Raw genomic sequence first — 125,151 nt, forward strand, 5'->3', positions numbered from 1 at the left:
CTTATGTATATCTCATAACAATGCATAAGAAGATTCATAGTTTTCCAAATTTTTCTTGGTACTGAGAAAGAGTGAGAGAGGGAGAGCGAGAGAACAGTGAGTTCTCCGTGCAAAGAGGGAAAATGAGCTCCCTGTCAGCAACTTTAAGGGAGATATAGGTAAAGAAATGTAATTGATATAGCCACATCACCTCAAAACTGAGTAGAGCTTCAAAATAACCATCAGAACAATAAGGGCCAATGAAACTTGTCCCCCTAACGCATTTCTACTTGCAGGCGCAAGTAGAAGAGCATCTTCCACTTAAGTGAGTGCTTCTCGTTTCCTTTTAAATATAAACACCTTAAAGGTGCTTACTGCATTTACTTTTAGTATCCTCTATATTTTAATGCAAACAAAATATTTTAGCAGTGTCCGGGGCTAACAACTTGCATTTCTCTGAGATACTGCATCCCCAAAAAGGAATGCCAACTGATCAAAGTGAACTTTGTTCAAGAGTTACATTAACACCAAAATACCTTCACCTAGACTCTAGCCTAGGTGGCTCAGGCTAGAACAGAGGGTGGCTCTCCCTAGAAAGGAAGTCTCCCAAGACCACCCAAAGCCATAAGGGATTCCTTAGTCTCTGAAAACCAGCACAGGCTTATTATTCTCTGGGTAGTTTCAAAGGATTCTGGGAGGTGGGGGAGCCATAGGAACAAAAATGAAATGTTGGCACAACGTGCGCAGAGAATAGGTTTAGCCAGTTGCTGAGTGATTTCTCAAATCTTCCGATCACCTCCATCACTTCTCTCACCCGGTAGGCCCGTGCTCCTTCCCCTCCCTCTACGCCCCGCCCCCAGGCTGCCCTGTTAGCCAATCAGCGGGCTGGTGCTTGCCAGTCCGGACCAATCCCGAACACGTTTACTTTGAGCGGGAAAGGCTCAGAAGCTGCGGGAGAGCGAGGGCTGCTAACCGACCCTTCTTGGCCTTGTCTCTAGAGGGTAACAGGCCCTGGAGGCGGTTGCCCATTGGCTGGGCAGCGGGCCAATGAGGGGGTGCGAAACGGGAGGCGGGCCTCACAGGAGGGGGCGGGGCGGGGCGGGGCCCTGCCAGGTCGCGTGCCGGGGTTGGCAATGTAACGGCCTCTCTCCCCCGCCCTTCTTTCCCTGCTCTGACCCCCCCACACACAGACCCGCTCCAGGCAGCGCCCGGGGCGGTGGCGGCGGCGGCAGCAGCGGCGGGGTACGGGCTGAGGGAGCCGGGCCTCGACGCCCCCCTCGTTCCCGTGCCCCAGGAACTGTACCTAGTCCCAGAGGGGCTGGGGGGGCCTCATGGAGGTGAGAGGCGGAGACCCTTGGCCGCCCCCTCACCTCCCCCCAGGCATAAGGGAGGGACTTGAGGTAACCGGTGGGGACGGTCAGGGTCTGGGGTGGTGGCCGGTCTTGAAGGATGGCGACGGTGAGGAGAGGCTAAGGAGTGGGCGCGTCCGTAGACGCTGTCCTCTGAGGAGCCAGCGGCCGGGCAGGAGAGGGCAGGTCGCGGGTGAGGAGACTCGACGGGGCTCCCGGGCCGCGCCGCCCGGACGGGCGGAGGGGCGGGGCGACAGGCCGGGGCAGGAGGTTCGCGGTGCGGGCTGAATGTATCGACGGCCGGGGCTGTGGTGGGGTCGCGACACCCCAGCTGCCGCCCGCGCCTCCCTCCACGTCGGGCCGCGGCGGCGCTGAGGCTGTAGCCTGCGGCGTAGGCCTATCCCGGAGGCCGGGGGCGGCGCCTCGGGGAGGATCTGCAGACTGCCGGAGAGCGGGGAGGGAATCCTGGGACGCAAGCGCGGACCCAAAGTTAGTGCCCTCCGCGGGGATTCCGAATAGTCAGGCGAACAGTCGACGTGAACAGCCGTTTTAGTTGTGGCTTCGCTCTTCCTCATGTCTCGCTCTGGTTTCTTATTCCTGTTGGTGCAGCCCAAGGTAGCGTTCCGTGGAGGTGCGAATCGCTGCTGGAACCTAAGTGCCGACGCCAGCAGATTAACGGATGTGTTCAATAGCGTGATGTTGACCGGCTCCACTTCCTTCTATGATTGCTACAAATCGCAGGTGCAGTAGTCAACTCTCCCCTGTGTTAGAGGATTTATTCTGAATCAGATCCATTTACCCGAGCGACTCGCATAGGTGTTTAAATTGCTCCAAATTTAGGACCAGAAAGCTGTGAACATTTTAAATACTGAGTTTATAGAATACATACTTCGCTTTAAAACAAGGAATAAGGTTGTTCACTGATTCTTGTTTTCATCTTGTTCTCAGCATCACATGATGTCAGATATGTAAGAAAATTCCTATTTGCTTAGTAAGACCTTAAAAATATTTTTTCCTTCAAGCATTTAAGTCTATACGAACATACTTCTCATAATTGAAATTTTTGTCACTCTTTTATTTTCTGGCTTTAACAATGTCTTACATTTCATGCTACCTTTTACCTTACTTAATACATACACTTAATTTTGTTAGTCATATTAAATTAGTCTTAGTAATGTTAGTCATTTTCATTTGAAATTATTTAACCAGGACATCAATATTGATATTGTTATACATTGAATTATAACACTATCCTGAAATAAATTATTTGATCTACACTACAATCTTGTATTGTACCCACTGTGCAGACTGAGAAACTGAGGCTCAGAGAGCTTGATTTGTGCCCTAAGTGACAAGAGCCCAGGTGAAATCCAGGTGTTTTCACTGCCAAGACTAGCATTCCACTGCTCTCTATAATGTTAACATTGCTACTAAAATTTACTTCAAGTTAATTTCAGTTATTTTAAGTATATCAAGGATATAAGTGATACATTTTGCAGTTACCTAAATTAATATGCCAACCCCAACGTTTGCATATTTAATTTCCACAAATGTTTTAATTGAAAAGGATCCAGATATTTATAATTATGTTTGAATCCACCACAGAATATGAAATTTAAACTAATCTTTTAAAAGTATTTTAATCTGAAAATGCTCCTTTTGTTTAAGCAACTATTTTAAAAAAATGAACAGTTATTTATGTCACTTTGGACACTTCACACCTAAAAGAGTTAAGGTGGGCCTATGATAAATACTTAAGAACTAAAAGAATAAAATTACGAAAAGTTTTAAAGATAAAAGCCTTTCTAAGTTACTAACATTTGGAAAGGTAGTTTTAAGTGGCACTGTTAGCAAAATTTCTTCTGTGCCTCAGTTTCCCCAGCCTCAGACATTAGCTATAAACAAGAAAATTAAAATGCGTAAGTTTTAAAGTCATGATAACCAGATGGTCATAAAATATTTGAGGGTATCGAAGATGGATAATTGGAAGGTATTAATTTTATATTGATATAAACTCAGTGTCGTATGTTTAAAATGTTTTTTGATTATGGATAAGAACGAAAATTTGGGGCTACTGTGATCTAAATATACTCTATGTAAATTTTAATTAAGATAATAAAAGCCTAATTAGAATTTTTTTTTAGCCAGCTTATATCTCTTCTGTATTTATAAGAAAATATCATTTCTACTGTTATGTGTGGATATTTACAGTTATTACATGTATTAGGTCAAAAATAGTGAACCTGTACTTTCAGTCTTCTTTAAAGAAGCATTTTCTAGAATAAAATAATCTAAAGTTTAATCTTTTTTGTTGTTTATTAAATTCATACTATTTTAAGTATTTTTGAATTATTTTCACTGCATCTCAATCCTTTTTGAAAGGAGGCAGAATTTTAAATAAGACATTAAAATCTTAAAAGTCAAACTTTTTACCTTATTTACTCAAAGTTCATTATAGAAACGTTCACAACAAAAAGAAAAATGAACTGGTATTTTTCTTCTAATGGTTGTAGTAACATTTTTAAAAGTTCTGACAAGATCAAAACATTTCTATATCATCTTATTTTTACAATCTCTTGGAAATAGAAATGAGACTGAAAATTAAGGATACTGTTTTAAAAGATCCTAGAGTAGGAGTAAGAAGGCCTTGAGTTTGGGTTTTAATTTTGTTACCTATTGGCTCAGTAACTTGTAGCCTCAGTTTTCTCATTTTTAAAATAGAATACCTATGTCACAAGGTTGACTGAATAAAATAAGGTATATGGAACTTCTTTGAAATTCTGTATGAAAATATGCGTTAACTTTTTTGTTGTTTAACAAATTGGGGGCATTAGGACTGAGTTTTGTAAATGATTTATTAAAATTAATGTGCTAGTGTCCACATTATGCTCATCTGTTCAAAAAATTAAAATTGCAATAATTGTGTTTTATACTAGGAATAAGCAACAAGTATGCTCCAGGGGCTAGATTTGCCAAGAGCCTGTTTTTGTAAACAAAATTTTATTGGAATACAGTCATGTCCATTTGTTTACATACTGTTTATGGTTACTTTGGTGTTACAACAGTGGAGGTGAAGAGTTTCAAAAGAGACCTTAAACAGCCAGTAAACCTTAAAATATGTATTATCTGGCCCTTTACAAAAAAAATTTACCAGCCCCTAGTATAAAGTAAACTTAAGTGGCTAAGTCTAGATTTGATTTTGTCTCTCAACTCTGAAGCATGTGTTATTTTCTCTTATTTCTTATTATGTCACTAATATTCTATAATAAATGTAGTTTTGATGTGTCTGATATACAAACATTTCTTTAAATTTTCAGAATGAAGACAATGTTGACTTAAGGCAGACCTATACTCCACTTTCTTCATTAACAGAATATTCAAGTTCTGTAGATTCTTCACTTTTCTATGCACCATGGTCTACTTACGGAGATGATGTTAAGCAGCCCTGTAATTCCCAGGTCAATGTAAAGAACAGGTAAATTAATAAATTATATTTCTCAGGCTAACTGAAGTGTTTTTAAGTTGGATTACATGGGAACTCAGTTGTATTAGCTCTTTGATCTCTATTTCAGCACTTTTTTCATGTTTTTAATTTTTTATGTTATGGCATTATAATTTTATATTTACAGAGTTTTAGGAAACCCAATTCTGCGCAGTTATATATATAATTTTTAGCTTATTACTTATTCATTAAAGGCAACCCTTAATGAGTAAACCCTAAGTTCCCCTTTTGAAAGATATATAAATGAATTAGTTTTTAAATCTTTTTTCATCCAATTCTAAATTTTCAGTAGTTTTCTTTCACAAGTACATAATAAACAGGTTTTTATCAAACATATGAGACTTTTAATTATTTTTCTATTCAATTCCACAAATAGTAAGGGCCTACTCTATATCAGATTCTCTCCTCTGGGGATATTAGCATTAACATGATAAATACTACCCCTGCTTTTATAGATCTTACAATGATGATGATGATGACGACGATGACGACAACTTGCCAGGCACTACAAATATAATGAGGTTGAAAAGAGGAAGGATAGGATATTACGATAGCTATTGCAAAGAGAAACCTAAGGGAGTGATAGCTACCTTTTTAAAATTATATGTAATTATATATAGGGGAGCAGTCGATAGAGGCTTATACATCTTTAAGCAGGAAATAATTATTTTTTAAATCTTTTAAAATTGTCGAAATTTTAAGATTTTCAATACACTATAAAATAAGTGATTTTATTAGACTAATATATAATCCTATAAAAAACAAAAATATTTTTTAAGATGATATGTGTTCATTGAAAAATTAAGACTTTACTGACATATACAAAGGAAAGCAGAAGTCCATCTTAACAGTGCCTCCCTATCTTCCAATAACAGCTATCAATAGTTTAGTAAATATTATGTTGAATATATTTCTAGATATATACTAATACATTATTATACAGAAAAACTTTATATTGAACATTTGTGAAATAACATCATCTAGTGGAAAAAGCATTAGACTTGTAGGCAGACCATTTGTTTAGCAAGTATAGTTTGGCAAGTCATATACCCTTGGAAAATACAAGTTTCTTAATATCTAATGATCATTCAATGGCTGAGTGATTACTAATACTTGGCTTTTCCTATGTTATGAAGATCAATAAAATGTTTGTTATGCAAATATAAAGTATTTTTTTTTCTAAAATGTCTTAATTCTATGAGAGATTATAAATAAAATATAAGACAATAAGAAGATAAAATTTTAAATAGCATGCTACTTCTAGGAACAAATTATCCCAAATCTATAGGAGATAAAAAGGCACCAATTTTGCGTCTCCTTGTGGTTTTTACATTTTGTATTACTTAGACAGTGTTAGTCACCAGGTAGAATTTCAGGCATATGGAACTCCAGTCACCTCATTGGCAAGGATTTAGGGATAGCCCCAAATGTGTTACCTTTAAGGAACAACTGTAATACTGCTGTGGTATCTAGGATGACCATATCACATTTCACTTTTTAATCCAACGTTTAGTGTAAAGAGACAAAAATAGAGCAACAGGTTCATGTGGTTTTCAAGTCACAAAATTAAAAAAACTGAGGAACTGTTGATGGAATGATGTATAATAGAACCGGACATGCTTTAAGGAGCAGCCAAAGTACCAAGAATCATGGGTCACAGATTTATATTTTGGTCTCCAAAAATGAATAGCATGTGTTTTGGAGAGAAAAAGAGGTACGCATACATTGTGAACTAGGCATAGACTATGAAATGAAGGAGAAATATTTATCTAGCATAGGCAGTATGCTAAAGTTGAAATTATTCTTGAATTCTTGTTCCCTATTTGAAATGATTGTGTAGATTCAGTCCAAATATTTTATAGAAAAATAATGGTAGAATAAGTCTGGAAATAGAAATCAATATATTGTATATCAGTGTGTGAGTAAAACAATTTACATGTAATCATTTATTTTTAGGATTCAAACAGAAAGGAATGACTATGGCAGTGAAACAGACTTATATGGACTTGTGTCTAACATTTTGGAAGAACAAGATAAGTCACAGCCGTATTTTGCTGATGGGTTAGTATATTATATAAGCTATATAGTGTATAGTAACCCTTTAAAGTCAAATATACTAGATTACCCTATTAACCTTTATATTTACTTAATAAAAGATCATCTTAATTCAAATATTTGTTTAGGAGACATGATGTTGCTGAGGTCCTTGCCATACAATGTAAAGTTTCAGTCTAAGGTTTAATTTGCTACTAAGAACTTTGATTTGGAAAATTATTCTTATATAATTCAGAGCTATTTCCCTTGAGTTCATGAGCTAAAGTTTGGTTTAAAGAGTATAAATTCCAAGGAGCTTTTGTACATATATCTCAAAGAATAAAACTACCATTGCTGCTTTCTAGAAATCCGTATGGATTTTATTCATTTGGTAAAAATCTTTTAAATATGTTTTAATTGTTTTATTGGGGTATGAAAGCCATATTACCCAAATGTCCTATTTCATAAATAGGGAAGTAGGCAGCATACATGTAACCAATTAAAATATTTTAATTTCAATAATAGTTTCAGCAAAATACATCATTCTTTCATTTGTGGTCAACAATACTGTAATAACCTAATTAAAGGAAAAATTTGTTTTCTGCTTACTAAAGATAAAAATTTTATGTAAGACCATGTAGTCATCAGCCTCAGGCCTTAGTTCATACCTCTTGGGAAAGTATAGTAAAAACATATTAAGGTTAAATACTTGTTTATATAGTATACAGCACATTTCAAGTGACAGATAATTATGTGGATGTAATGGTAGCTTACAAGGCAAAGTTGAAAAGGATTAGAGAATGGTGAGGTGGGGCAAGATAAATATTTTTGAAAACCTTTCCTACTTTCTCCATTGAGGACATATAAAGTCTTTAAAAGCCTAAGTTGTAATTAAATATATTTACTTGTTCTAGGACCTGCTCCTCCAATTTAAAGTCAGTTTGGCCAATGAACACAAGCAGATTTGCAGATCACCATGACCTCTTAACAGAAACCAAAAGGCCAATAGATACAGCCATCTCTCAGCAAGCTTTTTATAGTGGTGAATCTATGTCTGCTGTGGAAAAGCAATACCTGCATAATAGTAATCTCACACCACAACAAAAAATAGATGAACTTTATCATGGATTTACTGGTTTAGACCTCGAAGAACAATGGATGTACCCTTTACGAAGTGATCATTCTAACTGTTACAATATTCAGACAAATGATACAGCTAAGACAACATTCCAAGAATATCCATTTATCAAAAACTGTTTTACACCACAAGCTGGCCTGTCTGACATCATGAAAGAATCAGGAGTTGATACTTACCCTTATGGAAGGGAGAAAATGTGTGTTAAGAGTCTTGAAGCACCATTACAGCAAAAAAGGGCAGAGATGTTTCTTTCCCAATTTAATAGATACAATGAAAATGCAGATTATTGCAGATACCCAGAATATGCTCATCCTAATAAGGCTAAGCTTAATAAGTGTTCGAATTTTCTTGTCCAAGATAGTAAAAAATTAGCCAATGGCACACCTGAAACACCAAATGTAGAAGCTGACACCTACACAAAGCTGTTTCAGGTTAAACCAGCAAATCAGAAAAAAATGGAGGAGACACTACCTGACCAGCAGAATTTCACATTTCCAAAAACTACACCACACCTGACAGAAAAACAGTTTGCAAAGGAAGCAGCATTCACTGCTGATTTTGGTTTAAAATCAGAATATGGACTAAAACCTCACACAGCTTGTCCAGCTAATAATGATTTTGCTAACGTCACAGAAAAGCAGTTTGCTAAACCTGACCCCTCAAATTCTGAATATTTTAAATCAGTGAATTTATTATCAAACTCAACATCTTCAGGAGGAATCAACTTAAATAGACCAACTTGGATGACTGTCCAGACAAAAAATAATACTCTCATTCCTTATCGAAATCAAGGTAACTTGATGAAATTAAATAGTCATTTAAGTGCAGCTTCAAAAGGTTCTAACCATTCTTCAGATTTTCCCCAATTATCCACAAATTTAACTCCAAATAGCAATTTATTTCAGAAGTATTGCCAAGAAAACCCTTCAGCATTTTCTAATCTTGATTTCAATTATAATGGTGCAGAAAGAATTCAATCTGTCAATCATATGGAAGGACTGACAAAGACTGCGGAAGAAAATCTCTTTGAATCAGTTACCGATAAAAAAATAAAGCAGCCAAATGGATTTTGTGAAAACTATTCAGCTCAGCAGTATGGGATCATTGAAAATGTAAAACATAATTTTCAAGCTAAGCCCCAGAGTGGACATTATGATCCTGAGGAAGGTCCAAAGCATTTAGATGGCTTATCGCAAAATACATACCAAGATCTGTTGGAGGCACAGGGTCATTTTAATGGCCACAGACAGGGAAGTGGAGATAACAATATTAATAGCCGTGTGAATCGTACACAGGCGTCATGCTTTTCTAATAATTATATGATGGGAGATTTAAGGCATAATCAGAGTTTTCAGCAACTTGGTTCAAATGGGTTTCCCTTAAGATCCGCCCACCCATTTGGCCATTCAGTTGTTCCACTGTTGGATTCCTATGATTTGTTTTCTTATGATGACTTAAGCCATTTATACCCTTATTTTAACGATATGATGTATGGTGATAATTCCTTTTCTGGTTTCGTGCCAACTTTTGGATTTCAAAGACCAATTAAAACCCGTAGTGGACCAGCTAGTGAACTTCACATTCGTCTAGAGGAGTGCTATGAACAATGGAGAGCATTAGAAAAGGAGAGAAAAAAGGTAACACAAATCTATCCATTTAGGAGTAACTCAATATGTTCCTGTGCCTATCTTTATTTTGTTTACATTAGTGTAGTTGGAATATTTGTCTTATTTCTAAGCTGAATTCTTTGATGGGAAACATTTAAGTCCATGATTATAAAGAATTAATTAGGTGACTTAGACTAAAAAGCTTGGGTTTAAAAAAATTGTTACTTATGTAATGTTTATTTTGCCTATGAAATAGACTTTTTCTTTAATGGGTTAAAAGTTAATTTCTTTGAATTTTTAAAGTACTAAACTGTTGGAGTGTTCAGGTGTTTTATTTTTACTAAGTATGACAAAACACTGTGGCACTGTAGTTTTTATTTGCTGTCTTTTGATACTAAAACAATTTTTATTTAAAGGAATAATTTTCAATTTATTGCTTAGGCCTATGAGAAATATAATTCACAATTAAATCATATTTGGAAAATTCAGCATCTAAAAATTATATAATTTTTTACAGACTGAATTGGCCCTTGCCAAGAATTACCCAGGGAAAAAAGTATCCAGTACTAACAATACTCCGATTCCAAGGCTGACTTCCAACCCATCTAGAGTTGATCGATTAATTGTGGATGAACTTCGAGAACAAGCCAGGGTAAGCTGTAGAAACTTCCAACAGTAGATTTTTAAATTGCTCGATAAAATTTTAAAACATTTCAGCAAGTTAAGAGTTTTGAAGGACTTTAAAATCATATTTATCTGTAACTCTCTGAAATATATTATTTTCCATGTTTGGTCCTAAAACTATGATTAATATTTAGGGAACTGAAAATAGCCTCAATCATTATAAAAAGTCAGTTTAGTAACTTAAATGGTTCCTCTTCAAACCCAAATTTGTAGTGGAGCTAATCCTCAACAGATTTTTTTTTAAGCGAAACCATTTTAATTATTATTTTTAGAGAAAGTTCCATTTCTTAGTCACAAACATTTATTTTCTAGCTTGATGAGCAAGTTGTGCTGGTATTATACAAGATGGTAAATTAACAGGGAGTTACCATATTTCATTTGAGTTATTCAACAAACATGTACAGCAGTGTATTATATTTGATTTGAAGTAATATACTATTTTCCAAAACAAGGCTTTTATGAAATTATGCATACCTATACACTTACCAGTTTAATGAATGATTATTCCTATTCTTTTATAATTTCAGAATTTTCTAATCAACTATAATAAATTTTTCTTTTTTGACCTTCTTCCTCTCTTAAAAAGTTGGTTTTATAAATAAAATTTGATGAAAATTCCTGAGGAAAAGCATGCAGCGAAACAGGTTGTTTCTGTGATTGAATAAAGGCCATTTTATGAATTAGGAAAATCAATATAACATAGTCTATTTAATTGAACATCAATTCCTTACTTTTTCCATGCTGTCTTTAAAATATAGATGTGAACTACTTCAATGGAAAAGATTGATTTTACCTAGCTTTCAGCCTTGGTCAGTTGAGATTCTTTTATCAAATTCGTAAATATGTACAATGAAATTTATAGTCAGATCCTGACATGGGTTGTAGCCAGATTTTATGTTAATAAAAATTTCAGTGTTGTATTATTTTTTCTTAAAACTGTTCCAAATTTAAATTTCTTTTTCTTAGTAATACATTTCTCAGCAAAAAAAAATCAAAGGATTGCAAACTGGATGTTAAGAAATATATTTTTACCATCTTTGGTTATGTGTTAACATTAATTTAGAAAGTTATGTTTGTAGCTGTTATAATAATTTTATTTTATTTATATTTAGCAGCATTAGATCAGTAATTCACAGAAGGCAAAAAATATTTTCAGATGTACTACTTTCTAGTTTGCAAGTTTTGTAGAATTCTGAAAAAAATCTTTTTATCAAAAATCACCAGTGCAAATTTCTTTCTTTACACTTAGCACTTATTCAAAACGATTGTCTTATTAATGTGTTTTCCTTTTGTATTTTGTTTTCCCTTCAAGGATCTAGCTGGTTGTGCAGTTGGGAGCAAAATATTTAATACCTGTACACATTTGTTTTCTTCAGGGCCTGAACTGGCATATATTTAATCCAAAGAAACTTGACATGAGTGTGAGGGCAGAGGCATTCATTTGGGTGCTTAGCCTCTTGAGAGGTATTTTTCTACTCTCTCCAATCACTGAACACTAAGCACTTATGTGAATTTTAAATAATTTCGTTCTCAAGGCGATTACTCAAAAAGTTCTTTTCTTACACTTCCCGAGGTTAAAATTTGAAACATTAGGTATATACAACTATGAAACACACACCCCTTACTAATCTATCAGTGCCCTTCTTAAAGCTTAATTAATCAGAAGATTGAAAGACTTCATAATTTTTCTTAGCAGTTCTAATAATTATAGAATTTATTTCAACATAAATTTAAATCAGTATTTTCTGGATTATGAATTCCTTAAAAACCACTAGGTCAGTATTATTACCTGAATATTTCTGATTTCCAAAAAGAGAACATTGGAGATTCAGAAAGGACTTGCTGAGGTCAGGATTAATCAGTCTAGGACTTTTCCCTTTTGGCTTAATTTTCTTTCCTTTAGATTATAATACCTAATAACATTCTGTTTTGCAGGCTATTCTTTGCCAAAAACTGTCCAATCTTACATTTGCACTTATGTTAATGACATAGGAATGATTGACTTTTTTCATTGTTGCTTATTTCCATTAATTGACTATCTGAAAGCTTTTAGATTTAACATATACAAACAGGTACGAAAGACTGACTCCATCTTTGTTTTCCTTTTAGGTTGTGACTTTACTAGGCAAAATGGAACGTCTTCGAAGCTCTCCCCTTCATGCCAATATCTCTACTGCTCTTGATAGACACTTGGAGTCCATTCACATTGTACAGTCACGTAGAAAGGATGAAATTGTTAATGCTTCAAATAGGCAAAGGCAGGGTGTTCCTAGATGCCAAGATGATAGAGGTATAAATATTAATGCATATTATTTTGATAAGGCCGTGACATACTTTGAATGTTAATAAAATCAGATTCTAAGGTTAAAAGGTTGGCGTTCTAAAATTTACACTTATCTAAAGAATAAATTGGTAAGTGATACCCATATAACCTACTCCGAAAGTACCTTGATCTAACTAACAAAATATCAATTTAATTTTAATAACTCTGTCAAAGTCTGTTCTACTCAAAGCATAGTCATACAAGTCAGAAATTAAGTATCAACTTTTTAAATATTAAGTACTTGGTTAGGTCATCAGTACCCATCCTTTTATAAAAATGTTTGATCATTTAGTAGCATACCATTGGGCTTTAAGAGTTAAGGGTTACTTAAATTAAAGCTGGCAGCAAGCTGCACTTTTTCAAAAGGGGAAAAGGGTTAAATGGTATCTAATGTGAACTGCTCTGAATGTTTCTTTTACAGATGTTTTTGCCCTTGCTTCAGCAATTAAAGAGATGTGTGTGGCTACCCGGAAAGCACGCACTACCCTGTGGTGTGCACTGCAGATGACCTTGCCAAAAACAGCCAGTACAGCTGGCCAAACAGATGTGGAAAAGGCTTTACAAGATATAGTAAACTGTGAAGATAAAGTCCATGAAAGCATAAGTAGTAGCAATCCAATGAACCAGAGAGGTGACGCAAACAAACATTAAGGAAATGCCAGTAGGAAGAAGAATAAAAAGCTGATAAGTAAATGTATCAAGACATACTAAAAAATTTTAATGAACTCGTCAAACTTGAATATTTCAGTACATTAATTTTCTTTCAGATTTAAAGTTAATACCTTAATGAAGTCTAACTTCTATTTAAAAATCTTATATTTGGAATGAATCAGATATAAAGTGAACTCAGAAGTCAAGTTGACTACTGTAGGAGTTCCAAGTAGTCAAAGATAAGTTTAAGTAAATATTTCCTAACAGCTAAAATATTGCTTAAACCCGTTCTGCAGTGCAGGTAAATGCAAATGTGAAATTCTTCTAGAAGATAAGTTTCATGTAGGTCTGCCTTAGTAAGTGTAATTCCAAATAATGAATCTAAATGACTGTAACCCAATTATGGCTACAGTCTAGTAACCAAGACAAGTTTTGATTGTGATATAAAAGTGTTTTCCTTGCAAAACTGGATAATACCTAGGAAACAAAGGAAAACAAAGATAACCCAGTATTCATGTAAAATTTTAATATTTAAAATACTACCATATTTATAAATTTGAAATCTTATTGCCTAAGTATGTGGAGGGAAATGCATCTGATTCTCCTAAATTAGTGATAAAAGTGCCAGTGTAAAAACCATGCAAGTTACTGAATATAAAACCTGCTCAAATCATTTGTGTATATTCTTAAAATTTAATTATACTATCAATTATTACATACAGTTTTAAAGTATTTAAATTAATCAAAACATTTCCTTTATCTGAATCTTTTAGACTTGATGCACAGTAACTAAAATAATGACTATTGTTTTAATACCCTTAAGTTTGCTGCCTTTTCTGAGGGTATCACGAAGTTCTAAAATGTATTTTTTAAGGTTAATCTTTAACTAGTTTAGTTTGCAATTGGTTAGTGTATATTTTGTGTAGTTGTATTCATTAGTTTGCTTCTGTATTTTTTAAAAAGAGCTCTAGAAAGCTTGGCTTTTTCTGTTTCTCATCACTTAATATCTTTGTATGGAACCCAAGTAATTTATTCATTAATATGAAATGTTGGTATTATGTGACTCAGAAGATCTTGGGTTTTAACATTTCTAGCATGAGTTAAATTATAATATAATGTACTGATGAAATTTAATTGAACTATCCTTAACTAGAAACACTGATGTTTTAAATGTTGGTGTTTTACCTAGTTTTAGAAATCCTGGTATTTAAAAAAAAAGAGTGTAATCACACCACATAAATTTTCTTTAGATGATGTGCGGAAGAAACTGATTGAGAATGCAGGAGTAACTGTAGGGAGAAACATTTTGATCACTGATATGCTTTAAACTACCCAAATGAATTACATTGACGGTAGGTAGTCAAATAAAATAGATCACTCCACCACAGTCGCTGCATAGAAAGTGGTTAAGTTTGACATAAGACATGTTGGATGTTATGAAAACAAATATTGTACTAAATTTAGTCTCTCAGGAAAAAAAATAAATTACTTTGTTGAAAATATTTGGTTTCAATTTTTTACTTCTGTATTAGCTTCTTACCTTAAGAGTCACTTATGTCAGAAAACCAGTTTCATTTAACTAATAAGCACTGGTGCTAAGTTTTCAATTTCATTACTATTACCACATAAGTAATAAACCATTGCCATTCAGATATCTTTAGATCTAACCTTACCTCCTTCAAAGATGAAATTTTTGCTCTGCCTTTATGCTAATCCGGGCAAACCAAGATAAAAATTCTGGGAAAGCTTTTACATGAGAGTGGTCAAAAAGGAAACACTGGTCCACTAACATCAAACACAAAAGTTCTTTGAAATTTTGTTAATTGCATCGCCCTGTAGATAATTCTCAAATTGGTTGTTCCTTTCTATGTATGGTATACCCCTCTAATGGATAGTTCTTATGTACTATTATTTCTGAATTACATATGAAAACAAAATTAACATCACACAAGATTTGTAGTCAACCTGATAAACTGATACTCCCATCATTTCTAATCCAAAAGAATCTGATGATTGAAGTTACCTTGAATTATTTCAATGCCTTTCCCACTTAAATAATCGATACTATAAAGTTTAAGAGGATTGGGAATGTAATGACTGAAATCCCAAATTTGGCTGAAGTGTCAGTCATACCATAGATGATAAGGTTGTTTAAAATTTGCCCTTTGCAATATTGAACATTTTAGATATAAAGGATTTATTAGCTCTTGAGTTAAGTGAATAACCTTATTCAAAGCCTGAGCTTAATGCTTTTTTCTGTTTAAACATTAATTCAAGTGTACACTAAACTGTGGTAACAAATAATAATAGAGTCCCAGAAGAAAGAATTGACTACTTTTATAGCAGACTAAAACAAGTGCCTTTCAAGGGTCCATGGATATAACCTGACTCTGCTTCAGAGACCCAAATCAAGGTGAACACAAACCAAAAATCCAAAATAAGTGGTTACTAAAAATAGGCGCTCTCATACACAATCTGGAGCCACAGTCTACTGCTACTGCTATATAAAGGACTAAGACTCCAAAGGTCCTTCAAAGGACTTCAAAGCCAATTTACTTATGTTGCAAAAAACAAGGTCATCTTTATGATCTAATAATACCCAACCTCACGGAAAGGAAAACTAAGGCAGAGAATTTATAGATTTCAGGAAAATGTTCTAGTAGACAAGATTATTAGAGCTAATCAAAACAAAGCAGAAAGTAAAGTTCAACACATTGCTAAGCAACTATCCAGACAATTCATTTTCATGGGTAGCTGAAAAGCATTATAATAAATCAGAAGACACTGATTTAAATAAAGTTTATTGTTTTAAAAAGGTGGTTATTTTTTTTTAATTTTTGCAGTGCCACGGTTATTGCAGTGTATAGAGGTAACACATCTTTTTCTTAACCGTGCTTTTTACCTTCTGCACAAAGGTAAAATTTTGTGTTAATCTCTTAGTTAATGAAATAAAACAGGTCAGCAAAATTTAAAGGGCCAGATAGTATTTTAGGCTTTACAAGCCACATAAGATCTCTGTCACATTCTTTCTTTAACAACCCTCTAAAAATGTAAAATTCACTGATAGTTTACACCATAAAAAACATACTGCAGGCAGTAATTTGCTGACCCCCTGGTATAAAAATGTCTACTTTGTCTTGTCAGAAAAATCGCTCTCTTCAGGCTTCTTGACAGTCTGCTGTCTGAAGGAAAGGCCTTATTTAAAATTAAAGTAGAAACGGACAGTTCCTCCTCACTTTTGACCCTCCCAAGCAATCTTCCCACTCAGTTAATCTGTTGAGCACCTACTATGCACACTATTAAATATCTTTGTGTTAGCAGAGCTTTCCAGTGTTTCTTAAAGAGGGAGGTTCCTCCAGTTTCTCTAAACCCGTAATTATCAGGTCTTTCAACTCATTTGTTTGAGGGTAAATCAAGATTAAACTCTCTACTAGCAATTGAGGATTCATGATTACAAAAAATGAATCTAGCTAACAATAATATCCTTGCACACAATACTTACACATCCTTCCTAAAATCACAACCTAGGTGAGGAAAAATAAAGATATTTCTTTTCCTCTCATAGGCTGAACTTTTTTTAAAAAACATTCTCAAATCTAGAACATCCATCAAATAATTTCTCATTTTCCTAGTCTGTTGCCATGTGACATAAACTCTGGACCCAGGTAAGTCTCTTCATTAACTTTCTATTTCAGCCACAAAACAATACATTTAGGGGTGAATATTACTTCTGAAGCAATTTACATTCCTACATTTCATCTCAGGGAAGGAATGGCCATGATTCTCCTTCAAGATAAAAACCATAACTGTCAGTTTTCCGAATATTCCTGCTGTTTATCCAAGGTGAGGGAAGACTTTTGAAAGTGGCCAAAAGGAGTGCAGGACTTCAATACTAAAATAGAAAGGCGGCCCCCATTCCAGATCTTTGGAACACACATCTACTACAATAATTTGATTACCCACACCATAGCGACATGGCACATTATGTAATTAGAAGTGTTTCTGATTTTCCTTTTGACCATGTAAACAAATGCATAAATGCCTTGGGAAACCATTCTGCAATGTTCTCTCATTTTTCTTAAATACATATGTGCACAACCAGTTCTCCCTTGGATCAGTTCATGAAGAGAAAGAACAGAATGGACCAAGGTTATCGCTTCCGCTCCCCTCTTTGTGTCCTTTTCTTTTCCTTTTCCTTGCGCTCCTGCTTGGCTAGTTTGTCCCTCTCCCTCTGCAGCTTGTCCTGTTCCTTCTTCCTTTGGGACTCATCCCGAAGTGAGTCTCGCTCCAGTTTTCGGGCATTGAGGACATCCTCCACATTGGTGTTTCGAAACAGAGCTACAGTGAGTTAAGGGATCTGAGTAGAGACCACACAGGTTCCAGCTACTGCTCTCTTTCCTTGTGCTGTCCTCTTTCTACATACTGAGTCTTGAGTACTCTCTATCTATTCCTAGTTAAAAAAAAAATCCTTATGTTTATTTCTGGTCTAATGAAAAATCATAAAACTACCATTACAAAAGTTTAAAATTAACCCTCAGGATAAAAATCTCATTTAGACTTATCTAAATATAAATATTTATGAAAATCAAATTTCATTCTAGAATAAGTATTTATACCATTCAATGGCAGAATATTGTTGGAGTATCTAAGCTAGTTTTAGTTAATGAATATTAATATAAGTGGCAAATTTTAATGTAATTGGTACGGTTAAAATGCTTGAAAGTAAAATAAGTTGTTTAACTTTATTGAACTATATCATTTTTTTTCCCTAGACCACCAAAACAAGTGAAAACCATGTTCTAATAATCACAACCTGTGAATTTATAAAAGATATGTTTAGCCAGTTAGAAAATACTCAGCCAAAAACTTTACCCTCGTTTCTTATAACTTTAAAAACATAACCAGTTACTATCAGACAAGTTCCTTTCCATTCTTAAAATATAACTTATTTTTGCTTCAGTGCTTTAAAAATAAATGTCTCCCTAAAATAACTGCCCCACCTCACCTCTGATAATCTACTATACTCTCACTTTTATGAAGGTGGATTTCTAAATCCACTTTTTCTAGGGAGCTTCTCATAAGCGACTTTACTTAGCACATGTTTCGATCTGTCCATAGTTTTAGCTTAAAAATATTTGGTGTTTGCGTTCTCTTTCTAACAAATTATAAGGTTTTTGAGGACAAAGACCAAAACATCAATATTATTTTAATTGCTTACACAGTACTGGGAAACCTAGTACTATACACACAGAGTATAGATTCTTATTTCCCCTTAGAAATCCTTCCTCTAAGCTAAACCCTTCACATTATATGTTAACATGTTTTCTTTGGGGAAAGTTCTTGCTAAATTGACCGTTTAGGTCTGTCTTAAAAATGGGGCTTACAATACTGGCCTGACCTGAGTTCCTGGAGATAAAGGGCGCCCCCAGCAATGACAGCAAAATAACATCCTCAAGAGGATCCTATGGAGAAACACATGGGACACAGAGAAGGATACATTTGTCAGTGTTCACTGTGGTGGCACCTGAATCATCCTTCTCATCTGCTTCAGTAAGTGATGTTAAGGAAAGTCAGATGGAAAACAAAGGTTAGCACATCCCAACCCAACATCTGAAAACATTCAATAAACTGATAGGTAGGACAAACATGTGTCAGGGGCGTGGTAATAAACCCAGGAGAGTCATTTTTAGAAGTCTCAACTTGGGGAAGATTGTTCAGAGCTTCTGTAAGATCCTTACCTCATGGAGGCTGAAAGTAAACTTCGGCTGGTTTAGGTGGACTGGCACATTACCTAAAAGCCAGGAGATGGTGAGATGACCTCTAAAACAGTGCTTCTCAAAATGTGGTTCCCAGAACTCCCTGTTAGAAATGCACATTCTTAGGCTTCACTTGACCTACTAAATCAGAAACTCTGTGAGTTAGAGCCCAGCAATCTTTTCTAGCTTGAGAAATGAGATTTTGTAATAGCAACCATCACTCTGCCAACCTTGGCAAGAAAAATCATGAGGAAAAACCAGAAGAGAACTTGGCCCAAAAGAGCCTAAGAATTCTTTCCTAAACTAGTGATGAGAGAGCTGACACTTCTGATATGATGTCCATTCTATTCAAGTGAGTTCAGTAAACTAAGCATTTCCTAAACAAACCTCAAAGTCACAGGAAACCAAACCCGTTCCTACTGGCGACACTTTTCTTTTTACACAGACCCAACTCAAATTCCAGATTTATTCTGGTGTTTCCTGGGAGTCCAGTCTCACTTATAATTAATGGTCCATTACTAAGGCATTGTTTTACACTTAAGTTTTTAAGAACATTCTGATTATGTGTTGAAAAATGTAAGTCCAGTATTAACTATTCCAGCATCATTCCTTACACCCATGAAGGGCCACAGATCGCTGCCACTCTAGAGGAGAACATTAAGCTATGGAGGGGGAATGGCAACCTTCCACAGCTCACTACAAACCAGCAAATGCTTCCAGCTTGAGCCTCGAGATGGTGCCGAGACTCTGAAAAGGATATTCCTCTTCATCTGTCACATCAGCATACTGGGCCAGGAGGGCAGCTTTTCTCTGTTTCTCCTCTTCTGACACCATCCTGGGCTTCACCACAATCTGTGCCTGTTTTTCAATTAAGGTGGCAATGGCCTGTACCTCATCTGGGAGGTGGTGGAAGGGGAAGGAGGGACAACAAGGTTGTATTTGAGAAAAAACAAGCTCACCAAACCACTAGTCCAACCGAGCAGAGCTTGAAATAAAGGCAATGGCATCTGCTGACTCCTTAGAGCCCTGGGGTTCAAAGGAGGTGCCTCGAGAGCCAATGAAAAAGGCAAGGAAAGGCCATGCAGGCCAGGCTTTAGGTCTTGTATGTCTTCAACCAGGGCAGCCCTGCTTTTCCTTGTTTTACATACTGAAGTTCTGATGCTTTAAAAAGAAAAAAAAAAAAAAAAAAGGGAAGGGGGGTTGAAAAGCACTGCATTAGAACTGTAGGAAATTAAGCCTCCGCACATGGAACTTTCTCTCCTCTCGACCCAGAAACCTAAGAAAGAATCTAGAATCAAAATAAGCTGGTCCCTTCCATGTTGATAATTACACCAGGTGAAATCTTACATTATTTTAAAGAAAATCAACTATTAAGTTCTCCATTCTCCAAGAAAGAAGGCAATGGTATCAAATAGTGGTTCTTGTGCTTGGCTGCACATTAAAGTCATCCTAGGGGTTGCTTTTAAAAAAATATGAATACCTGGGTCCCAACCCCAAAGATGTTTATATAATTGGTCTACAGTGTGGCCCAGACACTGGCATTTTTAAAAGTATATCAGTGATTCTAATGTATAGTCAAAACTGAGAACTACCAGTATAAATAGTTTAGAATACATTCTATTAAAGTTTGGCTTTCATGATTTGAGTTTTCTGTATCCTGATGGTATGTTCACTCCTCTTCCATTTTAAAGGGTGAAGGCTTCAGCTAAATAAAGCAAAAGGCCAATCATAATTTGTATTATGAAATGAGAATATGAAAAAGGTAGGAGGTGGGAAAATATAGTTGACTCCCACCCATATCTGTAATGCAGACCTCCAAGGAGCAGTGGAAAGAGGATGAAAAAGGAAAAAGAAAAACCACAGTGAAGATAATTGTGGTCAGCCGAAGTGGAAAAGTAGAAAAAGGGAAAAGGAAACCAATATTCAGTTAAGAAGTTAAAGTAGGCTGCTGGGTGTTTGCCAGTTTAAATTATCTTAGGGAAAATGAATATCAACAGGGAAAACTAAAAACTCTCTCCCTGACAGCTATAAAGGTTGTTGGAAAAGGCACTGGAGGTTAGACATCAAAACTCCAACTCTACCTTCTTTTTTCACTTTGGTGACAACACTCTGAGTTTCTGACCATCGTTCCACAATCTCCTTGCAGATGTTAAGGAGGGAATCTTCTTCCTAGTTGAAAAAGGATACCAATTAATTCCTAAGAGAGCCCTCAACCTGAACAAAGCCTATGCAGAAGGCACACCTCTCCCTGCTAGAGATGAGAAGAAATCAAGGGGACGGTTTGGGAGCCACAGAAGAGTATGTTTCTCTTCTGAGGCTCCAAACACATAAGTAATCCTGTGTGTGAGTCCTAGAATCCACACCTGTTAGGTCAAGAGCACCCACTCCACTCTGCCAAGCTCCAGGGGAAAGGATTCCCACCAACTCAGGGAAGTCTTCCTCATTCTTTTGGGGCAGAAACCTGTTGCCTGTGTCAAAACCCTCATCTGTGAAATCTTTCTTGGCCAATATGCTCAACTCGGTATTCTCCAAGGTTTATTACTTTCATGCCAAGAGACTATTATAATCTAAGGCAAAATCATACCTGCCTGCCTTTATCAGTAGATATACAGCTCCAAATAACGACAGCATGAAAAAAAACACATCGAGGAGCTGGTACCAGTGCATATCCAAGTTACCTCAACTTCTTCACAGAGTTCTTAGAAATCTCCCAGCTGGAAATAAAAACTAACCTAAATTACTTACCTCCTGCTCTTTCCCCTACAAGTGGTGATGTCAGGATCCAAGAAAATAATTTAATCCACTGTGTTGCATTTCCACTTAAGTTATGAGCTGCATCGCAAGCTGTGTCAAAGCTTTCCCAAATATAGGTCAATCTCACCATAGCAGTCTCTGGGACTAAAAGGGGTCCCCTTGCCAGGAAGTCTTGGGACAGCTGCACTAGTGTTATATTGCAACCATGTGCCCAATCAATAAACTACCCTTTCACCACATGTTAGTGAAGATAGAAGGCAGCAGAAATGATCAGGAAAGGTGGACAATTTGGTGACACGGCTTAAAGAATACATTTTTGAATTCTTGAATCTGCCTTTAAGAAAAAGTCCAAAGTTCATCTCTCTTCTTTAAAACTCTGGTCTCTCTTATTCCCACACCTACTCCCCACTCCCGCCCCCACGCACACAACGATTACTGCATTTCTAAATACTATAAAGGATAAAGCACAATGTTGCTTCAGTTCTGCCTCGGCATGAAAACTCCTCTACCGCAAGTTTACCTTTTTTGAACTTCTACCTCCAAACTAGGAAAAGAGAAGCTACTTCCTACAAGCTTTTGTCATGGGACAGCCCTGGGTACTGCCTTTTAAAAGGCACAGACATCCCAGTGCACTTTATTCCCCCTTCTGAACAATGTCAAAGGATGGGAATGAAATTGGTCGTTAGACGTTTATGATAAAACTCTCGTTAGACATTTCAATGCCTTCGGAAGTATACTCACCCACAAGCATCCAAGAGGGCCTTGTTCCCAGTAATAAGGGAAAGCCATTCCTTTTTATGCACCTGCAACCTTCTGGCTTCCCAAAACCCTAGATAGGGAGCAATACCCTTCTGCCGCGGCCCATAGCTCAGAAGAGTATTCTTTTCCCAGGAGCGACGACTAATCCTCTGGGACATCCGGTAAGGGGTTACAAAGTACTGACAGGGGCTGGCAACAGGCTATAGGAGTGAGTTCGGGTTTCTTACCAGGAAAGCAGAGAGGATACCCTGTAGAGCATCCAGCTTCTCTTCTTCCTCCTCCTCCTGCAGAACTCCCAGGATGTATGCGCCGTAAACGGCCCGGTCCACTCCCAGCGCCTCCAACCGTTCGTCCAGCCACGATCCAAAGCCGCTGCCCCCGCCATCGCCTTCGCCGGAGGAAGCCGCGTCCACTTCACTGGGCGCTGCCATCTTGGGGTCAGGGTCCTGCCAGCCCCTAAGGCGCCTACCGCAGTGCCTGACGGGCCGCACCGTTGGCCTACTGCGCATGCTCAGAGAGGGAATCCACGCTCGGCGCAGGGGGCGTAAACCGATAGTTAGTCGTCTTGGCGTTTTGTGGTTTCTAAATAGAGCGAATCTTGGCTCGCGGACGGTCACGTGATCTTTCGGGAACTCTGACAGGTGAGTCTTTTTAACAGACTCTTTTTTTACAGTTTGGGAGGCTCAGCGAGGTTCAATAACTTGGCCAAAATCACGCGGCTTGTAGCTAAACAGGACCGAAATCAACTGCGATTCGGGCGCCGCGGCCTACCTCGCCGAGCTGCCCTTCCGCACACACTCTTGGCGCTCCCACTCAGCTTACACACAGCTTTCAAACAGGCCCCTGCTGATTCTGTTCGGAGTACCCACAGTTTCTATCGCTTTTCCAAGTCTCTACTCCATCAAAATTAAGGCTTCGGAAAACCTTCCCGATACCCTGCCATCTAGTTAAGACCACTCCAGTATGCTGCAGTTGCTTCTCTTAGCATGGTGTACTTAACGCAGTACCGGACACATACTAGTTGCCCAGTAAATGCATAGGCAATCTCAAGTCATTTTTTCATCCGTTCACAGGAAATCTTTGAGGAGCCTTATTTATCCTTTGCCAGGCACTGTGCCAAGAGCTTTTGATGCATTGTCTTTTGTAATCTTTCCAACAACCCTGCGAGGAGGTGCTTTTATTGTCCATGTATTGAAGATAAGGAAACTGAGTCACGGAAAGAGTCACAACAACTGAGAGCCTAACCAGAGGCAAGAGCTTGCGCACAGCAGCCAGCGCCTCAGCTGACTGTAAAACACCTCGCTCTGGGCTGAAATGAATTACCCAAGAATCTGGCTTGGCTTTCCCTGAACTGCGGAGGAGGCTGGCAGGTCGCTGGCCGGACTCCTTCATTCACTAAATATTTAGTACCTACAGCATGGCATTGCTGTAGGTACTGAAATATTAAGATAAATGTCACAAAATCTCTGCCCTCAGAGGGTCTTCAGTCCAGTGGGAACAGATATGTTTAAACTAATAATGACAGTGTAGTGAGATAAATGTGTTAATGGGGCTTTGTCTAATGGAGGTTGCAGTAGGATGCCTAGGAGATGATTAGATTAATGTTGCCTGTTGGAGTGAGATTGGAAGCTGTGGAGAGGGATCCAGAAAGGCTTCCTAGGGGAGATGATGCTTACACTTTTTTGAGGAAGAAATAAGAGTTCTTTAGGCAAAAAGACTGGAAGAGAAAGGGAGCAGATCCAGATGCAGGGAACTGTGTACAAATGTTTGGTAGGGGGCCTCCAGAGAATCATGTATGGCTCGAGCAACAGGGTTCAGATAGAAGATATTCAGGGGATGACAATGAGAAACAAGGAGGGGGGAAGCTTGACTACTTCGCAAAGGGCCTTTTGAGAGAGTTCTCTACCCTTCTCATCGGATGGACATGGAACACTATACAGCTCAGTAGAAATACAGGATGATGTGACTATTAGCCCCACAACTTCTGTGTTTTCACTGAGTTAAAATGTAACAGTAATGGCCTCAGAAGGCAGAGTCAGCCCACAAAGACATACCCCTGTTTCAAGTCCTCAGGTATATTTACTAATCCAGTGACTGTTTTGCAGGTGGGGTTTGTCAGTTGACAGACGTAGGAACCATCATAGCTCAAGGATCATAATTTGAGGTCAGTGCAGAACCCCTACAATCTGAAAAGTTGCACCAAATTCTGTTGTTTTTTTGTTTGTTTGTTTGTTTTGTAATAATTACAGGCCCACCGAAAGTTGCAAAAATAGTACATAGAGACCTATGCACCTTTACCCATTTTCCCCAAATGGTAACATTTTACATAACTATAGTGCAATATCAAAATCAGGAAATTGATATTGGTACAATGCACAAAGTTTTTTTGAAAGCATCACAAGGTTCTCACAAAACTGAATGAAAGCTTTCCAGATCCTGCATAATATATATATATCCTCCTTGGATATTTTATTACATAAGTAATTGCTCATGGTTCAAAAAATAATTCATATAACTGGGCAAATGACAGCATATAGAAAAAAATCAAATTGGCTTTTTACACTATAAAAAGATGCTGTCACATTTATAATTTTAAAAAATATGCTAATTAAACTGCTTGTTTCTCAGATCAAAAAGTCTGATAATATACGTTGTGTTGAGTTATGATTGGGTAATAGGTACTAGAAAATGTTGGAACAGGAAGTAAATCAGTCCAATCTTGTTGGAGGGCAATTCAAAAAGGCCCTGCATTTTCTACTTCTGGGAATTTATTATAATACATGCATCTGTGCAGAATGACATATTTGTAAGGATATTCATTGCAGTGATGCTTATTGTAATGAAAGGACAAATAGTCCAAATTCTATCTATAGGAGACTGGTTCAAAAAAGCCATAGAAAGTATTGTGCAGCTATAAAAATAGAGGAAGCTCTTTATGGACTGACGTGTAACAAAAATCAAGATATATTCTTTAAAAAGTGAGGCTCAGAACACTAATGTAATATATGCTACCATTTGTGTTTAAAACAAGATGGGACAGAAGGAATACATATACATACATGTCCTCACATGTGCATAAAATATCTCTAGAAAGATACACAAGGGATGTGAGGATGGTTGTCATTGAGGACAACTCAGGAAAACTAGCTTTAAAACATCTTTCTTTAAAATTATGAACTAGTTATATTTATTTACCTTGCATATTTTTTTTTTTTTTTTTAAAGAAATACTGCTTACTTGAAACCTTTCCTTCAGTCTCATTTTCTTCCCTCTCCCCAGAGGTAACTGCTATTCCTGAATTTGGTATTTATCTTCCTCTTTAATGTTTTGAAACATAGTACCTTACATATTACTACATATGTAATACATATTACAAATATGTATGTATCCATCCATATGCAAGTAACCATGAACAATACATAACATTGTTTTGCATATTGGACTTCTCTGTCTGCAATGTGCTTTTGTTCACTTAAGATTTTAAAAAATACTTACCCATGTTGATACATGTAGCTCTTATCCATTCATTTAAACCACTGTATAGTATTCCATTGTTCAGCTATACCCCAGTTGCTCCATTTGGACATTTCAGTTTTCTTCGTTTTCTAAACTGTGCTTCATTTCACATTCTTATATATGTCTCCTTGTCCACCTGTGGGGAAGTTTCTCTAGACCAGTGAGCATCATACATATTTTTTCCACATACTCTTAGCAGTAAAAATATTTTCACCATGCATCCCTAATATTTGAATATGTATTAATAATTAAATGTGTGAACCAACATACCAAATTAGTATGTCCATCATAAGGCATTCAAAAAGATAACTATAAAAAGGACAATTAAAAAGTAAAATAGTATATAACAAATATTTATTTATTTGCAGTATAAAAATCCTTAGTGAAAGTAATGTGGTTGAATATGCTTTATCACTTTCCCCTTATATTTTTCTTTTTAATGGTGGTAGAATGCACATAACATAAAATTTACCATCTTAACCATTTTTAAGATAACATGTCAGTACTGTTAAGAATTCATTACCGGCAAGAGTTCCTCTTGAACTTCGGTGATTTTCTCACTTCTTGGCCAGCTGGCTCTCTCTGGATGCTGATTGGATTTTCGTTAAATCTGAGAGTTTGTACCTGCAGTGTTCACATGTGTGTGAGTCATTAGGATTATTTGTAATCTTAATCTTGCTCCTTTGAAGAAATCTTGTTTAAACTCCTCGTTTACTTTGGGGGTTAGGAAAATTAAATCTAGATAGCATAATCTGTAAATCCATTTGTTTGGACATGTATAAATTTCATAGAACACTGAAAAAGACAACACAAAGCACTGAAAGAAAACACATTCAACCCTTTCAAATAAGAAACTCCCCTTTCCCCTTACCCAGATAACTCACCTGCCCTACAGCATAACCCAGGATGTCTGACACGAGGGACTCAGAAAGGGCATGAGTGTCAGTCAGCCTACTAAAGATTAGTAAAGCTTACTTGGATTTCTTTTAGATAAAAATAAATTTAATTTCTAATATTTCCTTTTAGCACATCTGTAAGTATCTTGTGCCTGAGGGATACACACATCTCTGGAGACCAAAATATACCTGGAAACATAATTGCTGAGTTGAAGGGCACGTACCTTATTGAAGATCACCAAATTGCCATACCAAGGGCTTTGTCCCAGTTTACCTTCCACCCTTTTCTTCACACTTTTACTGAAACTTGATTTTAATATACTTTAATTTTTGCCTGTCAGAAGGGTGGGAAACAGCACCTAATTGTTGTTTAATTTGCATTTTCCTAATTACTAGTATAAGGATTTTTAAATATACTTATTAACCATTAAAATGTCTTTGTCTCGCTTCCTTTCCACGCCCAGTGCAGTCATGGCTCGTGGTCCCAAGAAGCATCTGAAGCGCGTAGCAGCTCCAAAGCATTGGATGCTGGATAAACTGACGGGGGTGTTTGCTCCTCGTCCATCTACCGGTCCCCACAAGCTGAGAGAATGTCTCCCTCTCATCATTTTCCTAAGGAATCGACTGAAGTATGCCCTAACCGGAGATGAAGTAAAGAAGATCTGCATGCAGCGGTTTATCAAGATTGATGGCAAAGTTCGGACTGATGTAACCTACCCTGCTGGTTTTATGGATGTCATCAGCATTAACAAGACGGGAGAGAATTTCCGTCTGATCTATGACACCAAAGGCCGCTTTGCTGTTCATCGGATTACACCTGAAGAGGCCAAGTACAAGTTGTGCAAAGTGAGAAAGATCTTCGTGGGCACAAAAGGAATCCCTCATCTGGTGACTCATGATGCTCGCACCATCCGCTACCCTGATCCCCTCATCAAAGTGAACGACACCATTCAGATTGATTTGGAGACCGGCAAAATTACTGACTTCATCAAGTTTGACACTGGAAACCTGTGTATGGTAACCGGAGGTGCTAATTTGGGAAGAATTGGTGTGATCACCAACAGAGAGAGACACCCTGGCTCTTTCGATGTGGTTCATGTGAAAGATGCCAATGGCAACAGTTTTGCCACTCGGCTCTCCAACATTTTCATTATTGGCAAAGGCAATAAACCGTGGATTTCTCTTCCCCGCGGCAAGGGTATCCGCCTCACCATTGCTGAAGAGAGAGACAAGAGACTGGCAGCCAAACAGAGCAGCGGGTGAAACGATCTCTAGGTGACACGATTGGAAAAGTCTCTGTACCTAATTAAAGTTAAATATAGCATGATCACTTGCCAAAAAAAAATTCCTCATCCTTGAATTGCCTGTTTTTATCACTTACGAATTTTTCTATTGGATTATTTGTCTCTTCCATATTAATTTGTAGGAGTATACTTTTACTGTTTTTTTTTTTTTTTTATTTCACTAATTTCTGTTGCTGACCATCTGAAGTTTTGAGGTATACTCTGCTGTTCATTTTCTGATTTCTGTAAGTAAACACTTAGCTGATTGATTTTTGATCAGTCTTTCCGACATAGCATATATGCTTAAGGTCATACATTTTCTTCTAAGTACTTTAGCTGAATGTTACTTTTTAAAAGGAATCTCACAGCTTTTGCTATGTAGTTTTTCACTGTTGCAGTTCTAAATATATTACAGTTTCGTCGTTTTATTCTCCTTCCATGAGTTATTTAGAACTGTGGTTTTAAATTTCCAGAGGTGTGCATTTTGTTTTATTCCCTTTTTAAAAAAAAAAAAAAAAAGTGTCTTTTTTGTTACTGATTTCTAACGTAATTATATTGTGTTCTTAGGATATGTTATGTATGACTTTATCCGTTAATACTTAATGAGCTAAAACTAATATTGTATGCCAACTGTAATTGAAAAATTAAAAAATTATTTTAAAGAAAAAAAATGACTATTGGCCTAGTGTAAGACAAATTTTATGTTCCATGTGTACTTGAAAATAATATTTATTTTCTAATATTTGTAAATTAAAGTTTATTAGTTACATTGTTTAATCTTTTATATGTTACTAATTTTGTTTTATTTTTGTTCCGTGTATCATACTTTTTAGGGGAAGAGTATATTAAAATATATCAGTATGTTTGTAGGTTTATTAGTTTTCCCTTTTATTTCTGCCTTAAAGATTTTTGAGGCTATGTTGTTAGATTTATATAAGTACTGGGTTATTATAGTTTCTCATGAATTTTATCATCAAGCAATGAAACCCGTATTCCTATTATCCCTTAAAGTCTATTTTGTCAGATTTTAAAATCGCCATTATTAGTTTTCTTTCTCCATTTTGCCCTAAATAGGGAGGCAGCAGAGAGTAATGTTAAGAGCATGGCTTCTGAAGTCACAGTGCCTGGTTTCAAATCCCAGCACTAACATATCCTGTCTATAAGACTTCAAGCTAGTTATAACCTCAGTGTTCCCATGTATAAAAAGGGTATAGTTACCGTCTGCCTCATAGGATTGTTAGGAGGATTAAACTAATTGCTATTTTTAAAGTATTTTGAACATCATAGAAGGCACTCCGTGTGTATTTGCATCCCTTTCTGTCAACTTTTTTGTGTAATTTTTCACAAGTATTCCTCTGATAAACACCATATGGCTGTTAGATACAGAAGTGCTGCTGTAGATACCTTTATTACATAACTAATATCACGTGTGTGAGTATATCTGCAGAATAGGGGTTGCTGGATAGAAAACTATGTACATTTGTAAGTTTGCTAGACAGTGCCAAATTACCTTACACAGAAGGCTGGTAAAACCCCTATGTAGTGCAGTTTGGCACTATATAGCAAAATTGATCTTTGCCAGTCTGTTAAGTGAAAAATGGTATTTTGGTATAGATTTAATTTGCATTTCTCTTATTTTAAGTGAATTTGAGCATATTTGAATGTTCTTTGTATTTCCTTTTCTGTGAATGTTCCCTTACCCATTTTCAGTTGGGTCATTGATCTTTTCTGTATCTCTTTGTACAAATTTTGGAAGAAATTGGCCCTTGTACTGTGATGTGAGCTGGATTTTTAAAAAAATTCTAAGTACTTTCCTTCAGGAATCAAGAAAAATAGAAAATTTTGAATCACTATCTCAAAATATTTTACGCCATGTAGTAAAAGCTGCCTTTATTTGGTCATTGACTTTGTACTAAACACATCTTTAATCTTTAAAATGTCAGTGCCTGATAGATGATATTATCTTCACTTTACACATGAAAAAACCTGAAGCTCAGAGAGATTCATTTATTCAACAAATAATCATTAAGCACCTACTATGTTCTTTACTTTGGGGATATAGCAGTGAGTAAAACAGAAAAGGTCCTTGTTCTTATAGTCTTATATTCTAGGGAGGAAATATAGACAATAAACAAGATACTTTTTGATATTGCAAAGTACTGTGAAGAAAATAAGCCAAAGTGATATCCTGGCAAGGAATGGGGAAGCTACTGTTAGATTGGGTGGTTTCAGAAGTCCTATATGAAAAAGTGAGATTTGATCTGTTGCCTAAAAGGAAAGAAAAGATCTGGGAAAGGTCCTAGGCAGGAATGAGCTTGGCTTGTTCAAGACAGAGAAGTCCGGTGTGAGGGGCAAACAGGGAAAGCCACTGAGAGTTTTTTTTTTATTTTTTTTTTAAAAGAAGAGTAATTTGATCTGATTGTATTTGCATCGATCAGGATAGGCTAGGTGGTTAGCAATTCTGAAAGTTTTGGTTTCGAGGCCCTTTCTATTTTTAAAAATTGAGGATCCCAGACAGCTTTTTCATTTATGTGTATATTAGTTATCTAATGCTGTGTACAGATAACCCCCAAATTTAATGACTTAAAACACCACCAATCGTTTATTTTTCTCTGGGTTTCTGTGGGCCTGGAATTTTGGAGCAGCTTGGCTGGGATTTTATGACTTGGAATCTCATAAGATTACAGTTATCTGAAAGTTTGATTAGGGCTGAAGGATCTGCTTGCAAGTTGCTCAGTCACATGAGTGGTAATCACAGTTGGTGCTGGCTGTCAGTAGGAGGCCTCAGTTTGTCTCCAGGTGAGGTTCTCCACAGGCGTACTTCAGAGTCTTTATGTCATGAATGCTGGCTTCCTCCACAGCTGGCCATCCAAGAAATAGCAATGCAAATGCTGAAATGTCTTATGAGTCAGCCTCAGAAGTCACACATTGTCATTTCCTCATTATCCTATTGGTCCATAGCCCTATTTGATACCAGGAATCAAGGATCATTTCAGGCCATCTTGGACACCGGCTACCACTATGTAGGTATTCTTACATTTATATTTATAAATACAACATTTTATATATTGCATAAGTACCTAAAATTTTATTTGATATTTACCATATTAGAAAATAAAGTTTTTAAATAGTTTGTTCGTTTAAAATTAAGCCTACTATGTATTAACATAAATAATGTACTTTAATAAAAATATATCTTCCAAAACAAAAATAATTATAAGAATGGCATTATTTTACATTTCTGAAAATCTCTTTAATATTTGGTTTCATAGAAGAGTGTTGGATTCTCATTTTTACTCTGCATACTCCAGTTAACATTCATGAGAGAATGAGAGCAAAAATGGAAAGTAATATCTTAGTATCATTATAAAAATAGTTTTGACCTCACAGAACCTTCTCAAAGGGCTGAGCCACACTTTGAGAATCTTGAGCTAGATTACGATATGGTAACGAATGTGCAAAATCTCAGTAGCTTACAACAAAAGTTTATTCCTTGCTCATGCTACATATCTACTATGGGTTGCCCATGCTTTTGTTCCATATCATCTTCTCTACGAAACCCAGGTGGACAGGGCAGCCTCTAGCTAGGAGATTGCCAGTCATTGTGATGAGGGAAAAGAACTTAGTAAACTATCCTGACTTGTAAAACTTGTGTTTGGAAGTGATGTGTCATTTTCTTTCTTTTTTCATCAGCCAAAACAAGTCACATGGCCAAGTTTAGCTAATCAGGGCCGGGACATATAATCTTCAGCAAGGAAGGGCCTTACTGAAAGGGATACCAAGTACATGTGGAATGTATGCCTCTACTGTGGTGTTTAAAGAATTCTGGTTGTGCATGGAGAATGGATTATATTGGGGAGAGATAGAAAGCTAGTCAAGGGCAGAAGTAGTGTCAGGAATTGACTACTTTGGACAAGAAATTATAGTGGGTTGGACTAGGGTGGTAGCAGTGGTCTAATTCAAGATGTACTTTAGAGCTGGTAGAACTTGTGTTTTGAGCGGGGGTGGGGATAAGGGAAAATACTGATAGATAACTTCTAGGTTTTTGTTTTGAGCAGCTGAGAGGATGATGTAACATTTACTGAGATGGAGAAGACTGGGAGCTTGGTGGGGTGTGGGTTGGGGGGAGGAGTGGGGGTGGAACACATGTTCTCTTTTGACCATGTGGTCTGAGGTGCCTATTAGACATCACAATGGAAATGTCCAGTAGTCACTTGAATATATAAGTCTAGAGATCAGGAGAGAGGTCAGAACTTGGAATAGAAACTCTGCAGGCTGAATTAGCTAGCATATGGCTGAATAGTAAAGCCATGGAGCTGGATGAGAGCATCTAGGGAGACAGTGTTAATAGGGAAGAGAAAAAAAGACCAAGGGCTAACAGCTAAGGCCTTGGAGTACTCCAACATTTATAGGTGAAACAGTGGCTTTGGATCCAGAAATGGAGAGGAAGTGAGGCGAAAATGGATGGAAATGAAAGCAAAAAGAAGAAAATTTTAAGAAGGAGGAGTAGTCCGTTTCACCATTCTAGAAGTCAGATAGGATAACGATAGCAGAGTGACCACAGGATTTGGAAATGTGGAAGTCACAGTTGACCTAGGTAAGCACAGTTTTAGAGGAGAGGTGAGGACCAAAGTCTAATTAGATGAGAAGTGAGAAATGGGGACACCTCTTTTGAGAAATTTTTTTGTTGGATGGGTAAGTAGAGAAAAAGGAGACAAAGAGGAAATGACATGTATGTGAAATTTTCGTGTAAATTAAATGTTCTATAAGTATTGGGCTTATTATTTATCATCGAACTCCTAGTAATTTCAAACTAACTCAGTGTAGAGAATCACTAAAACTAGTCCCCAGCTTGCTGGCTACTGAGGCCAAAGAATCTTCAGCTAATGAAAGCCGAGAAATGAACAGACGAGAAAGAACGAAATGGAAAACGAAACGGCGGCGAAGGATTCGCTGATTAATATTGACCTCCTAGGGCCACCGTTGGGCAGTCTCGTAGCTATTATTTTGTTTTAGGGGCGGAGCCTACAGGAAATTTAAACCTGAGCCGCGGCCGCGGGCACCTGGAGAATGATTTTAGTTTCAGAGAACAGCCGGTGCTGGGGAGTTTGCAAGAGCTCATGGAGTCCGCGAATGTAATACTGCGGCCTTGAAGGAGTACGGAGGCCGAGAAAGAGCCGAGAATTTGGGAGAGCCGGGAAAGGGTACGGATCCCTGGAAGAGGAAGAAGGAGTAAGAAGGAAAGCAGAAAGGGATCATGAGGGTTGTAGAGAGGATACCGGGGTCGGGAAGTGGGCACAGGAATTAGGGGGCGGATAGGTGCAGAAGCTGGGGAGGGTAGAGGGGTCAGGAGGGGGTCACAGGAGTTGGGAGGACAGAGATCTAAACGGGGCGGAGGGACTGAGGCGACAAGAGCCTGGAGGGTGGCATGGGAATTGAAATGCACTAGGGGTGGTGGCCTAGGGGCCCTGGGAGTTGAGGCAGCGGAGTCTGAAAGGAGGCGGAGAGACTGAGGGACAATTGCCTGAAAGGTGGCGCGGGAGTTGAGATGGCATGTGTTTAGAGATGGAGTTGAGTCTTGCTGTTCCCTGGAACAGCGTCAGGGATTGTGTGGGATTTGGGGGGCGGAGGGCAGGAATGGTTGAATAGTAAAGGTGGTTTAACTGCTGTTTTGTCCTTTTTCAGGCGACGATTGCTTTGAGCTGGAGAGTTCAATGGCTGAAAGTAGGCTCCGTGACCCGGACCTAGGTAGGTAACAGGTCAAAACTAGGGGTGCGAGGGCACAGTTGCTGCTCCTGCTCCAGAGCCTCTTGCGAGGTAAAGGCCGAAAAACGTTAGCCCTGTTGAGGTCTTCTAATTATCAGTGGTTTTGTGTGTGTGTTGTTTTGTTAGTGAATGCTGTGGATCATTTAGGAACTCATGGTGAAAGTCAAAAACAAGAGCGTTTGCTCTATTGTTATGAACAAGATTAGCAGACAGATGGGGAGTCAGGGTAGAGTAATTTATTAAACCCATATTCATGGTGATTTTTACCATAAAATTCTTAAGTTTTCAATAAACGTAAACACTCCTACCCAATTATGTAAGTATTTTAGCACATGGTCACTTCCCTCCATACTCCCTCCCTCTCCCCTCCCTTTCAGGATCATCTAGTTTTAGTTCTGGATTATTACAGATATGCCATTTGGTTGTTGCCATTTAAATGGTAATACACTTTACCAAGTTATTTACTCTTCCTTTCCATGTCTTGTTGCTTTCTTCTGGATCTATTTCTCTTTTTGCTGGAGAACTTTCTCTAAGAGTATTTTCAAAAGAGGGCTTTATATAATAAACTTCCTGCGGCTTGTATGCCTGAGAATATTTTTATTTCGCCCTTGTATTGAAAGTCTTGAGTCAAAGTTTTTTTGACTACTGAAGAATTACAGTAGTTTTTTCCATGCAAAAAGATGCCGTTACAAATTGATGTCAATCCGATTGTTTCTTTACTTGCTTTTCACTTTAGAGGAGTTTAGATTATTCTCTTTATAAATTTGTTCTTAAAATTCACTATAACATGATCAGTGTGAATTTTAGAGGGCTTTTATTTTTATCACAGTTTTTTGGTTACATAGTAAAGGCCAAGGTCTACCACCAAAAAAAAAAAGAAGAAAATAAAAAGAAAAAGGCAGGAGTAGGAGTTGCTCCTTCTATCCCTCCAGATTCCGGCTCCCTAGGGTATAACCATTTATCCTCTGTTAGCTATTTCTGTTTACCTTCTTATTTCTCAATAAGAAGGTATGCTCCCTGCTTTTATTGTTTTCAATTTTAAATTGTATCTATTGACTTTATAATATAGAAGGTAAAGCTTTTTTTCTGTCCCCCAATTCTTCTACACTGATGTACACAATTACCTCCTCTCTTCTCATCCTCCAGTGTATAATGTAGTAATTTTTGTTTAGTAATTTTGTATTTACATTATAATATATAAAGTTTACTCGCAGCTGAGCTGTATAGTAAACTATGAAATGTGCTTTGTTTTCTGTGTACAGATCACTAATTCATGTCCAAACTCTTTACCAGAAGTCTAAACCTTCTCTCAAAACTTTCATGTTCATCAGAGACTCTAAGTTTCTTCTTTGTCTGGGAGACATACCTTCTGAGACCATTTGTCTTAGTACTCCAGCCTGATCCAGTTATGAACTAGGCCTGTCACACTGATTTCATCCAGGATCTTGCTTTATCAGTCTATGGAATTCTCCTTGCCTCTTTCCTGTGTAGATTCTCTGTATTCTAAATTCCATATTTTCCTTTCTCTCTTTACTTCCTGTTTTTGATGTCATGCATTTTCTTGTATAGCTTCCTGAGAAAGGGTACATGATAAGTAAACTTTTTGAATCCTTGCAGATCTGACAGTCCTGTGTTACCTTACATCTGAATGATAGTTTACCGAGGTAAAGAGTTCTAGGCTGGAGATAGTTTTTCCTCAAAGTTTTGAAGACGTATTCCATCTTCCTTTAGCTGCCATCATGCTATGGCAGTCTGATTCCTCCCCCTGAATACTATAAAGGCCTAGACTGTTCTATTCCTGAACCATCCCTGTCCCCATCTGCCACCATGTTGTCTATCTTCTTTACTTTCACATTAGTCATTACTGTTGTTTTATAGGGTCAATGAGTGTTTAGATTTATAGATTTTTTTTTTTTTTACCACTTTTGGCATTTCAATCCTCCCTTCTGGGTTCAGTTTCTTTCTTTCTGAGGTCCTTTAGTAATAATTGGTTGGTGATAAACTGGGGTTTTGTTTGTTTGAAAAATGTCTTTTACCCTCATTCTTGAATAATTGCTTCTTGAATAATTTTAGACATAAAATTCTAAATTGATATTTTTTCACAGCATTTTAAATACTTATTTTATAGCGTATATCTGATTATTCTCTTTGGAGCTCTCAGGGATCTAATTTTGCTCTTTTATTTCTGCTGATTCTTATCCATGGTAATTTGTTTCCCTCATGGATTTTATAATGTTAGAGTATGAGCTAATATTTAATGATCCTTTATCTCTGGAAATTCTGGGTACTCTCGACTGACCTCTAGAATTTTGCTTTTGATTCTTTGAGGTATGCCAAAGTATTACTAGCTGGGATTACTTTTTACATTAATTTCTTTTTGGTGGTGGTGGTAGTGGGTTCAGAGACCACATAAGTAGTATGACTTTGAATTCCAGACTCTTGGGAGGACTGTGGTTTAGAGTTTTCAAGGAGACTTTCCTTTCATGCAGATCCTAGTCTAATATAGATAATGGTCCTTTTTGTCTCTTGTGGTAGATAGACCATTTTGTTCCACTTTTTCTCCTAGATTTATGCAGGAGTTCTCAATTCTTTTCTTTACCTGCTATTCCTGTTTTCATGTTTCCAGTATTCTCCCTCACCTCTTTGAGGATATTTATTATACTTTAAAATTCTTTCTGTCTGATCCATTATTTACAACAGATAGATAACCTAAACCAGAGAAAGCATCTTTTATAGTACTTACTTCCTTCTGTTGCCTCATATTTTCTTATAAGCTAATGTTCCCTTGAGATTGTTAGCCACTTTGATTGGTAATGTGCTCCTGGAAGGAAGATGCAAAAGCTGAGGCCCTATCTTATTCCCTTCCATTGGGTTTAAGGCCTGGGGGTTGGGATAGAAGAGGAAATCCAGCCCTAGTTTCGCATTCCTGTTGGTGTGCCCAGGGCCTGGAGGAGGGGGGCAGACACCTTACAGGCTGTCGGTGAGGGTTGCTTGACTTGTAGGACTCTTGTCTTACCTCAAACTCCTCACTTTGTTCTTCTTTGTCATTGTTTTCTAGGGGCTCAGCTCAGAGTTTCCCGTTGTCTGGGAAAATGCCAGAAAAGCTCACCAGATGCTAGGAGGCGGCAGCCCTTTTCTGGAAAGTCCTTTTACCTGGATCTGCCTGCTGGCAAGAATCTCCAGTTCTTGATGGAGGCCATCCAGCAGCTGGGTGGGGTACGTAACCTGCTTCTCTCTTGTGATACCATGTGCCTTTGCAGGTTGTGAGGCAGGAGGTGGAGAGGGATTATATCTGTGTCCTCCAGGTCTTTTTCATGGTATCACTACATTTTCCTAAGCAATTTTAAGTATAAACCATTTTTAAAAATAAAGTCAATTTTTCCCTAATTAGAAAAATATCTGTTTATTTTAGAAATTTTGGAGAACACGGAATTGCTCCGACAATCATCATTTTGATGTCTTTATTTTCTTCTGAACTTACTTTCTTTCTTTCTTTCTTTCTTTCTTTCTTTCTTTCTTTCTTTCTTTCTTTCTTTCTTTCTTTCTTTCTTTCTTTCATGGCTTTATTAAAATTAAATTCCCATACCATACAATTCACCCATTTAAACTGTACCCTTCAATGGCTTTTAGATCACAGAGATGTGCGAGTGCAATTATATAGTCAATTTTAGGACATTTCCATCACTCCCCCCAAAAAAACCTATATCCATACTCCCCATTTTCCCTCAGCACGCCCAACCCTGGATAGCTACTCATCTACCTCTTTTTCCCTTAGTGCTTGTTCTCCGTGTAGCTAGGATCATGAATATATTTTTGATGACCAACTTTTTGCCCGTAACCTTAAAGCATTAGCACGTTCCTATTATTATTGCCCCTCATATGCATTGATTATAATGATGATATAATATTTTTTTTTTGAGTGGACTGTTGACTTATTTAACTACTCTATGGACATTTAGATTATTTCTAAATTTTAGCTCTTATAAAAAACACAGTGATGAACAACAGCCTTGTGTAAAAAAGCAGTTGCTGTATTTGAGTCCTTTAAAATATTTTTAAAGCAGTTGTATTATGTGGTACTTTCAGTAAAGGGTCGACATGGGTATCTCTTATGTTTGGAAAACAGGATGATAGTGCGTGGCCCAAAGGGGGCAGGTAATTTGGGAAACGGCTTGAACAGGCTTGGGATGCAGAGGCTTTGTGCTGCCAAACTAACAGGAACTCAGATGTAGACACTCAGCAGTGAGGATGTGCAGAATGACAATTATACCCCCATACTGGCCCAGAATTACATTTCAACTTTTCGTCTATTCTATCATTTAGCCTTTACTGTATAAAAAGCCACCCAGGAATTTGAGCTAAAAACAAGTTATTATTTCTGACTATTCTATAGATTAGCTGGGTGGTTTCTCTGCTGGCTTCATCAGGGCTCACTCCTGGAGCTGCTTTTGAATAGAGGGTCAGCTGGGTTGGAAGGACTAAGTTGACCTCAGTCACACATCTGGCAGTTGGTGCTGGCTGCCTCCGTGGCTTCTCATTGTATAAGAAACCTTCTTACATGCAGTGTATGAATGTATGCTATCATGGGTATATACAGTAAGCTAGAATAGCCAATGTACACAGAGGTCTCAGAGCATCTTCCTCCAGGGAGGTGAAGGGAGAAGCTACAAGGTCTCTTGAAGCCTAGGCTTTAGAATTCACGCATTTATTACTTTGGCCACATTCTCCTGGTCAAAAAGAATCCTATTCAAGGGGATGAAATATAGGTTCCAACTCCTGATAGGAGGAATAGCAAAGTCACATTGCAAAGTCATATGTGCGGCCATTAAACCATCTTCCACAATTATATAGGATAATCATTGCCCCACTCTCATTCACTAGCATTGGCTTTTGTCATATTACAGAAGGTAGACAGATGTACTTCTTCAGGCTATAAAGGTTTTTTTACATAACTGTAGTAAAATGTGCATAACATAAATATGCTATTTTAACCATTTTTATGTGTACAGTTCATTGGCATTTAATTACATTCACACTGTTTTGTAACCAAAACCACTTTTTTGTTTCCAAAACTTTTATCACCTCAAATAGAAACCCTATGACCATTAAGCACTAACTTCCCATTTCCCCTCCCCCAGTCTCTTTCTGTCTGTATGAATTCGCCTATTCTAGATACCTCATGTCAATGGAATCACTGATATTTTTCCTTTTGTTTGTGGCTTATTTCACTTAACATAATATTTTGAAGATTCACCCACGTTGTAGCATGTGTCAAAACTTCATTTTTTTCATGATTAAATAATATCCCATTGTACGGGTATACCAATGTTGTTTATCCAGTCGTGTTGATGGACACTTGGGTAGTTTCCACTTTTTGGCTATTGTGAAGCATCTGTTCAAGTCCTTGTTTTCAATTCTTTTGAGTATGCTTACTTAGGTGGATAATTGCTACATTGTTTGATAACCCCTACTTTTATCTTTTTGAGAAACCTAAACATTTTTTTAAAGCTGAGTGGCAGGTTTCTCATCCAGTCACACTTTGGAGATACCATCTATCCTTATTTTCAGTGGTGTGCTGAAACTGGCTGGTACTGGCTCCTAGGAGCCAATTATTAGCATCTCTGTCCAAGTCCACATTCAGTGATGTCATGTTTGAAATCAGCCATAGTGGGAGTGTTTACCCTACAGAAGTTGGCAAATTCTACAAAGCAGATTGCTTATTTCCATCTTCTTCCCACAAATATGAGTTAAGTGTCAGTGTGCTTTAGGCACTGTGTTGGGCTCTTGGGATACAAAGATGACTCAGCTCTCGGTACCTCTGAGGGGCTTCCAGGTAAGGTGAGCAGATACCCATCAGCTGAGTAGTAGCCAAAACCTTTTTGGTTTCATGTTTTAAGCTTCTTTTGGTGGGGTAGTCAAGGTTACAGGTGTGGTATCCGGATGTCCCAGCGTGCATTCATAGAAAAATCATGGCTTAACCAAACTATCCTTTAATCTTCTCCCGTTCCTTCAGTGTGCTGTCGCTCCGTGCAAACTCAGACTGGTCAAATGACTCAGAGCCTATGGCCTTCTGCTGCTGGGTCAGGAGCAGCAAGCAGTTCTGGAGACAAAAATCTGTATTATGTATATAAATCCTATTATATTTCAAGATGATGTCTTCTTGGGGGCCCAGGGCAGAACTGCAGTTGGTCTATTTAAAGACATTGATCCTGATACTAATGGCAGCCAAGATTTCCTTCCTTAGCCTCTCGGTATTGATGATTCTACATCTCCCTTTTGGTTTTCAGCCACCTCTGTGATCTGATTTCAGGTAATTGAGGGTTTTCTGAGCAAAGAAGTGAATTACATCGTATCCAGCCGCAGGGAGGCGAAGGCAGAGAGCAGTGGGACAAGCTACGGAGGCCGCTCCAGCCCCAGCGAGGTCAGAGTGGAAATCCCTTCCACAGCCGATCCAAAAGGCAGCCACACCAGGCCTTCACAGAAACCTGTGGACTCGGTAAGAACCTTATATAGTTGGAAAGGTGTGTTCTATAAACAAAGGAAGCAGGCTTTGGTGAGCCCTTTGAGGCAGTCCCTGGTCTTAGTTTCATCTGGTTTAATTTAATTTCTCATTTGAATTCAGAGGCTGAAAATATTTTCTCACAGTACTGGATCTAAACAACTCACAACATTCTCTCCTGTGCTATTACTTTTATGATGTATTGTCACTTTTTATGGGACTGCAGGGTCAGCAGTTCAGAAATAATAGGAGGGTCCTCTATAAACCAGAGAGGGCTTGTTGGAATTGGCCCAAGCTTATCAGCAGGAGATTGCAGAGACTCTTTAAGAGAGGTCTTAGAACTATTTGTAATACTTTGACCTCGAGTGAATTCAGAATGCCATTCTCCACCAGAGTCCAGCCCGTAGCTACTTGTGGGTGGCCCAAACTTGGATGCAGCTTCACCTTTACCTCCAAAAGGTTCTCTAGGCTCTCATTTTTGCCAGTCCTCAGCCATCACTGCTCCTAGCTTTCTGAGACATGACTCTAAGACATCTTTGCCAGCTCCTCTGTAAATATCTGTCTGTGTGCAGGTGGGCTACCCAGCTTCACTGCTCTCCTCTTCCTGTCAGCTGCCTATGAGCAGGGGGAAGGAGCTCCTGCGGAAGGCCATCAGAAACCAGGTGAGCTGAGGGAGACAGCTGGAGGTGGGTGCCCGGTGCAAGGAGGGATCAGACTGCCTTCTGAGGTTCTTCTGAAATACAGGTGACCCTCAAACACAGGTTTGACTGTGTGGGTCCACTTATATGTGGCTTTTTTTCAATAAATACTCATGCTCTTTTTATCCATGGTTGGGCGTCCGCAGATGTATTCATTGACCTTCATCATTTTATATAGGGGAACTTGAGTATCCTTGGATTTTAGTATCCATGGGAGGTCATGGAACCACTGCCCCGTGGATACCGAGGGACAGCAAGTTTTGGGGGAGTAAAATGTTTTATGCAGATTTTCGACTACATAGGGGTCAGCACCCCTAACCCCTGTGTCGTTCAAGGGTCACCTGTATTAACACAAAATACTCAACCTGTGACATGTATTGTCATTTCCTTCTTCCAAATGAGGAAGCAGGGCTCAGAGAAGTTGAGTAATTTGTCCAGAGTCACCCAGGGTGTCAGTGGTAGAGCCAGGATTTGACTCCTTAATCTTTCCAATGAGGAGCTTACCAGGAGAGCCTTGGAGGGTGCTGTGGGACGTGTCTGCTCTGCACACAGCCAGGCTTCGTATACCTTTTAGAAGTAGTTTATCTCTTTTGTGAGGCTCCAGAGCCATTAAAGTTAAGCAGGAGGAAGAGTTGAAGTCTTCTTGTGAGAGGAGTCATTAAATGATATCAAGATTGGTGCATTGGCTGTGATGAGGGAGGACGATGTTGTCAGACTCAGCAGTGGGGTAGGAAGATTCTGCAGCCCGCAGAGCTTCCTGCTCCACCGTGGTGATTGTCACTGCTGTTTCTTACCTGCTTGTGCTGAGGGCTTTCCACGCAGAGGCCCTCCCAACAAACAGCTCACCAGGTGGCTGGAGCAGAGCATATAGATATACCAGCAGTCTGTCCCCTCTTGATGTGGCCCATGTGGAGGACAGGGGTCTCCGCAGGGGTTGGGGTACACTCCCCACCACATTCTTCCACATGGGGGACGTAGAGCTCCCAGAAGCCAGGACAGCCTGTCCCCATAGTGCTCAGGCCTAGTGGTGTGTCATGCTCCCGCCTGACCTTGCTTTGTCTTTCCAGGGGAGCAGCAGCGGAGGAGGCAGCGGGAGCAGCAGCAGCCTCCTGACCAATGCCCGCTCCTGGGGAGTGAGGATTCTGCATGTGGACGGTACCGTTTCTGCCCGGGGCTCCTGTGGAGGGGAGAGTTGGTGACTGACCGGGAACGTCCCCTTTTAGAGGGATCACAGCTATGTAAGCTGGCTGGAAGCTAGGCCTACTCAGTCACCGTGCTGATCCACAAGGTGGGAGGGTGTGGAGGGTGTGCAGACCAGCAGGAACCACAGCAGAGTATAAGCACTAGAAGGGGCTGTTCCGTTTAATCCACTCAGTAGCGCTCCTCAAGTTAGTATAATGATCTTGTTTCACAAATAAGGAAATCATCCTAATATCCACTTATGACCACTGATCAGGTATTTACTCTGTGCTGGGAATTACCTCTTTTAATCCTCACTGCAGTCCTCTGCCTAGAGTACAGAGGAGGAGGTTGAGCCTCAGAGGGATTAAGTAAGTTATCCATAGTCTCACCAGGAGTGAGTAGTGTGGCCCACATTCCAACCTAGTTTGGCCCAACTAAATTTCACATCCTTTCTTTTCCATAGGGTTGCCTCATGCTATCACCACCTGTTTGCAGGTTGTAATAAATTTACACCAGAATTACTGTGCAGAGTCAGCTGGCAGTGACTGGCCCTCATAATCAGCTCCATTTCGAGTCTGGGGTTTTTCTGATCCTTGAAGGAAGCTTGTCCAGATCCAGTCCGAGCTCTGCCAGGGGGGTAGAGAACTGTGCGTGGGAAGGTCCTGGTCTCGGATGCGGGGCTTCCATCGTCACTGGAAAATCAACCATTTCTGACTTCATCTAGCTTCCTGCCTTCTGTGTGCCGGAGAAACTCCAGCATGTGTAGCCCCTGCTGGCTGTTCCCCACTAAGGATACATCTGAGTAACTCGAATGGCTTGGTCCCCCCACAGAAGCAGCTCCTCGGTGGCATTTTACAGCCCTTCGTGAGCCATAGGCACCTTGTGTTCAAGAATTGTGTTCAGTGCTGAAAAAGAGCATGAAGCCAGCTTAGGTCCTTTTCCAGGGATAGAGAACCCAGCCTTTTCTTTTATTATCACCAGGTGCAGAAGTGACACGTAGCCAGAAGGTGGCAGGCAAGGCTGGTGTGATCCAATGTGCCAGGCCGGGTGAGACTTTTAGTCCCCCAGCTCCAGGAAGGGGTTCTGCAGGGGAAGTGAGGAGTGGAAGTCTGTAGCCACAGCCCTCTGTTTTCTCCACAGAAATGATGATGCACGTGCAGCAACTCTCTGTAGATGCTTTATGTGCGAAGAAGCAAGGGCCAAAGCAGCCAGAGGTAGGTCATCCTGCTAAACCGAAGGGAAATCAATGGTCTGCAAACTGTGAAGTTTGTGACTACTTTAGTAAATCTGCGATCCCCCCAAGCCATCTCTTCCTGGCCATCCTGGAAAAAGTAAGAGGAGTGCAGCCCCCTAGCTCATCCCTGGCGTCCACGGCCGGTCCTCTCACCCCTGTGCTACCTGCAAATCTTCGGGGCTGCACTGAGGCATTCACGGCAGCCTGAGCCATAGACTGCCTGTGGGTGGTCCTGGCCTAGATAAAACATAAATGCCCATGGCCTGCTGGCCAGGCTGCCTTTCTGGGGACAGCTCTTGGCCTGGGAATGAGCCTGCAGATAGCACAGGGTGTGTGTGTGTGTGTCAGGGGGTTGGTTTGAAACAGCTGCCATATTCCAAATTCTAGTTTGGATTTTTTTTTTGGAGTTAGAACTATGTGTACCACATCAAGAGAGCCCAGGCTAATTTAAAGCCACAATGCCTTCACCCGGCCTGAATCTGAGGGAAGACTAAGCCCTTCAGGTTCCCAGGAGCATAGTGGCAGGCACCCACAAGCAGGACCAACAGCAGCGGAAACCACATTCACACCCGATCTGAGTGGGGGGGTCTTTGGGATTTTGCTGCTGCTGCTATATAGATTCACATAGTCATAATTGGAAAGTTATACAGTGAAAGTTTCTCCCCTCTAGCTTCTGTTCCCCAGCTGCCAACCTTCCTCCCTGCGATAAACAATGAAAAATTCCTCAGGTAGCCTTCCAAGACTGTGCATTTCCAAGCAGATATGTCAAAAATACCCCCCATTTACCCTTTTATACCAAGGCATAGTATATTTACTTTGCTTTGTTCTCTTAATAATTAATCTATTTTGTAGATACTTGGGAGTCTTTTGGAGTGAGTTCTGGGTACAGCCTGCTGATAGAAGGGGGTGTGGAAGGCTTATTTGGGTTGCCCTTGCCCCGGAAGTGTGGCCTGGAGGAGGATCTGGCAGTTGTGGATTCACTGGATCTCTCATCCTGCCCTCACCCCCCAACTCTAACTGATTTCTTAATTTTTTTCCACTTAGTTTTTAATATTAGCTTTGTTTGACCTTGACCTAAATGTTGGTTGGGACCGACAGTCAGGATATACAAAATAGGGCACGAGAAAGCAGAAGGTGCTGTCTTTGTCTTTGTCCTGTAAGCCAACCCAGAATGGAAGCAGTACCTGGATGGCTGCATATTTACAAGCTGCCATTTAGTGAGCATCTACTCTGTGTCAGGTCTGTTACCTGCTTTTAATTTCACTTGCACCACATCCGATGAGGTGGGAAGTGTTCCTCACATCACAGGCGGCGCAGCTTCAGTTCCTACCCAGCTCTCGCTGTTGCTCTGACCTGCATTCCCTCCACAAAGTCAGCTTGAGATTCACAAACAATGCTCACCACTCATCGTGTCCCCGGGGAGGCGGAGGAAGTCGCTGTGCTCAGGTCTGCTCTAGCTCAAGACCCGGCCAACAGCAGGAAGCAAAGTGGGGCAGACTCATAGCAACTCAGCTCACCGGCCGCTTCCTCGACCCCCCTGGCTCCCTCACATCCTTAACCTATTTTCCCTTTCCATTTAGGGAACATGTCCAGCAGAGTCAAGAACGCGGAAAGGTCAGTGTAGTAGCTGTTCCTCATCTAATTGCAGTCCCTCCCTCCCTAAACGCTTCCCTGCGACTCCCTCTGTGGCAGCATCTGCTCACTTTCCTGCGGCAGGAAGCGCGTCCAGGTTGTGTTGTCCCATCATGTTTCCAAGGCCTGGGCTTCAGAGAGGTGAGCAGCGGGCGAGGGGCATCCACGAGCTAGTCTAGAGCTGTTGGACCAGGACGTCTCCTTAGAGCCAAGACCCCGTTCGGTCACTCTGGCTCCTACATCCTCTGGCTATGCCTGACCATAGATTGAAGTTCTGCATCCTTTTCCTTTTGATTCGGGAGCAGTTTGGGGCGGGCAGTTTGACAGCTGCCTACCACTTTCAGAAATGCCAGGCAGATTGACGGCCCGGCTCCCGGCTCCTCATGGACAGCAGGAGAGTTTCTCCCAAGGATGCTCTTTAAGTGGCATTTATTCGTGCACAAGCAGGAGTTAATAAAAGTCACTTGGCACCTTTTGTGTTCAAAATTCAAGAGAATCTGTGAGGGAATAGATTTTAATAACTGTCTCAGTTAATTAGACAAGGAATTATCCCCTCAAAAGTAATTAATGGGAGCCACTGCCTATGCAAGCAGAAAGCTACCTTTCTCCTTGCATAGACAGTGGCTCCCATTAATTACAAGGTGGCGCTGGTGGCCACCTTGAGCGGGTCTGGAAGCTGTGAGGTGCCAGCCTCTGTGGAGACCTGGTGGCCGTTAGTTCTTCCCAGGCTTCTAGCCCCTTTGAAGGACTTCTGGTCACCATGGGAAAGTAGAAGTGATTCTTAATGCCCAAGAGATTTTATACACTGTGCAAATAGCCTGCTAGTAGGGGATGAATCTCTTGATTAATTGACTCTAAATTTGTCCTCCCAGAACCCCTTTGCCCTATTTTTTCCCAGAACCAGATTTCACCTTTGATATATTTTTTTTACCGTCCTTCTGCTAAGATCTCTAAACACTCTCTAGATCTTCTTTTTTCTGCACCTTTCCCCCTGCCCCTGCCAAAAGCCCTCATAGAGAATTCTGCCTGGGAATGATCACAGGCCCCTCAGGATTCTGAGACCCCCAGGAGTAAAGGTCTGGGAAGGAGCTGAAGCTTTTAGCAGAGACCATCAGGAACTGGGTTTCTCCCACTCAGCTTGGTCCCTGATGGTCGATTGACAGTCTCCAGAACCCATACACAGAAGGGTCCTCCGTCCTGCCAGGGGAGGGCATGCCTAATACCCCAAGCATTCTGCAGCCTCCCCAGCCAACAGTGGAACTCCCAGGGTAGAGGCTAGAAGGGACAGGAGTAGATGCCTCACCTCTGCCAAATGGAAAGGCACACCTCGGGGCGGCATGTGTTCCAGCCCTGAGAGGCCCTCAGGCTTTGGTAGGGCCTCGCCTCCCTGAGCATTTCCTGTGTGTGCAGTACAGGCCCTGCACTGGAGCAGACAGGTGCTAACGTGTGTGCTTGTCCTTTCCAGTGGCCAGATTGAAAGCACCGTTCCTCAAGATAGAAGACGAGAGCCGGTGAGTGGAGCCTCCCCTTCTCCCCTTACTCCCACCAGGGCACACAGAGGAGAGGTCCCAAGCTGACATGGGGTCATGGAGCTGCTCAGCTCTGCACCTTTGTCTTCCAAGAAGCTCCTTTCTCCCCCTGTCGTGGAGAAGTCTCGCACAGACCAGGAGAAGCCTCCGAGGGAGGCATCGCACAGCTGGCACTGCTCTCGGCCATGAGTCAGAGGTTAATGCCCCTGTGTGTGAATTACCTCCTTTTAATGTTTTGCTTTTCTGAGCGCGGGATGTCCCATCCAGGCTCATTATTTCTTTGCGTTTCCTCCTAGGTGTACACTAATACTATTGAATCATTGCTGGCCCCAGCACAGTGCTAGTGCAGTCATCTTGGCTGAAGCGAGGGTACTTGGGGTGGCGTTGGGAATCCCCGGGGAAGCCTTTCTGTTTTGCTGTGCAGAACCCCTCTCTGGCACATGGTATCTCATGACAGCCCTGGATGGAAAGTAGCGTGAGGAGAGGCCATCCTCTTCCTAGAGGGGAAACTGAAGTCAGGGAAATTAAGAGACTTGTATGCAGCCACTGTTCTAATGAATCTCAGCTAAGACTAGAATCCAGTGTCCTGACTGTTCTGCCTGGCGCCTACTCCACCCCGCCCTGTCCACCATTAGGGCCCCCTCTTACCTGGAGCAGGAGGTACATCCTGATGATAATCTGATGAACTGTTAACCACCTGGGTTATCATTGACTCTTCAATAAGTACTAGATCAAAAACCCATGTGATTCTATAATTATCTCAAAGTAAAAAGTTTTTTTCAAAGAGAAAAAGCCCGTATGTGCCCAGCAGAGATTCCTGGGACCAGTTTTCTGAGTCCCTCAGCCGCAGGCAGGGCAGCTAAAGACCCAGCCCTGGGATCCTGGCATCCTTGCCTATCCTCCAGATGGGCCTGGGTTCCCTTCTTGGCCTGTGCACACAGTACAGAGTTGGCTTGCGCGGGCCAAAAGTGAGGGGAAAGAATACTGGAATGACAATGAGGTGCTCTCTTCCCTACTTCCGTTGGGATGGAGTCCCTGTCCATCAATCCCAACCCCTTCACTGCCAGTCAAATACAAGTAGTCGTGACTCATATGCAGCAGCTCAGAGGCCCTGCCCATACCTCAGGATCTCTCATGACACATGTCACTGTTACTGGAGGTGGAGTACACATGTTTGTGTGCCCCTAGCATCATAGGCAACAGGAGATCCCAGCGGAGCTTAGGTGTCTCATGATTCTTTCACGGTGCTGTTCTGAACAGATGTTCTGCAAAGCCTAATGGCCTAACCAGCCTCAACTTCCCAGCCTCCTAAGCAACAATGAAAAGAAAGAAAGGGGGGTACCGGGGCTGTGGAGGGCGTCCCCTTTTCTTTAAGAATATAAGAAGACTTATTGTTACCTCACTCCCGAGGCCACAGGGCTGTCTCCGTGCCAGTCAGGAAGCATGGCCTGCAGTCTCCCAGGAGCATGGGCCATGGCTCCAAACCAGGGCTACCCATGGTTATGTCAACAGGGTTTGCTGAGTGTCCACACACATCACCATATCTGGCTCCAAAAGTCTCTTGACTGTGAGCAACTTGAGGCAGACCACCAGCACCATCCCCACCCAGGATGGGTCTGACTGTCCAGAACCTTCACTGTGCTTCTTCCATTCAGAACACCACTTAGAAAGTACATAGAAGCAAATGAGTGCCTCTCTTTGGAGCAGGAAAATCAGTGCTCTGGTGTCAACATCCTTCCATTTAGATTCTGCCAGGCTAGAGTCCTCAAAGATTGTTTTAGAGTCAAGAAACAAAATGGAAAGGGGAAGATCTAGATCAAGAGTCAGGAGACGAGGCTTCCCGTCTGGTCCTGGCCACTGACTAGCCGTGAGTCCCCGGGTGAGTGCCAGAATATTCTGGGCTTCATTTTCTCCACTTGTTCCGCTCCACTCAGAGGGTAGCTATAGGATTCAGATGAGGCTTGAAAAGCAGACAGGGAGAGCATAAGTATTAAACCTAGTAAGTCAGATGGAAGTTTGATTTCAGAAGTTAAAAGATGTGCAGGTAAGGGTCCACTTTATCAGGATTGGAATTCCAGGGAGTTGGGCTGGCTCACCTTCCTCATTTTTTCCCTTCCCCACCATAGTCAAAGTAGAAGTTTTTTGTGTTTCAGGAAGTTTCGTCCCTTCCACCATCAGTTTAAATCCTTTCCTGAAATTTCTTTTCTGGGACCCAAAGATGCAAGTCCCTTTGAGGCCCCGACGACCCTGAGCCGCTCGCACCGTACCAGGTGGGTCTTTCTGATTCCTGAATGACAAGGGCTGGTTATAGGCCAAAGTCCTTCCACTCAGGGGCCTGCTGGTCAGATCTGGGAATGGCCATGTGTTAGCTCCTTAGGCGAAGCCTATTCTGGGAACTTAGCCCAGAGAAGAGAGACATGAGGAGTGTTCATCCGTTTTATTTGGTCTTCTCCGTCCCTACTGAAGAATTTGACTTGTGTCCAGAGGACAATAGACTGATTTCTGAAACTCAGATATGTAGAGCACCCTCATCAGGGTCCTCTAGGGTATTACAAATGCAGGTTCTTGGACCCCATTTCATACCTACAGAGTCAGAATCTCTGATGATGGGGTCCCAAAAGTTGCATCATCCTTAACGCCCAGGTGATTCGATGCACATCAAAATTTGAGGCCTTTGGGCTAGATGTGAGGAATAACTAAGGAATGGGATCTGGGGAACCTCCTGCATTGTGTGGCCCAAAGTGGCTTCTAGGCTTATTGGTATTCATACTCTGCAGATGTGTGAGAATGTGAGCTTCCACTGACCAAAGTGCAGAAGCAACACAGCTCAAGTGGTGGACGAGATGCCTTCTCAGACCGTCTCTAACTTCTGGGCCACGGGGTTGGTTCACAGACCAGGAGAACAGGACAGGGCAGACTCTTAACCTGAGAGTTCCCATGGCCGAGGAGGGCCTGTGGTTTCCATCAGCAGACAAAGGTGGCGGGCTCAGGAAGTAGTGCACATGGGAGCGAAAAAACAGAATGTGGTGGTAGATGGAGAGGAGAGGAAGAAGAGAATGAGCTGAGGTGTAGTCCAGGTGCCCTTCACACCTTTTCCAGAAGGCACAGGCCGTACCAGACAGACAGCCAGGGGGTGGTGAGCTTGGGGCTGGTGGGTGGTGCTAGGCCTGGGGTGGCCTCAGGATCACAGAAAAGCCAAGAGGTTGTAAAGGGAAGATGGTGAACCAATGAAGCTTTGGTGTCTGCACTTGAGCATAGAGAGGGGATTGGCCAGGGTCCCACGTGCATGCATGAGGGTGTGCGTGTGTGTGTGTAGAAACTCTTTGGAAGAGAATGTTTAAATTTTTTTAAATTATTATTTTGGTCCAAAATTCAAGCGTTACAAAGGGTTTAAAGTGAAAAGTCTGTCTCCCTCACCCATCCTCTGATCTTCAGATCAAGGGTCTATCTTCAGAGACAGTTAATGTGCACAGAAGTACGTCATAAAGCCTTTGTCCCCTGTTCTTACGTAAAGAGTAGCATAACATTCGTTGTGCTGGATCTTGCTTTTCCCATTTACTGTATCTTAGATTTCCTATTAGTACCTAAAAAGCATCCTCATTCCCTTTATGGCCGCAGGGAATTCCATTGCAAGGATTTACTGTATTTAACCAGTCTCTTATTGGTGGATGCTGAGATCATTTCCAGTTTTTTGCTATTACAACCGATGCTGCAGTGAATAGTCTTGTTTAGAGAAAATTTGATTGTTCAAGTATATTTGTGGAATAAATTCCTAAAAGTGGTAATGCTGGGTCAGAGGGTACCTGCATTTATAATTTTGATAAATGTGGCCAAATCGCTTTTCACGGAGGGGATGCCAGCGGACGGTGAGGCCTGCGTTGCAGAGAACCTGTTTCCCACGCCCTTGGCCAGCACTGTGAGCTGTCAGACTTGTTGACTTCCGCCAGTCTGATTAAAAACCGTATCTCAGTGTAATTATGATTTCTATTTCTTCTCATTATGAATGAGGTTAAGTATTTTTCATATGTTCGCTCATTTGAATTTCATTTTGTGTGCACCTCCCGCGTACTGTTTACTCGTTTCTCTATTTGATCATTGATCACTTTCTTATGCATTTGTAAGGCACCCTTCATGTAGTAGAGGAATGAGCCCTTTGCTGTGTTATCAGTTACAAATATTCCACCTCCTCCCCAGTTTGCAGTTTGTCTTTTAACTTTGCTTATGTTTTCTGCCATGCATACATTTTTTTTAATTGCATATAGTTGAATTTATCAGCTTTTTTCCTGTGTTTTCTGGATTTTGTGTTTTACTTAGAAAGTCCTGAAAGGGGTATATTTTAGATTTGTTGGGTTTGCTGGGACAGCCAAATAGGTCATTAGGAATATGGGACTAAAATTGAGACGAGAAGTCAGGTTTGAGAAAGCGATGTGAAAGTCTTCAGTGAACATGGTAGCTGTGCAAGGGACAAGTAAGCGTGAGGGAGGAAGCATTCGCGTAGGGGACATTGAAGGTGGAGGAGGTCAGGGGCAGCACAGTCCCCTCACTGCTCTTGAGGCCTTTTCCCTTTCCTTTGGGAGGTCAAGTGAATGTGGGTTTGGGTACGAGCACAGAGCTGGAATTGTCCTTGCTGCCGCCATCACCTGTGGTCTGAGATGCGTGAGTGGAGAAAGGACAGAGCGAGGACAGGGTGCCCATGGGGAGGTCTCATCTTCCTTCTTGCCTCTCCTGCCCCTCTTGAATGAGTGGTGCCAAGTGCAGGCAGAGCCATTTTTGCCTGCCCAGCTCTGTGGCCGTTTTGGTCCATCCCATCCCTGGCCTGGACCCCTGTCCTGGAGCAGCAGTTCCTGCTCGGAGGGCCCCAGCAGTGACCACTTTCCCCAACCGTGTACCCTCCCCAGAGAACCCAAGGACAGAGAGCCAAACCCACGATCAGCCGCTCGCACTGTGCCCAGGAGGAAGAAAGGGTACTGTGAGTGCTGCCAGGAGGCCTACGAGGAGCTCCATGGGGTGAGTCCCTGCCCCACTAAGCAGCTGCTCCCTGGCCCGTTCTGAGCGAGCCTTTCCCGAGTTGCTCCATCCTAGGGTGTCTGGGAGGTCTGCCGGCATCCTGCCCCAGCCTCGTCTAATCCCCTGTGTCTCATCTCATTCCCGGGCAGCATCTCCAGAGTGCCCAGCACCAGGGCTTTGCCCTAGAAGCCCACCCATATGCAGCAGTTGATCGGATCATTGCCCAGCTCAGCCACAGCTTTGCAGACCAGACCAGCCTCCCCAGGTGAGCGCCATGGCACAGCCCGGCCAAGGGTGGTGAGCACAGCCGTGGTCACTCTTGTTGCTGCCCTCTCTGGGAGGGAAGGAACCCTCAAGTTGGCAACAGATTGGACCTGGCTGTAGCATTCTCTTTCCTCACCTTTCTTTGCCACCATCTTCTGTTCTGTTTGTTTTAGAGAAGGAAGAGGGAAGTGGGAAGGACCTCCATTTGTGGCTTTAGCCAAGTGGGACTGGGCCCAGAATAGAGCATGGCACCCTTCCTGTCACCTGGGCATTGCCACAGTTGTGGGAGGCTGAAGGAGCAGGTCAGCAGGTGTGCTCCTGGCATGTGCCTGGTCATGTTCCTGTCTGGCCTTCTAGAAGTGCGTGTAGGGGGGCGGATCCTGGGTCCTTCCCAGGTAAGTAAAGAGCAAAGTCTTTCTGCTTCTCTAGAAGTTACCCAAGAGAGAAGGTTATCAGGGGGTTCAGTAGAATTCCAGGGCTCACTGAGCTTCCCCTGCTGCCGACAAGGATCTGTAGCTTTACTTCTCACCTCAAGTCTCCGCCTCAGGCCTCACTCCCCGAGCTCTGCTTCAGCAGCCAGACACCGTGCTTCCTCCAGCTGCCAAAGGACACAGCCTCCTCTGAAGTTATTAAATGGAGCAGCCTCTAACCTGTTCCTCTGGCCAGCCCCGACCACAGGCCACAGAGCCAAGAGATGCGCAAACAGCACTGGCCACGACTGCAGGGCCAACCCACAGAGGGGGCTTTTCACGGGGCCCCGGAGTGGGCAGCTCTCTGCACCTCAAAGCCCAGAGGGATAGCACCATGTGTGTCCCACCCCTATCCTGCCCTTGGCCTGGCCCAGGAGGATCTCAGCTTGTCGCCTGCTCTGGAGTTGAGCCCTGCGGCCCACCAGATATTTCTGTTCCCACAGGCAACCAGGCTCCCCGGCTTCGGACTGTGACCCTTTGTGTCCCGAGACTCTGCCTCCCAGCCAACCCTCTCATGCCAGGGCAGCATCTCCCAGGATGAGGGAGGAAGACAACCGCCAGGCCCCAGGCTTCCCAGAACGGGACGAGGCGGTGGGCGGCACGAAGGCACCAGCTGAACATGTGGGGGCTGACAAGATACCCAGACCAGCAGCGAGCTGCCAGGAGCTGGGGGGGTCAGCTGATGTCATTGTGGACCCCCCAGAGACACCGATGTCCAGGAGCCCGGATTGCCAGTGCCCCCTGATCAGCTCTGGTTTTACAGACTTCTCCTCTGGCCCAGACCCAGCACTTGTTGGCCACAAGAGGAAGGTTCAGTCCCCCTGTGGCAATGCCGAGAAGCGGCCAGGGGTCTCCTGGCCACGGGCCTCATTCTTTGTCCCCAACCCCTGTGGCACCAGGACAGCCAATGACAGACATCTCTCCCTTCCCCTTCCAGGCCCTGAGCCCAGCCCTTTGGCCTCCTTCCTGCCCTCATGCCACCCACAGCCCAGCCTCACCCTTTCAGACCCTTCCCCTTGGCAGCCCACAGATAGGCCAGCAGAGCTCTGGGCCACACAGCCCCCATGGCCTGGGGGAAGATATTCCCCAGTATCTGAGGATTCTGAGTGTGGAGTCCCTGGCCCCATCTCCCAGCAGGCTGACCAGCTTCCCAGCTGTCCCAAAGCTCCAGGCCAGCTGTCAGCCCACCTGCACTCAGCTGTGGGCACGCAACCCCCAGGAGGACCGGCAGGGAGCCAGACTACCTCTCTCCCACACCCTCTGCCAGCCAGCTGTTCCCGATGGTGGTGGGGCCCCCAGCCTCTCCCAGTGCCCTGCCTCCCTGTCTCCCAGCCCCAGCCCGGTGCCAGCAGAGAACTGCTCCTGTGAGTCCTGCAGAGCATACAGCTCTTCATGGGGCCAGACAGCTCCTGACTTGAGGGCTAGGTACACAGATAGAAGTTACACCTCTGCTGAGTGCTGCGCATCCAGCCAGGGCAGAGCAGGTACACAGAGGAAGAGTGCCTCCCCAGTGGAGCCAGAAGCAGTCCGGCGCTTGGCCTTCAAATAAACAGCTCTTATCACTGCCAAGCTCTGTGGGCCAGCAGAGCCATTTCTTCCCACCACCCAGTCTTCAGGTAGGACTAAGAGAGTCTGGGCTTGGGGGCTTCCCTTTCCTAAGCCCACCTCCAGCCATGTTCCTGACCAGGCAGTGATCTGCGAGGGGCTTGTCCAGCCATGGCCAGCTGCCCACTTGGCCAGCAGGCAGAGGCAAGGTTGGCACAGGGAGGGATCACAAAGAAGCTGGAGCAGCAGGAGCCCTGGCCTGGCTTCCTGTCCCTCTGCAGGCACCTGCCTCTTTGCAGAGCCCACGGTTAGTTGTCAGTGTTTCCCACCCCCACCCCCAGCCTCCTTTCCCCACAAGCATGTGGCTCGCTCCTGCTTTCCGAAATGCCTGTTTGTCCCCTCCCCCAGCCCCCCACGCTGTGCACACATATCCTCAGGAACATATGAAGCAGAGGAGGGGCCTGGCTGCGGCATCGACAGAGCTACCTCTCCCTGCATGTAGCGGGGGCCCAGCACTGACCTTCCCCTGAGCTCAGGATGTGGCCAGGGCCCCCTCTGGGGACAGACCCCTCTGCTTCTTCCCCGCCTCAGTCCAGGCTGCCCACCTGGGGTTCTGTCCCAGGGTCAGTGGCTCACCTGCCAACTTCTCCATCACAGGCTTCTGTTCCTCCCCAAGGACCTCCCCCCATTTCTTTCAGCTAAGCCATTAATCTGGAGACAGAGATGGATTTGCTATTGATTCTTTAGCCACTTTTTTTTTTTTTATTACATTTCATACTGTGGTTCTTCTCGCCCTTCTCTGCCTCTGTGTTTATCTCTTTAAATGTTGGAGCTACCAGAAGCCTGGTGCTATTCTGTGTCTCATTTTGGAGGAAGAAAGAGGGGGGCCTCGCTGTGGGTGAGGACCTGAGTTGTTAGTTTGGAAATAGAGCAACTGTGTGTACAACCCTCACAGAGGTCATGTTTGGCCTTTTTATGCCATTCCTCTTAAATTTCACAGTCTTGGTTCAGGAACTGTAAATAAATTTGTTAATAGCAAAGAGATGGAGCTGGAGTATGGTGTGTTGGGCCTTCATCTTCCCCTCAGTGACCCAAGGCAGGACTGAGGGCCCAGCTGATGTAGACAGAAAAACCAGCTAGCAGGACAAGAACCTCCTGCAAGTGGGAGAGCGTGTGTGGGTGCCACCACGCTCCGGAGGCCTAGCCCCCGAAAGCCGAGAGCAGGTGGGGCTGCGTCCGTCCGGTCTGCTCAGGTCACTCAGGCTCTACTGTCCTCTGAGTGGCTGCTGCAGAGGGCACGCTCACCGCCCACTCCCAAGAAAACTGCTCTGACTAGGGTCCCACTGAGAGCCCTGTCCCATTTCCCCTTCCCCTGGGTTCAGACAGTGGCTTCCTGCTGGACCCTGTTGTGACACATGGGGATGCCACATCCCCCAGTGCCTTTCCCTCCCACCCCTTTCTTAGTCCTCTCTGATATCCTCATGTGCTGCTCACTCAGAGCGACACACCAGGTTCTGACACCCTCCTCACCATCTGCCCAGGACTTTGCATCCAATTGTGTGGCCTTCTCCCATCTCAACAATTGCGACCTTGGGTATCACATCTCAGCCAGGTCAAGCCCCAAGACTGTAGCTCACTACAGTCATGTCTTTTCTGGCCTCCAGGATATAAATTTAGAGTAGGCCCAGGACAGATGGGTGTTTCTCAACATCCTGGGCCCCTGGACAAGGAGACTTAAAACCTCCTTCTTAGCAGATGACCTTAACTCAGACTCAGCAGGTGCTGCCTTATCTTGCTTTCAGTTCCTCTTCAGCATCTGACTCTCAGGAAGCAGTGTCCCTCCCTAAGTTACGCCATCCCTGTGTTCTCCAGCCCACCCCACACAGCCTTGTCAATTTCCTCCTCTCAGATTCGCCACTTCTTCGCTCTGCCAGAAAACTCCATCCTGGAAAACACTTGCCTTGATCCAACAGCTGGAGGAATGCTCCCTCCTGTTCCCTGGCTACTTCCTACGGTCTATAGCCACTGCCTCCATGTCTGCACCTCCTTCCCCCTACAAACCTTTACTAAGGAAGCATTCAGCTGGGATTGTCTATCCCAAGGTCACCGGATTACCTGCTCATTACCAAAGTCGGGCTCCTTTTCTCCATTCCCACCTTCTTGAAACGTGGCTCCCCCACTCCCAGCAACCCCAGGTTAGCCTGGTTCCCCTCTCTCCCCAGCCTCTGCCCTCTCTTTACTCATTCAGCACAGGCCCGACGTGTAGTCCTGAGGCACTCTCAGAGCCTTAACGAGCCCTCCAGCCCTCACTGCTTCCCAAGACGAGAGCCTGGGACCCTTGTCACCTCTGCACACCGTTTCTTTCACTTTGCGGTTGTGACCTGAATCAGTAGCTCCACCCCTGACTCCCTTCCGAATTCTAATCTTCACCTGTGTTAGGTGGGAAGCAGGAGATCTAGCCACTGCCCCAACTCGTATTGTGACTTTGGCCAAGTCCCTTCACTACTCTCAGTCTTGGTTTCCTTATCTAAGTGAGGAGCTTGGATGAGATGGTTTCAAGGATTCTTCCTTCCAATAATAAAATACCGTGACCACCAACGAATCCCTTGTACCCCTCCCATCCTGCCACCATAGACCAACTTGCCTGGGAACTCATTCCTGGTCTAAGTCTGGCTCCCTCTTCCCACTGTCATCTCTCCTGGCATCCTCTGACTCCTGCCCCCTCTGCCACTCCAACCAGTGCACTCTCCCTGCTGACCATCCTCCCCTTACACCCGACCTGCTTCGGCGTCTCTGCCACCTCCTTCCCCCAAACCCCACTCATTCAGGCTGATCCACTTGTTTCTGATCGGTGCAGGCAGTCCGGGAATGTCTTTGCTCTTGGTCCCTGACCTGGAATGCTCTTCGACAACAGGAAGAATACCCCCACTCTTGAAGTTTATATTCCATATTCTCTGTGAACCCTGTAGTGTAAGCCTTCAGGCCACAGGGGCCTGAGTTCAAATCCAGGTACTGCCTTTCTGTGACCTTTGGCAAACTCCTGAAACTTTTCTTAATCTGAAAAATGGAAGTAATAGTTGCTGTTTCATTAGGAAGTCACAAGAAGTAAATCAGCTATGTGAGACACTGGGCTAGGCACATGTACACACTCAACAAACTAACTTATTACCACTCCCGCCCCATCCCCCACCTCTGCCTCCCAACCTCCCCTCCCCACACACCTGTGATTCCTCCCTCTTTGACATTTCAACAGAGTTCATCTTCACTAATCTCCCACCTCATGACAGCTGTCTGACCCACATCCCCATCTCCAGCGTAAATTCATAGATGAAGCCACTAACAGGGTCTATGAGCCACTTCATACCTGGGCCCCCCATTTTCTGATGGCTGGTTCCTCAGCACTCCTGAAAAGTTCCCTTGCATGGGGGAGGAGGGGCAGTGGGGTATGTGCTGCACCCCACCCCCAGCATGTCGAGCCCTTAGAGGCATGACTACATTTGTGAATTATGAACTCTCAAAGGATGGGTGACCCAGGATTCTGGCACCCTAGATGCTTCCAACTCCCTGAGGTGAGGTCATAGAGCTTCCAGGATTAAAGAAGGTGGTCACTTGGACAACAAAGAGGAAGGAGCATGAGGTTCCCCTCAGAGGAATATCAGGACGTCAAGTGTAGTCCTCTCCCGGTGGAAAGGACACACTGGGCTGAGATTTGGGTGGAAGCAGAATGAACTTCCTGTCCCAATGCTGTGGGCATTTCCTCTGCTCCCCACCCCTCGACATTATGTCACCAAGTGCAGTCTTTCCATGTGCTGGGTAGAGAGGGCCCCAAGGCCCCCAAACCATAAAGGAGTCCCTTGGGTCCTAGACAAGGGCCAGGAAGCTGACTTTCTCCTCAGCACCTTAAGGTCAACATGGATGTTGAGAGCCGAGGATGAGTGAGCCCCTTCTGTGCACCAGGCACTGCTCGGAGCACTCAAGGCTCATCTGCTCACTTAGCCCCCAGCAGCAGTGCGAGAGCTTTTCTAGCCTCCATTTTACAGATGAGGAAACCAAGGCTCAGAGAGATTGTGGGGCTTGATCAAGGTCACAGAACCATTAACTGGGATTGGGACCCCAGCTGGTTGCCTGGAGCCCTGAGTCCAGCTCTTATCCACCACTCCACCTTGCCCCGGTGCCTGGCGTGATCTCTGCTGCAGGCCTTGAGGACTGGGCACGGGGCCTGGACATCCTCCGTTAGCAGGAATCATTGCCCATCACTCTGCCCCAGGACCAGGGCAGCCGACACCCCTCACTTACCTAACTGCTGGCACTAGGTCTTGAAGCAGCCCAGCTTGGCCCCTGTGCAGGGAAACAGGAGGGAAGAATTAGCTGAAGGGCAGGAAGAACTACGGGGAAAAGAGGACCTAGACTTCCCGGTGGTGGGGGCTCCTGAGGGAGGGCTGGGGACTAGGGCCTAATGGCTCCATCAGAAAGGGCGACCTGAGAGTAGCATCAATACAGCAGGAATGGTGGCCACCAGCCTCTGATTTCTAGTGTACCCAGGCCTCCTCTTGGGGGAACCAAGCAATGGGCAGAAGGGACCAAAGGAAACTGCCATCACAGTGGGATTGGGGTGGGATTCCCCCAGGGGCCCCTGGGTTGAGGAGAGGCTGTCTCCACACCCCCCAACCTCAGGTGGAAAGGTGGGTGAGGGAATTGAAGCGGGCTTCCTGCTTAGGAGAGGCATGAAGCTTATAGCAGAGTTAATATGGAAGACAAGATGGGTGAGATGAGGCCTTGGGCTGGGGAGTGGGGTATGGTCAAGAGAAAGTCAAGATGCCCAGTTGGGCCTGCTCAGAACTAGGGAACCCAGGAAGATAAGGATCTGCTGGGGGCTGAGGGGCCATACAGTTGAGCCTCCACTAGTGTTGGCCCAGAATGTCACCAGAGAGAAGTCAACCTGGGGTCCAGGAAGGTCTTGAGTTCCCAACAGGAAACTCAAGAAACCAGGCCCATAGAAGTGGTAGGAAGATGCCTCAGCCTGGGAGGCCCAGGCCACAGATGGGGCTCGCTGTGTGGTCTTGGGTACATTGCGAGAGGGGATCCAGACTCTCCCAGGCCCAGGACCCTCCATTGTGAAATGGTAAACCCCACCTATCCTTTTAAGGGGCACACCAGATCAGGGTTCACTAATGTGGTCCTGGAACATGCCACAGGTGGGGTAGGACAGACTCACCCGAGTGATGGGGGGTGCGTTGCGGAATGGGGAGTGGGATAGATGGACCAGTCTCCCCATAGTCCCAGACAGAGGACAGAGGTGGAGATAGGGGTGGCCAGAGATAAGTGGGACCCTGGCATATGGGATGGGCCTCTCACTGATCAGCCGCGTGACTTTTAAGAGGCTCGCATAGCCTCTCGGAGCATCAGTATCCTCGTTTGTAAAATGAAAAGCACAATACTTCTCTTCTGGGTAGTTATAGGTTTCCAGGGACTATCACATAGTATAGGTCCTCACCCCCGGGAGCCCCCTCACCCCTAAATCCTGCAAGAAGTTTCCAAGATGTCTCCAGAGTGAGGAAACAATTGGCTCAGTCTTGCTAAACATCTGGGTCTGGAGTGGCAGGTGGCCGGAGAGGGGGAGTCACCCATTTCCAGCATTGATGTCAGTGCCTCCTGGGAAATTGCCTTCTCACCTCTCCTGGGCCTAAAATAGAGCTGGGGGCTGGGGGGACTATCACGAGCTAGAGGCAGCTCCTCCATCCCTGGTGGAGGCTCTGGGTCCCTTGGGGAAGCAGAGGACCCAAGAAGGGGTTCCCTGTCTCCACTGCTGTTTCTCAGTGACCTGTGGTCTCCCAGAGTGGGTTCAAAGGAGGCTCTGGCTTTGGGCACAGGGCCAGGATGGGGCCTCACCAGCGGTGCCCATGCCCTACCTACCATTCCCCACCCCATCTCAGGTCTCAGGCTCCTGGGGTTCTTAGCGGAGGTCAGAGATCCTCACCCCCAGTCTGGGGACCCATGGTGTCCAGAAGCCCAGGAACTGGGCTGGAGGGGCCCAGCTTGGAGGTAGGTTAGGCGGTCAGGTGGTTTGCAGACAGGGCCAGAGAGGGGAAGCTGAGGGGCTTCACAGGTATCTTCTGCCCCTCAAAGATTTGGGCTGACAAGGGAGGGTTAGAAATGGGGCATGCAAATCACCTGGCTTATGTATATGATGTTTAGAGGGAAAGGTTGGGGTGCTCTGTGTGAAGGACTCAGGAGCCCAGAGACCCCTCCTGGTAGCTCTGGTGACTGCAAATCCTGAAGTCCTCCTGGAGGCAGGGGCATCTGCAGCGCAGAAAAGCAGGTTGCAGGATGGAAAGGGATCTGGACCAAAGGCGTGGGAGGACTCCACAATGACCTGCTCCGCGCGGTGGGCGAGAAATCCCAGAGATGCTCAGCAAGCCGTTAGCTAAAGGAGCCTTTGCCCTTCGTCGCCTCCCTGGCCCCTAACCTTCCCAACTCCAAAAACCTTTGGTCGACCTGGGCTTTCGGGTCTAGGTCTGGGGAAGCACCCTCCGGGGTATAAAGCCCGAGGGGCGAACCTGGGCGGGGCAGCCACGCCCCCACATCTCGATCGCACGGGTCCCCAGACCCGCAGTCACCAGGTCAGAGCCCGGGGGACCCTGTGTATCCTGCCTCCCTCCCCCTACAAATCTGCTGGTCTTCGGAGCGCCTCAAACAAGGGGTGGCCGAGGTGGAGGTCTCCAGATAGGGACCGGGTGCGCCCTGCTCTGCACCTGCCGAGGGGGGCCGAGGTGGTGCAGGAAGTCCGGCCCCGGGGCGGTGCCTCTTTTGTCCTCGGTCTCGGCGGCCCGGGCCCTGCCTGACGGGGGGGAGGCCCGGGGGGCGGGGGCGGTCCCTCGGCTCACGTGCTCGCCGCTCCGCTCTTAACCCGGCCCGCCGCCGCGCCGGGATGGCCGCGGCCGGAGCGCGCTGAGCCGGGCGCCCTCCCCGCCGCCGCCAGCCTCGTCCCCCGCCCGGCCGGCGACCCCGCCCGCGGCTCCGCAGCCCGCGCCCCCGCCCGTGTCCCGCCTCCGCCTGCACCGCGCCGCTCAGCCGCAGCCCCCGGACCGGGAGGATTATGAACGAGCCATGAGGCGGCTGCGGCGCTGGGCGATCGCGGCGCTGCTGCTGCTGCCGCTGCTCCCCGCTCCGGGTGAGTGACCCCCCGTCTGCGGGCCCGGCGCCCCCTCCCTGCCCCCGCCCCGGGTTTTGCGGCGGTTTCCGCTGCAGCCACATTTTCCTGCAGAGCTCCGGGTGACAGCCTGTCCAGAGCGCGGGAGGGTGGGGGCGGGGGAAAAGGGAAGGTGCGGACACCCACCTGTCCCCATCTGGCCCGCCCCACCGCGGCTATGCCCCTGCCGCCGGCCGGCAGACTCTGCAGGTCTCTGCAGGTTTGGTTGGGGGGGCAGTCGTGACGGGCAAGAGTGAAGCTCCTGGCCCGCTCGCCATCCCGTCGGATTCTTTCCTCTTCGGGGCGGCATATCCTCTCACCTAGACCCTCAGGGCTCCACCGGTCTCTCCAGAGTGGGGGTGGGAGGTACTCACCCCATTCCCAAGTCCACCTGCATCCACCTGCAGCTATGGCCTTGTCTCCCTAGGTCTTGGGACCCGGGGTCCTGCTGGCGCTCTGCGTTGGAGGGTCTCACCCCAGTCGTGGGGCCCAGAAACCTCTGAGGTTACAGAGCCCAGCCGTCTGGTGGGGGAGAGCTCCGGAGGAGAGGTCCGAAAGCAGCAGTTGGACACCAGGGTCCGCCAGGAGTCACCAGGTGGCTTGGTGAGTGGGGCTGGATGGCGAGGCCAGAGGACTGGAACAGGCCTTAGAGCCCAGGGGAGGCCAGGGGCAAACAAGGTTTGGGCGCCTTCCAGGCACTTGGCTCCTGCTGCTTCCCCTTTTGGGTTACCACATGGGCACTGGAGCTCACTAGTGGGAACCCCCACCTGCCTGGGTTCAGGCCCCCTACACCATGATGAGATCTCCTGCCCTCGGCAGACCCAAAAGCCCAGGGCTCAGTCCAACCTTGGTCAGCCTTCTGCCAGCCCCGCTCCTTCCTTGCAAAGGCAAGTGGTTCTACTCCAGCTGGGCTTGGGTAGGGTACTACCCGAGGCAGGCAGGGCAATACCCAAGCTGGGCGGGGAAAAGCAGCTAAGAGCCCAGTCAGGGTTAGAGTTCCTGGGTTCTCACCACAGCCACCCTTCCTGGGCTCTTTTAGAACAGCTTAGTGCTTTGCTCTGCCTCAGTTTTCCCCTGTTCACTGATAGGCTTGTTGTTCTCCTTCCTGTTCTTGTTGAGGGTGGGGTCATGGAAAAAGGTTCCAAGCCCCAAGCTCACCCACAAATGCCACCCACCCCTGTCCCTTTCGGCTGCCAGGCCCTTTCTGCCTCCCAGAGGAAGGTTAGGAATGAAGGAGATTAATTGCAATTAATAATTAATTAATATCATGTGAATAATAATCACCCAGATGGAATATTCATTCAGCACATCTCAGCTCTCCAGGAGCTCAAAGCTGAAAGTTAGCCAGGCCAATGGGGGCGGTGGAGGGCATGATGGCAAAGGCCTGGCAGAAATAGGTGTAGAGGAGAGACTCAGAGGAGGCTGCACAGAGGTCTGGGAAGTTTGGGCAGCTGGGAGTGGTGGGAGGTGAATTGGGCTGGGCAGAGGGAGGAAGGAGGGAAACGGAGGCTAACATTGCAGACATCTGTCAGACTGGCATCTGGCCCTGCCTAATGTACTTAGTTAAAAGCCCTTAAGGGGGGTGGAGGGGGCTGTGGGGGTGCTGGGGGTGGGGGGGCACTCGGGAAATGGAATGGAGCAGGAAGGCAGCATGCATAATAGATGGACCATCACTCAGGGCAGTGCAGAGGGGGGAAGGGGCGGTTAATGGTCCTGAGCAGGCAGGCCTGGGTGGGGTGGGGGTGGGGGCGACAGTGGGGGTGTGGGAGGTGTGGGTTGGAAGGGAAAGGGGTGGAAGCTGCCTTCGGTACCCACCCAGGCTCCTTGGGAAGGCTCCTTGGAGGTGGTAGGTGGGCCGTAGGGATGGCCCCAGGGCCAGGGCTGTGTGTGGCCCTTAGACTGGCTTTCTTCCCTGGTGTCACCCCCACCCCCCAAACCTGTGAACTGTGCCTCCCAGGGCTGTGTTGTCTGGGAGTTGACTGCTCTGCCTACCTGCCAGGGCTCCTGGCTAGTGCTTTAGGGGATGTCCAGATAGGAGGATGGGGTGATGCTATGGGTGGGGTCAGAGGACAAGGGGAGAGAAAAGCTCCTTTAACTAGTCCTTCCTGAAGTGGGACATTCTTAGTATGGTGGTATCTGTGGAGAGAGCAGGACGGGAGTAATAGATGGGCTGAGTGTGCAGAGGTGGAAGGAGTCTCTTTGGGTGTCATTCTGTTGGGTGAGTGGGTGGCATGTATGCATGCGTGATGTGTGTGAGTGACCCAGTCTGAATATGCCCAAGGGAATGTCCGAGGAGGTGGAGGTAGAGGGTTATGTGGCTCTGTGAGGCAGTGGTCACCTCCAGTGTGTGTGAGGGAGTTCTCTCTGGGGTTGAGCCTTCCCAGAAACCTTACCTCAGGGGACTTCCTTGTAGCCCTGCCTTATCTGTACCTCAGTGTACCCTTAGGTGGAATTCTCACGACCCTGTAAGGCAGGTAATTTTTGTTTGTCCATTTTGCAGATTTCAAACTGTGACTCAGAGAGGTTAAGTAACTTGCTCAAAGTCAATCAGATCTTAAACAGTGATTTTCACCAAGTAATTTTCACCAAGACCAGGTACTTCCCGCTGCACCGTTCTACCCCTGGGGACTCTCTGGATTTTGGCATAGGGGGCATATTCCCAATCCCACCCAGTACAAGGTGGAAGGTCGAGGGAGACAAAAAGACACGTCCAGAATATTTCCCCCTGACTGGAAGGAGACATTCAACGCTCTACCTCCCACCTGGCCTTGGAACCTTTAGGCTGATGATGGAGACAGTAGAGCATTGAGCCCAAGTGTCCCAACAGGAAGTCCCCCAACCCCGGTGGTGTTGAGCTTTGTCCAAAGTTATTACACTGGTTTGAGACCTCAGGCCTGGCAAGGTGCTGGGTCAGCAAGATCTCTATCTGCTGTGGCTCACAGGGCGGGTCTGGAGGCACATGCTGCCTGGCAGGGCCGGGATAGTAGGCCTGGGGGGCTCACCTGCTCTGGCTGGTCACAGCACCTTTCTGAGCTAATCCTATTAATCTCAGCCCCACCTGCTGCCCGCTGGCAGTGACACAAAAGGGCTTTGTGTGCAAGGACTCCTGGCTTTTGTAGGGGGGCAAAGGGGAAGGGGAAAGTGGCCAGGAAGGAATCAGAAGCTAGAGAAATTAGAATTCTCTGGGCCCTTACTGGGGGCAGGCACCGTTCTGCCTTTATGTGTATTAATTTATTTCATCCTCATCACAACCCCAGGAGGTAGGGCTGTTATCATTCCCATTTCACAGATGGGGTAACAGGCACAGAGAGGTGAAGTAGCTACCCAGGTCGCACAGCACTTAAGTAGCAGAGTCAAGACTGATACCGAGAACGCCATGCACTCTCTGCCTCTCTCTCTCAGAGATGTAGCAAAGAGGACACTTTGTCCTCTTTACTGCTGCTCTCAACACCTCGCTTCTGTCCCGTTTGGAAGCAGGCTGAACCCAAGGCCCAGAGAAGTGGGGGAGTTTCTGGAAGTGCAGAAAGCTGTGGTCGCAGGGGGCCTGCAGCTGAGGGGCGAGGCAGGACGAGTGGGGCTGCAGTGCACAGCTGCGCTCGCTGTTCACTGCGTGAGGCCGCCTGGGCAAGTGGGCTGGGGGAAATCGGGGGCTCACGGAGCTGCGTGCATTCCGAGGGGACCCTTTTTCTAATCCATACAAAGCTGCTGTGTGGATTGTGCCTTCCCTTGGGCAACCCAACTCCTTCAGAACCAAGGAGAGGGCGGGATGCAAGAGAACAGGGATGCAAGAGAACAGGGCGGGTGGGTGTAGGGCCCCAGGCCCAGGAGACAGATCCTCAGCTGGGGGAGGGGACCTGTCACTGTGCTAAGGGCTGGTGAGAACTGCCCAGACCCCCCCGGAAGCCCTCAGCTGGCGATGTGCTACAGGGTTTTTGTTTTCTTCCTACAGAAGGTTGGGGGGCACTGGGGCAAGGCTCAGTCCCCAGCCTTTGCAGGATGGCAGTCAGGGGCAGGGAGCCACAGGGTCTGCGTCTGGACCCCTAGTATCCCACTGTGGTCTCTGCAGCCAAGGTCACAGTGCTGTCCTGGGATCGGAGGCAGGAGGGGATCCTGGGAGAGGGGCTAGTGGCTGGATGCCAGGGCGAGGGCTCGTGCAGGGCTCAGCCTGCTCCAGCGTGGGCCTGACACCAAGCTGGGCAGAGGGAGCGTTCACGCAGGAGGCCAAACTGCCTGAAAGGCTGCACATGTGGCTTTGGTGCGGGGCAACCTCAGTGGGTCCCAGCTCCACTGCTTCTGACTGAGTGACCTGGGCAGGCTGCCGATGCCTTCTAAATCCCACCTTTCTCATCCATGAAATGGAGATAACAGTCATCTTCACTTCACTCCAGCTGCTGCAAGGACCAGAGGAGATGATGTACAGGTGTCTTGCCTAGGATCCAGCAAGAGCAGATGTTCAGCATCTGGGAGGCCTGCCCTCCCTCCTGATGTCAGGGTCAGGTGCTGGTATGAAGGCTGGATGTCAGAAACGGGAGCCAGGGCATTTTGGGGTTACTCGTTAGGCTCCCTATGGGGTTTCAAGGGGGGGGCAGCACAGGTAGGAGTTTGGAGGCCTCTTCAGCCAGACTCTGGCCTGTTGGCTTGACCTCCCTAAGCACCCCTGCTGGCTGCCTAAAGGGACCCAGCTGTCCAGGGTCTGTCCTTAGAGGGACTAATGACCCTGTAAGGAAGTGACTCTGTCCTCAACTATTTAGGTCAGATCCCATTATCAAAAATTCGTCCAACTGTTCTCACTATCTGGGACTCCTGCTGTCCTGGTGATAAGTGGAGCCTCATCGAATCTTGGACACAGGGGAGTCAGCTGCTGGGGGGAAGGGATTCCTCTCAGGTGGGGCCCCCGCCCCTCTGGCTCCTCTCCATCTGCTACCACCCAGCCCATGCAATTGATCTAGCTCCTCGAAGCCCTGTCCAGCTGGACCATTTACACTTCCTTCTTCATTTATTATTATTATTGCTAATCCTTGGGATAATAACACGTTAAAAGGGGCTTTCATTTAATTCACTGATGGGGAAACTGAGGCTCAGAGTGGTTAAGCAACTGGCTCAGCCCTCCTGATGCCTTTTCATTCAACATGAGTATTGAGCCCTGACAGGGAAGAAGGTGGGTGTGGCCATGCTCCAGGGGACTATTGGTCACATGTGTGAAAAGCTGAATCAGGATGTCAAGAACTGCATACATAAGGGTCCAGGAGTGGAGAGGGGCCAAAGCCTCTGTGGGCTGGTGGGTGCAGGCAAGGTTTTGCAAACGAGGGTGAGGAGCAGAAGGTCGTGGGAAGAAATCGAGGTCTGGAAGGAGGAATTTGGGGAGCAGTGCCTAGATGTTCAAATTTTCTAGGGTGTTTGGAAACCCCGAAGAGTTTCAGTTTCCCCTTCCCAAGACTGATTCTGTGGGTCTGGGATGGAGCCCTGCCCTTTGTATTTGTGATTCTGAGACTTCGGCAAGATCTTTGCCTCCTTCCCTCTGCACCCTGTATTTGGTCAGGTCTGACACAGGATGCAAGCAGGTGCCTGGGAAGTGGACAGGCCAGCAACAGGGAAGCCTTGAGAGGGCATTGTCACCCAACTCCGGTGGCCACAGCTTCCACAGTAGACAGAAACTCTAGCCCAAGAGTGAGACTTGACCCTGTACCTCTCCAGTGTGGCCCTGGGCCAGTCACCTCTAAGTGTCTCTTCCTGAGCCTCCTCAGCCTGGCATTTGTAAAATGAGCACCAGACTTCCTGGGCGGGTTGAGATCAAATGAGCTGGAGCACGAGAGAGCCGGATAGCCAGGGAGCAAGAGGCAAGAGTAGGGCACAGGGTCAAGGCCTGGCTGGCCAGTCAGTCACCAGCTGCTCTGAGCTGGGTGCAGAGGAAGACAGGTGACAGGGGACAGAAGGGGCCCACTGAGGTGTAATGGGAGAGTTCAGGGGCAGGTCAGGGGCATGAGGCAGACCAGGCAAGGAGCAGTTTGTCTTTGATAGAACATGAGCCTAAAGCTTGGCTGAGGGGGCGTGGTTTTAGGGTTCCCCCTTCCTAGGTGTCTGGGATGCAGAGGTCCTAGGGACTGAGGTGGGTTTCCTTGATCTTTCTCATCTTTCGAACAGGGGGTGTTTCCCCATGCTCCCCCAAATCAGGCCAGGTCAGGCCAGGCAAACTCACCCAGCTATCTGGTCTCCTTCCCCTTCCTCCTACCCATCACCTTTGGCAGGTGCAGGAAATGATGAGGATAAAGAGGACCTGGTGTCTCCTCCCTTATTGGTCTGGGCTTTCCACACAGTGGAATCAGTTTTCTCTGCTCAGAGAGGGGAGAAGCCAAGTGGGTTATCTCACTGACTTCTCGAGTGGGGAAGATTCTCTGAGTGCCACGGCCAACTCTGCCACAATCCTCCTGGCCCAAGCCGACCCCCACTACACAAGCCAACCTCACAGCCTTGTGTCTGGGCTCATCTTCCCATTTTCAGTGGGATAACCTGAGGCTCAGAGAGGTTGCTGGATCATCTCTGAGGCTGCACAGCCTAAGAAAGTGGAATCAAGGCAAGGGGCCTGGACAGGCTGCTGCTTTGAGTGACCAATGTGAGGATGGGGACAGGTGCTTATCAGTGGGGGACAGGAAGAACAAGCTGGGTCAGACCTGGGGGCAGGGGAGTGCAGAGGTGGTCCAGGCAGGGATGAGCGGGGAAAGCAGAGATAGTCCAAGCCCAGGAGGGGAAATAGAGGGCAGGGGTGGTCCAGGCCAAGGGCGAGGTGTGCGTAGAGCTAGTCCAGGCCATTGAGGGGAGGGGGGAAGCTGCGACTTCTTGTTCTTGACTTTTCATTTCGAATCTGATTGATGCTCTTGGGGCTCAGGACAGAGCTTGGAGCCTCGGTCGGCTTGGAATGGGGTGAGTCAGTGTCCCTGGGGCTCAGAGCGCTGCCTACCTAGGCTTTCGCCTCACCCCCTCTCCCAGGTCCTCTCATGACACTGGGCCATTTTAAATCTTACTTTTCTGTTGGTGAGAAGGTCCTGGAATCTGATTCCCTATGCTTGAGTCCCATCCCCACCGTTTCTTAGCTGGTTGACTTTTTGCAAGTTAGCTAGCCTCTTTGTACCTCAGTTTCCCCATCCGTCATATGAGAACAACAGTAGCATTTATCCCATTGGGTTGTTGTGAAGATCAAATATGATAATACTTGTAAAGCATTTAGAACAGTGCCGGGCACATAATAACCACTCAGTAAAGAGCAGAAATCCAGGTGGTCAAAGAAGCCAACTAGCACCAGGCTATGATTTAGTGACCTTGGGGCTCCCTTCCATCCTGCAACCTGCAACCTGCTCCCTACCAAAGAAAGGCACAAACAAATTCCTCACATCTGCACGGCCTAGTAGTGGGACCCTCATCTGGGGGCCTGAATTTTAGTCTTCTCAAATGGACAGGGTGGGAAGAAGCCTCTCCACTCCCCACAGTAGCTGGATGCCTAAGTTGGGTGGGGCGGCCATCTTGCCCAGGCCTAGTACGTTACCATGGCAACCCGAAGCCTCCCATCCCCACTGCAAAGTCCCCTCTGAAAAATTTATCAGGAAAACTTCCGTGTTTAAAAATTAACCATGGGATTGAAATATTAAAGACGAGATGAGCTGCTTTGGGCAAGGCAGAGGGCAATGGACTTGGGAATAGGGGAGCCAAGTTCTTTCCTACTGACAGGATACCAGGTGCCCATCCTCCCAGCTTCTAGGGGCCCGCAATCAATTCTAATCCATTCCACCCCTGTCTGCAGAGTCCGAGGCCTCCTCCTTAAATTGAGGCTGAGGCCAGGGTAGGGAGGCAGAAAGGGAGGCACTGCTTCAGCAGGTTTATGGGGCCACATTGCGCCCCATCTCCTATTTGCCTCTTTCCCATAATACTTCTGAGGGCCTTCCTTTAGTCCACCCGAGGGTGAGACAACCCTGCCAACAGCAGGGAGGCATTGGGCAGGCCGAGCTGCCTCTCTGCATCCTTGCTGCTCCTGGAGACTGTCCCCAGAGAGGTGGGGTGACACCTGCTCCCTTTGCTGACCCAGTGGGCAGGGTGGATGGTGCCTGGGGATGTGCGCTTCTGCCCCCTGCCCCTTGGAAAGGAACAAAATCTTGCAGAAAGATGAATTTTCGCAAAGCGTCTTGCCCCTAGATCAATGATCCTCACAGCTGCTGGGCTGGGCCCTCCCCTCCCCAGGGCTATGCCCTGTTCTAGGGTTTCCCTGATTCCCCAGTTCCCGTCTTCAGGCCTCCCCCAGTTGACTCCCTCTCTGCCGTTTCCCCGCTTCCAGCCTGTCCACCTGGCCCAGGTGAGTTTCGTCATCCCAGCCTTCAACTCCAACTTCACCCTGGACCTGGAGCTGAACCAGTGAGTGTGGCCTTGAGCCTGGGAGGAAGGGCTGCAGGCGGGTGAGCGAGGCATGTCCCGGACTTGGCTGGCTGGAGGGGGAAACTAGGCTGGGACTGGGGACCTGGATTTGAGCCAAGGCGGGAACCGAGCCTGACGACTCAGCTCCACCGAGGACCCCTTCTTCCTTTCGTTCACTCTGTTTCAGTCACCTCCTCTCCTCGCAATACGTGGAGCGCCATTTCAGCCGGGAGGGGACAACCCAGCACAGCACCGTGAGTGCCACTGGACGGGGACAGGGGTGGTGGAGTAAAGGGACAGGTGGCCGTTGGAGATGGGGTTTGAGGTATACTTTACACTCAGGACGCTCCATCTCCCCACCTCTGAGGCTTTGAGGGTTGAGGTTGGGGCGGCTTGTCGAAGCGTGTGGAAGCCCTGAGCTCCCCTTGCCGGGCTCCAGAAGCCTGACCCTGGCCGACCTCTCTGCCCAGCATGGAGGCATTCAAGCATCCTCACTGCTCCACGCCGACACATTCTTGGGGAAAATGCCGTCTTGCTCGGCATCAAGGCTCTGGGAATTCCTGGCTGCCTGGGACACCAAGATCCCAGCCCCGGAGGCTCAGGGACGCAGCAAAGATGAGTGACTGGCTATAAATAGCCTCCTCCCCCACCCCAGCCTGTTCAGGAACTGGAGCACAAGTAATTCTACAGGAAGCAGGGAACGGGGTGCTGGTCCCCTCTGACCTGGGCCAGGAGGACACATACTCCTCACAGCTTCTCAGCCACAGCCCACGTGTCCAGGGGTGGTCCACGGAGGCAGTGGCGTCTGTGAATACACTATGTGTGAAACTGTGTGTACATGTTGGGAGCGAGTCCATAGCGTTCATCCGATTAAGTGAGCTAATCCATGGTAAGTGCTTAGAATAGTGCGTGGCACACAGCAGGTGCTAATGAATGCTAGCTGTTCTTCTCAGAGGAGTCTGAGATCCCTGTACCAGCCTCAGCAAATGGTTAAGAACCACTGATGCAGTCCAATATCCTCATTTCCTAAGTGAGGTAGAGGCCTGAGAGGGCCAGGAACTTGCCCAGGGTGAAACAGCAAATTAAGAGCTTGACCGGAGTAGAGCCGGGCTGCAGATTTCCAGGTGTACCCAGGTGCACAGGGCAGCTTCAGCAGCCCTCAGCCACCCTCCATGCCTTCATGCCGGGTGAGGGGCACGTCCGCTTACCTTCTGCTCTTCCTCCAGGGGGCTGGAGACCACTGCTACTACCAGGGGAAGCTCCGAGGGAACCCCCACTCTTTTGCTGCCCTCTCCACCTGCCAGGGGCTGCAGTGAGTACGGGGAGGAGCAGGGCGGCTGGGGAAAGCCTCCAGCCCTGGGCCTGGGAACGGTGGGGGAGCCGCGCCTCTCTCTCTGCAGTGGAGTCTTCTCTGATGGGAACTTCACCTACATCATGGAGCCCCGAGAGATGGCTGGGCCTCGGGAAGCCCCCCAGGTGAGCCTTCGTGGTTCCCTCTGATAGCCCTGCTCATCCTGATGGCTGTCACTGCTCCCTCCTCCTCCTCCCTTGGTAACCGCAGCCTCACTGCCCTCCTCAGTGACCCCAGCTCTGGTTCCCTCTGCCTGTGCCCCCAGCTCCAATATCCCCTGTCCCCCAGGTAACCTCTCATGGGGCTCCAGTGTCCTTTGCCCCTATCTCTCAGGGCGCCCCCAGGTCTTGACCCCGGAATCTGAGCATCTGGGAGATCAGATCCGACATGGGAGCTCTGGCCAGTTCTGGGTCACCCTGGGGTGGGTGGGGGGAAGGGCTGGTGCTGTCCCCCACCCCAGCTAGGCTCAGAACAGACATGGTCAGCTCCCAAGAACTAATGTCCCCTCATTGCAGGGACCCCTTCCCCACCTCATTTACCGGACCCCTCTCCTCCCAGCCCCCCTCGGATGTAGGGAACCAGGTAAGGGAGGGAAAGCGGGGCTGGGGAGGGGGCTGGCTGTGTCTCCCCTCACCTGCCCCTTTCCCCAGGCTGCCTGTTTGCTGCCCCTGCCCATTCTGCTCCTCTGAACCGGCCGAGGCTGAGAAGGAAAAGGCAGGTACGGGGCCCGCACAGACCTCGGGCTGCAGAGACCTCAGGCTGTGGTCCAGAGCAGGAGGACACCCTTATTCATGGCTGGGGCAAAGAAGGGCTCGGACTGATGTGCCTGGGGGCCAGGGAACCATCTCTGGGAGGAGGCACCCCCACCTCATTCCCTAATGCCAGTGTGGACACACGCACCCATGGTGGGCTAACTGGAGCTGCCTGCCCTAGGGTCAAGGCTGGGGAAGGATGGGACCCCTGCCAGTGGGGGACTGGTATTGTCCCTGGCTGGAGTTCATCACCCCTGAGTCGGTCCATGGCTCGGCCACAATGCCAGGCAGGGAGTAGACTGATTCCAAGTGCCCACCCACCCCCCAGGTCCGCCGGGGCCACCCTACAGTGCACAGTGAGACCAAGTATGTGGAGCTGATCGTGATCAATGACCACCAGCTGGTAAGTTCCTCGCCTGGGGGCAACTCTGGGAGGAGGGGCCTCGGAAACGGCATCACCCTCCACCCGCTCTTCTCCCAGTTTGAACAGATGCGACAGTCAGTGGTCCTCACCAGCAACTTCGCCAAGTCTGTGGTGAACCTGGCAGATGTGGTGAGCAGCCCTCCCTTCCCCTCCCTCTCCCTGCAAGAGCCCACCTGGCTGCACACATCCTTGGGGTGAGCTCTTGAGGGCACTATCAGCCACTGACCCCCACTTCCTGGAAGCACAGATTGAAGCCCTCCTCCAGCCCTGTTCCCCTACACCCACTCCCCCCCTCCAGCTTTCTCATCTTCTCCCGTCTGGGCCCAGATGTACAAGGAACAGCTCAATACTCGAATTGTGCTTGTTGCCATGGAAACGTGGGCAGATGGAGACAAGATCCAGGTACAGGATGACCTCCTGGAGACCCTGGCCCGGCTCATGGTCTACCGACGGGAGGGCCTACCTGAACCTAGCGATGCCACCCACCTCTTCTCGTGAGTCCCCTGTCCCATGCATCCTGCCAGCCTCTGCTGGCGGCTGTGGTGCATAAGGTTATTGAACACCTGCCCTGTGCCAGGTGCTCTTGCAGGGTCTGGGATTAGGCTTACCTTGCACCTGCCCCCAGCCATGCAACAGGCTGGGCATCCTCCCCTGCATCTTACGTTTGCCATTACCTTTGCCCATTACCTCCCCTTTGTCCCCTCTTCCCCTTTCAAACTGCCCCAGCATCCCTTCCTAGTAGGGGGAAAAATCTGATGAAAGTTCCTTGCAATTAGAGATGATCTAATAGGAACCTTTCATTTGGCTTATGGGCAAGCAAACCCAAAGAGGGTCACACGTAAAGGGCAATACGTCCTCAGGGAAGGGCTGTAGTGGGAGAGGCTCCCTGCCTCCCCCTCACGGCCCAGGGGAGCCACTATGGGTAGGGCAGAGGTTTTCCTGATAACCCTCTCTCTTCCAGGGGCAGGACTTTCCAGAGCACCAGCAGTGGGGCTGCCTACGTGGGGGGCATCTGCTCCCTGTCCAGGGGTGGGGGTGTGAACGAGGTGAGCAGTGTGGGGGCACAGCTGGGGCGGGGGTGGACGGAGTGGGACTGCTTAGGGCATGAGCCCTGTGCCTTTTGGAGGGATGTAGACATCTTTGTGCTCCATCTTCCTCACCCCAAGTATGACAACATGGGGGCCATGGCGGTGACCCTGGCCCAGACGCTGGGTCAGAACCTGGGCATGATGTGGAATAAACACCGGAGCTCAGCAGGTATCAGTGAAGACCCCATATGGCCCCATAACCAGCTGAGACCCACACCCAGCAGTTCTGGAAGTGAAGAGGGTGTCTGTGGGAGGGGGGTGGTCCTCTACGCTCCCTTATATCCACCCGGCTCACCTCTCAGGGGACTGCAAGTGTCCGGACAACTGGCTGGGCTGCATCATGGAGGATACTGGGTGAGCTCTTGGGGACAAATTAGGGGAGGGTTTTGGGCGAGGAGAGTCCCAGTGAAAGCATTGCGGTGGCAATATAGAACCAGTGGCCTCAAGAGGTCCAGCTCTCAGGACTACTCAGGATTCCAGGAAGCCCAGTTTTCTGCAGGACATTGCACAAGGGGACCCAGAGTCCCCTGCCGAACACCCAAACTGACCAGACTGTAGTGTGCACTGTCGCCACTGGGCGGCGCCAAAACCTTGTTTGAAGCACCTTCCCTCGGCGCTTCAACCTCTGACTCAAGGAGTCCGGGCGTTGCAGGGAAGGGACCAGAGCGACGTCCCCCGCCCACTACCTCTTGATAGGCAGGTGGGAGGATTCTTGTGCAGTCTCCAGGCACATAGAGCCTCTGTCTCCTGGAGACAGTGACAAAGTCCTTGGTGCAGCCCATCCTCAATCTTGAGAGGGGGCGAGGGAGACAGGGCTACAGGGGAGGCACAGGACCGGACCCAGCGGCACTGTCCTCTCACACCTCCCCAGGTTCTACCTGCCTCGCAAGTTCTCGCGCTGCAGCATCGATGAATACAACCAATTTCTGCAGGAAGGCGGTGGGAGCTGCCTCTTCAACAAGCCCCTCAAGGTACCAGCCCCAGGGCGTGGAACTTGGGAGCAGGGCTCGGGGTCGGGTCCGGGTCAGACTCCCGACATCCCTTCCCGGTCCAGCTCCTGGACCCCCCTGAGTGCGGAAACGGCTTCGTGGAGGCGGGGGAGGAGTGCGACTGCGGCTCCGTGCAGGTGAGCGACCAGTGCCAAGTGAGGGACAGGAGACGCGGGGGTGGGCGCGAGGGAGGGTCTGGGTGGGGAGGGTGCGGGCTCGCCCGCCTCCCTCCCCTTCTCCCGGCGTCCCTCAGGAGTGCAGCCGCGCGGGCGGGAACTGTTGCAAGAAATGCACCCTGACTCATGACGCCATGTGCAGCGACGGGCTCTGCTGTCGCCGTTGCAAGGTGAGGGAGACCCGCCGTTGGGGCGGGAAGGAGGGACCAGGAGGGACCAAGCTGCTGAAGATCTGATAAAGGGCGGGATTTAGGGAGGAGGAGCCGCTGGAGGCAGAGCAAATTTGGAAGGGCGGGGCTTGGCGCAAAGAAAGCGCCAATGGGGAAAAAGGGCGGAGCAGGGCAGCCCCGAGAAGTGGTGGGAGGAGCGGAACCCTGAGCAGACTTGGGGGCATCTCTGAGTGAGCTGAGAGCTGGCGGGGACTGGGGCGAGGAGCAGCCTTGAGGGAAACGGAGCACAAGCCTAGGGGCGGGGCTGTGGGGTGGGACCGTTTGGAGGGCGGGGCTGTTGGGGCGGAGCCTCGGAGGTGGGCGGGCACGGGATTTGCTGTGCCTGCCTGAGTCCTGAAGCGCATCCCTTCCTCAGTACGAACCGCGCGGTGTGTCCTGTCGAGAGGCGGTGAACGAGTGCGACATCGCGGAGACCTGCACCGGGGACTCCAGCCAGGTCTGCCCAGCCCAGCCGCCCTGCGGAGCCCGGGGCGAAGCAACCCCTATATTTATCATTCAGGCTGTGTGGAGCGACAGCTGTTCTCCATGCCTCTCCACTCTGCTGCTGGCGTCGCTGCCAGATGATCAGCCTGAGTTTCCTCATCTGCGACAGGACTTGTTCATGCCCCCGGGCTTTGCTCCTTCAATCATAGGCCCGTATTTATAGTCTGGCTGATATTTCCAGTACCTGGCGTAGTGCCTGGTGTGTGCTAGGGATCAGAGTGGATCTTAGGTAACATCTCTTAAATCCTTGTTATGTGCTAGGCATTTAGTTCTCCCAGTTCTGTGAAGCAGGTGAAGGAAACAGAGCAAGTGGGAAGGAGGCGGGACCAGGAGGAACCCAGCGACTGGCAGAACTTGCCAACCTGTGTGGTCTGAGTTCCAATCCAGGTCTCCTGTCTTTGACATGGAAGAGCCCTGAACTTGAGTCCCCATTGGCACCCCTTCGTTCTTCCCTGGGGCCAACCTCAGCTCTCAGCCCTGGGTCATTCTGCTTAGTCCAGCCCCTCTCTCCACAGTGTCCCCCTAACCTGCACAAGCTGGATGGTTACTACTGTGATCACGAACAGGTATGACGGGGTGGGGGCTCATCCCTCGCAGGGCTCCTGGCTCAGTAGTCTGTTGTCTTCACTCTGACTACTCAGTGTGTCAGTCCCTTGTCTCCTGTTTGTCCCTTAGGGCCGCTGCTACGGAGGTCGCTGCAAAACCCGGGACCGGCAGTGCCAAGCCCTTTGGGGCCATAGTGAGTCTGGCTAGGGGTAGGAGAGGGGCTGGGGTGAGGGCAGGTTTTGGCTAAATATGCCCTCCACCAAATGTGTGGCTCCCCAAGCTCTCGGGGACCCAGCCACACTGAGGTTGCCTGGAGTGTTGGAGGTGCAGGCCTGAGGTCCTGGGGTGGGTTCTGGGATGACTGGGGTGACACCTGGCATCATCTGTCTTCTCACAGTGGCTGCTGATCGCTTCTGCTATGAGAAGCTGAATGTGGAAGGGACCGAGCGTGGGAACTGTGGGCGGAAGGGATCAGGCTGGGTCCAGTGCAATAAACAGTAAGTTGCCAAGGCTCCTGGTTGGGCATTCCCAGCTCTGGAGCTGGGAGGGTTTTTCTGAGATGGAGCCAGAGGTTCTTTTAGGATTTGCCTGTGAGTCCCGATAGGAGAATCTGTGAAAAATCAGGGAATATATGGAGAGAGAGCAGATTCGAGTTCAGTATTTGGGGCAGAGGTCAGACTTGGAGCTCACCGCTCTACCCTGCCCCAACAGGGACGTGCTCTGTGGCTTCCTCCTCTGCGTCAACATCTCTGGAGCTCCTCGGCTGGGGGACCTAGGGGGAGACATCAGCAGTGTCACTTTCTACCACCAGGGCAAGGAGCTGGACTGCAGGTGTTGGCTGGGACCGTGGCTGGGGAAGGGAAGGTTGCAGCTGTAATGGGGTGGGGGGCATGGGCAGAGGCTGGCTGTGCCGTTTCCCCAGGGGCGGCCATGTGCAGTTGGCCGATGGCTCAGACCTGAGCTATGTGGAGGACGGCACTGCCTGTGGGCCCAACATGCTGTGCCTGGATCATCGCTGCCTGCCAGCCTCTGCCTTCAACTTCAGCACCTGCCCAGGCAGTGGGGAGCGCCGCGTCTGCTCCCACCACGGGGTAGGTGCCTGGAGACCAAGGATGCTGGGAGGGGCTTACAAGAGGAGACAGGGCCTTGCTCACCTCACCTGGCCCCACTTCACCTCTAGGTCTGCAGCAATGAGGGGAAGTGCATCTGTCAGCCGGACTGGACAGGCAAAGACTGCAGTATCCACAACCCCCTGCCCACATCTCCACCCACTGGGGAGACAGAGAGATACAAGGGTGAGGCTGGTGCCAGTCGGGGTGGGGCTCTGTCTTTCCCATTCTCCGTGCCTGTCCCTGCCAACTGAGCCCTGCCCTCCTCCCCAGGTCCCAGTGGCACCAACATCATCATTGGCTCCATCGCCGGGGCTGTCCTGGTTGCGGCCATCGTCCTGGGCGGCACAGGCTGGGGATTTAAGTAAGAGACATACACGCTCCCTGTGCCCCCTGGAGTCCTCAGGGGTTATCAGAACCCCGGGCTGTTGAAGCGGAGGGGGCCTCCCTGAGAGGTTAGCTAAACCATCATGGTCCGAGCCAGCCATAGGGTCTTCTTCTAACATTTAAAAAAATTGGTTGCTCATATCTAAAAAAGAAAAAAGAAACAGAGATTTTACATTAACAATGCTGACTTCCAACTTCTCTTGAGAAATGAGAAGATTGGGCCCCACTGTGCCTCAGTGTGATCCAGCACAGCCACAGAGAGGAGCTGAGCAGGGCTCCCCGAGGCAGGGCCTGCGGTCTCCCTCCCTAGGTCTCACCCGGCCTGGGTATCCTGGGTCTGGGACACCTGAGTCTGGGCCCTGGGGCTGGTCTAACCCCTTCAGTGTGCAAAGGAGGGACCTGAGGCCCAGGGTCACACAGTGAGTTAGTTGCAGAGTCGGGTCTGAAACCCAGGTCTCTCTCCCTGGGCCTTAGTGTCTAGGCCCCGGGGTCCCTGGCGCACCTCTGGGGCGAGGGGTTTTGTGGGAGCCAACGGCCCCTCCCTGAGAGAAGGGGAAGGTCACAGATGGCTCCTTTTCCTTTCTCTGTCCTCTCCTTCCTTGGCTCCTGAAGAAACATCCGCAGAGGAAGGTATGACCCGACCCAGCAGGGGGCAGTGTGACAGCGTCCACGTCATCCCTCCTGCCGTCCCTGTCTCCATCTCATTTGTCACCTCGCATTCTGTTGATGGGGAGCCGAGAGCCGATTCCCCCACCCCTGCTGTCACTGCTGTCACTACAGGGGTGGGAGAACCCTGCTCCGGGATGAAAGTCCTCAGCCTGCCCTTGCCACTTCCCCTTGCCCACACTTCCTCTCAGGCCTTGGTCCATTTGCTCCTGCCCTTCCTATGGCCAGGCCACCCCTGGCCAGCTGGACCCTGGAGCAGTGCCTCCCACAGCCACCGTGCGATGGGACGGGAGCCTACCTCTGCATCTCATCTGTTTTGTCTTTCATGTCACCGCTGTCTAACCTCCTGCCAGACCCCCTCCCTGGCCAGCCTGTGACTTGCAGCCTCCAGGGCCCTGCACTGACCTCCCAGGGCCCAGCTTGGGGACTCTCTCTCTCTGGGCCCTGCTTCATATCCTCCTCTGATGCTCCCTCTCCATTCCAGGTCCGGAGGGGCCTAAGCGCCACCCCCCTCCCTCCGAGCCTGGTACCCACGTCTCCGCCCTGAAACACGAGGCTGCCCTCGCCCAGACGCGGAGGGAGGCACCATGCAATGTCTTCTGGGCCCAAGCCTTTCGACTCCTGGCCCCACAGGGGTTTGGGTGGGGGGCTGTGGCCCTGCCCTCACACCACCAGGGTGGACCAGGCCTGGGGCATGTCCCTCATGGTCGCCCACCCCACCTCATTCAGCTTTGGCCTTGCACACCAATTCTCCCTGTGTGAATGTAGCTTCCATCATCACAGACTGCCACAGCTCAGCTGAGGGGAGGGTGGCTAGAGGGTTGCCCCAGTGGGCACGGCCTGGGGTGGTGGCCCGTCCTCAAAACCAGGCAGCTAGGACCAGAGTTTCAGCTCTCTGGGACTTAGGGGGAGAGGGCTGACATCTACGGTTTTCTTCTGTTTGTTTTTAATGAACCTTAACTGATGAATGTAACTTGGGGGTGTTGGGGCCAGGGCAGTCGTAGGGATGTTTTGACATTGGCAGGAGTGACCAGAGGAACTGAGGCGCAGCCATCCCCTGGTCCCTCCCCTGGGATGACCACACCTGGAGTCCTCACACTGAACACAGCTGTCCCCAAGCCAGGCAGAGGCTGGGCATCCTTGCTTCTCCCTCCTCCCAGCCCTGCTGAGCTTGGAGAGAAGTTTGAGTGCTGATTCAAACCAAAGCTGCCTGTTCCGTGCCCAAGCCTAGGTTATGGGTACGGCGACCACACGTCCCAGATTCTCCTCAGTTCTAAAATGACTATCCTGCTGTCCTGCCAGGACGCATATATTTGGGGGTTTAGAAAATACAGTCCCTGAAATAAAACGGCACCTTCCCCCTATCAAGCAGGTGATTCTGGGGCTGACTCAGGGTTTAGGTGCCCCCTGGCATGGCCTAGAGTTTCTGGGCTGGGCCATCTCCCCAGGGAAGACCCTCCCAAGTAGAGAAAGCCAGAGGTGGCCCAGTGCCTGGACGGTTAGGGGGCTCTGCCTATGATATGCATGAGGAGGTAGGAAAAGGCCGGTCTCCTGTATGCTCCTCAGCTTCTAGAATAGTCCTCAAGGCCCTGTCAAACCCATTCCACTCCTTACCCCTATTCCAGGGCCGAATAGTACGTTTACAGTTGTCCCCATTATGTCCTCTGATCCTCACTGCAGCCGAGCCTGAGAGACAGGCTGAGTCTGGGAAAAATTTCTCACTCCTCCCACACAGTCCTGCCCATGGCCTTCCCTCATGACCCTCGCTAGAGGCAGAGGAGCTTGGCTGCTGAAGACCAGCTGGCTGGAGCAAAATGGGGTTCAAGCTACCTATGGATGAAAGCCACAAATGAATGGAGCCCCTCCTTCCAGGGATGGCTCACCCAGACTGAACATCCCGGGGCCTTTGAGCTGCCTGTTTCAGTCCCTCTGTTTCTGGGGCATCTTTGAGGAGGAATCTTGGAAGAGATGGCTCCCTGTTTATCTGCCCCACCCCTCAGGGCAAATGGGACTGAGGCCCACTGACACCATTTTGGGTGGCTGTCTGTGCCTGAGCGCGGTCCTCAATACTGAGCTCCAGTTTCACTGCCCAAGTGAGGGGGATGGGTGGAGTACCCCTCTGGCCAGTCCTGCTCCACCAGACCCCCAAAGTGGGGCTGGGGCAGGAGGGCAAGGGCTGGGTTTCGCACTATTGCTGCAGTACCTTATGACGCCCTCTGGTGGTCCATGTGCACACAGACGACGATGCACAAGCATTTGGCTCCACATCTCTGCACAAGTGTGAATACCTCCGCACACATGGACGTGGCTGTGTGTGCTCACATGGGAGTGGGGGTGTGAAGAACTCAAGACTTCTTGTGACCAGTCCACTTGGCTCCCATCTGTCTGCATCCTCCTGCCCCCACCCTGGCAGCACCCAGGGACGATTGGAGGCTGCATTGGCCTCGGCCTGCAACTGGCTCCATACAGCATCCGGTATATATGTCATCTGGGGCTTGGGGTGGGGAGGCAGGGACAGGAACATCAATTAAAGATCATGTCTGGGGGCTCACATCAACCTGTGTCTCTCCTTTCTGTAAATGACAGCGCTGTAACTGGCGGACCCTTCCCTGTCCTCCCTGGCCCTCGAGGGAGTGTGATGATGGGGGCACCGAAGGCAGGAAGTGAGCACCCAGGACTGGGCTTTGGGCATGGTGTTCCGTTCCCCTCCAGGAAATAGGCGCTGGCTGGGTGGAGGGCCTGGCCCTTCCGCTTCCTCCGCAATCCCAACAAAGCAGAGCAGAGGCAAGTTGGAAAACATCTATCGAAAAGCAGGACACCCACTTCCCTTTTATGGTCGAAGCCAGAGAAGCTTGTCCTCACCTCCCAAGAGATTCCAGAGAGTTGAATAAAACCGTTAATCTAGTCCGCAGGGCACCGTGCTCTGGGGCCCAGAGAATTGTTCTTTTCCCACCTCTGCTTCCTCCTGCTGCCCCTGGGGCAGGAAGGAATTGAGCAATGCTGAGCTCCTCTCCCTTGGAGGTCCAGTTTGAGCCAGACAGATATTATCCCTATCTTTCCCTCCAGAGCACTTTGGGCCTGGAAGTATGTGGCTCTGCTAGCTCAGAGGAAAGATAAAAATGAGAGAGGCAGGGACAGGGAATGGAGGAACGGAAGGGTAGAAAGATACTGGGAACCAGAAGTAGCAGCAGCGGGCAAGGGCCTCGGGAGAATGAACAGCCGGAAGCTCCGGGGTCACAGCCCCATCCCCAATGGGCAGGGCCACCTCAGTCCATGCGCAGAGAGACTAGGATGCAGGGCAGTGCCCTGCTCTGGCATCTCAATCCCCTAGGACACTGGGGACATCTGCTTGCAGTCTCCCCACAGCACAGCAGGTCAGCTTCTTCCCATTCCACTGAAAGACGAGGCGGCCCAGGTGGATCACTCACACCGATGGGTTATGACCCGAAGGCTAGGCATGCCCTCATCCTCTCTGCTCTGGGCAGGAAGCCCTATTTCAGCTTTCTTTGTTGCCTCCGCCTCTCATCTCTTCCACCCCCATCCTTACCTCTTGTCAGTTCCCGGTCTGTCATGACCTTCAAATTCGGTCTGAGGTGTCATACAGCTGACCCTTCGACAGTGAAAAGTGTGGCGTCTGGCAGGCAAATGGCAGAGGGTGAGGCTCAGCACTTGTGGTTCTTGAAGGTCAGTGCACGGTCACTCTTGACACCTGCCTCTCAGCCTCAGGCTGAACTTCGGAGCCGCAGGTGTCACCTGCGGGAAGGACAGCCCTCTGATGCCAGCACTCTTCCCATCTGCCCAGGCAGAAGATTCTGTAGGCTGGGATGGAGCATCGATTCTGGTCCAAACAGGCAATCTCTTTGGCTTCAGAACATGTCACAGGCAGAGTTGCCTAGAGTGTGTGGCATGGAACTAGAACTTTAAAATTTGCTGCAAAAGCCACTTACTGCAAGGTATACCCAGGTGTGTTTTTTCAAAGGCAGAAAATCCTTTGATAAGATCACTACCTCAGGCTGTCTGTCTCTCCCTAAACCAGAGCTCACCTGGTGAAGATTTCTGGGTGGATCACAGGTGCAGATTTCAAGCCCTAGTTCTATTCATTCAGGCTGATCTGTGGGTCCCCTCGATGCCATGAGTTAAAGGCAGCCCCAGTGGAGAGCTGTGGGGGTCACTAAGGCCACTTGTTGAGTTGAAGGGGTGACAATACATTCTTATGGCTCACCCCAGGGTCTAGACCCATGCTGTCCAATAGAACAGAATGCAGCTCACAAATGCAAGCTACATGTGTATTTGTCAATTTTTCTAATAGTCCCATTACAAAAGGAAACAGGTAAAGTTAATATCAATACATTTTATAAAATCCAATATATCCAAAATCAACATAAAATAATGGACAGTGATGTCCAGTATACTCACTGGCTCTGTGCTGCCTTGGGGGCAGCCGGGGGCCACTGGGCTCTATCCTGGAGCCCCCCACTGTCTTCTCAGGCTCTGAAGTGTTAAATGCTGCTTCCCCCACCCCCACGCGACCCCTCGGACGCAGTCCTGGCCTTCAGCCACCTGAACCCCTGCCCACTTGGCAGCCTACAGGTTTCCTGACAAGTGTCTGACCAGCTGCCAATCCCTATTCCCCCCAAGAGCCGTCTGCTTCTTTCTGGCAGCTGTAGTGCCCACTTGGGTTTAAAAATAAACTCACTGTCTGCCTTTCTCCAGCCTAACCCCAGTAACTTCCTCCAGGTTGAGCCTGATCCTGACTGCCTCTGAAAATGAGGTGCCAGCATCATTCCAGAGGCTGCTGCAAGGAATACGTTCCGGCGTCTCCACTGAGAGCAGACCATATGAAGTTCGTCCCAGAACACTCCGTTTTGTCATGAGGCACCTGCCACTCCTCTAAACTGAGGATCGCTCCTGGGTTGAGGATTTAAGCACAGGAGTGGGGTGGTGGAAGCAGGGCTAATCTTAGGGGGACAGACACTCCCAGAGTTGCTCGAGCTGATGTCATTACATAACCGCAGTCTCCAACCTTACCTGGGCGCTCGCAGCAACAGCGCAGGCGCACCTGCGTTTACCTGGTTGGTGCTCCTCCCTCTCCCGCAGTTTAATTCCACCTCCTATGCGCTCTACAAAACGCCTCATCCCCCACCCCCTCTTCACCCAGATAACCTCTCTACTGCTTCACGCTCAATCTGAAACCCTACTCTTAAGGCCATGGCAGCACCCCACTGCATTCTTTTTGAAAATTAAATTTATTGGGGTGACATTGGCTAATAACATTACATAAGTTTCAAGTGCACAATTCTATAGTACGTCATCTGTATATTGTACTCTGTGCTCGCCGCCCATAGTCCTGCCTGCATTCTTACCCCTGCGCTTGGGACCTTTCCCCAAGGGTCACATTGGACCTCAACCCTTCGTACCTTCTGAGGACATCATGCTGCCACTTACCAATCCTTTCCCCTGCTGTCTCCTTCCCATAATCCAGGGCGTTTCCGGGCTTGAAAACAAGAACAAAAACCACCCCCTGGCCACCTGCCCCACATCTTTGCAACCACGTTTCTTTAGAGAATCACCTGTTCCCACTGACACATTTCCTCGCCCTTCATCAGTCCTTGGAGCACACACCGGAGGTCGCCAGCTCCAAACCCATCTCCTTCTCCATCCCACCGTCTGGATCCTGAGCACCCCAGCACCGCTCCCACAGCTGTGCCCTCTCCCCTGCCTCCTCAACCCTGAGGCTCTGGCTCAGCCCTCTGCCCCCTACCTGCCTTTCTAGACCATTTCAGGCCCATTTTCCCCTTTGGGCCCCAACCTTGAGAATGTCTTTCTGTTTCTTGAAGGTTCTTGGCCTCAGACCTTCTCCCCATTTATGACTTCACTCCCACTTTATCTGGTTAACATCTCCTAGGTCTCAGTCTATGTTGCTTTCTCCAGAAAGCCACCCTGGGGTGGAGCACTTCCTGGTTCTACTTCCTAGATCATAGCACTCAGCATGCTGCATCGTGACAGCCGTGACAGCCTGTCCACCCTGCCCCGCATCAGCATCCTCAGCTCTATGAAAGGTGGGACTGGGCATGCCTTTTACGGTGTCATAGTCCCAGCAAGTAATCTGGTGCCTGCAACATTTGTGGTGCTTAATAAATGTTCATTGAGTAAAAAAGAAGCAGTCTGAATGAAAATCCAGACTGGCCCACAGCTATTCTTTGTAACTAGAGTTAGATCTGGAATTTGAATGATCTTTGGGATGTGGGAGCAAACTTTTTATTTGAGATAGGCTGCTTGGCATGTGCTCACTGTGGGGATTGATTCCCCTCTATACAATAGAAAGAGTAACCGACTTGTTGCTGTAAAGAAAGAATTGAGATTATATTCCCAATCTCATCCCTCCACCTCAACTAACTTCTCTCTTTGCCTTTCTAGATTTATCAGTGGAAACATCATTCTTCCAGCACCAGGCACCCTCATCTGTGATGCCTGAGAACTCACAGCCTCTAGCCCCGAGCGCTTCCTGTGGGCTGGGCACTGTCATAGAGTCCTGGGTGATCCCCACACTCGCCACATGTGGCAGGGCTCTTGCTAGCCCCACATCATAGGTCAGGACAGCCAGCCTTAGAGGACACACCCTCTTGAACTGTGCCGCTTGTCACACTCATCTGACACTTTTATGTAAAGGTCTTATTTTCCGCAACTATATAATGCCACCCAGAGTCTCGTTTTCCAACTCTTTGCATCTCCTGTGGAGCCTTTACACAAGACCTTTATGCAGGACCACCTAATACATCCTTGCTGGTGAGGGCGGTGATACGTGGTTGTTACTACGGCCAAGAGCGGAGACAGCTCAGCACTGAGGCAGAACGGGCCTGCTGCTCCAGCGCCAGGGCCAACCTGTCCCTTTGAAAGACTTTTAATGAGTATTTCATAAATGTCAAAGATTTATAGTGTTTACTTACTAAGATACTTTCCCCGTATCTACAGGTACTTAAGGGGAAACAATAAAAGAAGTAAAGAAACTATCCTAATAATTGTTGTTGTTGTTGTTGAAAAGGGGATGGAGACCAGAATCCTGTTTTTTCGGACCGAATTGCAGAACCTGAAGATGAGTGGGACCTAAGAAAGTTTTGACTTCCCACTTGATGTCTCTTGCAAAATCCCCAGTTTGGCCTTTGTGTAAATTCCTACGGAATGGGAAACAAACCACCTCAAGAAAAAAAAAAAAACAACACTACCTCAAAAAAGATTCATCAGAAAACTTCAGTTGTAACCAAGTTCTGCCTTCCTGTAACCTCACCCACTAATGTCCCCTTTCTAGGACGGTCCCGTAAGGATGTGAAGAACGCTGCTATTTCCCCACTACAAGTCTTCTCTTCCTCAGGCTACAGGGCCTCTGGGATTCCGTAAGTGCTCCTTACGGCCAGGGACCCAGGTCTTGTCTTGTCATCCCCCCCTGGACGTGCCCCAGCCTACCCCCATTCCTCCTAATGCATGTTGCCCAGAAATTCAGAGAACACCCCAGTGTGTCATGGCCAGTTGAGCCACTGCCCAGCGGGCCGTTACCTTCCTTGACAAGGAAATCTTATTTCTATGGAAGCAATAACTGGGCTCCGATCAGACCACATCAGGAATGTACATTTACTGGCCTTCATCTTACCATAGTTTGGCCTAAATCTGTAGCTATTAAATAGAAGAAAGTTAGGTGGACTAGATTTAACGTAGTTTTTAGTCTTTAGGAAGATGCCAAAAACTACATGTCAATCCTCATTCAGAGAAGTTATTACATGAAGACACTAGATATTACGAGCTCGGAAGAGACAGTGAAAGACGTTCACCATTAAGCGTCTGATGGCCTTTCCTTTTTGGTAAGTGCTGCAAATTCACTTCTGTGACGTGATCTCTCTTGCTCTCTTGAGAACATGGAGCCATGGTGAGGCCATCGTGTTCCTAGTAGCCGGAAGTATAAAACTGAAGGCATGCACAGTTGTGCCATCAAGTAGAGTGGCCATTAAAAATGGCAGAGTAGGTCTACAAGTGCTGGTAGGAAATGCACTCCAAGATGTGGTAAGTGGAAAACCAAGATATAGAAGTGTTATGACACTTTACATACCAGGCTGATGATATGTGCATAGAAAAAACCTGTCATAGAATTTGCAAAAATGGACCAGCTATTATGCTTGGGATGAGAAACTGTTGGGAAAGGGATAGTTATTTTTCATCCATTTAATATATTTTTTGGTAGTTTTAATTTTTAAGATGTATATATATATATATTACTTTTTAAATATCGACAAGGATTATCTGAGTGTGGCAGTTGTGGATCTTTTGATTTCCTACATACTTTTTTGTGTTTAAAGACGAATAAATGCATGTGTGCTTTTAAAAAGAGATAATGGTAATAATGACTTCTTAGGAAGTGGGAAATTATTGATGTCTTTTGTTTTTCTCTTTTATTCTTTTCTGAATTATCCAAGGTCTTAATAAGGAGCATGTAATAACACTTTTATAACCAGAAAAAAAAAAAGGCATTAAAATAATCACAACAAAAGAAACCCAAACCAGCAGGTAATGGTATCCGTATTTTTAAAAAGACACCACAAATAAATAAATAAATAAATAAGACACCAAAGTCATTGAATTACACATTGAAAAAGGGCACATTTATTGTCTGTAAATTATGTCCCTATAAAGTTAATTTTAAGAACTTAAAACAAGCTTTAGGGCTCTTACATTTCTCTTTACCTTGTCTGCTTTATAGTACGTGTGTTGTGTTTATGAAAAGTTCATTCATGAATACTAGCAGATATTCCTGTTAAATTTCTAAGTTTCCCTTTCAAGACAATTATATTTAAATAGACTCTCTAATTTTGGCCCCACCAGTTTGGGATCTGTGGAGTCCTGTAGCCTATAACTAAAGACAGCTATAGTTCTGTTGAAGAACTATAAGACATGCATATGCTTATATGTGCATAAACATTTCTGGAAAGAAATGTTGATGATTACCTCTGAGGAATGGGAGTAGGAAGAAATATGAGGAGAACTTGCACTTTTTTATATCCTTTAGCATTGATCAAAATTCTTTTGTTTTAGTAAGTTTATTCTTACTTTTAATTATGGTAAAAAAAATCATAAAATTTACCCCCTTAATAGTTTTTAACTGTACAATTCAGTACTGTTAACTATATTGACATTGCTGTGTAACAGATCTCTAGAACTTTTTCAGCTTACAAAACTGAAACTCTACATCTGTGGACAACTCCCCATTTCCCCGACCCCCAACAATCGCCATTTTATTTTCTATTATTTTGACTAATTTAAATATTTAAGTGGAATCATACAGTATTTATCCTTTTTTGACTGGATTATTTCATTTGTGTAATGTCCTCAAGGCTCATCCATGTGACAGGATTTTTTTTTTTAAGCCTGAATATTAGTCCATTACATGTATATACCATATTTTCTCTGTTTACCTGTTGATAGACACATGAGCTGCTTCCGCCTCTTGGCTATTGTGAATAATGCTGTAATGAACTTGCGTGTGTAAACATCTCGAGATTCTGCTCTCATTCTTTTTAAGTGGGATTGATAGATTAATAAGTTTTTTAAAAAATGGGTTGGCTGCTGTCCTGAGTTTGGATTGACATGGCTATTAAATTGCTGATAAAACTACAGCACCAAGAAATGGTTCGCATCAAAAGAGAAGACCAAAAGGCATTCCTCCCTGGGCGATGTGCTGCCTTTCCACACGAAGCGACTCAGACTCATCATATAGTTGACGCTCACAGTTTTTCTAATTGTCGACTAAAGCCTTTCCATTCTGTTACCAGTCCTCAGAACACACTGTCTGAATCGAATCAATGTAGGGTTGCCAGTTTTAGCAAATAAAAATACAGGACGCTCAGTTAATTCGAATTTTGGATAAACAACAAATTTTTAAAATATCAGTGTGTTCCATGCAGTATATGAAAATTATTCTCTGTTGATCTGAGATTCAAATTTAGTCAGGCATCCTGCATTTTATCTGGCAGCCCCAAATCAAGGAATAATGGGCTCCCGCCCAGGATATCTACTCCAGGAAAACCTATGTCAACCTATTCACCAACTTCTCTGGTAATGCCTGGTTATACTACGGTATTTCACATTTCCCCTTACCAATCAAGAAACACCTCCCACCCCTGCATAGCACTCCCCCACATACATGCCTTTACCTTGTGTCTATGCTGAATGCCCTCCCCTGCCTTCTCCTAGCTATTTCCCAGGATCCTAGCATACTAAGCAGAGCTGGCTTGAGTGGCAGCTCATTGCCTCAGAGTAATGAGGATAAGTAAAAGTCCACGCTATGTAAATCTTTTTTGAGTCAAGGATCCCCTAGAAGCAAACCACTAGAACAACATAATCTCAAACTAGTCTATAATTACAACTGATTCCAACAGCTACAAACCCTTATCTATGATCATTTCCCTATCTGAATGTGAATCCATTGATAATTTGTACTTACCCTGTTTCCAGGGCTTTTGCCATTAAAAGCCTTCTAAGGACCTCAAATCCTCATGCAGGCCACTCTGCAGTCAGTGGCTGAGGCCTGTCATTACTCTTAACAGCACCTGGGGACAGGATCTAACATGTCTCTGCCTGCTGGGCAGAAGCCACAGCTGCAACACGCTTTCAGAAAAATGGGCCAGGCCAAAGGAGCTCCCTGTCAGTGTTTTTCAATGTTCCCAGTGCAAAGATAAAATTTTACTTCCACAGGACTACACAAACTAAAAATAAAATTGAAAAAAGCTATCTAGCTCTGTATCATTTTCCCCCATGGTCAGGTCCCATTCAGGTCACTGGCTATGCACGGAAATCGGTTATGAACAGTTGCTTGGTTCTGCCTTGCCTGGAGTTTAAGGCTGTCAGCCAGCCGATGCCTGCTGCGATGGCCCCAGAGAGCAGAGCAGACAAGGATACTTGTGGGAGGTTCGGCTGAGGGTAAGGAGGGAACCCGGCCAGCTCTTCCTTGCGGCACCCACAGTGGACCTCCTCGTGCTTCCTTCCACAATTCCCAAATCTAAAGTAGGCATAGCATGTCAAGGACAGGGCAAAGGAGTGCCGTACCATTTCCTCATGGTGACAATGAGTGCTTGTCACCATGTCATCATCTCTTTCCCCTTGTGTTTTCTAATCCTGAGTCACTTCCTATTTCTAATTTCCTCAAAGATGTCATATGTAGGATGGAGAAATTTCTAAGTAATGATACTGACTTATTTATAGATAAGGTGGGACGGGCAGTCATAGTCACAAAGCAGAAGTCCTGAATCCATCTTGATGAGTCTGAATCTTTTACAGGCCTCCAGTCCAGGCAGCCATCAGTCATTCTGAGCTGGCAGATGACACTCATGTGCTTAGTCTAAACCTCCTTGAAACAGGAAATCATTCAAAACAATTTCTCCTCCTCTTTTATTCTGGCCCACACTTCAAGTTTCTATTTATTTTTCCTAAGTGGTTCTCAAACCTTAATGTACGTAAGAATTACCTAGAGAGAATTTTTGGGTGATGCAATTATTTTCTATCTTCTGGTGGTGGTTACTCAACTGTACTCAACTATACACTTAAAAAGGGTGAATTTTACATGTACACTATACCTAAAAATAGGTTCTTTAAAAATCACCTGAGAACTTATTAGTTCCGATTATGTAGGATTGAGATGGGTCCAAGGAACCTACATTTTAATCAGCATTCCATTACTTCTTTCTTACACAGGTGGGAAAAACACTGTACACACAGCAAAGCGCCGCCCCCCCTCCATGAGAAGGCCCAACTGACAGCTGCTCCTGCATACTCCTCTAGGAAAAGAGCAAAGGACGCTGGATTGAGCCACTGGGCAAAGAGCAGACCTGAATTCTGTTCTCAGCTCCACCTCAACCTCCAAATTCTTCATGCTCCTGTGTGACATGCCTCCAATCTGCAATAACTGAAGGAAGCAAACCCTAAAAGTATTGTGTATTAACATAAGCCCCGAAAACCTTAGAGATATTGTTTTAAATTCTACATAACAAAGAACCGATTTTTTGATACTGATACTCTTTCCAGGTATTAGTCTCTGTTCTGGTAGCGAATCTGACAAAGAATTCACTTTCAAAACAGTGACTTAACTACTCCAACAGCTCTCAAACAGCTCAGAAGTTTATTACCAAATATGGTTGGCTGACCAGTTTACAATGTGTTGCTGAAGATGGGTTCTTGTGTGTGCCCTACCAGTCAGCTATTGAGTATCTGGGGGAACAAAGGGCATTTGCTGTGATAAAAGCAACCCTCTCCTTCTCTTCCTAGAAGGCACTCCTGGAGAAAAGGCGTTGAAAATCAAAGGAACCAGAGAGAGGGCGTGTTCCCAGTTTCTGTGCTTAGACCTCGGCCTCCCCACTCCTCCCACACACAGCCACCTACCCTTCCCAGATTATGAAGTCACGGATATGCTGATCCACTTAGCCACAGCAACCCTGGAGTTCTAACCCAGCTGTGAAAAAGGGTATCTTTTGAGCTCAAACCTCTGATCATGTATTCCCACTGTGATCAACTTACAGGTAAATGTATGAGAAGTTTTTGTTTTTGTATCAGGTTTTCTGTGTAAACCATTAAGCTGTCGGGCATTATTTTATACAAAGAATGGGGTTTATATCCTCAATATGACATTTCGTGGGAGCTGAATTTTCAGTTTTTGGAAAAGATACACAGACCACAAATGAATATTCTAAACTGTATTTGGAACTGACAGAACATTTGGAACTGAAAAAAATCTTCCTAGAGACAAGGCCCTGAACACAGAGTCTGTCCCCAACCATAAATTTTTACATCAACTATACAGAACAAAATTCGCAACAAGTGATCTTTGGCACTAGAATGGGTAATTCCTTAGCTGTTCATACAATATCCAAACTGCACACCAAATGACATTAGACTGCTGGTTAACAGCTGAATTTTACATTTAGATTATCTTTTAAAAAGCTGGAAGTCCTAGCTAAGTTTTTCAGTATCAATATGCTAACCACATCTAACACTTAGTGCCTGAGGTAGAGACTTCTGTAAGAGATTTATTAAAGAAAACACAATTTGAGAGTACAATGAGGAAAAAGATTTCCAATCTTGGAAGCAGATAGCCAAATGTCTTTGTTGGTTCAACAAGCCAACCCTGAAATGTAGAACTCTTCACTTGTTCTATTTCTGTAGAGATTTTGCACGGGAGTAGGACTTTCTTTTGTTCAGACTCCTGGATTTTGGAATGCTATGGATTGCTCCTTTAAAAAGCATGATTATTAACGTGGAATGTGCACGACCCAAACTCAACATCATTATTCAAAACAACACGACTGCATTAAACAAACAAAATCATTTCAACTCTCCATGATGTGGCCAGAATAAGTGACAAGTATGCAATTCAACTTAATAATTCTAACAGTTGATGGCGACCGTGAATTATGACAGATTTACGATATATAGGTGAGCTGAAATTTGGTTTCCAAACTCTGTACTATATAGGTGCAGCAACTTTATTTTCAGGTGATGTCTCTTCATGAAATTACATGATTTTATAAAATTAAAATTAGTACCTGGAACCTTCCAATTAAAATGACCAGCAACTGCGTAACTTTGACTTCCGGTACTTTTCCTCACAGTTAGGAAAGACTTCCTTTACAAAAAGGCATTTCTTGAAGTAGGTTCAAGTATAACAACACACTTGCCTTTTACCAAAAGCTGGCTGGCCGAAAATTTATCATAAACTACAGATGTTATTTTTAGAAGTGTACTGTCTCTTAAATGAGACAGACATCCATAAGCTTAATGGGTAAAGCACAGGTATGACCAATAGGAATGACCTGTAAGTCCATTCTTGGTTTAAACTGATTTGAGCAAGTGTTTTAAACCACCACTGCGATGCACAGCACTGAAGGACATCTCACTACTGTCAGTTATTTTTTTTTAAGTTCCAAGCTCAGACACGTGACCTGTTATAACAACAGTTGTTGGTCTTTTAGTACCTTTTACCATAGTTTCTAACTATTTCATAACACTTCTGAGAGGTAAGTAGCTCCTGAAACTTGGACAAATAGAACCACCTAATTTCATACCACAAAGAAAAGATCAAGTTAAGGTACCTGATTTTTTTTCTCTTTAAAGATATAGGTGTCCTTCTGAAAGACAGACATGTGGGAGTCCCAGCCTTCAGAACCATTTTAGATGGCAAAGTTCATTTTTATCAAAACTAATTCTATAGATATTAGACATCAGTCAAGGTAAATTTCCAGAAAAACTGACTTCACAAAGTTACACACTTGTGGTTTTAAATGAACAAATACAGAAACAGGCAAGATTTAAGTCATCAAGCAAACTCAAAGCCACAAAATGAACATTAACATTTCTTTAAGGGAAAATGTTATCTAATTCTCCCCTCAAATTTGAACTAAGAAAAAAGCCTGTTCATTTTACAAATTTCTCTGAACAATAGATTTTAACAAAGATGAGCAAAGAACATACCACATCTAAATCAATCCAACAGTAAATTAAGGTATAAAACATGCTGATGATCATATCCTGATTCCAGTATGTGAAGGACTAAGCACCCAACTTCTATTTAGAGAAGCAAATATTATATGGCAGAGCATGTCTTATACAGCAATTCAAAGGAATATGGTTTTGATAGGAAAAAAAATTGCTGACAGGCTATACGGACAAAAACCTCAAAGTTCCAGAACAATAACTGGCACAATATTTTTAGAGATTCAATGTTGACTCAATTAATGGGTTAAACTAGACACTGATTGGGCTATTTTCTTAGTAGGGTCATGGACATCATTAAGGGAAAATGGTTTTGGCAAATTTGTATGTTCAAAGGCTGAAAGAAATGTACTAAGAAAGCAGTGAGAGTAGGGAAATTAAAACTTTAGTGAGAATAAAAATAGATTTTAAACGTGTGTGTACATGTGAAGTGACTTAGAATATCTTTCTGTGTTATCTTTCTGAATTATCCAGACACAAAAGATAACATTCTCATCCGAACAAGCCAAGATCACACACCAGGGGCACTCTTTGTAGAAACTAAGTAGATGCTTCTGGCGCCAAACGTCTGTCTGGCATTTTGGCTTGACTCCTTCCCTCTCCATCACTCTCAAATCCCCAACCTTTCCGCTGGCAAAGCCACTCTGTTTTCCTTCAGGCTCTGAAGAGAGGGATGTGAGTGTGTGTGTATTTACTGTCCTTCAATTATGAAATTTGCTTGAAGCTCTAGTGACTTAAGTATTAATTGGTAGTTCTTTATCTTAGCTAGGCTTCAGTATTTAAAATCTTGCCTGTTTTCTTAGAATTTCCTTATTAAACATTTGAAGGAAACTGTGCATGTCTATTAATTATCCAGGATATGTACATGTATCATTTTCTGAAATTTCCCCTCAGTCTCACCCAGACTTTTTGCTTAAGATATTTAGAGATCCTGAGGAAGTTCTCTAGGCCAAAATCTACAGATTTTTAAAATAGCAAAATAAAGGTAAATATATGGCTAGAAGATGAGCTTAATTTTTTCTACTGAGTTTCTTCTGTTTGTTTGTGGGGGGAGGGAAAGAAATACAAAGGGGAACAACAAAGAAAAAAAAGAAAAAACTGCACAATACTTGCTGTTCTAGAATGCTCCTAAATAATGGAAACTGGCATTTTAAGATTAAGACACAAAAAAATTACACTTTTGGAATTTCAAAGTCAAAGGTGGCTTGTGACAGCTTCCTGTTAGAAAAGAGACACCCACAATGAAATGCTCTCTGGTGAAGCAAAGGCCCCTTCCTCTAACTCTTTACCAAGCTCTTACTCAGAAGCTCATAAACCGTAACACAATGTGAACGTGATGGGAGAGCAAAGCTCCCCAATAATACAAAGTCAAAAATGGCAATACAATACTGCAAATTATGAGTGTTAGGTGACTAGTAATGCTTGTCACTGACAAACAGATACGCCTACCGATATATTTACAGGGAATTAATACCGAAATTCTCTCTAGGTCTATTTACAGATAGAATCCCAGGTGTGACTGGTCTTCCAGGCAGAAACCTACATTGGCAGAAGTATGTAAATTACAAAAGTTCCACGGTTAAATTATAAAAAATAAGGAATTTGGATTTAGGCCCCCTGCCATAGTACAAAGTAGCTTTAAGTATTCTTAGCCTACGAGGGAATTTTTGTATTTCTAATGCTAACATATAAAGAAAATATCCATTGGCTTCTTAAACTAGAGAGAGGCAGGTTTCTGGATTGAGATTTAAGGCAAACCAAACAGGTCCACAACTAAACATCCTATTAGGGCTCATTTTCCAGGCGTGGCTTTGCTTCGTGATAGAGGAATCTTAACAATTCTAGCCAGGGTCTCCACACTGCTACAGAACTGGGGACACCTTTGTGTATCTGCTTTTTCAAAGAACTTAAATTATATACACACCATCAAAGTACACACTGACAACACTTGATATTTAAAGGAATCCTGCAGTGACTCATTTCCTTTGAAAATACAAATACGTTTTCAAATACTAGATACAAATCTGGGCACATGGATGATATATGAAGATTTCTCAAGTAAAGGAGAGACGATCTCAACCTCCTACAGTCAACTTTCTTTGCAAGACTGAAAACTGATTCCTCTTCCTCCAGCTTCTTACTTATCTGAAATCATCCCTGCAACAGGAGAGGCACTTTTATTAGGTACAGCATCTGTTAAAACTTTAAACCCAGGGTAGAATTTGCTGAACAAAGTAATAACACTAGCCTAATAGGCATTCCTTTAGGATTTTTTTTCCCTTTAATATAAAAGTATAACTACAAGTGGTCCAATGTACAAGTACAAAAAAAAGTTCTCATACTAAAAAAAAAGTACCATAATACTGTACATACAAAAACTGTTCAACAAGAATGATTTAAATATATCTGTTCTTTTCCAGATCTGGAAGACACAAATGTAAAGTTCTACAAGTGTATTATTGCTGGAACACGTGCCCAGGAACACTGTGTTTCCTTTCTCCTGCTTGTCCCAGCCCCGCCTTCAGAGTCCCCTGAGCTTGGATCATGAGCCAACAGCATCCCTGAAGATAACCAGAGCCAAATGTTTACTCAATGGAAGTCATTATTCAGTGAGCCGTTGCTTACCATAAACTACGACAAGTACAAGTTTTAAGCCCAGCTAAGATTAAATCCAGACGGAGGTCTTCCCATTCCCTGATTTGCTACTCGCACTGCTTTTGTTGGACCCAGCTTTGGACCCCACTTTGGCTTTTTTTCCCCGGGGACCATGCGGGTTGTTTTGGTGATTATAGGCCTGGATTGCTAGATCCAAGCGTTCCTGAGCCATTCTGATCTCCCGCTGCAGACTCTCCAGGTCAGCTGGGAGGTGCTCCTCGTGGCTGCCATACTGTTGTTCCTGGGCGATGTTGGCCTTGTTTTGCTTGTAGGCGATCTTAGCATTGGACAGTTCGGTGTACTGGATCTGATCTGGTTTGACGGCAATGTTATAGCCAGGAGGAGCAGATGGTGTATTCCAAGTGAAAGGATAATTATAAACACCCGGATCTTCCAGTTCCCTCCTTTTACTGTTTAGTGAGTCTCGAATTGTCCCAAACCCTAAATGAAGCATTTCCCAAACATTAAGCAATAGGCAAAGGCTTGTAACACCATACATTATCAGAAGGAAGATGGTCTTTTCAGTGGGTCTAGAAATGAAGCAGTCTATCTTATGAGGGCAAGGAATTCTGTTGCACACGTAAGATGGGTGGACTTGGAAGCCATACAGAAAATATTGCCCTATCAGAAAACCCACCTCAAACATGGTCCTTGCCAGCAACTGCAGCACATAGATTTTCATGAGACCATCCTCCTGAATCCGCTGTCGGCCATCGTGCTTGGCTTTAGGTTGGTTCTGCTCTTTATTTTCTTTTTCACTCTCTAATTCCATTTCTGGATACATCATGGGGTCCTCTTCATGGTCCTCTTCTGTTTCTTCCAGAGCTCGGTGCTGTTTCCAACGCATTGCGTAGGGTTTGCTCCGAGCTGCCTTCTTGTCGGCTTCGCCATGCTCCATTTTGGCGATCTTATGAATGGCGTAGCCCAGGTACATCACCGAGGGGGCTGCCACCAGGATGATCTGGAACACCCAGAAGCGCACATGGGAGAGGGGTGCAAAGGCATCATAGCAGACATTTTCGCAGCCTGGCTGCAATGTGTTGCACACAAATTTGCTTTGCTCGTCGTAATAGATGGACTCTCCCCCGACAGCTGTAAGGACGATCCGAAAGACGATCAAGACAGTGAGCCAGATCTTCCCCACAAACGTGGAATGGTTGTGGATCTCCTCTAGCAGGCGAGTCAGGAAGCTCCAACTCATGGTGATTGAATGGGTTTGCCCTGATAAAAATGGAAAAATACCAAAGGAAAAATCAACGAAGGTTAAATCCTTATTTAATATTTCATTGTTATCGCTAGGAACTACTTTTCTGTATACTTGAGATCTAACTCTGAGGCCCTTACTAGAATGATCGTTAAAATAAACAGCACCTCACCCTACTACTCCGAGGTAGGACAATTCACTTCAGCCTACGAGCACTTGTCTGGGCCACGAAAGTAGGAAGTACGGTTTGTGTTCACGTCTTCCCTAGTTTAACAGGTAAAAGTGTAGCTATCATTCCGGATGTATTTCTCACAGTATACTGGATTCTTTCCACACACAATTATTTCATAAGGCCTTCAGAACTTTGAGAGCTACAGTAAGGAAACAGCATGATGGTGTACCTGTTTGGTCCAGTCATGGTAAGACTACCACTGAGAACATAATGGGGACACTTGGGCCATAGACGCCACTGTGAAAAAGTACCTTACTAGGAAACTTAAATTTTAGAACTGATGACAAAGTATTAAAAATAATTTAAAAGATAGCGTAGCTTCAAATAACTGGCAATGATCAAGAACTAAAATAAAACAGTAAGGAATGAAGAAGATATTCCCTAGCTAGGCTACATAGCAGAGCAGACTCTAGGATTCTGTATTATGTTTCTGAATTTTGTTTATTGTGAATGTTAAAAAATATCTGCAAATTGAATTGTGAAGACAATAAATCCAATCCATACACAAATCCAATAAATCCAATCCATACACAAATCCATTTAAAACAGCATTTGGAAAGATAGTTTTATTCTGAGATTCTTAGAACTATGTCCAGAATCCTAGTAAAAACCATTGAAACAAGGTGAAGTATATAAAATCCCTAATGTAACCTCTGACACTCAGGATACACAGCTTTTCTTTCTCTTCTTCCCTTTACCAATTTACTTCTGCAGATTATAGGTAATTATCAGCATCACCAAAGAAGTTTAAATATACTTTACCTGTTATCCAGAACTTCTGTTACCCAAAATTTTCTTAGAGAAATGATGTTCTGCTTACGACTTTTCCAGATTCCCTCTAGAAGAGAAAAAAGAAAAGGGAAGGTCATAAGCTTCCTCCCACAGAAAACAGTGAATCACTAAAATGTCATTTTCAGGAAGAAACAAAATTTTTTATGTATTACAGGATTCAATCAACATGAGATGGAAACAGGCTTGAGTTTGAATATCACTGGTTTTTCCTCTCAAGGTGTGCTAGGAAAACTACATAACCATGACCCAGAGATTAAATCATTGTAGTCTAAGAAAATGTGACAGGAAGATGAGTCATTTGTAAATATATGAAGTAGATAAACTCTGGCACCGATAGGAAAAAGCCAAAGCAGAAAATCTCAACAAACTGAACCCGGGTCACGAAAGGCCTTGCAAGAATCTCACCCTGCGTGCTTGTCCCACTCTATTTCTCAGAGCGGCCAATCTCTCTCACTGGACTCTGAGCAGCCAACTAGGAGCAGGCTGTTTAGCTAGAACACCCAACAGCTGGCTTTCAGTCACTGGGACACCCATGTCCACAGGAGGTGAGTTACAGATCCAACTGCTCACAGAAAGAAAACACCTGCATCTGTACTGTGTTTTAAAAAAAATTCCAGGACAAATTATTGCTCATTACCAAGTTCTGCCAACTTTGAATAGCTATGATCAAGATTTGTCCATTGGATGACAACTTTGTTCATTTACTATCATTTAATAAGTAAATTGAAAATGACCCCTGAGTATTATGTATTCATAGTAACAAAAAAAATATTTTTAAAAAACAGGAAAAAAATCCAGAACAATTTTCAAAAGGTCAATGAAGAAGTAAGAAGAAAAAAGGAAGTGCAGGCACCTACATAACGTGTAATTATCAAGATTTACATACAATGACCACACAAAGATCTCTCCATAGGACTTCAAGTACAGCTCCCGCGTCCAGCCCTGATGTGCAGCTGAGCTCACCACTGCTCTCACTGAATATGCAAGTTATAAAACCACAAAACTAGAAGTAAGTAATATGCAACTGTTAAATGGTGACGTAAGCCAGGTTTCCAACATGGAACTCTGTAATGATTCACACTGACAAGTTCAGACGCAGATTTTCCCCTAAACACTAAATCTAAGGTATTTCTCCCTTGAAGCCTCATATTCTATTCGTTCCTATATATCAAGACTGTAAAAGAGCAAGTGTTAATTAATTAGGAAAACTCATCCTCTCTTCATCCCTACCAAACGGCTATCTTTTTAATAATAACTGCAATGAAAGAATTTCTCAACAGTTCTGCACCTCATACAATAACCTAACATTGGGGGGGGGGGCACGGAAATTGGTGATACGCCCCTCAAGGCTTATATGTAAGTTACAAAGCAGTCAGTCCATTTAAACACTCCCAGAAGTGCATATTGTGTCCTGGTTATGCTGTAGGCCTAGAAAATGCCAAACCCTTAAGAGCGTGATTTTCCATAGGCTCCTAAGTGCCACAACAACCTACACCCATCCCTTGAGGATAAATGATGTATTTAGTAACTCCAGAATCTTATACAATGGGTGATAGACAATTTCTTTTCTAAAATAACCATGGTTTCCTAAACGCATTGGCAACATCACCACTGTTTTGTTGATCTACTGAGGAATCAGGAGATTTTCCTTTGATACTCTTCCCTTTCCAAATCTCTTTCCTCTCCTTGTGGGCAAGAAGGGAATGGCTTAAATATCAGAGCATCTTACTCTGACAGGATGGGGAAGTGATAGGAGGAGGGGGAAGGGAGAGAGAAAAACTGAGCGAGTAGAATGGTGGGTTCTGGAACTGACATTTCTAAGCAGAGGGTACCACTGCCAGGTGTGGTCTCATTGTGTTCTTGCTCCACTAAAGCTCCCTTTCTTCTGAACTATTTTTTTGCTCTGCTATCAGAAGCCTAAGATTCAGGACATAGTCTTCTCCGGCTTCCCTGCTTCAGCAAACAGACTTAGTTATAGAATGGGGAAAGGAGAGTGTGCAATTACCTGTGAATGGCTTTCATGAAAAAATAAAACCATTTCCATACTCCATCTCTGAACGGAAAATGACATGGGAACGTGTCATTTTCCGTTCAGAGATGCTGGGGAGAGGTGGGGGATGCCTAACATCCACATGTACGTACGTACATATGTATCTATTTTTCAAAACACCAAAATGTTTTTTTGCTTATTACAAAAGCCCCAATTGATTTATATGTACTTATATACTTAATACTTTTTTGAATATCTCCTTTAAGCTTGGGCTGAATTTATCTATAGACAAGTTCCAGGAAGGAGTATTATTAGGTCCAGGAAATGTGAATCTACATGGTTCTTGATTTGCACTATCATTTCACTTTCTAAAAAGATTCTAAGTCATTTACGGTGCCTGGCAATGAGTAATTACAATTTCACCTCAACCTCATGAGCATTGTCTGCTAGGCTACTTTACTAGATGCAAAATGATATTTCAAAATTATGTCAATTTGTATGTTTTTAATACAACAGGATATATGTCTTCCATATGCCCCTGTCTTTGTGGACTATTTCTATCCCTTTTTTTTATCTGCCCATTTATCTGAAGAATGTACTTTTAACATAGTACAGACCTTAACCACTTAACACTTAATATAAACATCTCATTTTATTGTCTTTCTTCAAATTTTATTATTTTTATATAGTCGCATTAGTCAATTTCTTGAGTAAATTAAAAGGTAGAAAAGTTTTTCTTTCAAAGATTGCTTTTTATTTAGTTGTTTGTCTATTTTATGCCTACAGCACCTGGTCTTCCTAGGTGGTCTCCCATCCAACTAACCAGGCCTAACCTTGCTTAGCTTCCGAGGTCAGATGAGATCGGGCTTGTTCACGGTGGCATGGCCATAAACAAGGATTGCTTTTTAAATGAAGAACACTACAATTCATGGCAGCCCTACCCCCCGCCCCCTGCACCTGCACTGAAGAAAAATCATGCTTGCTTATATAACACTTATTGGACAGAAACCAAATGTGCTATTTTTAGTCTATTTTCCAAATAACTAAAATTACAAATCTATTCTGTCTTACATTAGAAAATACATTTAAAAAATTAGTTGGCAGCAACATGGTAATAAATTATCTAATTCACTCCCAAATTCTTTATATTTGAAGTTTCCTACCAATTATATCCTAACAGGATCAAGTTAAAGTTTCCTGCACTTTTCTGTAAAAAAGAACTCATAGAATTTTTGAAGATTAAATATAAAGCACATTATTTAGATGATCTCGGGAGGTAGATTATATAATTAAGATCTATTTTAAAGATGAGGAAATGAAGTCCAGAAAGTCTATAAAATGTGCCTAGAATCATCCAGTTAGTAAGTGGTAAGGCCAGAACCTGTAATCAGCCAGTCTTGCTCCAGCACCTGGGCTCTTAATCAGTAGTAAAGAATTACATAACACATGAAACTATGTACCGGTTCCATATGAACACAGAAGAGGGGACCTTATCCTATTCCTTGACATGAGAATTAAACTAAATAATAAAAAAGTTCAACAGAGATCAAAGGGAGAAATTTCAGAGTTTAAGATCTTGTGTGAAAAATAAGAATTAAAAGTTAAAAAAGAAACAAACAAAAAAACAAGGTGTTTTGATAGCCGGGAGGGAAGACTAAAAATGGAAAAATAGTACCTTTATCAAAATTTAATTAAGAAGGGTAACTTATTTGAGCATTGAGAATAGGGACTAGAGAGAAGTTGGTAAATTCAACTGAGTGTACACCAAGTCAGAGATGAAAATGCTTGTTAAAGGAGAGAGGCGCCAACGGCATACGCATGAAATGCTCAGAGCCAGGCCTGGCCTCGAGGCCAAACGCCATCATTCCCATTGCTGTGCTGCTTCAGCTTTTTGTCTTGTCACCACAACTGTACTACTGGGAGCCCCAATGTGCAATTTGTGGTTATGTCAATTATATCTCAAAAAGGTTGTTAAAAAAGAGGAAATAAAGACTTTTTTAGGGATAAAAAAGCTGAAAGAAGTCATCTTTAGCAAGCCAGCACAATAAGAAATGTTAAGTCTTTCAAGCAAAAGAAAAATGACATCAGATGAAAATTTTAATCTATACAAAGGAACAAAGAGCATGAAAATACAAAAAACATTTGGCATCTTTTCTCATTTTAAATATTTTTTAAAAGATAACTGGCTGTTTAAAGCAAAAATGACAACAATTTGTGGAATTTATAACTTTTTTATATATATACTTCTTTTAGATAGAGGTAAAAGTATGAAATATCACAAAAGGGAAAATGGAGACGGAGAGGAAATGGAAATATACTGTTGTAAGGTAATCAGACTACACACACGAAGTGGTTTGATGTTACTTGAACAGACAGTGATAAGTTAAAGATGGATACGGTAAACTCTAAATCAAACACTAAAATAACAAAACAGTGTTACAGCTAATCAGTTAACAAAGAAGATAATAAGGAATCATAAAAAATAGATGTGGTAAAGAGGGGGTGGCTCCATAGTGTAGTGGTAAGCACGTCTGCTTTGCAAGCAGAAGGTCCTCAGTTGGCACCCCAGGTGGAGCCACAGACCATACCTTGGGTGCGCCAGGCCCTGGGTGCGTGCCAGGCCCAGCGTGCGCATCAGGCCCAGGGTGCATGCTGCGAGCATGTGGGAGGGGACGCCCCACCTTCAGAGATCCAATTCTTAAGGGGAAATGGCAACATCCTTGGGTCAGGGATGGAAGTGTGTGGCAGGGATTAAAGATGGGGAAAAAAATAGATGAGGTAAAGAGAAAATAGGAAGATGGTAGATTTAAACCCAATCATAGCAACAATCACATTACATGTAAATGGACTAAACATGCAAATTAAAAGGACTAAATAAGCAGGATCCAACTACTACATGCTGCCTATAAGAAACCCAATTTAAAGGCAAAGCCACGAAAAGATTAAAAGTAAAAATATAGGGAAAGATATAACATACTAACAGTAAGCAAAAGCTGGAAAACCATATATTAGCATCAGGAAAAAACAGATTTCAGAGGAAAGACTATTACCTGAAATAAAGAAGGTCCTTTCACAATGATAATTCATCAAAAAAAGATGAAGTAAAAACTGATAGAACTAAGAGAAACAATAGAAAAACCCCCAATAGCTGGAAATTTCAACACCTCGTCGATAATGCATAGACTAACAGTAAAATAGAGAAATAATAATAAGCATATAGAAGAAACATAAATGGACAAAACTAAAACAGATTCAGATACAGAGAACAAACTGGTGATTGCCAAATAGGAGAGGGGGGTTGGAGGGCTGGGCGAAAAATATGAAGGAATTAAGTAGTACAAACTGGTAGTTACAAAACAGTCATGGGGATGTAAAGTACAGCATAGGGAATACAGTCGATAATACTGCAATAACTTTGTATAGTGCCAGGCAGGGACTAATTGGGGTGGGGAGGGATCGCTTTGTAAATTATATAAATGTCTAACCACTATGCTGTACACCTGAAACTAATATAAAGTAAGACGGAATGTCAACTCTAATTGAAAAATAAAACTTAAGAAAAAAAAATTAGGTAAAAATTAAGGAAATCTAACTAAAATCTAAATAAAGTGTGGACTTCAATTAAAAAAAAAAATACTATTGACCATTTTAAGTAAACTGACATTTAGAGTACACTCCACCCAATAGCAGAATTCACAATTTTTTCAAAGATACAGAGAACATTTACTGAGCTAGACCATATTCTGGGCTACAACAAAAGTCTCAACATATTTAAAATGATTCATATCATACAAAGTAAGTATTCTGTCACAACGGAATTAAATTAGAAATCACTAAAATTTAGTTATCTTCTGTTATGCTCTCTTAACATTGAAAAAAATCTCCATATGGAATGTCTTATCAATTAGAACACGTTCCCACAAGAACTAAGTTTCTTCTCCCCTTCCATACTCAAAATTCACCTCCGTCATTTCCATCATCAATTAATAGCATTGTGACTTTTAAAGAAAGCAATCCTTACTTTCCCTATAAAACAGACAACAAACACAATTTAGGATTTACTAAACATGTATGTGCTAAGAACTATACCGGGTGCTCATTTCTTTTTCCTTATTATTTTTTAATTTATTATTATTTTTTGTGACATTGGTTAATGAAATCCAGTTTCAGGTGTACTCTCACTTCTTTTAATCCTCACAAAATCTTATCTTTTAGATAAGAAACAGGTTCAGAAAAATTATGTAACTTGGTCAAAATCAGAGCTACTGACACAAGTTGGTTCAACAGGTTAGTTTAACTCCAAAGTCTTCTATTTTCACTATGCTATATTCTCTTAACTCCAATATCCAATAAGCCATCCACCTATGAATTATTACTTCATAATGCTCTCAAATACATTATGTACATCTGAATCTGGGTATCTGAAATATCTGAAGAGTTGAAAACTACCTGATGAAAACTACCTAAATGACTAATCATTGATTATGAGTGGTGAAAAAAACAGTAAATCCTGTCAATTCTTTCTTCAAAATAAATCCACAGTCCAACTTCTTACCACCTCCATTGCTACCATTCTGATGTAAGCCACCTTCATCTCCAGCCAAGATTACTGTAAAAGCAAAAGTCTTCTAATGTCCCTTATTATACTCTTTTTCCTCTCAAATCTATTCTCCAAAAAAGCAACCAGTATAAAGCTTTTAGAAAGTTAATCAGATCATGTTCCTTTTCTGCTCAAAACTCTCTTGGAATAAAACCTAAAATCTTTACCACAGTCTAAAACACCCCTCCATCATATAGCGACCAGTTCCCTTTCTGGCCTATCTCCTTCCAGTATCCCTCTCGCTCATTATGATTCAGGTTTACCTGCATCCTCACTATTTCTCAGATCATAGCAAATATGTCAGCCATGCTTTTGCCTCAAGACTTCTACACTTGCTATTTTCACTGCTTTGAACACTCTTCAGATATAGCAGGACTTGTCTCTTTGAGTCTTTGCTCGAAAGTCCCCTCCTTAATGAGACCTTCCTCTAGACCACTGCCCTCTAAATTAACATGTCATTCTCTAGCCCCTTTACTCAGCTTAAATTTTCTTTATAGAACTTAACCCTCACATAATTTTTATTTTATAATTTCATTGCTTACAAAATGTAAGCTCCATGAGGGCAGGATTTTTCCTCCCTAGTATCCCCTGGCAAATGGTGCTAGGTTCTCAATAAATGTCTATATAATAAATTCAAAAATTTAGAAAAGTGTTCATGATGTATTAACTAAAAAATGTAAGATACAAAACAGAATTATCCCAATTTTGTGAAAACAAATAAAACTTATGCATTAAAAACCCTAGAAAAAAACAAAAACTTAAAAAAAAAAAAGACCTTAAAGGCTATAAACCAATCCCCACTCTACTTTCTCCCTTCTTTAGCCTGTTTCCTACATCTCCCTCCACTATTCTCTCTCTAAAATGGATCTGTGTTATTCCTTTGCTGAAGAGCCACTGGTGGGAGGTGGCTTCTCAAAGATCAACTTTTTAATTTACAGTGTTTGGGCAACAGGATAACCACCTGAAAAAAAAGATAAAAGGAGAATTCATACCTCACATTGGATATCTAGGTAATCCCCAAACAGATAAAGTATTTAAATATAAAAACTGAAACCATAAAAAGTATTAGAAAACACAGTTGATATCTGATATAACTCTGGAAATGGTGGGGGGGGGATGAATCTGAGTACAAAAAGTGTCTCAATGGTTAAGAACAAAACAAAACAAAATTCCATAAGCAATATTGAAATAATAATGAACTGGAGAGAAAGTTTTTGTTAACTCTTTTATAGGCAAAGAGCAATTCTCCCTAATAAAAAGAGTTTAATTAAAAAAAAAAAAAAAAGCTAACAAAAATCCAACAGAAAATTGGTAAGGGATACATAGATATTCCATAGGGAAAAAAACCCACAAATTCTTCTTTAACCTTTTAAACCATATTTGACATAATTCATCACTCTTTCCTCCTTGAAATAAATACTAAGTAAAAGAAATCAGGCACAAAAAAGCCATATTTTGTATGATTCCATTTATATGAAAATGTCCAGAATTGGCAAATCCATAGAGACAAAGTAGATTAGTGATTGTCAGGTGCTGGGGGAAATGAGAAGTGACTATATACAGGGTATCTTTTTGGGACAATAAAAGTGTTCTAGAATTAGACAGTGATGATGGTTACACAACCTTATGAATACATCAAATACCACTGAACTGTACACTTTAAAAGAATGAATTTTAAGGCATGCAAATTATAGCTCGATAATAAACTTACTTTGAGATACAAGTCTTCTCCTACCACACGGCAAAAATCCAAAAGCTGGGGAGACTGTGGAGAGACACATTCTCATACATTGCTGATTGGAGTGGTATAACCCCTGATGGCAATTTGGCAATATCTTACAAAATCACAAACGCATCTTCTATTTTTTGACCCAGTAATCTCACTTTTGGGAATAATCACACTATAGCACTGTTTCTATAAACAACTCAAATGTCCACTGTCATGGTAACGGTTAAATGCACTACAGTCTATTTATACAATGTAATACCATGTGGCTGTAAAAAATGAGGAATGTTCTCCTTGTATAGAAAGATATCCAAGACATTTAATTAGTGAAAATAGCAAGGTATATAATTGTATATAGTATGTGTCTTTTACATAAAGAGAAAAAAAACTGTGTTTTTGCTTATATTTCTATAAAGAAACATTAAAAAAAATTAATGAAAGTGGGGGAGGCGACTCAGAAGGATGGAGTAGGATCAAGAATTTTGATTATATATCTTTTTATAGTTTTGTTTTTTGACTCAAATGAATACATTGTCTTTTTAAAGAAAATATCCCTGAAGACATTCCATGCCCTATAAAGTCTGCTTGACAGCTGTAAAAAAATCCTTTTGTAAACTTTTAAAATATAACTTAAATACCTTTCAAAATTTGAGAGTTTTATAAAAACTGTGCATCTGAGCTTGTTTTACTTCAAAAATTTAAAATATATTTAATCGACTTACACTACGCCTTATCACATGTGTATCTGCTGTTTCCCTCCAGTAAACCCTCCCGGTCTGCTCCCTCGCGTCATTTACACTGCTCTTCCGGTGTCACCTCCTATCCTACCCGCCTTCCCTGACCACCTACCTACAGTGATGTCCCTCCATCACGCTCTATACTCTTGGACGCGGCGTTTTTCCTTAAGAGCACTTGCTTAACATTACCTAACACGTTTTTCACTTGTTAATGTCTTCGTTATCTGTTATCCCAACAGAATTTAAGCAAAGAATTTTTTCTTGTATCCCTGGCACTTAGAACGAGTATTCATTGATTTAATAAATTTAAATCTCTGCTCATTGACTTTTTCTACTTTAATCCATTTTTCTACTACTTCCTGCCTGGAAAAAACTTTCATGCTTTAAAATGTAGCTCAAAGGTCACCACCTCAAGTTTTCTTGACCTCTTCAATCCCCTCCCCAGAAAGACCATAACAATTTTTCATTCCACAAATATCAGAACTTCCTCTATCAAATCGAGGTTAGTGGTTGGCTTATTCTGCTGGAATATGAGTTCCTTGAGGGAAAAAATCCATGTGTTTTTTTTTTTTTTTTTAAATTCTCTGAGTCCCCAGCACCTTGTATGCTGCCCAGGACACAAAAAGCACTCAATGAATGTGTGGCATATTAAACAGAAGATCTGAATGCATTTGTAAGAAGTAGGAAATATAAAATGTGTTCACTAATACAGTCATACTTCAGAACAGAATGAGTGTTATAAAATTACAAAATGTGAAAATACTCAGAGATGGGAAAGAGACTAACTCCTATGAATTAAAAAGTATAAGTAGTCAATTATATCTCCATAAAGCTGGGGAAAAAAGTATAAGCTTACTGCAGAAGGCAAGTGGATCTCTGAAGGATGAGTATGGTTTCACCAGGCAGAGCTGGGGTGGGAAGCAGAGGCAAGGCAGATGGAGAAAATGGTGTGAATGAAAAGTTGCACAAGAAGGTTCTTAGACTGGAACATGACGGAGGATGTTTGGGAAGTAGATGTAGAGAAGGCTGAACAGGGAAGTCAAAAACCAGTTTGTAGAGAGCCTTAGCACAGCATGGAACCTGAAATTAAAGCATGTAAAAGTAATTATGAGTATATGGTCCTCAAAAGTGGTCCATAGACCACCTCCATCAGAATTATCCAAAGGGCATGTTGAAAATGCCGATTCCCAGGTCCTACTCACCCAACTCCTACTCCCAGGAGAATCAGAATTTAACCCACCTATGGTTAGGTATTTTAGTTTTACAGTGGTTTGCTATTATACTTAAAACTTTGTACACACCCCTAATTATAGATTTAGGAAAATTTTCTAAAAGAATTGCTAGGTCAACAGTTCTATGAACTGTAAAAAAAATTTTGTGTGTTAAGGAAAGGTCAACATCTTTGCCATTCTCTCCAAAAATTCTAAAGTTGATATGCATTACCAAATTACCACTCCAAAAAGCTGTTAACTATTTATATTTCCACTATCAAAGTATGAATATGCTGGTTTCCTCACTCCCTCACCAATGATTTTAATACATATTTTTTAAAAAGCCTGGATTAATTTGAGTTTAAACTATAAGAAGTTTTAGGTCATCACTAATTACTAGTGACATGCAAATAAAAGCATACTATTATGAAAGAAGGGAAAAGGACAGAAGGAGGGAGAGATGAGAAAGGGGGAAGGAAGGAAGGAAGGAAGGAAGGAAGGAAGGAAGGAAGGAAGGAAGGAAGGAAGGAAGGAAGGAAGGAAGGAAGGAAAAAAAAGAGAGCAAGAAAGTGAATGCGGGCAAGCAAGCTGCCAAAGCTATAGAAAAACTGGAATCCTTGTGTACTGCTGGTGGGAATGTAAAATTACAGCTGCTGTAGAAAACTGTATGGTTATGACTTCCTCAAAATATTAAATAGAGAATTAGTATATGATTCATCAATTCTACTTCTGTATACCCAAAAGAAACAAAAGCAGGGAGGCCAATATATATATTTGTACACCCATGTTCATAGCAGCATTATTCCCAATAGTCAAAAGGCAGAAGCGACTCAAATATTTACCGAGAGATGAACAAATAAAATACAATATACACAATGGAATCTTATTCAGCCTCATAAGGAAGAAAATTCTAACAACATGGATGAATCTTGAAGACATTATGCTAAGTGAAAGAAATAAGTAACAAAAGGACAAATACATGATTCTACTTATATGGGGAGTTAGTGTTTCCTGGGTACAAAGTTTCAGTTGGGAATATAAAAAAGTTCTGGAGGTGGAAGGTGGCGATGGCTGTACAACAATGTAAATGTACTTAATGTCACAGAACTAAACACTTAAAAATGGTAAAAATAAATTTCGTAATGTATATTTTACCATAATAAAAAGTAAAAAAAGTTTTAGACCAAAATTCATTCATGCAATTAGTATTTACCAACCATCAAGAAGCTTGCAATCCAGTAGTTTATAGGAAATTTAGAAACACTTTCTAAAAACTACAGCTGTATTCAAGAGATATTTAATGTAGTTACACATGCTGTGCAACAGAAGTCTAGAGGAAGATAACAAATCATCAATAAAGTTTAAACATTTTATAAAGCAGTGATTCTACAGTGAAATGCTTGACTTTCCAGTTTATTTGATTCATTTTTTCCATTACAATCTCTATCATAATCTTGGACACAAAAACACTGCTAATCCAAAAATATCGCTTTCATTATATATCTTTGGAAAAATCTTTATAATAGACTCATGTAAAAAAAAGCTCCCAAGGGTTTCAGATCAGCAACTAAAAAAACCCACGACTGTTCCGTCAATGTTTAATGCTCACTAAACTATAATAATCAAGAAATTAAAAACTTTTAAATAAGTAGTGCTATACTAAATGTTTTGCAAATGCAACAATCAAGTCCAAATGGGTCAAAGCGAAGTTTTAACTTCCTTCTAATTAAAAATAACAACAAACCTAAAACCTACAATAGATAGACCATATTGTATAATCTTAATTTCTTTTCTAAATGAAAATAAAATCCAGGATGAATTAAAATTAATATTCTAAAAAAGTGATTCCTAACCTTGAATTTTGTGAAATTGAGACAGAGCAAGCACTGAACCAGGAGCCAAAATTCTAATAGGTACTTCAGGAATAAGTATTTCCATTTTTTCATGTGTGAAATAAGTGGAGAATGTCAGATTAGATGATTTCTAAGGTCCCTTCTATTAACATTTGATAAAAATTACTCCATTTCAAATGACATCGTGTAGGCGACATCCTTTTCCATCTATATTAAAAGTGGAATTAAACTAAAAAAAAAAAAGGAAAAAAAAAAGAAAATTACTCCAGAAAGAGTAAAATTCATAAAAGCAACAAATTAACAAATTATGCAGAAAGAAATGAAATAATGACAGTGAAATTAAACGATAGTAAGTAAGATGTCGAATTTTCAAGAAGGCACTTCCCAAACAGTCATCCCAGAAAATCTGTGGTTAGACTAAAAAGTCTCAGTATTGACTCACCATGATTTTAAAGTATTAACTATCTGGGCATCCCAGATCATGAGCTTAGCAATCCACTAAGAATGGTGCTAGTGACTCACACTCCTGAATGAGACTGCTTTATGCACAGAGACAAGGAATCAATTAAAGGGTTTACAATGAAGTTTTGTTTAACTGGAACATTTTAAGTGGAAGTTAATTCTGCATGAGCGATAATAGATGTTTAATAACTAGCTAGTGACAATTTCTAAAAAAAAAAAAAAAAAGCATTTTGGCAGCTAACTAGCAAACAGTAATTTATGTATTACAAACATGAAAACAACTTGTTTTTCAAGAGCTCTTGGCCATGAAAAATATATGAGAAACACAAAATGTAATTTATTGTGAATCAAATTATAATACCTAATAGAAAGAAAGTAGCTTGAAATCGTGGCTCTATTAACAAACAAGGAAACAGAATACACCATTGTGGGGTGAAGTGTCAATCTGTGCTGGCAAAAAGCCATTCTATTTGAAAGAACCTTGAAGGAAGAAGGAACCAGCTGGAGAAATATGGAAAACCTGAAATAATGCATTCATTCAAAATGGATTGTAAGTGGTACTGTCTTCATGTAAAAAGGGACAGTATGGCACACTTGTCCAAAATAGCCTAGACTTAGGTCTCACCAACTGTCTGAACAATGATCTATCTAGAAAAACAAACATATCTAAGACAAAATGAAAATAGATGTATAATAATTCCACTATGACCAGGGTCGCACTATAAAATTTGCAAAAAACACTGTCATATATTCATGACAAGGGTGGTATAATCTTGCTGGAAGGCACTGCAGTGATAATTATCAGGAACTTCAGAATGTTCATGACATCTCATCGATAATTCCATATCTAATAACTTATTCTAACTAAATGTCCAATAAAAGAATTTTATATAATTTGTGATCTAACCTGTTAATGAAATACTGTACAACCATTATAGATCTTGTTTTAAAACAGAGATCACAAAATTCAAATGTCTAAAATTATATAGAGACAAAAAGTAGATGAGTTGTTGTCTAGGGATGAGGGAAAGGATAGGAAGTGACTGCTAATTGGTATTAAGTCTCTTTTTAAGAGAATGGAAATATACTAAAATTAGATTGTGGTGACAGCTACACAACCCTGTGGCTAGACTAAAAACACTGAATTGTACAAACAGGTGAACTCTATGGCAGTGGTCCCCAACCTTTTTGGCACCAGGGACCAGGGCTCCTATGAGAATCTAATGCCTGGTGATCTGAGGTAGAGCTGAGGCGGGGATGCTAGTGCGGCTGCAAATACAGGTGAAGCTTCACTTGCTTGCCCACCACTCACCTCCTGCTGCGTAGCCCAGTTCCTAACAGGCCACGGACTGGCACCAGTTTGCAGCCTGGGCCAGTTGGGGACTCCTGCTCTGTGGTGTGTGAATTATTTTTTAAATGTCTAGATACCAGTGAGGTGATACAAGTAACTGAAACAGGAAAATGGGGACTGGAGAGCACAAGCTCCAACTAAAGAGCTGCTTACTAGCTACAGCTCTGGGAGTTACCAGACTGTTAAATCTTTCAAAAGAAGTCTCATCTGGATTTCTATGTGAAGTCTGATTTTTTGATAAATTTTTTATCAAAGTCTTAAATACCTACAGAAAGGTACACAAATGTTAAGTGTACAGCTCAATGAATTTTCACAAACTGAACACACCCATATAACTAAATTCATATAACTTGATTTTAGTACAGCACTAAAATCAAGAACAAAGCATGACCAGCCACCCAGAGCCACAGTTATGCCCCTTCATATCCAAGAGAAATCACCATCCTTACCTCTAAGAGCATAGATTAGTTTAGCCCATGGCCAGCTTTGGCACTATTGACAGTTTGGATAATTCTTTGTTGTGGGAGACAGTCCTGCATTGTAGGATGCTGTGCATCCACAGTCTCTTCCAGTTGTGACAACCAAAGATGTCTCCAGACATTGCCAAATGGCCTTTGGGGAACAGTATCACACCACAGAGACCCACTGGTTTAACCTCTTCTTTAACTTTATATAAATGGAATTATACAGAATAAACTCCTTTATATTGGAATCATAAAGAATATACTCTTTTGTGTCTGAGTTCTTTTGTTCAACATCTGTTAGTTCTAGTCTTTTTTTTTTTGCTTTATTAAATTGCCATTCTGTGAGTATATCACAATTTATCCATTTACTGCTGAATGGTATTTGAGCAGTTTCCAGTTTGGGACTATCATGAATAATGCCACTATGAACATTCCACGTCTTCTGAAGAACACGCGTGTGTTTCTGGTGCATACCTAGCAGAATTGCTAGGCACAGGATACATATATGTCAGCTTTAGTAGACTTGTATTTTTCTGAAGGAGGTTATATCAACTTACACTCCTGTCTTTTTTTTCATGTTGACAACTAATAGGAAAAACATTTAAATAATATGGAGCTAGGGATCATACCAGCTGAATAAAACCTGCCAATTTATGACCTGTTTTAAAAAATAGTTCATTATGTGGGAAAATGCTATGTAGAAAAGAAACAAAAATGAGCAAATGAAAAACTCCCAATAAAATAATATGTCTGAGTAGAGATACACCAACATTAACAGGGCTTATGGATAATTTGTTTTTCAGTATTTTCTACAATAAACATGTAATAAGGGAGTTGGCAAAGCTTTACTATGCAGCAAAAGTCCCAAGAGAAATTTAAAAATATGCCGGGGTACAATTTTCGTAATATTTTCATATATTCATAAAGACTTACGTAAGTAATGGATATATCACAAAAAAAAAATGTTAACAACTCATAGAACCTTTGGTACAGTTATTACACCCCCTTGAATAAGAGGGTCCAAGACGGAACTTATATAAAATTCCACCCAGATTAAAATATAGGATGGTGAGTCTAGAGGGTAATTCTTAATTTGTGAGGGTATATCAAAAGATAATAAAGTACTCTGATATGATGCCTTATGTAGCAGTTTGGTATCATAATGCTGCTCTTTTCATTTTAGACTCACTATAAAATGGCCAAAAAGCAGCAAAGAAAATTAACATGTCCAATATTTCCTTGAAGTACAAAATTTTTGCCATTGCTACCTGCTGGTTATTTTGTCTGCTACTGAGTATTTGGAAGGAGTTACCTTTATTTGAAAAACTGATTGAACAGTCACCAAAAACTTACCATTCTCCATTACAAGTGAGTTCTATTAAGAGTTTATACTTGACACGTGAAAATATGACAAAATTCATACATCCTGTCCTAATCACTCCACTTCATTTTCTCTCCTCCATATCAAGGATTCTTCTGTTGGGATAAGAATATGCCCATGAGATTCAGTACAAATCCAAAAGATATATCTCCCAAAATACTAAATCTTAATATATTACCCTAGATGGATTTTTTAAAACCAAAATAATCTGTTATTTTAAGGCTTTGAAGATTAGCTAAACTGGAATCTAAGACCACTATTTTGAGCACTGATCTCATCTCCATTTTCCTCTTTCGAGAAACTACGTTGCTATGTACATAATTTCAAACCAGTGAAGGCAAAAAACAGTTTTCTCAGGCAAAATAAATAAAAAGCAGTAGGAAAGAAAGCATCTAACTACTAAGAGCATTCTATCTGGGGTTCAAAATGCTATGGTTGTTTAAAATTTCTCATTAAACTAGTAACCATAATTAACTGGTAATCAAAATAAATCAATAGAGTGCTTTGTAAGCTATGTACGTAATTTTTCTCCTAGGACATACTTCAAATCATAAACATATTTTTCCATCCTCTTTTCTTTTCCAAGCTCAAGTATAACAGAATACACAATCCAGTAAAAGAACTGAGATTCTCCCCCAATTCCTAATAATTTTTCCAAACTTAAAAGAAAGCTTTCCTTTTCAAGTGAATCTGAGAAGCACACATCTGCTTGGACTGCCCCGCCTATAATACAAAGCTTTCATGATAAATAACATGAGAATCTACTATGGTACTGAAATGTGAGGTCAAAGCTAACTATCTGATTTAGCCACACAAACACCAAATTCCCTTTCAGAATGCACTACCTTGCTTCTCTCAATAAAGCATTTTCTATACAAATCTAGATGGCTTAGTCAATCAGGTCTTTTAAAAAGATCGCAAGAACTAACATTTCTGATATTATAAGCTTAAAAATCATTATCTTAAGAAAAAACAAACACCTTTATTATCCAAATCTTCCACAAATACACTTAGTTTCATAGGTTCACACACTATTAGTTGTCAAAGAAACCGAGATGGGCTAGGCTAGTAGCCCTCAACTTTTAGAGTCTGCAGTCCTTTATATAAATTGCAAGATTTCTCTGGAGCCTTATATAATAGTGGTTATATGTTTATTATCTATCTTTGGAGAAAACGCATAAAGATACAACTACCATAAATTGGTAACGTTTTAAAATAAATCTGTAGTTTGTTTATCATAATATCACCTACACACATTTGAAAAGGTCATACATATTAGTAAGCCATTACTTATACAGTTTGTAGATAAACTGCCATGGATTCTAAAGTTATCTTCCTGCAGTGATCCACTGTTTGATACCACAGTATGAGATTAATATTCTTATTTTACTGAAGAGGATGTCAAAGATCATGATGACTTGCATAAGATCACACAACTGATTAGTTGTAAAGTTTACAATATGACTCAAGACTTAATGATCTTGTTGCTATACTATGTGGGTTTAGTGTTTAAAGACCATGTAGAAAGTCACTGAAAAAGTTGAAAGCGACAGACAAGCAACAGAAATATAACTGAAGAAAAAATCCCATGTAAAACAGCAACAAACTGATAAAATACTCAGGAATAAGCCTAAAAAGAAATGCACAGGATTTAAATGACAAACACTTGAAAATACTACTAAGGAACACACAAGACTTAAATGCTTAAAATGCTTTAAAAACTTAAAGCATTCCATGTTCTTAGATACAAAAGCCATTATAAGATGTTAGTTTTCCCTAAATTAGTCTAAAATGTGATACAATCTTGATTTCTAAAAAATGCCAATAGAATTTCTTTGGAAGTAGAAAACTGATTCTAAATTTAATGTGAAAAAATAAATAGTAAGAATGAATGGAAAATGTCTGAAAGAATAACGAGGGTATATGAGGTCGTCTAGATATGTACCATAAAGCTATAATTTTCAAAGGTGGAACTGGCAAAAAAGATTAACAGATCAATGGAATAGAACAGAGAGTCTGAAAGCTCTAAATACATATGGGAATCTCATGTATGAAAAAGATGGCATTGCAAACCAATGGAAAAAATATGGAATATTCAACAAATGATACTGAATTACTTTGAGTAGCCATCTGGAAAAAATTAAAAATAAAGCTGGATCTTTAAAATTCCAAATGGATCAAAGATTTAAAATTCAAAACAAAACCATAAAAGTTAGAAGAAATATGGACATTTTTCTGGACAGCAAACAATTTCTGGAAAGCAAATAATACTGTAGACAACTCAAAAGATATACTAAATGCTTAAAACAATTTGCAATTCTTAGAATAAAAAGCTCATTTTTCTAACACCAATGGATCAATAATAAAGACCACTCAATAGAAAAATGTGCAATGGAGATGGAGACAGTTCTCAGAAAAACTAATAGAAATGTTTTTTAATATAAAAAGACATTCAGTATCATTTGTAAAGATTTATAAATTAAAACTGCACCAATATAATATTTTCATTTACCCAATTAGAAAGGATTAAAAAATTGATACCAGACCACTGACAAGGAAGGTGTGTAGAAAAGAGACATTCTTTCTTCTTTACTGGAAGTGGTGGGGTAAACTGGTATAGCTTCAATAAGAGACAATGTGTCTATTAAAATTGAAAATGTGCCTTTCTTTTGACCTGGAAATTTCAATTCTCAATATTTACCTAACAAACATACTCACAGACATATAAAATAATGTATAAGAATAGTCACTGCAGCACTGTTGATGACAGGCTGGAAACAATTTGAAAGTCCATCGGTAAGGCACTGGGTAAACAAATTACAGTACACCTAGCAGTCAAAGAGAATGAGACAGTTCTATCTGTAATGATATGAAACTAAGACGTATTAGTGGAAAATGCAGTCTGTGGAATAGAGTGCATAGCATTCTATCACTTATGTATATATATGGGGTAAATACTGAATGTATGGATAGCTCTAGAAGAATTCACCAAAAAAAAGGTAAACAGTAACTGCTTTGGCAGAAAAAAAATGAGTGAGCATGAAAAGAGAATAAAGGAAGACTTACTTTTCAGTAGATATTCTCTTATACTTTTAGGAGTTTGTACTACATAATACGTGACCTACCCCCAAAAAACAATTTTTAAAAAGTCAATGAAGTGAAATACTCAAGTTCAAAACTGTCAATATCAGTCTTAATGTTTAATTGTATAATATGTCCAGGTTTGTTGGAAGATTAATTATACTGACCCTGGGCCCAACAAATGGGAAGATATTAAAATTAGAACTAGGTATAGTATGTCAAAGAGAAAACCTAATCTTCAATTCCTTTATTCCATCTGATAGCCTGCCTAAGCCTGTATTTATCTTCCTGGGAGGCAAGGTCCCCACTGTGTATCCCATACCACAGGTGATCATTGTATTTTTTAGTCTATTAAAACTACTAAAACTTGAAACTAATTTAAATAAATAAATATATTTAAACTTAAAAAAAGGAGAAATTAAAAAAAAAACTACTAAAGATTCATCAGCCACAGCTATTAGTGAGTTTACACCAGTAAGTATTTACTAAGGACCTAACATTATACTAGTATATAAGACCAATAGTGCAAAAACAAAACAAAACAAAACCAATAATAAGACTTCTAATTAGAACAAAAGCTTTGTCAGAAGTTACTTCAGTACAATCAGCAACTACAAATAAAGAAATTTTAGTAAGCAATCATACAATTATTTACTATATAAATGAACTAGGAGCTAGGTGCTGGGGATACTGGGCTATCCAAGATGGACATTACTCCTGACTTTACAGAATATACAGTACAGTCAAATGGTAAAACAGGCATTATACAAATAATTAAAACTGCGATTAAAAAAAGAAATGCAGAATGTTATAACAGTGTATTATAGGGGTCCCTAACTTAACCTAGGAGAATCAGAGGTTTCTCTGCAAAAGTGACACTTAAGCACATTCTGAAGAATGAGGAGCTGCCTTCCCGGCAGAGAGATTAGACACAGCATGTACAAAGGCCCTTGGGTGAGCTTTGAACCTTCAAGGAATGGGGCAGGGGGAGAGGGGGGGATCAGTAAGGCTAGACCATATATAATCAGACAGAAAGTACAAAGAAATGATAATGGAGAAGTAGGTAAGGCCAGATCAGATCACGCCCTGCTAAATAAAGATTGAAGATTTTAAAAGGAAAGCAACAAAAGTTTTCAGATAAGTGACTTGACTAAATTTGTTTTATAGAGACAATTCTCTCTGCTGTGAGACACATTCCCCCTAAGGTGTACAAGTTAGGTAAACTGACATGTCTCAATTGTCCCAGTCTGGGTGACCATGGGTGCACCCTGCGATGAAAGGGTGTCCAGTCCAGGGCTGGTTCCAGCCTTGCTCCCTGAGCTGCTGGGATAGGCTCCGAACGTCTGCAACCCTGAACTGGAAATAAGTGGGTTGGAAAAGAATTATCTTGTTTTTAGGAATCCTTCTTAAATGTATGTATAGCTCACATTTAATATTAGAAATATTTTGGGTCTTTATTTAGAAGTTTGGTAATGTTTTTGTGACAAGAAAAATGCTGTAGGAATTTAACTCTTGTTTATATCAATTAGCCCATGGTAAAACTGGTAGGTATCATTATACTTCGTTTCTCCTGAAGTTGCAGACTCCAAAAACTTATCCATGACATTAAGTGAGGACTTGCTGTATATGGCTTGGGGAGTGCACATATATAATAAAAATATAAAGAAAGGTAAAGGAAATAATAAATTCAAGTGGGCAATGCCTCTGGTAAAGAAGCCTACAACGAAAGTGGAGAGGAACATGCAATCAGGCGGGGAAACACTGGCAATTTCAACCGGACTGGTAATGTTTTATTTCTTAAGCTGCAAGGTGGAATACAAGTATTTATTGAAGTATTATTACTTTTGCTGTCTTAAATATCTCATATTACTTTAAAAATTTTTTTACAAGAGTGAAAAATCATTTAGAATTGACTCTAATAGACTTAGGAAAAGGTGGCCTAACTAGGATGGAGAGACCAGAGGTAGAGAGAAATGGCAAGAGTCTGGCCTTAGTAAGTTGTTGATAGAGCCACCTAACAAAACAGGGTAGGTACAGTGAAGAAGGTCTAGGTTTGGAGCCAAAAACAAGAGCTCAATCTGGAAAACTCAATTCGAAGTATGTAAGTGGAGAAATTGAACAGATAGCTGGGATCAGAAAAAGGGTCTGAACCACAGATAAAAATTTGGGAGTATTCAAAACATATATGGTAACTGAAGCCACAAAATAGGTAGATTAGCGTGAGACGGGAGGAAGCTTTAGAACCAAGACTTGAGAAAGACTACCAATTAAAGAAGAGGAGGGTGGAAAAAGCCTGAAGAGCCAGATAACAAGGAGGGAAAATCAGAATCCAAGAGAAGAGTGTATTTCAGGAAGGAAATTTTGAATCCAAATAAACAAACACCTATTCTGGATGGGCAATTAGGAAATCAAGGTCCAAGAAAGACTCAAAGGGAATTCCCTAAAGATTGACAAAGTCCAGAGCCACTTTACTCTGAACATTCCCCAAAGTTATGTTATAATTCAGTTAAGTAACAATAAAGTCAGTCAAAACTGATACACCCTAAAAAATGTAGATTAAAAAATCTTTTTAAGACTTGAATATAGTTTAGAGATTAAAGGATAAGAACAAGAGTGCTAAACTTTTTTAACATATTAACTATAAGCCTTTTGAAAGCAAAAATCACATGATATCCATCTTTGAATCATCAGCACCTAGTTCAGTGCCTAACATAAGTACTTAACTGAAAAAGAAAAAAAAAAGTTCACTGAATGAATGTGTGGGCACCAGAACACTTTTGTCCAAATTAAGCTGGTGCTACAGCAATACAGCCTCAAAGAACAACTTTTAAATGAGGGCTCTGCTCGTTCTACAGAAAACTTCCTTTCTTTAGAAATAGAAGGTATCTATCTGCAAAGAGATCTCATCCTTGTGTTAGGGGAAAAACCCCTTTGGGCAACACATTCCATGAGTCTGAATGATAAGCCCAAGTGATGTCTGCCACGACAGTGTTTTCAAAGCACAAGGATGTACTCCAGTATGCCAGCCAGTACTGACACTAGCCGTTATTCCTGAGAAGTGTAGAAAATAGCAATGCTATTTAACAGAGTAACAGACTAGATCTTTACTTCCACACAAACTCAACTCTTCTGTTATAGCAGTATGTTTGAAAAACATTTGCTGGCACTTGGGTGATATTAACAGTTCAGAACTGTTTTTTATGTCTAAGTTTTGGGTTAATGACATCGGCTAAAATCAATCTTCTCACACGTATTCTCAAAAGAATGGTCCACAAAAGCAAAAAAAGTAATCCCGTCCTTTCTTTCCCTAAATTTTTACCTGATATTTTGGATAGGAGCCACCCACGGTTCTATGCTACAAGAAAAGCACAAGCTCAGAAATCAGTAATTACATCCCCAGTTGCAATTAACTATCCAGATTAATTAATAATAATAAAAGGAACATATCTCATTTATTTTGAAATGTGAACAAACTTCAAATAAAAAAAAAAACAGCCTTTTGGAATTTATCACTGTGCACTGACTTATGCATGGAACAGACTATGTATTGATTAAGAAACAGAATGATAGTCTAGATTTTTACTATATATTTGGTATGTTAGGATCCCAATTACTGAATTGATAGGTGAACCTGGAGCTGGGGGGATAGGGGAATGGGCTAATTAGAGACAGACCACATATCCTTTCCCTTTGACTGATTTATACAAATAAGAAATAAGGAAAATAATTATTAAGGGGTTAACAGTATTTATAAATACGATTGTTATGTTCAAGATATAACAATACCTTGAAGTTCAAGTTGACTTAAATCCTTTGGATTAAGGGCTAAAATTCAATTCCACCTTCATAAACTGAATATAAAGTTACCGGGTCCTTTGCTCCTTTTTTAAGAAAACTGGTGGCTACCTAGCACAAGTAGAAAACCAATACTGAAGTCACACAAGTGAAAAGCACTGACTTTTGGAAAGGATGTTTGAAATGCTTTGGAAAAGTGTACAGCTGTTTAAGACAAATAGTAAGTAATATTAAACCATTACAGGTCAGGAAAAAAAATAAAAGAACTTCCATATATTCTATGTATTCTCTTGAAAATGTCCTTTGCCTACGATACTCTGCTCACGAAGATCTAGCAACCACGCAGATTTGTTCACAAGCTTTTTACCTTTTACCCAGAAGTTATTTCAAGTTTCTTTAATTCTGCCATTACATAGTACTTAAGAAATCCGAAGCAGCTACAACATACACCTCTAAATTCCGAAAAATAAAACCAAAAGCCTCAACAAACGCAACCACAATTCACAATATTTTTAGCCAGGAGTTCAGTAATTACGTTTATTTTCCTGCATCCTTATTCTGAAATAGTAATACCTAAGCCTTCTTTAGGCGGTAAAAGATTTGACGCCAAAATTACATTATTAATCCTTTTTTCTACAGATATTAATGTACTCGAAATGTGCTGTTCTCCGTTTACCAGAGAATGAAAATCCCTTTCATTTGTAGTTAATTTTTATAGCGCTTTCACACGTACTCACTTGAACGTATACACAAGACGAACGTATGACAATTTTAGACTTATCAGGAATACAAGATAACGCTCACTCAAAACTCATTCTTACTTGATTTACTTGATTACAGTTTATATTGATGCTAACAAATAAAGTGTGAGCATAAAGAAATCTGTACCATCGCCACTTCTCAATGAACAAAAATTCCTGCAAATGATAAAACCAAACTCGCCCATTTCGCAAAGAAAAAGAAATCTCAAGCTCAGAAACAATCGCAAAACAGGAGGGAAAAAATCCTAAACCACACATTCACGTAAATCTTTTCAACGCGAAGCTCCAAATGTTGCGGCCAACCACACAACTGCCCACAATCACAGAGTTAGCGCCTTCTCTTAATTTTGAATCTGGAGACGGAAGGGGAAACAAAACAAAACAAAAACAGCCCGCCAAAGTTTCTGGAAGTGGGAAATCATCTCAAGTTAAGAAAACGTGTTAATCGAGAGGCAATCGACTGCCCCGCTTCCCCCCTTCCAGCAGCCCCCGCACTGAACCTTCTCTAAAATATTCGCGGGAGGCAGGAGTCTCGGCGCCCAGATGCTGGAGTGAAGAGTCCAACGAACCCGCGCTGCGGGGAGCGATGTCAGCGGCCGGGCGTCGGAGACAAAGACGAGCCCGCCGAGCGCCCGGCGCGGCCCTGCGCCCCTAACCGCCCGGCGGAGTTGCGAGCACCGCCGGAGCGCCGGCGAAGTGCGCGCCCAGGGTCCCCGGGTCCCCCGCCCGCCGCCGCGGCCGGGGCCCACCCCGCCTCGGCCGTTTCCCTCCCAATTTGGGAACCGCGCGCTTGGGGACAAAGCAGGAGGGGCGCGCCGGGGGAAGCGGCGGGCCGCGAGTGGCGACGCCCCTCTAGGCTCGGCGGGAACCCCTCGGCGGCGCCCCGTCCCTCCCTCCGACCCCCGTCTTCCTCGGGCCCCTGTCCTCCGCGGCCCCTCTCCCGCCTCCCCACAAGTTCTCCCGTGCCCCCCGGGCCCGCCCCTTGCCCGCTTCCCTTCACCCAGCTCTGCGGCTGCCCCTCACCGGGCGGCAGGGTCCCCCGGAGCCGCCTCCTCCGCCGGGCCTCGGCCCGTCCCGCTGGCCGCCGCCTCATGTGCCCCGCGTCGCCATCGCCTCCACCCTCTCCTCTTCTCCTCCTCCTCTTTCGCCGCCGCCGCTGCCGCCGCCGCCGCCGCCGCCTTCGCCTCAGTCTCCAGCCGAGGCCGAAGCCGCTCCCGCCGCCGCCCGGACCCGCGGGAAGGCGCCTGCGCACTACGCGCCGCGATGGGGGCGGGGGCGTCCCGCCGCGGCCTGGGAGCTGGGGGCGCGCGGCAGGAGGTGCCGGGGTGGGAGGGGGCGCCCCGGGACGCGCGGGCGGCGGCGAGAGCTCCCAACTTTCCTACTCGGTCGGGGCTGCGCGCGCTCCCGGGCGGTCCCGGACGCAGCGGAGGCGCGGCGCGTGTAAGACCCACCCGCGTGGAGTCAGGAGCCGAGGTGGACGCAGACTTCTCTGGGACAATTCATTCCCCCAGTTTGATTCCCGGGACCGGAGTGCCCCGCCTGCAGGGCCTCACTTGGAGCAGGCGACTAACGGCATCGTGAGGACACGCCCTTACCTGGGTATCCTGGGTGGGTCCCTGTGCGCACTGGCAAAAGGCCTTGGTCAGGTGTAACCGGGATGCTGATGCCTCTAAGTTCTGCTCTGCAATTTAATTACTCGAGGATCCTACGAGCCTTCCGTCGGCTAACCATTCTGGCTCCTTTGGTGACTTTTAATGGTATTTCTAGATACATTGGAAGGCTTGGACTTCCCTGATTAGCAAGACTCTAATAGGCCATTTCCTCTTAACCCCTTGCATTTCTGGCAGCCTAAAGACTTCCTAAAACTGTATATGCTTAAGAATCTCCAGTCTTAAACTACCCGGTAGAAATCAAAATTCCTCAGATACTTGAAGATGAGTAAGTGCACTACAACGGAAGACGTAGTAAGGAGAAAGCACTTGACTTTATATAGTGTTCAACTACTCCCATACTCCTGAATTATCTAATTTGACCAGCACTGTACAAAAGGATAGGCTTTTATTTTACCCTTGTGACCAGAGAGGGAATTAAGTACTAACAAATGAGGTGACTTACTATACAGGTCACCTCCCACCTCCACAGAGCCAAGGTCCTAATGGCTAGTTCAGAGGTTGAAAATGAGGGCTGGGCATCTGACCCACTGATAAAGTTTCGTATGGCTAGCATAATACTTTCCACAAATATGAATTAATTGCCAATTTTTTAAATCCAGATTTCTGGCTTCTCACCAAAATGTCAAAAAGTCTACTCACTCTGAGCCTCTATTTTCAAGTGGCAGCTACTTCTGAGTAACATCTGTTTGTCCAGGACAGCAGGCACTGCCCCCACTCAGCTGCTTGGCCTGCGTATTTAAGTTCTCTCCCCCTTGTACTTGCCATGCCACAGTGCCCCATCCCACATTATCACATTGCCTCTGCACAAATGCATTTTAAGTGACAGACAACTAAATTTATGAAAATATGAATAAAGAACATAGCTAAAATAATGGAACATCATTGACATGCTTATTGAAATATTAAACCTCTCACATATTGCTGCAGCAAGTGTATATTGGTACAAATCACTTTGGAAAATGCAGTATCTACTAAAGCTTAGCCTATTAATACACTATGACTGCAATTTTATGGGAATTCCACAGAAATTTGTACAAATATTCACCAGAATACTTGTTCTCAGTATTAATAGCACTATTTATAGTAGCCAGAAAACTGGAAACTACCCAAAATACCCATCAACCATAGAAAGGATAAATTGTGTTAGAATCACACAATGGTACACTATGCAGTAATGAGAAGGAACTATCTACAATTATGTATAATAATACAGACAAATCTCACAAAACTGTCCATTTATATAAAGTTCAAAACCAGGTAAAAATAATCTGTGCTGTTAGAAGTAAGGACAGTGGTTACCCTGAGGGAAGGATAGTTACTGGAAAGGGAGCATGAGAGGGTGTCTTGGGGGCTGGTCCTGTTCTGTTCTTAATCTTGTTGCTAAATACACAGGTGTGTTCAGTTGCCACACCTGAGCTGTACACTTTTGTGTGGCGTATTAGGACTTCAATAAAAAACTTTAAAATGATGTTAAAACATTTGATTATATATGTATATATTTTCTATAAGTAATACATAAGCAAATATGTATTTTATGTTATATATAAATAATATAATCAAAGTTCATTAAATAGTATCAGGTACTATTTTCTTATAAACTCATAGATGAACCCGATGAGGAAGGTTTCCCGTCTTTTAGCGTTGCCTGTTCTTCTTGGAGATAGGGAACAATATGATTTCTATATCTCTTACCTTACTACTGAAGGAGTTCAGAACAAGCCTCCCCAAGATGTGCCACTTTGGCATGTGAATTATTTTGAGCTGAAAGCAATTGAGATCCTGTAGGTTCATGAGAAACTTTCACCTCTCCCTTAAAGAATTTAAATTAGGGGCTTTGCCCATAGTAAGAGTTGTCAGAAATAAAATTTTATGACCTATCTCTAGGTCAGGGCAAACTTTTAATTACTGAACATCCACTCTTCTTATTGCCCTACAAATGACCTTTCTCCTGCCTTACCTCATCCTTAGCTGTGAATACCACATATACCTTCTTTTCCCTTTCTGTCTCTAAACCTCTCCTGTATGTGGGGTTTCTGACTCTCATGAATGTAGGGTTATTATATGTATTATGTAATTAAATTTGGTCATTTTGTTAATCTGTCTCATGTCTGCTTGATTATTAGACCAGCTGAACAAACCTAGAAGTAGAGGAACTTCTTCCTTCCCCATTCTACCAAGCCTGCAGTCCTGTCTTCTGGTAGAGCAACCTGTTAAAGATGGAAATATTGAGACATAAGGAAGCTAAGCTGTTTTACCTGCTGATAGTTAAAAAACCAGAAATATGACCAAAGACTCTTGTCTTCTAGTCAGGACTCTCTTCTATCACCCCATTGTCTAGTGACATCCTTTAATCCGGTTACTGGGGGAAAACTGAGGCTGGAAACCTAAGCAAGAGCATCTCTGGGCCAGGCATTCACCAGGGTCCAGAGCAAATGAGGGTGTCCACTAGAATGTGAGCTCCCCGAAGGCAGGGCCACGACATCTAACCCAGCTCCTAGAGCAGAGCCCAGTGCGTAGTAATGCTTAGCAAGTATATGCAGAGTGAATGAGTGAATGAAGCCTTGCTGTTGCTAGTACAGAAAAGGCTGCTTGAGAGAAGAAAAGGAAAAGCCCCGAGTTTCAAATAGGGAAATGAGTCTGGTTTCCAGCCTCTGGCAGGGAGTGGCAGAGCTGGATGCTGTGTGAACAACATCACTTTTTATTCACATGAGGCCCAGGCTGGAAAGGATCAAAACCCAGTTTGAGAACTTTGAGAGTCACCCTGGGGCTCTGTGGTTTGGGAACTCTAGGGTCAACTGGAAGACTGCAGTGTGTCA

General features: G+C 43.8%; 6 protein-coding genes and 1 pseudogene across 29 annotated transcripts; 4 read left to right on the top strand and 3 right to left on the bottom strand.

The window, feature by feature from the left end:
• The first annotated feature begins 964 nt into the window (after positions 1–964).
• On the top strand, positions 965–14,761 carry MEIOC (meiosis specific with coiled-coil domain). Of its 3 annotated transcripts, none has more exons than XM_036222644.1 (8): positions 965–980; positions 1,938–2,069; positions 4,646–4,803; positions 6,787–6,891; positions 7,779–9,639; positions 10,127–10,261; positions 12,403–12,583; positions 13,038–14,761. In XM_036222644.1, exons 2-8 carry the CDS (start codon positions 2,025–2,027, stop codon positions 13,265–13,267), a joined length of 2,715 nt encoding a protein of 904 aa, XP_036078537.1. In that variant the 5' UTR covers positions 965–980; positions 1,938–2,024; the 3' UTR covers positions 13,268–14,761. The 3 variants fall into 3 exon arrangements, with proteins under 3 accessions (XP_036078537.1, XP_015995240.2, XP_015995241.2); XM_016139754.2 differs by lacking the exon at positions 965–980 and adding an exon at positions 1,125–1,379; XM_016139755.2 differs by lacking the exon at positions 965–980 and adding an exon at positions 1,125–1,316.
• Positions 14,762–16,049: 1,288 nt separating this feature from the next.
• On the bottom strand, positions 16,050–23,015 carry CCDC43 (coiled-coil domain containing 43). Of its 8 annotated transcripts, none has more exons than XM_036222648.1 (6): positions 22,764–23,011; positions 21,105–21,192; positions 19,728–19,919; positions 19,006–19,058; positions 18,765–18,809; positions 17,469–17,605 (listed from the first exon to the last, which is right to left on the bottom strand). In XM_036222648.1, exons 1-5 carry the CDS (start codon positions 22,965–22,967, stop codon positions 18,777–18,779), a joined length of 570 nt encoding a protein of 189 aa, XP_036078541.1. In that variant the 5' UTR covers positions 22,968–23,011; the 3' UTR covers positions 17,469–17,605; positions 18,765–18,776. The 8 variants fall into 8 exon arrangements, 6 of the variants coding, with proteins under 6 accessions (XP_015995247.2, XP_036078541.1, XP_036078540.1 ...); XM_036222647.1 differs by having other exon boundaries at positions 18,765–18,812; XM_036222646.1 differs by lacking the exons at positions 17,469–17,605; positions 18,765–18,809 and adding exons at positions 17,642–17,717; positions 18,666–18,729 and having other exon boundaries at positions 22,764–23,014.
• A 28-nt stretch (positions 23,016–23,043) lies between these two features.
• Positions 23,044–30,623, top strand: LOC107508147 (40S ribosomal protein S4, X isoform). Of its 4 annotated transcripts, none has more exons than XM_016139756.2 (3): positions 23,047–23,177; positions 24,642–24,700; positions 27,413–30,623. In XM_016139756.2, the coding sequence occupies exon 3, from the start codon at positions 27,420–27,422 to the stop codon at positions 28,209–28,211; it is 792 nt and encodes a 263-aa protein (XP_015995242.1). In that variant the 5' UTR covers positions 23,047–23,177; positions 24,642–24,700; positions 27,413–27,419; the 3' UTR covers positions 28,212–30,623. The 4 variants fall into 4 exon arrangements, with proteins under 4 accessions (XP_015995244.1, XP_015995242.1, XP_015995245.1 ...); XM_016139759.2 differs by having other exon boundaries at positions 27,418–30,623; XM_016139758.2 differs by lacking the exon at positions 24,642–24,700 and having other exon boundaries at positions 23,044–23,177.
• A 1,842-nt stretch (positions 30,624–32,465) lies between these two features.
• DBF4B (DBF4 zinc finger B) lies at positions 32,466–55,099 on the top strand. Of its 3 annotated transcripts, none has more exons than XM_036223402.1 (15): positions 32,466–32,828; positions 33,248–33,463; positions 33,917–33,979; positions 37,056–37,213; positions 40,308–40,493; positions 41,069–41,158; positions 42,262–42,349; positions 43,358–43,423; positions 43,517–43,590; positions 45,191–45,224; positions 46,708–46,753; positions 48,925–49,041; positions 51,670–51,778; positions 51,928–52,043; positions 52,956–55,099. In XM_036223402.1, the coding sequence occupies exons 3-15, from the start codon at positions 33,946–33,948 to the stop codon at positions 53,878–53,880; spliced, it is 2,043 nt and encodes a 680-aa protein (XP_036079295.1). In that variant the 5' UTR covers positions 32,466–32,828; positions 33,248–33,463; positions 33,917–33,945; the 3' UTR covers positions 53,881–55,099. The 3 variants fall into 3 exon arrangements, with proteins under 3 accessions (XP_036079295.1, XP_036079294.1, XP_036079296.1); XM_036223401.1 differs by having other exon boundaries at positions 32,467–32,828; positions 33,248–33,435; XM_036223403.1 differs by lacking the exon at positions 43,358–43,423 and having other exon boundaries at positions 32,467–32,828; positions 33,248–33,435.
• A 5,998-nt stretch (positions 55,100–61,097) lies between these two features.
• On the top strand, positions 61,098–80,395 carry ADAM11 (ADAM metallopeptidase domain 11). 4 transcript variants are annotated; one of them, XM_016139763.2, is made up of 27 exons: positions 61,098–61,228; positions 61,674–61,849; positions 69,567–69,643; positions 69,831–69,897; positions 70,870–70,955; positions 71,044–71,119; positions 71,510–71,576; positions 71,645–71,712; positions 72,075–72,149; positions 72,228–72,299; positions 72,498–72,664; positions 73,132–73,216; positions 73,337–73,427; positions 73,561–73,612; positions 74,130–74,229; positions 74,313–74,384; positions 74,501–74,593; positions 75,009–75,089; positions 75,652–75,702; positions 75,812–75,875; positions 76,080–76,179; positions 76,394–76,513; positions 76,605–76,773; positions 76,863–76,977; positions 77,065–77,155; positions 77,791–77,808; positions 78,329–80,395. In XM_016139763.2, exons 1-27 carry the CDS (start codon positions 61,165–61,167, stop codon positions 78,342–78,344), a joined length of 2,313 nt encoding a protein of 770 aa, XP_015995249.1. In that variant the 5' UTR covers positions 61,098–61,164; the 3' UTR covers positions 78,345–80,395. The 4 variants fall into 4 exon arrangements, with proteins under 4 accessions (XP_015995249.1, XP_015995248.1, XP_036079325.1 ...); XM_016139762.2 differs by having other exon boundaries at positions 77,791–80,395; XM_036223432.1 differs by lacking the exon at positions 77,791–77,808.
• A 10,162-nt stretch (positions 80,396–90,557) lies between these two features.
• On the bottom strand, positions 90,558–122,520 carry GJC1 (gap junction protein gamma 1). 7 transcript variants are annotated; one of them, XM_036222671.1, is made up of 5 exons: positions 121,686–121,870; positions 112,998–113,120; positions 107,160–107,383; positions 97,221–97,296; positions 90,558–96,243 (listed from the first exon to the last, which is right to left on the bottom strand). In XM_036222671.1, the coding sequence occupies exon 5, from the start codon at positions 96,221–96,223 to the stop codon at positions 95,033–95,035; it is 1,191 nt and encodes a 396-aa protein (XP_036078564.1). In that variant the 5' UTR covers positions 96,224–96,243; positions 97,221–97,296; positions 107,160–107,383; positions 112,998–113,120; positions 121,686–121,870; the 3' UTR covers positions 90,558–95,032. The 7 variants fall into 7 exon arrangements, with proteins under 7 accessions (XP_036078564.1, XP_036078567.1, XP_036078565.1 ...); XM_036222674.1 differs by lacking the exons at positions 107,160–107,383; positions 112,998–113,120 and having other exon boundaries at positions 90,558–94,524; positions 95,660–96,243; positions 121,686–121,877; XM_036222672.1 differs by lacking the exon at positions 107,160–107,383.
• On the bottom strand, positions 100,018–100,133 carry LOC118604737 (annotated as a pseudogene).
• Positions 122,521–125,151: the final 2,631 nt, after the last annotated feature.

The sequence above is a fragment of the Rousettus aegyptiacus genome, unplaced genomic scaffold (genome assembly GCF_014176215.1).
Source record: "Rousettus aegyptiacus isolate mRouAeg1 unplaced genomic scaffold, mRouAeg1.p scaffold_m13_p_6, whole genome shotgun sequence".
Lineage (NCBI taxonomy): Eukaryota > Metazoa > Chordata > Mammalia > Chiroptera > Pteropodidae > Rousettus > Rousettus aegyptiacus.

Excerpts from the sequence above, each read along its gene's own strand:
- LOC107508147 (XM_016139758.2), top strand. The coding sequence starts at position 27,420 with ATGGCTCGTGGTCCCAAGAAGCATCTGAAGCGCGTAGCAGCTCCAAAG.
- ADAM11 (XM_016139762.2), top strand. The coding sequence starts at position 61,165 with ATGAGGCGGCTGCGGCGCTGGGCGATCGCGGCGCTGCTGCTGCTGCCG. Across the intron at positions 71,713-72,074 it reads GGCTGAGAAGGAAAAGGCAG|GTCCGCCGGGGCCACCCTAC; the intron begins GTACGGGGCCCG and ends CCCACCCCCCAG. Across the intron at positions 76,978-77,064 it reads GGAGACAGAGAGATACAAGG|GTCCCAGTGGCACCAACATC; the intron begins GTGAGGCTGGTG and ends CCTCCTCCCCAG.
- DBF4B (XM_036223402.1), top strand. The coding sequence starts at position 33,946 with ATGGCTGAAAGTAGGCTCCGTGACCCGGACCTAG. Across the intron at positions 37,214-40,307 it reads CCATCCAGCAGCTGGGTGGG|GTAATTGAGGGTTTTCTGAG; the intron begins GTACGTAACCTG and ends ATCTGATTTCAG. Across the intron at positions 40,494-41,068 it reads CACAGAAACCTGTGGACTCG|GTGGGCTACCCAGCTTCACT; the intron begins GTAAGAACCTTA and ends GTCTGTGTGCAG.
- MEIOC (XM_016139754.2), top strand. The coding sequence starts at position 1,311 with ATGGAGGTGAGAGGCGGAGACCCTTGGCCGCCCCCTCACCTCCCCCCA. Across the intron at positions 4,804-6,786 it reads CAGGTCAATGTAAAGAACAG|GATTCAAACAGAAAGGAATG; the intron begins GTAAATTAATAA and ends ATTTATTTTTAG. Across the intron at positions 10,262-12,402 it reads AACTTCGAGAACAAGCCAGG|GTTGTGACTTTACTAGGCAA; the intron begins GTAAGCTGTAGA and ends TTTTCCTTTTAG.
- CCDC43 (XM_036222645.1), bottom strand. The coding sequence starts at position 22,967 with ATGGCAGCGCCCAGTGAAGTGGACGCGGCTTCCTCCGGCGAAGGCGAT. Across the intron at positions 19,920-21,104 it reads CACCAAAGTGAAAAAAGAAG|ATGAGGTACAGGCCATTGCC; the intron begins GTAGAGTTGGAG and ends ACCACCTCCCAG. Across the intron at positions 19,059-19,727 it reads CAAGCTGGAAGCATTTGCTG|GTAATGTGCCAGTCCACCTA; the intron begins GTTTGTAGTGAG and ends CCTGGCTTTTAG.
- GJC1 (XM_016139767.2), bottom strand. The coding sequence starts at position 96,223 with ATGAGTTGGAGCTTCCTGACTCGCCTGCTAGAGGAGATCCACAACCAT.